At 50.3% G+C, this 104,463-nt stretch overlaps 1 protein-coding gene and 1 long non-coding RNA gene across 2 annotated transcripts; one reads left to right on the forward strand and one right to left on the reverse strand.

The window, feature by feature from the left end:
* Nucleotides 1–3,287: 3,287 nt before the first annotated feature.
* IKBKB (inhibitor of nuclear factor kappa B kinase subunit beta) lies at nt 3,288–56,000 on the reverse strand. The gene is made up of 22 exons (XM_070364390.1): nt 55,908–56,000; nt 55,295–55,417; nt 40,717–40,811; nt 38,842–38,959; nt 35,785–35,854; nt 24,090–24,178; nt 22,962–23,051; nt 20,139–20,263; nt 16,724–16,831; nt 15,428–15,557; nt 15,001–15,195; nt 14,333–14,447; nt 13,607–13,730; nt 12,912–13,063; nt 12,686–12,747; nt 11,600–11,709; nt 10,522–10,571; nt 10,336–10,435; nt 10,016–10,163; nt 8,276–8,403; nt 5,926–6,016; nt 3,288–4,611 (listed from the first exon to the last, which is right to left on the reverse strand). The coding sequence occupies exons 2-22, from the start codon at nt 55,397–55,399 to the stop codon at nt 4,546–4,548; spliced, it is 2,271 nt and encodes a 756-aa protein (XP_070220491.1). The 5' UTR covers nt 55,400–55,417; nt 55,908–56,000; the 3' UTR covers nt 3,288–4,545.
* A 23,417-nt stretch (nt 56,001–79,417) lies between these two features.
* Nucleotides 79,418–84,461, forward strand: LOC138985920 (uncharacterized). The gene is made up of 3 exons (XR_011462851.1): nt 79,418–79,686; nt 81,481–81,648; nt 82,836–84,461. It is a non-coding gene; the product is annotated as an uncharacterized lncRNA (long non-coding RNA).
* Nucleotides 84,462–104,463: the final 20,002 nt, after the last annotated feature.

The following is a 104,463-nucleotide window of genomic DNA, read 5'->3' on the forward strand; positions in this document are numbered from 1 at the left end:
TTTTCTGAAAAGCCTCCATACCGTTTTCCATAGTGGCTGTACCAATTTACATTCCCACCAACAGTGTACTGGAGTTCCCTCTGCTCCACACACTTGCCAACATTTATTTGTGTTCCTTTTGGTGACAGCCACTCTGACAGACGTGAGGCGATATCTCACTGTGGTTTCGGTTTGCATTTCCCTGATGATTAGCTGAGCATCTTTTCATGTGCCTGTGGGCTCTCTGCATTTCCTTTTTGGAAAAATTTCTCTTCAGGTCTTCTACCCATTTTTTGATCAGGTTGCTTATTTTTAAAAAATATATATTGAGGTATATGAGCTATTTGGATGTTGGATACTAATACATCTAAATATTAATTTGGTTTTGGATTAATTATAAATGCTAGTGTATTCTTAATTTTTGTTTTCATGTGCTCATCTAGTATAGAATTTTGAATGTTTATCTTGTATCCTGTCACTCTTTAGTTTTAGGAGAGCTTTTGTAGATTCTTTGGAATTCCTACCAGGCAAATAGATCGGGAAACAATGGCAACAACAGACATTCTTGGGCTCCAGAATCACTGCAGATGGTGACTGCAGCCATGAAATTAAAAGACGCTTGCTCCTTGGAAGAAAAGCTATGACAAACCTAAACAGAGTATTGAAAAGCAGAGATATTACTTTGCTGACAAAGGTCCGTCTAGTCAAAGCTATGGTTTTTCCAGTGGTCATGTATGAATGTGAGAGTTGGACTATAAAGAAAGCTGAGCACAGAAGAATTGATGCTTTTGAACTGTGGTATTGGAGAAGACTCTTGAGAGTCCCTTGGACTGCAAGGAGATCCAATCAGTCCATCCTAAAGGAGATCAGTCCTGGGTGTTCATTGGAAGGACTGATGCTAAAGCTTAAACTCCAATACTTTGGCCACCTGATGTGAAGAGTTGACTCATTGGAAAAGACCCTGATGCTGGGAAGGATTGGGGGCAGGAGGAGAAGGGGACGACAGAGGATAAGATGGTTGGATGGCATCACCAACTCAATGGACATGGGTTTGAGCAAGATCCAGGAGACACTGAAGGGCAGGGAAGCCTGGCATGCTGCAGTCCATGGGGTTGCAAAGAGTTGGATACAACTGAGCCACCGAAAAATAACATATGCCATCTGCAAATAAGGACAGTTTTATCTCATCATTTCCAATCCCTATGTCTTTTATTTCCTTCTCTTGCCTTATTGTGCTAACACCTCTAGTATTATGTTAAATAACAGAAGTGAGAGAGGATATCCCTGCTTTATTTGAACTGGAAGGGGAAAACAGTCTTTCACCATTAAGTAAAGCAGTAGTTTTTGGTTTTTTGTAGATGCTACTTATTCAGTTGACGTTTCCTTCTAGTTCTATTTTTCTGAGACTTTTATCTTGAATGGGTATTGAATACTGTCCTGAGATTTTCTGCATCAATTGATATGATCGTGTGATATTTCTTCTTTAGCCTCTGTGTGATTACACTGATGGATTTCCAAATATTGAACTAGCTTCATATCCATGAAAAAAACCCACACTTGGTCATGGGTTATAACACTGCTGATTTTTCATTATTATTCTGCTAAGGATTTTTGCATCTTTGTGTGTTTTCATTTTCTGTACTGTTTTTGTCTACTTTGGTACCATGTTAATGCCTTCATAAAGTGAATTGGGAGGTAGGTATACTTCCTCTGAATTCTATTTTCTGGAAGAGACAGTGCAGAATAAGTGTTAATTCTTTCATCGGTAGAACTTTCCAATGTAACCATTTGGGCCAGAGATCTTTTTCAGGGGTTTTTAAATTATAAATTCAATTTATTTCATAGCTATATTGCTATTCATATTATTTCAAATTTGACGAGTTGTGGTAGATTGCGTTTTTCAAGTAATTGGTTCATTTATTCTAAGTTATATTTATACGCATAGTTGTTCATAGTATTCCTGTACTATTCTTTTGGTATTTGCAACATCAGTAATTTCATTGTTTCATTCCTAATATTGATGATTTGTGTCTTCCATCTTTGAACGTATCAAAAATCAGCTCATTTATTGATCGTATTGTTTTCCTGTTTGTCAATGTCTTTGATTTCTGCTCTGATCTTTATTGCTTTGTTCATTCTGCTTGCTTTTATTTTGCTCTTCTCTTTTCTAAGTCATTCTTTATACCATGAATTTTGTGGAGGGGCTATATGGGTTCAATGGTGGCCCCCAGGAAGAAATGTCCACATCCCAATCCCCAGAATCTATAAATATTGCCTTATATTGCAAAACATTAAGATAAGGGTCTTGAAAAGAGACACTTATCCAGATCAGCCTTGAATTTGATCACAAGGCACATTTGATTTTCTAAAAGGCACATTTGATTTGAGAGACAGAAAAGTGGTGGCAATACGACCACAGAGGCAGAGAAGCGGCCACAAGTCAAGGATCTCCTGGATTCACCAGAAGCTGGAGGAAGCAAGTAACAGAATCACCCCTAGAGACTTTGGAGGACTTGATTTCAGACTTCCAGCCTCCAGACCTGTGAGAATAGATGTGTGTTAAGCCATGAAGTTTGTGGTGATTTGTTACAGCAGACCTAGGAACCTGACAGAGTTGGAGAGCAGCGTCTCTGCTGGCGTCATCGGCTGGTGTCTCCAGCACCCGCCAGGGACGCAGGAGCAAGAGGAATTGGGAACTCACCGAGTGTTACCACTCAGGGCCAAGGTCCCCGCTGCTCTGCATCCTTCTATCTTTCAGAATCTTCTTCGTTTATAAATAACGTCCAAGGGTCTCAGCTGCACTAGGAGGTGGGGAGGTGCATCTGCTCCACTTTCTGGAAGTCCAACCTCCAGGGTTTTCATTTTTTCAACCCATTAGCACTTTCTAGTTATATTACTCTTTTATCATTTTTTTAATTTAAAAATTTCTATTTATTTGGCTGCATTGGGTCTTAGTTGCTGCATGCCGGTCTAGTTGTGGTGTGTGGGCTTAGCTGCCCCCTGGCATTTGGGATCTTAGTTCCTCGACCAGGGATTGCACTCATGTCTCCTGCATTGGAAGGCGGATTCTTAACCACTGCACCACCAGGGAAGTCCCTGTTACTCTTTTGAAGCATGAACTTTGGTGATGTTTCTTTACTCAAAATTCTTCAGTGACTTCTAGCTGCCATTAAAATCGGCCCCTGACTCTTAGCTCAACACTCATTCCCTCCCTAATCTGACCCCACCCCAGCCTACCATTCAGGTCTAAATTCCCACTGTGTTCCTCACCAGTGTTTTCTAAATCATGCTTTATCACTCTCCAGTTCTTTGGGCCGTTCATCAATATTACATGCACACGAGAGAAAAATAAAAGGTGTCATTGTCAAGTGAGTTGGGGAAACAGCGGATTTAGGCGGAATTAACCCAGTTTATTATCAAGGGACTTTCCTTCCTTCAGTAAACCAGTGCATAATGTGAATTTCTAAGAGGCACTTAAAGCATGAACCGTTGTTCCCCAAACTTCCTGTACATGGAACCCACGGTACTGCCTCCACGGAAGGCACTCTGTGAAACTTCTCGTCTGGCTTTCTTCTCCAACCAAACTTGCCTGCCTGGGATCATCCAAGCTCACCGTGCTGTCCTTCTGTTACACAGAGAAGCTTTTGTGAGACGGCAGAGAGGCAGCACGGGCTCTAGCACCGTTCGATTTCATCAAACGTTCCATTGCAGTTGGGTTTTTGAGTTTGTTAAGTCCTAACCAGAGGTATTATAAAAATAGACAGTGGGGTCTGAGTCATGTTGCAAAATAGAGAATCTGTTTTTTAAATACATTCACTAAATAATACCGTGAGAGGATACGAGGGGCAGGACCTCTCCCGTGCCCCCATGGCCGCACACGGGGCAGGGCTGTGGGCACAGGGGGTCAGCAGGCTCGTGGGTGACAGACACTCTTTCCGTCTTTCCTTCTTCTCCAAGGCAGCTCGCTCCCAGGACTCTTTGGGACCCGGAGGAAGGGAGATGCTGTTCCCTCCTGGCTCCAGACAGTCAGGCTGGATGGAAGGACCGCAGCCTGGCTGCAGGTTGCAGGTGGAAGGACGAATGTTAGCAGCAGTGAGATCAGAGGAGAAAGGAGGATGGGGCAGGGTGGGGTCCGGGGTTTCGAGGTCTGCTCAAGAGAAGCTGGATCCAGAAACTCGAGCTGCACAGACAGACCTCCTTTGGAGAGCAGGAGGGGTCAGGAGGAGACAGCTGGCACAGAGCGCCACTCAGACTGCGTCCTGGGAGCCAGTTGGGTGCAGCCACTGAGCCTGGAGCACTCCTTTCCCCTCACGGGGGCAGCGGTGGCCCTGGTGACATCTCCTACATGCCGCCCCCCCGCATCCACGTCCTCTGGGCCTCTGCAGCGGAGGAAATCCAGCAAGTGGACGAGCTGCTGGCTATGCCCATGGAGGGCCACGCCTTCCGTCCACGGTGACCGTAACGGCTGCTGGAGGAGCGCGATCCCTGTCTGGGTGCCGAGGATGCCGGCGCGATGATGCTGGGGCCTCGGGCCAGGCGGCCCATCAGGGCCAGGGCCGCCCACCGTCACGAGGCCCGCTCCAGGCTCTGCTGTTCCTCCTCCTCCGACTGCAACCAGCTCCAGTCTAGAGACTGAAAGTCAACGGGCTCATTAACAACCCCGTGGCCACCCAGGTACCTGGTTTTCTTCTTTGGGAGGCAACCAGCGCAATTTAGAAGGAAGGCTAGAGCCTTTCACTGACAGTCAAGTTTCTGCAAGGGACCCCAGAGCCGGAGCTACGTCTTCAAGATCGTGCAGGAGCTTATCTTCAGATGGGCGTGGAGCCCCTCAGACTCTGGCCAGGCGATTTAAGTGTTATTCCTGCAGCTCACAGCACTGACCTATGCTCACTGCATGCCCAGGTGCCCAGGGCTCGTCTCAGCTCTCCACCTCCAGGCTAACCAGGTGGAACCGCCTGGCCAGACTTCCTTTCCCTCCGGCAGAAGCAAATAGGCAGTGCAAGGATCAAATCATACAGGGCCCAGAGGAGGAAGAGCAGCAAGAAGGAGACACAGAAAGCCCCAAACCGGAGAAGGACACTTGAAGAAATAAGAGGTGATTACCATTGGCAGTGACCTCTCCGATCCTTCCCCAAACCGAGAAGTTCCGGAAACACTATCATGGGACTGTATTGGCAGGAAATGGCCATTAAAAGACCCAAGTGAACGAATAAGCATCGTCTCAGCAACCCACTCCAGTACTCTTGCCTGGAAAATCCCATGGACGGAGGAGCCTGTAGGCTGCAGTCCATGGGGTTGCTAAGAGTCAGACACGACTGAACGACTTCACTTTCACTTTTCACTTTCACGCACTGGAGAAGGAAATGGCAACCCACTCCAGTGTTCTTGCCTGGAGAATCCCAGGGATGGGGGAGCCTGGTGGGCCACAGTCTATGGGGTCGCACAGAGTCGGACACGACTGAATCGACGCAGCAGCAGCAGCAGCAGCAGCGGCAAGTTCAGCTTTGCCTCGATGTCTCTGCACCTGGACTCATTTTTCTTTAGATCAGCTTCCCTAGAGCTAGGCTTGCTGAGTCCCTAAGCTCTGAGTCCCTGAGAGAGGGGGTGGTGACGGCTTTGTCCCTGGAGCCCAGCACCGCACCTCTGACGTGCATGCCCAGCAACTGCACAGAAGGGAAGAGCGGGAGAGAAGCCTTCCCACAGGGATGCTACCGGCTTCATAAGGACCATGTGCAGTGCGGATGAGAGGAGATAGAGCACGTAAGGTACCTGTGCTCGTTCAACAGTCGTCAGCCCTGTCATCATGATGAATAAGAAGGTTGTACCAGAAAATCGCAAGTGTACACTGAGATCAAGGCGGCAGGGCGTCACCTCTCTCTCAGCTTCTCCTCGTTTGCTGCAGAAAAGAAAAGGTGTGGAGCAGCGGGGGTCCCTGTGGGCCATTACCCTCAAACTCTGGTCCTGCTCCTTCATGGTGTCCTGCAGGGCGTTCTCCAGCTGGGTGCACAGGGTGTGAGCTTCAGCCACCAGGTCCTCACTGAAGAAAACAACTGGACTATTAGAATGCGGTCAGTGTGAACTTTTCAAAAGTAATATATTACTGTGTACAAATATGCTAAAGGGCTTCTGGAAAGACTTTAAAAATTGAACGAATATTCTGAGTGTCTTAAAATACACGACACTGCCTCGCGATTTCATCTGTTCTTCTTGAGTGCTGTTACGGAAGCTCGAACCCAGCCGTGAGCATCGCCATTCACAACATGAGAAAGCAGAGGTCTGGCCTAATAAGAAAGCTCAGAGCCAAGAGATTTCTTAGGCTCTCTCTAAACTGCCACCATCTGAAAATCTCTCCCAGATCACCCGTTTCACAGTTTTTGAAACTGACAAAGGCGTACAGACCACGAGACTTCCCCAGGCGTCCTCAGCTCTCTGAGACTGGGAGCGGCGTGTTCTAGGAACTGATTCATCTGCTGCGCTCTTGCCTTTCCTATGATGAGAAATGCACACGTCCCACCTTCTCTACAATAAGAAATGCACACGTCCCGAGAACAGGCCATGGCTGAGAAAGGCGAGACCAAAGCAAGCCATCTGTCCTGTTCTAACCTCGGCTCCAGGTGGGCAGACAGACGGCAGCCTGAGCCCCCAGGACACCTTTCCTAGAGCTTTGAGGATCTCGTGGAGGAACGGACAAACCCAACAGAAAGGGCCTGCAGTTCCTCCTCTCACCGCAAAGGGGGCGCTGGTGAGAGGAGCAGAGCCCAGACTCATCCGCCGGCGGCCACTGCCCAGGCCCCAGAGGCCCCGGACCTGGTTACCACCCTCAAGGAGCTAACTGGAAGTTGGGGAGAGAATTAAGAATCCGACACGGGGAATTCTCTGGTGGTCCAGTGGTTAGGACTCTGCACTTTCACTGCCGAGGGCCCAGGTTCAGTATCTGCTCAGGGAAATACATTCTGCAAGCCAAAAGGCCAAAAAGAGAAATAGAAAAAAAAAAAAAAACACCCCAAACAGTACAGGTTACAAACTCCCTAAGTACAGGAACAGGACTTCTTGAAAACAGCTTTACTGAGATATATTCACAAACCATAAAATTCACCTGTTTAAGGTGCACGACTACACCCTTCTGGTGCACTTACGGTGCTGTGCAACCACCGCAGAGGTCTAGTCCTTGACCGTTTTCATCACCCAAGGGGAAACCCTGTACCCGGTGTCAGTCATTCCTCTCCCTCAGCAATCAAGTCTCCTCTCTAGTCTGTAGATCTGCCCTTAGGAATCAATTTTCACTATCTCCAGTGCCTGGGGCCCAGCAAGGGAAGGCTCTGAAGAAATGGGTGTGAGGCTGAACCAGAAACAAAAAAACCGCACAGGTGTCTCAGGAGACGGCGATCTGTGCGTATGTGTCCGGGCCGCAGAGAGGGTGGGAGGCAGGGCCGGGGTGGAAGGAAGACACTCCGGGGAGGGCTTCAGCAGAGCCGAGGACCCGGGGCTCCAGGATGCAGGTGGGTCGGCCCGGCCTGGTTACCCAGGGCTGCCGATCCCGAACCGCATGTCCAGTGACAGCCCAGAACCCACTGATGCTGCTGGTCTGGACCAGGCTCCAAGACCCCCAGGCAGAGCCAGGAGCTTCCTGGGAGCAGGGGTGAGCCTGGAGAGAACGCTTGGAGGCTGGAAAAGGCTCAGCCTTGGCCCTGAGGCAGCTGGCCGCCATGGCTGGTCCCTGAATATCCGGACGAATAACTCAATCAAAACGGTCTCCCATGAAGACGGATTTGACCAGAGAGGGCCTGGGGGCAGCACTGGGCTGGAAGCAGAGAGGGAAAGCCTCACGGGAAGGGCTCTGAGGCTGCACTCCCAGCTCTGCAGCAGGGGAGTACGCAGCAGGCAGGGAGGGGTGAACGGGGGGAGGGGGGAGGAGGGGCCACAGGAGGGACCAGCAGTGCGTGGCTGGGGCGCGGTGACCAGCAAACACCCTCGGGGACCTGCTTCTGTGAGCAAATATCGAGGGACGGATGAGGGGACGGCACAGGACTGGCCAGCACTGGACGGAAGGTTCCCATCCAGTGAGAGCAACTCGGCCTCAGGTAAGGACGCCTGGCTGGGCAGGTCACAAGCAGCACTGTGAGCAACACACCACATCCACGCCCACAGCGCCCGGCACGGGGGATAGACACCAAGGGGCGCGCACAGCGCCACTGATGGGAGACGCTGGCCGCCACCAAGAGACCCACGCTTCTGTGCCCACAACCTCCTGATGCGCCCCGGACTTCGGTACTGGGCGCCGTGGATGAGGACTGACCTCTTCTCGGCGGCCTCGGGCAAGCTGTCGGGAGCCGTGCAGGGCTGTGACATCAGCTGGCAGGGGTGACTCAGGCGGGAGGCGTTCATACTGTCCGGGCTTCCGCTGACGGGACCCCGGACCTTGCTCTAGAGGGCAAAACCGGAAAGAGAATCAGTGGTCTGGGGGCAGAGGGATGACTGAAATTCTGCTTTCACGGCAGGGTGTTTTCTCGTGAAGACACCTGGCCACGAGACACATGCTCTTCCTGCAGAAATCAGGCAACACTGCCGTCTCATGGTTTGCATTTCGGCTTAGAAACTGCTTCTGCATCTGCAGGTGTAACTTTTTGATTGAGGGTTCTAAATACAGAGAGATCTGAGGGTTCTATTTCTTTTTTTTTTTTTTAATCAACCATTGGCCATTTAATTTTAAATTTTGGGGGTTCTAAATACAGAAAGATTTGAGAGTTCTATTTCTTTTTTTTTAAATCAACCATTGGCCATTTAATTCTGTGTTTTTTTGGCTCTGCAGGCTCTTGATTGCAGTCATAGGCTTCTCTAGTTGTGGCCTGAGGGCTGAGTTGCCCCGTGTCACGTGGGATCTTAAGTTTCCTGACCAGTGAACAAACCCTCGTCCCGTGTTGGAAGGTGGATTCTCTACCACTGGACCACCAGGGAAGGCCCTGAGGCTTCTCTTTCATTAGCTGGATTGCTTAACAAACCCTTACAAGGAAATGAGAAGGAAGGCGCATTTACTCTTCCCAAGGAGAAGAGAAACACACGGAGGTCCTAGGTGACTTCCCGTGACTTGCGCCACATGGGGAGCAAGAGGCCGAGGTGTTTCCTGGGCTGCGGCAGCCGGCGCACCTGGAGCAGCGGGCCTCCCCGGCCCGTGGCCGAGTGGCTCTGCCATCAACCTCCTCAGCCTTCCCGCCGCCTGCCAGCTCGATTCCAAGCTTTTCTCGGCTCTTCTCCAGTTTCTGTCCTGGGCTCTCTTCTGTGCTGCGGTTTCTCTCTGAGCAGCACTCAGTGGGATCACAGCTACACTGGGATGGTGGGCACACGCAGAGCGGGCCGAGCGCTGCACTGCACAGGCCTGGCTCAGGGCCCAGCAGGCACGCCCCTCGGGGGCTGCACGCAGGTCTCCAGGAACCCGGGGTGTGACCTCATTTGGAGAAAGCATCTTTGCAGATGTAGCTAAAGATCCTGTGATGAGAACACTCTGGATTATCTGGGTGGGACCTAAACCCAGGGACAAGTGTTTTTACACACTCGACACAGAAAAGGACTTCTTTGGTGGTACAGCGGATGATAGTCCACCTCCCTACGCAAGGGACACGGGTTCGATCCCTGGTCCAGGAAGATTCTACGTGTGGCAGAGTGGCTAAGCCCAAGCACCCTGGAGCCTGTGCTCTACAACCAGAGAAGCCGTCTCAGTGAGAAGCCTGCACATCGCCAACTCGAGAGCATCCCCCACTCACGGCAACTAGAGAAAGCTTGACTGCAGCAACAGAGACCCAGTGCCGCCAACAAGAAACCAATTTTAAAAAGAGAGAGAGACGTAGAGAAGAGGGCCACACTGAGTCAGAGGCAGAGACTGAAGTGATGCTGCCTCAAGCCAAGGAGTGCTGGAGCCAGTGGCGTCTGAGAAGCGGCGAGGAGGGATTCTCCCCTTGAGCCTCCCGAGGGGGCCCGGCCCAGCTGATGCGTGGACACCGACCCTGCCGTCTCCAGGACGGGCCTGCCCGGGCTCACTCACACACGCAATCTTCAGGAGGTTCCAGAGCTCCTTCTGCCGCTTCTCCTGCAGCCGCACCACCATCTTCTCGTCCTCGCTCATCAGGCTGACCACCTCCTCCACCTTGGGCAGCAGCTCCAGGGCCTTCTGCTTGCAGACCACGGTCTTACTGTGAAGACCAAGTGCGATGAGCTCCAGCGCGCCCGGTTTGGGGGGAGCAGGACGAGGCCCCGGCGGGGATGACTCCGCTCGGCCACTGCGGGTGGGAGCTCCTCTGGGGCCCAGGGAAGGGGACGGGGCCTCGCCTCGCTCCACCCTCTGAGGGGACAGCGGCCTGATACCTGAGCTGCGTATAAATCACTCGCACTTTCTTCTCAAAGCCTTGGATTGCCTGGAGGAGCAGCCGCACCATTTCCTGACTGTCACCATCAGTCCGCTGGTCTGCAAAGCGGGACGGAGACGCATGGTCTGTGGGGGGACCAGCCTGGTACCCGGGCAGCGGGGGACCCGGGCGGGGGCCCACTCACCTCTGGGCTTCTCCCTCAGCCTGCGGTAAAGCTCCCGCGCCTGCTCTTCCCTGAAACACACAAGGCAGAGGCTCCGTCAGCGCCCGAGCCCTGCCAGCAGCAGCACCGCCTTCTGGACGCTGGGCGGGCAGTGCCCGAGCCCTGCCAGCAGCATCACCGCCTTCTGGAAGCTGGGCGGGCAGTATGTCCCGGCCGGAGGCAAGCACGCTCCCTGGGGATGTCACTGGCAAAACCCATGACAGAGGAAGACCCGGCTCACTGTCGAAATGCCAACTCAAAGCTCACAGTCAAGACTTCCTGAGAGTCCTCAGGACAGAAGCCTCCTCTGTCCCTCAGCGTTCCCCACCAACCTGGCCCCTGCAATTCAGAGGTGCGGGTCCTGAGTTCAGAGAACATGGCCTCTGAAACTCAAGCCAGGAGCAGACATGCCCTCCCCAGGGCCCGAACACAGTGAGACAGGCTGACGTTTCCAGGGGTTGACTTTTGTTTGAAAACCAGAGTAAAATAAAACACTGAATAACTTGACAAAATATAGGCTACAGATAATCACATTTCAAAGACTGGAGCCTCCGGTCCCTAAGAGTCCTGGCAGAAGCATCAGAGGCCTGGCTGAGCCCCAGGGAGGCTCTCCTGGCGCCCCTGTCTGCTCCCGGAATGCAGGAGGGGCTGCTCTGCCCAGGAGGGTCCCTGTAGCCGAGGCCAAGTCCTGATCATGACTCAAATGAAGAGTCAAGGTCCCACCTTCTAAGACTTACCCGACTCCTTCCCTTCCTACTTCCTGCTTCTCAGGCCACACCCAGGTTGGGATATGCTGGGCAGCCAGGCATCTAACCTGATGCTTTGGAGTTCACGAACCATGGCTCGGGGCGTTATCTGAACTGGTCCCCACAACTGTGAGGTCAGACAGCTCTTCTGTATCAGATGAGGCTCAGAGGGACGGAGGTTTGCCCGGGCCCAGCTTCTAGACGTGCCGAGAGGCCCTCCCCAGGACCGGGCTGCACGGGAGGGCGTGCTCCAGGGGAACTGCGCTTGAACAGCCCACCCGCCCGCCCGCGCATAGACACACACACACACTCACAGATCATCCAGCGTCCCGCCCTGCTTCCGGCCCATGGGGCTGCGCTGCAGGTCCACGATGTCCGTCTGCAGGGCCATCATCCGCTCCACCAAGTGCTTCACCTCGTTCTCCTGGAGACAGTGCTGCGCTGAGACTGAGCCCCGACGGACTCGGCCAGGGACACCCGAGCCTCACCACGGACCTTCAGCTGCCCGGCTAGAAGGGACACGGCCTTGGGAGTCTGCGGCTGGGATCTGGGCCTGCCACCCGCCAGCTCTGTGGCCCTGGGGCAGGTCACCCTGGCCCCAAGCTGCAGTCTCCCCCACCGGAAACTGGGGTGAGATGCGACAGGGCCCAAGAGGACCCGGCCTGGCCCCGGTGTGGAGACGAGCTGGGGCACACTCCCCTCTCCTAATTCGTCCTTGATCTCAAGGGTTACGCCCACGAGGACAGAGATCGGGGGGAGCGGTGGGGTGGCGTGGTGGCTCACGTCCCTGCACCCGAACAAGGGGTCACCCACCTCGAACGAGGGGCATCGGCACCGATTTATAGAAACAGACACTTCGACACGGAGGGGAGGCTCCCTGCCCGAGTTCACTGGGCAGATAGATGGTGGAAAAGTCCAGGAAAAGGCCTTGGGGCCCAGGCTTCCCCCTGAGCAAGGTCCACCGGGGCACCCCGCCTCCCTGCCTGGCCTCACGATCAACACTTCAGCGGCATCTGATTCACAGCCCTCAGACTTGCCCCTTCAGACCCGTTCCTTCCTACAGGCTCAGTGTCCCGAGGAGGAAGTCAGGGCAACTTCTGACATGGTGGAGTGCTGCTCCTTTATGCAAAGGCCCTTCTCGCGGGAAGAGGTCTGCACTCCCCGGGACGTGTCACGTCGTAAGCCTGACTCAGATCTGTGTGGCTCCTGGACCAGACACACTGGGGACCTCTGCCTGGCACCCCCTACCTTCCAGCAAGTGCTAGCTGAGGGCAGAGAGTCTGGAGAGGAAAATGTGATTTTTGACACAGAAGCTGGACCGAGCACTCAGTGAGAAAGGGGAAAGATGGCAGGGAAGAGGGTGCCCTTGGCCAGGCTGGGGACCCCAGGGAGCCTCCTACCCGTCCGCAGAGCTCCACGGCCTGCTCCATCTCCCTCCAGGCTAGCAGCAGCTTGTCTGACGCTGGAGGAAAAACACGGAGGTGAAAACAAAAGTTAAAAATAAAATGAAAACACCCCAAAACCAAGAAAGTAAAAAGGAACTCCGTTATAAGAGGACCAAAAAAAAATACTTGAGAAAGAAGAGTTTAATGGTCTCTCCAGACTGATTGCTAAGGACACACTCACTGATCCCAAACTCCGTCTGCTCCCTGTACTTCTCCAGGTCAATCTGGATACTGGTCTTAAAGAAGTCCAGCTTGGCCTTGAGCTGCTGAGACATGGAGGCCATGGAGTTCTTCATCTTGGACAGACAGCTGTTGTTCCGCAGCAGATTCATCCTGCAGGGGCCCCCGAGAGACACACCGCGGGCATGTTTGGGATCCAGGTACCACTTCCTGGACAATAATAAAAGTGGCCTCCAACACCTTGGCAGGCCCCTGCTGTAATTAGTATAATCATAACAAGAGCAGCCACTTATATCCATCACGACAATTTCCTGGCCCGTGGCGATGGGTGAGGCTCTGCTTCGAAACTAGAATTAGGTGAAGTGCCACGCAAAGGAACCCAGAGCAGCCACAACCTGGGGAAGGAGTCAGCCTGGCCCGGCAGGGTGGCCTACCCGCAATGGAGCCAGGCCAGCCCTCCAGCCGGCTGCCCCCCGCCCTGTCCACACCCCTGGCCCGTGCACTGACCACATGTGCCTGTTGGGTATAACAGGCCCTCCTTCCGTCCCGCCCACCGACGGCTTCCCGCCCTTCCAGAGCAGCGTCTTCCCTCCTGCCCCTCCCGACGGTGGCTGACCCTGGGCCCCCGCCTCGGCCCCCGCCCCACGGCCAGGCACTGGGCACTCGGTACGCGGTGTCCTGCAGCTGGGCACCTACATGGCCGCGCGCTGGCCCTGCTGCAGGCGGCTGCAGTCTTCCTTCAGGGCCTGGATGCTGTGCCAGACTTGGCCCCACACCTTCCGCAGCTGGAAGAACGGGAGGTTCCTCTTGGGCTCTTGCACTGAACGGAAACACAGGCGACCGTCAGGGCGCAGTGCCTGCGGTGGACGACAGCATCCCACCCCTGGAGCCCGCTGGCTCTGTAACGGCTCAGCTATTACACAACCGCCTTGGGTGTTGAGCCTGCTTCCTGTTGCTCACATTTGCGCCCCGGGGTACACACACGTCCAAATTTACAGATACACAGGACACGTTGGAAGGAAGACTCAGAGGTCTGGTGGCAGTTTTCCCTGGGAAACTGGGGACATGGAGGGGCTTACTCTTCACCGTGTTATTCCATTGTACCTTTTGCTATCTTGTGCATATATCAATTACTAACGTACAAAGACAACTTCACAAATAAGATGGTTTTGCGATTCAAGGTCAACAGCCTGTGGGCCATCTTCTCTGTCCTTTGTTTAGATGAGGTTGAAATTAACTGAAGATGTCCTGTCCTGCCTCCGGCGGGGCTGCTCCTCACACGTGCGACTGAAGACAGCTGTCTGAGGACCGGGTGGACTCGCCTGCTTGGTGGGGACCCCTCGCTTGAGCCAGGGCTCTCCCCCTAGCTTTGACCCAAGAGCTATAAGTGATCATCTTTTTAAAAGAATAGGCCGTGCTTACAGATGCAGCTGACGCTTTCAGGCTGGGGCTGTGGGGAGACCTGGCTTTCATAGGTGACCCTGCTGTTGTCAAAGAGGAAAACGAGGTCCATGTCCAGCGTGCGGCCCTCGTTCAGCTGCAAAGGGACCAGAGGCAAAATAAGGTCTCGCGCCCCCCACCACACCGTCCCCCAAGAAACGGGAGACTACAGAGCATGCTCGGCCAGGACGCGCCAGGAGCCCACCAGGCCTCTCCCAGCGCCTCTGGCCTCTACTGCCCTTGGCTGCTCCCTTTACGCTTATTACCTGATGCACACCTCATCTACCGCAGTACCTCCTGCTCTATCCTCTGTCTTTACCGCATAACTCAGATGCCTGCCATCTCCTTTACTGTCCAGTGCCTCTTCCCCTGTGTTAAATCTGCAGCTCATTTTGTGCGGTGGTCAGCACGGCACCGCACATGACAGGGGGGTCAAAAACAGTTTCGGCTGACGTGGAAGAATGAAGCGTCGCTTTGGCAGTAAGGGCAAAAGGCACTCCCAGTGGTCTGGAAGGTACAGCTAAAGCGTGGGGCGATCCGTGTCTCCTACCAAGCCCGCGGGATCTCGAGTTCCCACCTCGGAACGGGCAGGCGCCTGCCCAGTGGTGTGGCAGACGGGCCACCTGCCACCTGCAGGAGGCCGGGCTCACCTTGCCGTCCGAGAGGCACTGGGCGGCAGGCTTGTCGGGGATCAGGGCCAGCCCTGCCTCCTGCAGCAGCTCCTGGTCCTCCTCGAGGATGCCTGTGTCCTGGCGGATGCGGGCCTTCAGGCTCTGCAGGCTCTCGTCCTCGGTCACGGGGTAGGTGTGCAGGGTGCCCGTGACCATGTTCAGGACATGAAGCAGCTGCAAAAACCCGGGGGGTCACGGGAGGGTCACAGGAGACACGGCTCAACGGGGACGCCTTCCTGCTGGCCCGGCTTCTCAGAGGCCCCGCTTGGGGTCCGCACGCCAGAATCTTTCCCTTCCTGTGGGTCCCCGGCGACGGCCTCACGACCCATCAGTCAGCAAGGGTCCCATCACACCCTCACAGGGGTCAGGGGGCCCATGGCCTGGGGCAGACTGGGCGCAGGCTCACCTTCAAGTTCAAGATGTCGTCCAGGGCCTTGAAGCAGCCGTTGGGCCCGTAGACAGGGTCGGTGCCCCTCTGGCGCGGGTGCCACATCAGCATCAGCTGCAGCCACTTCTCCAGCCGCTGGGCCAGGACGCTGAGGGGGCGGGGGTGTGTGTGTGCACCTGCGCACGTGTGCGAGGCCCAGCACCAGCTTCCCATCCCACGTGTGTGCGTGCACGTGCATGAGGCCCAGCACCAGCTTACCAGCGCACATGGGGACCGAAAAGCACACACGCTTCTCACGCCCCATGTGACCATCGCGAGACGGGGCCAAAGTGGTCCCTGAGGCTGAACCACCCTGAGGAAGGGTGAGCCTTCCCTTAACAAAATGAATCGCTCGGGGGCTCGACCTCTCCCCCCCACCCCCGCCATCGGATCTGCACAAACACCCTCCCGTCGGGGGCCTCTGGGCAGAGGGCCATGCGAGACCCTCCAGGCAGCTTTCCAGGTGCTGAGCAGCCCCCTCCCCCATCAGGAGCACTGCCCAACGATCTGGCCCCACACCGCCGGTTCGATCCACGTTGTCAGTCGCTCCCTGGAAAGCGTCTGAGGAGTTCACGCTGCACTGCTGGGCACCCCCAGCACCCCTCCCTGCCCCCCAACAGAAGCCCTCCAGAGGCCAACATCACTACCCGCTGCCTCTCCCTGGCCGCCCCCAAGTCTTTTCCCCTTGAAGAGCCTTCCTCTTCATCAACCTGCCCTGCCTATTGGTCCAGATCCTTCCAGGAAGTTCCAGCTCAGCTCCTCCACAGGGGACCCCCCTCCCCATCCTCCTCAGACTCATGGAAACTGAGCCGCGTGCCTCGACATGGGGCTGCTGGCTGCTGTCTCCTGAACCATCTCCCGTTTCTGGTAAGATGACCTGACGGCTCATATTCTGGTTCTGAGACCAGACTGCTATGCTGTTCAAATGCAAAGGTTTATTTATTGGCAGTAACACAGTGCCAGGCTGCAAAAGGACGGGCAAAGAGCATAAGGGGCAATTCCCTACCCTTCAGAGGCTTACAGCTGACCAGGAGGTAAGCCCTCTGCCAGACCAAACGCCTGCAAGGCAGAGCCACCACGGCTGAGGAGGGCGACAAGCGGTGCTGGGAACCCAGGAGGTGACTCCAGACGGGTGGGGTGGGGACGGCGTGCTAAGACCGAAATGGACGATGGCAGGACCTGGGGTCAGAGCTGCCGGGGACGTCGGCCCCAACCCCTGTCTTTAGAAAGAAAGGACAGGCCGCAGAGGAGGAGGAAGAGAGGCCGGGGGCGTACCTGTTGAGGTTGTTGGGGTGCGGCAGCGAGCTGGAGAACTTCACGGCCCCGTTCAGGTCCTCGCTCACCACGATGTCCATCTCGCTCTTCTGCCGGACTTTGGAGTGCCTGTGGACGTGGGGGGACTGTCACGCTGCGTGTAGCCTTCACGCTGCGTGTACTGTCACGCTGCGTGCAGTGACCCTGATGTAAGCGGGTGCCCAACAGCCCCTTATATGGGTGACCTTCCATTTGACAACCAGAGAGGATCCCCCTGGGGGGCTATTGAACCACTTGTGAGGCCCAGCAACCCGCTGGGATGCTTCTTTGGGAGGTTAAGGGCATCGGTACTGCCCGGTGAGAGTCAGGAACCTGCGGGCTTGTACCGCTGTCTCCTGACCGCACCCCGGCCCATCTGGCTTGTTCTTTTACTTTCCATCTAACACAGAGAATGAAGACAGGACATCTGCACCACGGTTCCTTCACGTGCCATCTGCACACACCACGCACTTCCCTCTAAATGCAATGGCTATGTCTGACTTCTAAAGGCAAGTGAAGCACTAACGTTTTCCAACTAGGAGACCCTTTAGATGTATCTCAAGTAGTGTTTAAGAAAAAAGATTTTAAACTGGCTTCACAAGTTCTCTGAGACGCTTCACAGAGAATCAAGAGCTGACAGTGAATGCAGCCTTCTCCACCCGAGACCTCTGTGGGGTAGGCAGTTTTCAGTCCCCCACCCCCAACCCTCACCAGGTCAGGAAACGACCTGCCCAAGGTCACACACTAGAGAAAGACAGAACCAGGGACTTGGAGCCAAGGACAGGTGCTCCTCCTACTCCGTCTGAATGTCCGCGTCCTTCCTTTCCAGAAAGACACGGAAGATTCAGTTGGAAAATGCTTTAGCCTGAAGTCTCATTGGCAGGGGGGGTAAACTGAGCCACGTGGAGAACACGGAGCCTGGAAGAGCCAGGGTGTGGCTTGAACCTGCCTGCTGGAATCAGGCTGTCATGACACACGGTGGGATGGTGTTCTGATAGAAACTCAAGTCTGTCCACGGGAAATCACACAGATAAATGAAAGGACGCCGAGTGAAACGCTCACTGCTTAGGCTGGTCCTAAAATGTATTTTCAAGACTGGTCCTTCAAAGCAGCTTTATGATAGAATAATAAAGCTCAAATTGCATTTGTTCTGAAATTACTATCTACCTGCCGTTTGAGATGAGACTGAAATTGTTAAAGTTGCCTAAGGCATTACAGGCAGACCAGACAGGCACATCTCACAAACTCGGGTTTCAGAGATGCGTGCTTGGAAGTGGTCACCTGGCCTCCCAGCAACGTGAGGGAGGCTGGCTCTGCAGACAGCCGGGCCATCAGGGATGGTTTCAAATGGCATTTCCTCTAGTTCTGATGGCTTCTGATTCACCTTGCTATAAATAATGGAAACGCTCAACATTTGAACAGAACTGCAGTCGTCCCTTGGTGAGTTAAAAACACAATGCATGTATAGACAGTTTAAAGTGACTGTCATGACGGTCGCATGATGCGGTGTGACTGTTAACGCAAGGAGCTAAGTCAGTGCCACGGAGCCCAGCTCAGGGCGCTGCTTGTGCTAACGTCAGTCCCCACGGGAGGGCGCCCTCCGCCACGTCAGCAGGCCCCTCGGGCATGGAGACCAAGCCTGGGTCATCCTTTCCTGTGTTTGGTGTGTAAACGGTGACGGAACTGGACTGCGTCACAGAAAGCTACTCTTCTTGAACCGATTTCAAAGGCTACGTCTTGGTCCTGCAAATAAACATTCTCATGATGTAAGTACCTGTGTCCTTTGAGAAAGTCTGTGTTTTTGGTACTCCCAGGAAGATACTGAGAAACGTGACATCAGCCAGTGCTGCCCCACAAAGGGGGCAGGGGGAGAGGACCTTTGCGTGTTCCTGGTGGAAATGTTATTTATACAAACTTTCTGTGGAGCACGTTGTTAGTACAAACCAAAAACCTTGAACACGTGCACAATCTGGTATGTTGATCCCATTTCTAGGAACTTAACCCAGGGAAATACCTGTGGATAGACCAGGATTTCCCTGAGCTATTTGAGTTAAGTGTGAAAGGCAGGTTCTGTGAGAGCACGTATGGTAACCTACTTTGTTTTTTGAACAAACACAGGCACACAGGAGAAGAGTCTGAGACGGAGGAATGTTAGTGGCGGCGGGAGGAAATTCTCAGTGTAAAAACCCTGGACAAGTACTCACAGGGCAGCGTGCCTGCGGTGTCATCAAGAGGCGAGAAGGGGTGAAACCCACAAATGAGCCAGCGGGCAGATACATGCCGCTCACTTGTGGATGTACAAAACAGCCCTGAGGTGGGCCCAAAGCCGACAGTGCCAGGCGTGCGTGGGGGGGCGGGGGGCGGGTGGGGGGGGCGGATACCAAGCAGGTGGCGTGGGATGACTTTTCCCTCTTCTGCTTTCTGAAGGATAAACCCCGAGAACTTAGCACTGCTCCAAACACTAAAACTGGAGATAAAAAATTCTGGCCAATGGTCCTATCGTTTCAGTGTGTGGTCCCTCGAGGAATCACTGTGAATGAACCCTAATGGGTTCAAGGGAACATGAACTTTTAAATGATGCATTTCAGTAATGATTAACTTTTATGTATATAATGAACCACATATTAGTATTACAATTAGAAGAAAAGTTTAAAAATACAGAGTAGTTTTTAAAACCTTGATCATATTCCTTATTAGAAAATATCTTTTCCGCAGTGTACCAGGTCCACTGTCTGATGCTTTTAAATCCAAATTTCATAGTTTCTGGTCTTTCGTTTAGATCTTTAATCCACTTTATTTTTGTGTACAGTGTTAGAAAGTGTTCTAGTTTCATTCTTTTACCAATACAGTATATTAATGCATATATATGGAATTTACGATGGTAACAATGATTCTATATGCAAAGCACCAAAAGAAACACAGATGTGAAGAACAGACCATTGGACTACGTGGGAGAAGGCAAGGGTGGGATGATATGAGAGAACAGCCCCGAAACGTGTATACTGCCGTATGTAAAAAGAAAATTTGTACTGAGGTGCAGTAATATTTGTGCACAATAAACTTTCATGTACATACGTCCCATTATTTGTCCTGTGAACGTGCCCTTTGCTTGTTTACCACCACACACACACACACACACACTCTGTAAACACACTGGCTTCCTGCCCTGCACAGAGCAGTCATTTACAGGATGGGATCTGGGCTGTCAAGGTTCAGAATCCAGGGCTCTTGGAGCTCAGGCTGTACTCACGCCGGGTCCCAACAGGACTTCCTTGGGGTCACAGGTCACAGGGGTCTCAGGCCCAGCCTGGGGCGCCCCACGAGACCGGGAAGGGGAGGCGGCGTCTGGCAAAGGCAGGGGACACCCTCCCGGGGGGCGGGCCCGGGGCTCACTCACCACTGCACCGGCTGCCAGTTGGGCAGGAAAGGCCGGAAGCCGGTGATGCACTCGAAGGCCAAGGTGCCGAAGCTCCAGTAGTCCACGGTCACCGTGTACTTCTGCTGCTCCAGCAGCTCGGGGGCCTGCGGAGACGGGGGGCACACACCTGAGCTGAGCCCGCGCTGAGGGGCCACCACGGGGGAGCGCCCGGCACCCTGCCCTGCCCTGCCCCACGCTTCCCGGAGGTGCCCGGCACCCTGGCCTGCCCCACGCTCCCCGGACCCCGCGCTGAGGGGCCACCACAGTGGAGGCGCCCGGCACCCTGGCCTGCCCCACGCTCCCCGGAGGCGCCCGGCACCCTGGCCTGCCCCACGCTCCCCGGACCCCGCGCTGAGGGGCCACCATGGGGGGGTGCCCAGCACCCTGGCCTGCCCCACGCTCCCTGGACCCCGCTCTGAGGGAGGAGGTGGCCACGAATTGGAGGGTAGAATCTAGACTCTCTGATCTCATCCCGTCCCGGGGCTGAAAGAAGGGCCTGCGGCAGGGGCAGGGGGGTTTTGGTGTGCTGTGTACCCTTCTCCCGGGCACCGTGCAGGGCCACAAAGGGAAGTGATCCAGGCCACAGAAACCCGGGCACAGCGTATGCAACGAATGCCAGCCAACCCCCTAACGTGGTCCACGATGGGACAGAATGTCACAGTCGAGCAGTGAAGGCCAGCTGCCCAAGCAGTCAGGCTAGGGTGACAGGAAGCTTCCCAGCACAGGCGGGGCTGGGCCGGCTCAGGGTGCCTGAGGGCAGACGTTCCGGAAAGGACCCTGCGGCGTGCAGGCAGGACTGAGCCCAGGCTGGGGGCAGGCAGGACACGAAGGACCACAAGCCGAGACGAAACTCGTGGGATGGTCAGGTCGGCCTCTGTGTCTGGTTCTGGACAGAAGTTTTGGCCCTGCGAATGGTCAGAGCTCAGGCCCCGCATTCACTGGCACTGAGCCGACAAGGGGTCCAGAGGACACAGGGCAGGACCCTCAGGACCCCGCTCCATGGGCACAGGTACTGAGTCACAGCCCCAGGTCCCCACCCTGAAACCTCTACCCACCAGAGCAGGGGATGAAAGGACAGCGTCCACTGCCCAGCGGGGGTTAATGGGAGTGTGGATGCACTCACAAGGACCTTCTCTTTTTTATGTAAGACCCAAGTAGGCTATTTAAGCTCACGGAGCCCAGGGGCTTTCAACTTTCTTTCATTTTTCTTTTATAAACCGCAGACTCCGTTATTCAGTCCACATTTCCTGGTCATCACTTACATGCAATCTACCACTAAGTCCTGCTGAACCTGTTCCGGCCTTTCTTGTTTTTTTTGTTATTTGTTTGTTTGCTGGTGTTTTGTTTTGTTTCTGCCGCACTGCGTGGCTTGTGGGATCTTAGTTCCCTGACCAGGGATCAAACTCTGGCTCTTGGCGGTGAAAGCGCGGAGTCCTAACCTCCCCAGGGAGGCCCCTCTCTCAGGCGCTTCTTGAGCCGTCCTCCACATCCTGACGCTGCCCACCGGCTCAGACCAGCCCGCCCCAACGGCCTCCATACCACTCGCCCGCTGCCTGCAGCTCACCCTCCACATTGTGCCAAGTGTGGTCTCTTCTGAAGGTAAACCTGACTCTTCTCACGCCCAAGACCCTTCACCGTCCCTCCAGAGGTTTCAGGATCAAGTCTGGAGTCTCTAACGCAGCCAGCGAGGCTCTGAATGACCTGTCCCCCGCCTCCCTCTCCAGCCTCAACCCGAGATGGCCTCCTCCTCCTCTGGTTCCGGCCGTGCCTTCTGGGCGCCTCCTGCTGCCCCACTGCCTGGAGCTCCCTCTTCGCACCCCCAGTCCCTGGATGTGCAGGCCCAGCACCGGGTCCCCCTAACGTGTCACAACATCCCGCGCTCTCCCTTCGCAGTCCTTATCACAAGTCCAACCGCTTCATCATCTGTGTACCGGGGCCTCGTCCACCTTCTTCCTAAACTCTAAAACGACGCTTGCAGCTTGTCTGCAGGACGTGAGGAAGAGCTTCCAGGAAAAACAGGTTTGGGAAGCACTGGGTTCCAAGAAAAGTGGCTTTCTTGGTATAAGAAAGAAATACATTTAAGTGCAAGTTTGATGTATGAAGCAGGGCACCCAGAGCCAGCGCCCTGTGACGACCTGGAAGGATGAGGTGGGGAGGCCGGCAGGTGGCGGGGAACTCAGGATGTGGGCGCACACATGTATGCCTGTGGCTGATTCATACTGATGTGCGACAAAAACCATCACACTATTGTAAAGCAATTATCCTCCAATTAAAATGAATAATTTTTTTAAAAAAGCCTTAAATATATGCATGTGCAATGTGGCTTCCCCCCACAAAAAAAATAAAACATAAAAAGGAAAAACTACAGGTGGTCAGTATTTCTTGGATGAATGGGGGACTCAAATAGAGCCACAACATTCAGACCAAATAAGAAGAAAGGGTGGGAGCTGGAAGCCAGCCCTCTGCTCATGGCCCCCGAGATGTGGCGTGGGAACGGAGAGCCCTTTGGAGCAGCGGGAGCCTGGTTTAAACTCTCTGGGCTAGAACACCGCAGCATGGGGGGTCACGGGACGCGCGCGGCCCAGGAGCAGAGCCCTTTAGACGCGAGAGGATGACTGCGCCCCGCCTGGGCCTCTGGGAGGACGAGGAGTCTGACCTCACACACCAGTGTTTCCTGTGCATCCAGGAGTCATCCAGAGAGCCGGCAAGCTCAGACGGCAGAAGGTGAGGGAGGAAGCAGAGCCCTGCGGCCACGGCCTCCAGAGAGAGGCTGATGCGCAGACCTGGGAACCCGCCTCTTACCAGGTACTGCAGGGTCCCCACGAAGGACGTGCAGAGGCTGCCCTGGTCCAGCTCCTTGGCATATCCCAGGTCAATAATTTTGTGTATTAACTGGAAGAAAAATCAAGGAGGGGGAGACATCTGAGGGCTCCGCGAGTCCGCTGTCCTTCAAGAATCCTGATCACCTCTGCTGGCGCAGAGGGTGTATCTCTGGATTCCCAGTCCTAAGACCCCAAGCGCCTAAGGACCGCCAAATAGGCAGGAGAATGCCCTAGACGCGGTAGGTTCAGGCAAAAGAAACAACGCAGAAACGCCAGGCGCGTGTCCCCCCTTGCCTGGCGAACACCTGCTGGAGGAAGGTCAGAATTCGGTGACCACGCACCCCGAATTCGGGACTGCGAACCCTGGACTTGCCGTGACGCGAAGGACCAGGTGGGCTTCCTTCTCAGTAAACACCTTAAATTCTCCAACCTCCGACAGACTGCCGGGAATGGGTGTGAACAGGGACAGAGGTGAGGGCCAGGACGGGCGTGGGTTACGCTGACAGAAGCCGCGGGGGAGAGATCAGACGGCCCACGGCTGAGCGGCTGCATTCCACTCGTCTGAGCCCTGCTCGCCACCCAGCTGAACAAACATGGCCCAGCCCTGCGGGGAGGTGATCCCACACCTGAGCGGGGGGGCCCCTGAGAGCTCTGGGGAAACTGCAGGCTGGACCGGGCCAGCTCCAAATACATCCTTTCGGCCACGTCCAGAACCCACCTACAGCTGGATTCTCTGTGAGCTTCAAAAGCTGAGGCTCCCAAACAAACGGAAAACAAAAAACATCTGTTTCCAAGAAGTGCGAGGCCCCAAGGCTGGAGGGGGTGGCAGGTGGAAGACAAACACTATTTTTCTTATCAGATTCCTGCATCTTGGGATGGTTAACAATGTGGTCTGTTCAAACTGGCGTCAACTTGCGAGCCAGAACTTGGTGCTGGATTTTGTTTCGATTCAAAGAGCACTCCCAGAGAATCAAAGCAAACGCATGAGCAAGGAAACCCAAACATAAGCAGGCACGCAAAGCGCATTCCTCGCCCCCGCTGCCTGCCCCCAGCTGCTCAGCCCACGCTCCCCCGCCCCTCCCCGAGGCTGGCCCGCAGGGTCACTCACTCTCTGCTCCCCTTGCTGCAGGACAATGTTTTCTGGCTTCAGATCCCGATGGATGATTCTGTTCTCATGAAGGTATCGAAGTGCAGAGGCTGAGAGGGTGGAAAGGGGAGTGAGTTCCCGTTAAGCCTGGACGATGCCTTTTACTCGGCATTGCCTTCCCAGTGAAAGATGGTTATTGCGTGTCCCGGACACACACCCCGACTCCGTGCAGGGGCTCACAGCGGGGGCGGTGGGGGACAGGCCCACAGACGCCCAGCCAGTGAAGGGAGGGAGACCTGGCTACGTGAGCAGAACTTGGGCCAGCACCAGAATCTGCCTGGTTCGGGTAAAGAACTCCGAGCCTTCCATCCACGAGGTCACCACCTCCCGTTTCGAGCAGCGGTTCTCAAACAGCACAGCCCAGTCCGGCAGCATCAGACTTGGTACACAGAAACGCCAAACCCTCGGGTCCCGCCCCAGGTGGAGTGAATCAGAAACTGGGGGGGGACCCGGCAGTCTGCTCTCTATCAAGCCCTCCAGGAGGTGCTGATTAACTTTGAGACGGGGACCTTCTCTGGTCTAGAGGCTCGAAAAGTAAATTCTGCAGGGTGGGCAAGGGAGACGGGCCCTCTGGGCAGACAGCACTTGGTCATCGGATGCAGAGGATGCAGGGCAGAGCTGCCTCCAGGGAGGAAGCTGGGTAGGGTGCCTAGAAGGGGAGAATGGGGGGCGCCTTCAATACATCTGCCGGTCCAGCATGCGTCTGCCATGTGCCCCGTCCTCTGCTGGGCTCTGAGGGCCGTGAAATAAGGGAGGACGTGGTTCCCAACTTTAAAGCGCTCAGACTCTAGCTGACAAGAAAGCAGCCCGCACCACCCGGCTCACTCGCTACCGCAGCCTCTGCTGTGAAGAACAAACGTGACCACGTGAGCCAGGACGGCCAAGGCTCAGACCATCAGGATGTGGCTTTTACCCCTAAGAGAGGTTTTAACAGAAGTCCTAACAACCTGGATGTACCACAGATGAAAGAAACAAGAAGTATTAGAAAGAGATAAAATGATCTTTATCTGGAAATGATCTGACTCTAAGCGTAGAAGACTCAATAGACTAAAAACTGGGGAAAATGTAGTAAGTTGTCTGCAAGCAAAACAAGTAGATACAAATCAACAGTTTTTGCCCTGTCATAGATCCAGTTGAAAGGAAAAAAAAAATCCCATTCACACTAACAGCAAAAATTCTAAAGTACCACAGGATAAATTTAGCAAAAAAAAAAAAAAAAGCGTCATGGGAGGAAAACTATATGGCATTAAAAAAAAGCTAAACAAATAACACAAAAAGGTTTTAAAAGTTTGTGGCAACTAGAGAAAAGAGTACTGAGGGTCCTTAAACAGCTAAAAATAAAGTTACCAGATGAATCGTATATTACTATCTTTAATAAAACTCTAATTCAAAAAGATACACGCACCACTGCATTCACTGAAGTGCTATTTACAACAGCCAAACACGGAAGCGACCTAAACATCCATCAACAGATGAATGATGAAGAAGATATGGTACACGCACGATGGAGTATCACTCAGCCGTGAAAAAGAACGCAACAATGCCTTGCAGCCACATGGATGGACCCTGAGATTATCACAGTAAGTGAAACAAACCAGACAGACAAAGATGAATATCACATGGTATCACTTACCTGTGGAATCTAAAAGAAAATGATACAAATGAACTTACACACCAACAGAAACAGACTCACAGAGGTGGAAAACAAACTTAACCGTCACCAAAGGGGAAGAAGCGGGAGGGATAAACTAGGAGTCTGAGATGAATAAACACCCACTACAGAACATAAAATAATCAACAAGGCCCTACTGTATAGCGCACAGAACTATATTCAATAGCTTATAATAAACTATAATGGAAAAGAATGAAAACTACATACACACACACATGTCTATAACCGAATCACTCTGCTGTACACTTGAAATATTGTAAATCAACTACACTTCACTTAAAAAGAAAGAAAGAAAAATTTATGGCAAAAGATACTATACAAAGAGCAAAAGACCAAAAAAGGGGGAAAAAAATATCTGTAACACATATGCCAAAAACAAGCATCTACAGACAAAAACTCCTACAAGCCAGTAAGAAAGCAACGCAGGTGTTAGGGAAGCGACACTACTATTTTCAGAATCATAATGTTATGTTACTTTTCCAAATTAAAAAAAAAACTTTTTTTTTTTTTTTTTTTTACTTTAAAGGAACATAAAAAAACCCAAAGAAGTGGGTTAGACAGGTGCTTCCCAGGATTTTAGATTCAGGCCAGAAGGATTAAGGATAAAGACTGAGGATGGGGTTCAAGAGAAAATGACCATGTTTTTATTTTCCGAGCTTAGGCACATTTAAAAATAATATTATCTACTATCAATAGAACTAAGCAATTAGTGATTTACTAAAGAAAAGACCATTCTAATAACAAAGAAAGAAAGCAAACCAGTAGAAAAACTGGCAAAGAACACATGAAAGGGGAGCTTATAGTAGAAATGAAACACGGACCGCAAGCAATTACGCGGTTGCGTACGAAGTCGCTCAGGCTCACTGGCCGTCCACAAAGCACGCATGAAGGGAACAACATGCCTTTTCACTTCTTCAAGCAGAAGGAATTTCAGATGAGATGTGAAAGGCACTCCCTACATCGCTGGAAGGAGTAATAACTGCTGTGCAATTGGGGGAAAGAAACATGGCAAAAGCTATTCCATTTTAAGACGTACGTATCGTCTGACCCTTTGCTTCTGCCTCTGGCAATCCAGCTTACAAAGCCAACAGCACCATCACCTACAAACACGGGTGCGGACTGTGCAGTGTCAAGTGAGATCATTAGAGACTAATGAAAAGTCACCCATCAGGGAAGGGCTAAAGGAATCACGGGAAATCCACAGTATAACTGGCAATTATTAAAAATTATCTACGCTTATATTACCTGACTCAGAGGGATGTCCATGTTGTAATGGCGTGAACCTCTTTTTTTTTTATTAGAGGCAAAAAAAGGTCAAAAGCAAAAGCGATAACCACACTAAGAAAAGTTTACTAAAGGGTCTGGGCCAGGGCGTAGCAGGGAAGGGGTGCACCCCAAGGGGGAGGAGACACCCTTCGCAGAGCCCAAGGGGCCAGACATGCTGTGTGAAGACTTCGTGCTGAGTGTTTTCTGAAAACACAGGGAAACCCCTGACAGTTAAACACCCAACTTCCACCTTCTCGGGGGCATTCCAGCCACACATTAGGTGAAATCGCAAAACCTCTCACTGAGTCTGCCCTTAAATCCAGCCTTTGACCGTAGAGTTTCAACATTTCACACTTGTTCCCTCTTCTTTGCTTTCACAACTGGGCACAGCAGATTGACTTAGGCCCAACAAACGTCCAGATGAAGCAACATGCCCACTGCTCTCAGAGGGTACACCCCATATGCCACCCACCTTGTCTGCTGGGGGACTTCCCTGGCCATCATGGCCACGGTTCAGATGCCTGTCCACTGCAGGGGGTGCGGGTCCATCCCTGGTCGGGGAACTGAGATCGCACGTACCATGGGGCGTGGCAAAAAAAAAAAAAGCCTGGTGCTTCTCACCAGCACTTTCATTTTGGTTTTATTGACTTTTACTAGGGTCAAAGCGCAGTGTGAAAACAGGCTCTGATAACCGTCTGGGCACGACCCTGCACACGGGGACACGGCCTCCCCTCACGTGAACTCACGCCAGCGGGGAGCACCTGCGGGGAGGACGGGGTGTGTCTGCTCAGCCCCCGAGGCCCCAGGGCCCGTGCGGCTGTGTGACATGAGCGTCAGGGGTTCTAACACAAAGGCGGGGCTCCGTTTGTCCAAGGCCAGGGTACGTGAAACGTTGAGGCTCACTGTAGTTTGAACAAGTAGGAACGCCCAGGCTAAGGCAAGGCCTGTGACGTAGACGTGAATGTCCCACTGAGAGTGACGTGGGGGAGGACGAGCGGGGAGGTGCCCTGAGAAGCCCCTGGGAGGCAGAGCGCTCACATTAGATGGAGGGCACAGCTCAGTGCCACGACGCTCGAGAGCCGTGCCCGGGTCTTTAGGAAGACGGAGGCCAAGCCGGTGATCCAGCCGGTGACCCTGTTAACAGCGGGCTCTGCTTATGCTGAAGCCACTGCTCGTAACACATCTGAGCTCTCATTTCAGGAAGTCCCTCGTTTTCAATACTTTTTGTCAACCTAGTCAAACCTGGAATTAGACAGTCCTATATATAGTGTGTGTGTGATATACACACACTGCATACGTATACACGCTATTACTGTACACACACGCACACTACATACGCATATTGACAGTCCTGTGTATGTTGTAACACGCGGTTTCTTACACTGAGTGAAATGGTCAAAACGCTGACGGGCAAGGGCTCGGTGGCAGCGCCCCTTCCAGGATCAGTCCCTGAGAGGCTCAGTTCGGTCTGACTATGCCTTATTTAACAGAACGGGACCACGGGGCGGGGGGGGGGGAGGCCCGTGTCATGAATCAGAATTTTCTCAAGGCGAGAGAACTTAATTTGACTTAAATTAGATGGAACATGAGAATTTGAGATGGAAAAAAGAAATACCTGTGTGTCTGAAACTTTCTTAAAAGTCAAAGCCCCTAACAACAGAGATACTGCAAGAGCATAAAACTGGAAAAGTGGCCCACAAGCATGAGAGCCTGCAGGCTGCACACTCCCACGGTCCCGTGACAGGAAAGAGGTGCCGAGTGGCACTCTGTGTGGACTTTACCCCATGCAGCGGCACCTCCTCAGACAGACGCTGCCCCGGGGGGTCTGCATCAAGCACCGCGGCCTCCTGGGGCCTTGGCAGGAGCGGCACCCAGGTCTTGGACTCCAGCTTCCCGCCGGCTCGTGAGGGAGACACGGACATACAACTGCAGACTGTGCCGCTCCGGAGTTCTCACTGATGAGCCAGAATCCCAAACCACGCTCCAGAGATGAGGGAACAGACAGGACCAGCTAGACTCCCATGCAGAGAAGCGGCTGTGTGAGGACTGTCCACGAAGCCTACTGACCACACCCTGAGCTGAAAGGGACCACTGAGCTCTCCTGAGGGTACACTTGCTCGGGATACACGCCACGGGGAGGAAATGCAAAGATCGATGGACCAGGGACGCTCCAGGTGGTCCAGCGGTTAAAGAATCCGCTTGCCAGTACAGGGGACACAGGGTCGATCCCTGGTCCAGGAAGATTCCACGTGCTGTGGAGCAACCGAGCCCGTGAGCCACAGCTACTAGAGGCCACACTCTGCAACAAGAGAAGCCCCCGCAGTGACAAGCCCACGCACCCCACTGCAGAGGAGCGCGACTCGCTGCAACTGGAGAAAAGCCCGCACACAGCAACAGACCCTGCGCAGCCAAAAACAAACAAATAAATAAATTAAACAGTTCATAAGACTTAAAGATCACAGACCAGCAAGCTGACACACGGGTTAGAAGAGACAGAAGAGACAGTCACCAGTCGGTGGTTTAAGTCACCATGACGGAGAAGGGCAAGAGGACATCTGTTCACTCAGTAAAAGTTGGCTGTGAGCCTACTAAGTGCCAGTCGCTCTGATGTCACTGGGCTTTCCAAGCAAGACGGGCTGGTAGGCCAAGTGCGGAGGTGTGGAGAAAGATCCAGTCCCTCTAATGGGTTCTTGGCTAAAGGAGAGCCTGTGACTCACGAGCGAGGTGGCAGGGCGGTGTTGCCAGTGCTGAGAGGGAAGCGCAGAGTCACCCTCTCTTCATCCTGCCATCCTGAACAAGTGTCTTCTGTGTGGCTGCAGCTGTCGAAAATGTGCCGCTGGATCGAACCATTTCTGTCACTTACTGCGCAAATAATCTGGTCTACACGGCATGGCTCATATCCTAAAGGAATCCTAAGGAAATCAGTCCTGAATATTCATTGGAAGGACTGATGCTGAAGCTGAAACTCCAATACTTTGGCCACCTGACACGAAGAACTGACTCCTTGGAAAAGACCCTGGCGCTGGGAAACATTGAAGGCGGGAGGAGAAGGGGACAACAGAGGATGAGATGGTCAGATGGCATCACCGACTCGATGGACATGAGTTTAAGTAAGCTTGGGGAGTTGGTGATGGACAGGGAGGCCTGGCGTGCTGCAGCCCGTGGGGTCACAGAGAGTCAGACACGACTGAGAGACTGAATGGAACTGAACTGAACTGAATCTGGTCTACAGGCCTCAAACCCAGGGTCAGTCCTTACTGTCGAGGACAGGCAGAGGTCATGCAACAAGAGTACTGGGTGGAGGAGGCCATGAGGGCAGCAGAATCCGAGAGGGAGGCCCGCTCTGCTCGCTGGGCCAGGGCGGTCCCCACGGAGGGGCAGGCCAGGGGAGGGGCCGGCGCAGCATTCTGAAAGCTGGGCATGGGCAGAGGCTCACGAGGGGACTGAAGGGCGGGTTTTGAAATGGGCCGCAGCGAATCAGGAGAGACGGGAGGCTATGAGCTTTGGCCTCGACCTAGCGGGGGACGGGGACGGACGTGTCCTCTCAGAAGCACAAGAGAGTGATCAGTCAGTGGGAATGGGCGCCCAGGACAGTGAGGTGCTAGAATGACTCTGAATGAGTGGAGGCAGTGGGCACAGGAAGGGAAAGCAGGGTGTACACACGAAGGAAAAGACTGGAGACTTCAAACAGGGGGCTGGGGCGCGGGGTGGGAAGAGGGGCAGATCCTGAGAAGAGACGAGATTCAAAGTTGGCACCCATGTCCGGGTGACTGGCAGAAGACGGGGCCAGGGATGAGACAGAGGACTTCAGGAAGGGATCGGGTTTAAGGAAGACGTCGAGGATTTCACCTTGGAAGTGACTCAGGGAGAAGCACCAAGGAGACGTGGATTCGGAGCTGAGGATGGAGGTCAGGGTTGAAAACAGACTTGGGAGAAGATGCAGTTGGATTGAGATGTCGTGAGAAAGACCCGGCACACGGATACTGGAAGCAGCGGGCGGTCACCAGGTGCAGAGAGGGACACACAGGTGGGGGAAAGAACAGACAGACAGACAGACAGCATCGAGACGAAGCTCCAAGAAGAGGATGCAGGAAGGGAGAAGCCAGGGGACCCCGGGGAGCCGTCAGGCTGGGGCAGCACAGCGAACGTCAGAGACATTCTGGGCGGCCTTTCTGAAAACCAAAACCAAACAGTGACGATGCAATACTCAGAGTTAGAAGGGACCCTGGGGCTCACCCAGTCCACGTGCTCATTTCAAGCTGAGGACACGCAGGCCCAGAAAGTCACCTTGGTTTTCTAGAGAGGAAAGGCCCCTGAACGAGGAGGCAGAGCTGGGGGAGTGGGGAAGGCCAGGTCTGAGAGCAGCTCTTTCATTCTGATTATGTTTGTTAAACCTGGTTACTTACGATTTTCCAGGTACTCTATATACAAATAATCTGAATTTCTGAGATGCGGTAGTCACCTTTCATGACAATCAGCAGTGCAGTCAGAACGTAGGTATTCAACAGAACAAGCAAGAAAAGCCACAATGAAAGGAAACAGAGCAGAAAGCCAGGGCTCTGAGTCCCGAAAGCCCTGCGCTCCCTCTGGAACCCTCCCTGTCCTGTGAGGTGGACAGACTGGACACCTGCTTGGAGACGCTTCGACGGGAACAGAGACAGTGACTCAGAGAGCAAAGCACAGACGGGACAGCGAGCAGGGGCCCTGGAGGCTCAAGGACAGGGCAGTGGGTCACCACCACTCCCCGGCCGCCCGGAGAACCAAGATCGGTGCAGAGCCAAGGTCCAGGAGGGCCCAGGGATCGCTTACTGTCCCATCCGGCTGGCCTGGGCGTGGGCAGTCCCCACCCGAGGCAGCAGAGACCCGGGCCTCTAGAGCAAGCAGGAGTTTGCTGTCAGCCGGCAGAAGGAAACATATGGCAATGTTTTCCAGAGGATAATGAGTCCACTGAGTTACAACTTCCTTGAGCTATTTTAAGGTCGCTTTATGTGGAAGACAGATCACTTCCAGCTGCCTCAGCACCTGTCTCCAGACCTCTCAGCAGCATAAGCGCAATGTTCTAACAGGCTCGCCTGTCCTGGCACAGGAAATGGGCTCACCCACAGGCTTCCTGGGCGTCTGCTCACTTGCTCATGTGCATTCTGCAAGATCTTCTCGGGCAACATGAAGCTCCCTGGGAAATGCCTGTGTCTATCATCCTGATGCTGCTCTGTGTGGGCATCTCTGGGAGACAAGTGGCACCGGAGAGGTTAAAGCTAAGTAGGGGTCACCGGCCAGTCAGAGCTATGGTGTTTCCAGTAGTCATGTACGGATGTGAGAGCTGGACTGTACAGGAGGCTGAGCACCAAAGAATTGATGCTTTTGAACTGTGGTGTTGGAGAAGACTCTTGAGAGTCCCTTGGACTGCAAGGAGATCCAACCAGTCCATCCTAAAGATCAATCCTGAGTGTTCACTGGAAGGACTGATGTTGAAGCTGAAACTCCAATCCTTTGGCCACCTGAAACAAAGAACTGACTCATTTGAAAAGACCCTGATGCTGGGAAAGACTGAAGGTCAAATGAGAAGGGGCTGGCAGAGGATGAGGTGGTTAGATAGTATCACCCACTCAGTGGACATGAATCTGAGCAAAATCTGGGAGATACTGAAGGACAGAAGAGACTGGCGTACTGCAGTCCATGGGGTCACAAAGAGTTGAACACGACTGAGAGACTGAACAAGAAGAACAAGGAGTCCTCCAGAGAGGGCCACGTACCCACCCCGGGGCAGGGGTGGGCTCTGGCCGTATCTGCGGTCAGCCTGGCAGGGACCAGAAGGGCAGCTCCACAGAGGGACGTGGGTCGGCCCTTGGGACTAACTGGAACAAAACAGGCTCAGGAAACGTTCCAGAATACAAAAGAGTTATGTGAGAGGAACTCCCAGAAACCCTTTGAACTTGGGCTCCGTGACGACATTGTGCAAGAGAAATAAACTTTATGAATCTCGTACACAAATCAGAAAAGGGACTGAAAGGACAATCTGAGCTTATCAGCAACCCCCCAGCCAGGTGGCCGGACGGCATCCAGGAGGCGGCAAGGGCGGTGGTCTGAGCAAGGTCAGCCACTTCCGGGGAGGGACATCCCGGAAGACGGCCACCCGCCTGGCTCACCGGACCTCAGCCCTGGGTCACAGCCCAACTGAGGACAGCGGAGGTTTTCCAAAAGGGGAGGCTGGGGGGCCGGGGGAAGGACAGGAGGGACCAGCACATGGCAACTGCCCTACCTCCTGACGGTTCTCACAAGGCAAGCTATGTGTCCGTCTCTCAGCAAATAAAGCTGCTACCCTTAAGAAGTAACAGGGGACTCCCTGATGGCCTAGTGCTTAAGAGTCTGCCGGCCAATCCAGGGGACCTAGGTTTGATCCCACGAGCCTCAGGGCAACGAAGCCTGTGAGCCACAGTTACTGAGCCTGAGTGCCGCAGCCGCTGAAGCCTGTCCACACGAGAGCCTGTGCTCCGCAACAAGTGAAGATGCTGCAGTGGAAAGCCCACGGACCGCAACGGGGAACAGTCCTGACTCGCCGCAGCTAGAGGAAGCCCGAGTGCGGCAATGGAGACCCGGCACAGCTCAACACAGATCCATTAAAGGAAATAAGCAATGTGCCGAAAGCCACGCTGCTAACAGGCGGCAAGAGCTGCTATCTGACCCCCGATGGCTCATTTAATCTTATGTGAACAGCTGTTCTTTTAAATAAAAAGTAGGTCCTTCTTCTAATTTCCTTTGGGATTTATTTCATTCACTGACAAGTATGTATAAAGCAGCTGCTACGCAAGGTACTACTGTTCCAGATGTGGGAGACACAGCGTTGACAAAGTCTTGGCCTTTGTGAGTTTAATTCTAGCAGACCAGCACTTCAAAGAAAGCCTCATTATTTCCAACTTGGGGCCACAGAGAGGAAGTCAGGGAACCAGCGACCTAACGACCTTTGATACTCATCCACAGACAGGAGAATGGAGCCACTTAAGCTTCCCCAGGGCTTACCTGTCCTCACTATTCTGACTTACGTGTAACTTACACACACACACACACCTCGAATACATAAGAGAAAGCTACCACAGGAGGCAGTGGTACCTGGACACATGTGGCCACACCAAAAACGAGACCCGCAGAGGCTCCGTAAATATCGTAAGGGTCACTGGAGGATGCTAAAGGTACATGAGGGAGTAGACAGTTTTGTGTGCCTGAGACAATCACTCAGAGACTATCGTAACAACAATTTCCTGAATGCACAAACAACCTACTAAGTGAAAACACATTTGAAGAAATAACATACAGAAAAGACTTGAAGCTCTAACCAGAAACAAAAGCTGTCCACAAAGAGCAAAAGATCATGCTCCAACCTTCTAACCTGCCTTCGACTCAAGAGAATGAACTGTGATGTGGCCACCGGCGCAGAAGACAGGTGAACGTCCAAGCACAGCACGGACGGGCCAGCGTGGGGCAGGGGTCCGGGGAGCAGGTGGGATACTGGCTGAAGGACTGGACTCTCTAGGGAATCAGAGAGGGCGCCTCCCTCTCTGAAGCAGCCTGGCTGGTGATGGACGCATACTCAGGTCACGTGAAACGGCTGCAGCGTCCTGACGCTGCACATCTGAAACCCACACGTGTCCAACGTCAACTACGCCTCAACAGAGCTGGAAAAGAAACCCCCGACTGGTGCCACGTCATCCTGTCCTCACTGTGAACCCCATCCACAGGACAGACGGAATTTTCCACGTCCCACTGCTCGGATCCTAACCGTAAGCACGTCATCACTCCATTCCCCCTCACTTCCTTCTCGCCCAGAGTGAAGAGGCGGCAGGGGCAAGGCCAAAGCCTGGGCACTGCAAGCCCCCCTACCCCACCAGGCCAAGCATCCGCAACGCGGCTTTCCAGACGGGGCGAGGTGGCAGTAACTGGTGAACCTGGGTGACGAGCCTGTGGGCTTCACTGCACTGCCCTTCCAACTTTCCTATATGCTTGGTATTTTCCTAAACAGAAAGTCTGAACATACCAAAAGAAAAAACACACAGCTTCCGAGAGGGCGCGGTGGGCGAGGGGTGAAAACAGTGTTGTTCCCCAAACTGGGGGCAAACGTTGAGTGACGAACCCTGGGTACCTCTCAACTCTCGATCTCGGACTGTCACCTTGCACCATCAACCTTGCAGATTTGCCCCCAAAAGAGCAGGTGCCAGGGCCGGGAGGTGGTATCTGAGCCCTGCATGCCGAGGTCAGGCTCCTGCTGCTCAGGCCAGCCAGGCCTTCTCAGAGGGCCGTCAACACCCTCCTCAGAGGACGCCAAGGGTTAAACGGGGTTTAAAGGAGCACCGTTTTTTCCTATGGCTTCGGCCAGCAAGAAAACTACCAACGAGGAAGTGGAAAAATTCACTGCCAAGGGATGAGATGCATTCAAAGGACAACCAACTCCATCACTGGCTGTTACGGGAAAGCTGGGAGTGGAGCTCTTTAATGGGAAAGGAAACTCGCTCTTCTGTGCACACGACTTAGTCCGGAAGGAAGGGAAATCTATCTGAGTTCAGCGCCCGCCTGACTAGGCCCTGTCGACCGACCCATCACCAGCCCCCGCCACCGTCTGTCCCTGCCAACCCACCTCCGCAGAGACCGCGGACCTGTCACCTCCCCTCCGCCCCCGCAAGGCCCCTCCCTGGCGGGCACGGCCAGACATCCGGGGTTGGGGTTTACCAATGTCGCTCAGCAAGGTGAGGATGGCTCCTTCCCGCAGGCCGCAGCAGTTCTCAAACTGGTTCAGGTACTGTTGAGAAGGGGGGAGAGGCGTCAGGAGAGCGGTCACCAGCCACCAATGCACTGTCCACCAGGGTCCTCCGCCAGCCGAGGCCGTCTGAGTGCTCCCCGGGTCCTGGGCGGGCAGGCCGCCAGGCGGCAGGACTGGCCGGGGCGGGGCCCGGGCAGGGATGGAGGAAAGAGACCTGCGAGCTCCTGGAGGTGCTCACGTGTGCGACCCTGAAGCCGTTCTCGGAGCCTCACCTGAGCCACGGTCCTGGGGAAATGGGCGCAGCCGGAGCTCAGCCACTGCTGATCCACTGCTCCCAAGAGCCCTGGGGACCCACTGAATCCCTCCTTCCGACCCTTTCCCCTTGCCCTGGGTGGGGATGACAGCAGGGGCCACGTGGCAAGCACTCACCACGGGCCGGCATCACGACGGAGCCAGGAGAGCAACAGGAAGCACGCGACGCTGGGTCCAGGGACGGCTGAGCGTGGACACAGTGCCACCTGGCTGTCCTGCCCCCCAAGCCCCCAAGCTGCCCCAAATCTGTGCACCTTCTTCCCTAGGGAGGAGTGAGGGGGTGTGGATGGAGGTACAAAGCTAGCTTGCACCCAGAGCCCACACGGCCCTTGAGCTCTTTGCGGATGGAGAGCTACGTGGATGTGCTCCCTGGAGCCTTCCTGCCCCATCTCACTGCATCCCACCCTGCCCTCCTCTGAGGCCAGCATCGGTGGCCTTCCCAGCTCACGGGTGAGATGCCGGACTGAAGGGGTCCAGGAGTCTGTCCACCCCTAAGGCCGCCGCAGGAAGGAGCTGCCCCAGGACGCGAGTCCACCTGAGGCTCAGGCCCTCCTGGCCCTGGTGGCCTATCGAGGGTCTCAGTCTGCTGCGAGAAGCCAGCCTCGACTTCAGAAAGCAATTTCCCGACAAGAGGGGCACCGATGCGAAGTAACCCCCACCCCCACGTGTGTCCATGAGTTGTTCCCATATCGGGCACACATGCCTCACTCCTCTGATCAGCTCTGGCTTTTAGATTCACTCACGCATTGGCCACTGAGAAGGCAATGGCACTCCACTCCAGTACTCTTGCCTGGAAAATCCCATGGATGGAGGAGCCTGGTAGGCTGCAGTCCATGGGGTTGCTAAGAGTCAGAAACGACTGAGCGACTTCACTTTCACTTTTCACTTTCATGCATTGGAGAAGTAAATGGCAACCCACTCCAGTGTTCTTGCCTGGAGAATCCCAGGGACGGGGGAGCCTGGTGGGCTGCCGTCTATGGGGTCGCAGAGTCGGACACGACTGAAATGACTTAGCAGCAGCAGCACGCATTGGCCAAACATGTCTCCCCGCCCAGGAGTGTGAATTTTGAACATTCAGGAGCGGGGAAAGACAGGCCACTCCACTTGGAACTAAGATGACGGACCCCGGGCGCCGGGGCAGCAGTGCCCCCCCTCCCTGATCTCCTCTGGTGACTACGTGGACGCAGGCCCTGTGGGGCGCCACCCTACCTCTGCCGCACCACCCGGCACCCCTGGCCGGGTCAATCACGCCCCAGTCTGTATCACTCTCTTCCCCAGCGGCCTGGCTCCCCGCTGCCCATGAGATGACGTTGGAGGTCCTCCGCTGACGTAAGCTGGTTGCCTCCCACCTACTGCCCACGCTGCCCGCCAAGGAGTATCCTCTTGGCTACAGGAACATGGCTTTATCTCCCTAAATAGCTGCAGTTAGTAATCCAGTGGCTGTCAAAGGTTAGGAAAATAAAAGAGGAAAATGGAAGTTCTGTTGAGTCCCTGTTTCGCCTCTGTTATCAGTCCCTGCTCGTGGGCCGTGCCAGCAACTGTGCTCATATCCTGCCCTGACAACCCCAGACGGGCCACCTCTCGGGCGGGAGACGGCCACTCGGGCACATGGGCCTCATGGAAAGTCCCTCTGGAGAGGGACAGTGGCAGGGGCCAGGAGAGCAGCGGGAAAGCAGGCGGTGCTGGCTCTGGGAATGGCCGAGGGGGCACGAGGCACCTGCTGGCTGTCCTGCCCGCCACCCTGCACCTTCTTCTGGGGGGAGGAGTCGGGGGATATGGACGGAGAGGCAAGCTCTCTGCAATATAAAGCCGCCTTCTGCCCAGAGCCTGCACGGTCTTCGTGCTCTGTCTTCACACTTCTGTCCTCACAGACGAAGCGGGGCCCACGGCTGGAACCCGCAGGTGAGCCCCAGGCTCTGCCGCTGCGGCTGTGGCGGCCCAGCCCCCCACCCAGCCCCTCTGGGCCAGGAGGTGCCCCCCTTCACTCGGGATCCCATCTGTTTCCCCTGCATCGCAGGGCTGCTCACCAGGCTATGAGTAAGAGCAGGTCGTGGTACCATTTCCGAGATGGGACACACAGGGCCCCCAGGACCCACCCCGCAGCCCGTGTTCTGATACAGAGACGTGAGGACATGGCGGGAAGGCAGGCAGGGAGCATAGCCCAGAAGCTGTGTCAGTGGCGGCTCTGGGTCCCCGGCCCGGCTGGCCGGAGCCGAGTCAGTCCCTTCCTGCCCCGCTCTGTGACCCTGGGCAGCCATGGCTGGGAGAAGCTGTGCTCACAGGGACGGTGGCCACGGGGCACCAAAGGGCCGACACAGCCGTGCTGGGGGAGGAAGGTCTGTCTGGGGCTGGTCCAGCCCTGCCCTGGACATGACCGGGTGGTGTTCCCTCATCACTCGAGGGACAGCCAGAGAGTGCACAGCAAGCCCCGCCCTGACCTCCGTGTCCCCCCCGAGTGCCCCCCGCCCCAGGCCCTACAGCCTCACCTTGCCCCTCTAGGGTGCCCCCGCTCAGGGCCACCCGCAGCCTCCCCTTGCCCCCGCGCAGGCAACCCCCCCCCCCCGCCCCGGGCCCCACCCCAGGCCCCACAGCCTCATCTTGCCCCCACGCAGGCACCCCCACCCCGGGCCCCGACTCAGGGCCACCCGCAGCCTCCCCTTGCCCCCGCGCAGGCACCCCCGCCCCGGGCCCCGCCCCAGGCCCTGCAGCCTCACCTTGCGCAGGTCCCCGCCCTGGCAGTACTCCATGGCCAGCAGGGGCAGGTCGTTGGGAGCCAGGCTCTGCATGCCTTCAGGGACGTCCCGGGCGGCCACCACATTGGGGTGGTTCAGCCTAGGGGGGAAGCGGAACGGGTGAGGGGGGCAGACACCAGGCTCACCCCTGCTCCCCAGAGCCTCGAGGTGCCGGGGCCTGGAGCGTGCAGGGGCGAGGGCACGGCAGCGCTCAGTCTGCACCATAAGCCCTGGTCACGCGAGGGCCCGGGGAGCTTGGTTCTCCTCAGAGGCCCCACGGCATGCCCCCCGCGCTTCCCAACTGTTCTAAAGCAGAGAAAGCAGAGGGACTGCGGACAGCACGCCACTCCGTGGGGACGGGGTGTGTGTGTGGGGTGTGTGTCTGTGTGTGGAGTGTTGGTGTGTTCATGGTGTGTGTGTGGATGGCATGTGTGTGTGGTGTGTGTAGTGGTGTGTGGGGGGTGTTGTCTATATGTGGAGTGTGGGTGGTTTGTGGCGTGTGTGTATGTCTGTATGGCATGTGTGTGTGGTGTGTCTGTGTTTGCTCGTGTGGTGTGTGTGTGCGTGTGCATGTGGGGTGTGTGTGGGATATCTGTGTGTGGTTTTTGTGTCTGTATGTGGAGTGTGGGTGGTGTGTTTGTGGCGTGTGTGTGTGTATAGCGTGTGTGTGGTGTGTCTGTGCTCGTGTGGGGTGTGTGCGTGTGGGGTGTGTGTGGGGTGTCTGTGTGTGGTTTGTGTGTCTGTATGTGGAGTGTGGGTGGTGTGTCTGTGCATGTGGCATGTGTGTTATGTGTGTGGGGTGTGGGGTGTGTGTCTGAGTGTGGAGTGTGGGCAGTGTGTTTGTGTGTGGTATATGTGTGCGGTGTATACAGTGTGTGTCATGTGTGTGGTGTGTATCTGTATGTGGAGTGTTGGTGTGTTCATGGTGTGTGTGTAGAGTGTTGGTGTGTTCATGGTGTGTGTGGTATGTGTATGTGGTGTGTGTGGGTGGTGTGTGTTTGTGGCATGTGTGCGTGTCTGTATGGCATCTGTGTGTGGTGTGTCTGTGTCTGCTCGTGTGGTGTGTGTGCGTGTGCGTGTGGGGTGCGTGTGGGGTGTCTGTATGTGCTTTGTGTCTGTGGAGTGTGGGTGGTGTGTTTGTGGCATGTGTGTGCGTCTGTATGGCGTGTGTGTGGTGTGTCTGTGTCTGCTCATGTGGTGTGTGTGTGTGTGCGTGTGGGGTGTCTGTATGTGGTTTGTGTCTGTGGAGTGTGGGTAGTGTGTTTGTGGCATGTCTGTGCATGTGGCATGTGTGTGTGTCATGTGTGTGAAGGTGTGTCTGCTTGTAGAGTGTGCGGTGTATGTGCACGTGCTCACATCTCACAAGAAGACACCCCCTTCCCCGGGGTCGGGAGGGAGCCCCTGCTGGGCTGTAACTCCTCCGCGCCTTCCCAGCTGGGAGGGCAGCCCCCCAGCTCCCCCACCCTGGCCCCCTGGAGGAACAGACTCTGCCAAAAGGTTCACAGCAGGGACACTCACCTACCAGCTCAGAAGTGGAAACACTGGGGAAAAAGGATCTTTCCTGACAGAAAACTCAGCGTAATGGCTGCTTTATATCATATAACAAAGGAAGCCCACTCAGAACCCTTGGCGGGGCCGGGGGGTGGGCTGTCACTGCCGCTGCTCCGGCGGCCACCGGCCTGGACAGTCTGGCTGGGGCCCTGACACCTCTATCAGGGTATCAGCGCTGGGCCTCACGCCTCTTTCCAGAGAGCTGGGCTGCGGCTCCAGATCCTGAGGCCCTCCTCCAGAGTCACTGTAGCATCCCCCGAGCCCTGAGGTCCCCCACCCCAGGGTTGCTGGCGCCCAGGCCCTCACCTCCTCATGATCTGGATCTCCAGGCACCAGCGCTCGCGGTTCCGGGGACTGAGCTCTTGCCGGCACTGCTTGATGGCAATCTGCTCGCCCGTCTCCTGCAGAGGACGCACAGGACGATTAGAGACAGCCAAGGGTCAAACCCACAGCTGTCGCCTCCGGGCCCAGAACACAGCCCGCGCTCAGCTCCAGGCCCCCAAGGCCGGCAGCGTGCCCCTTAACGGATGGCCCCAAGTCCCCTCCAGCCCACCTCCCAGCCCTGCCCCCTGGTCATCTCTATCCACCCCACATCTGCACCCAGGCCTTGCTCTGTCCCCACCTCCCCCTTGAGACCTCTTTGGAACACTTCTGCCCAAGAGAACCCTCATTCCTTGAACCCTGGTACCACCGGACTTGATCTTGGACCCAAGCAAAAGGCACTTCCCTGTGCTTCAGCCTAACAGTTAACGCCCTGGCTCCAGGTTTCATGTTTCTCTCACTGGGGGGGGTCTCTCTCTCCAGAGAGAAGGCAAGCACAGTATAGGAGATGGAACACAGGCTGATTCAAATCCCAACACAGCCATTTCCCAGCTCTGTGATGCTGGGTGGACCACGGGCTCTGGCTTGGTTTCTCTATCTGTAAAGTGGGAACACTGACACCCACCTGCCTTTCAGGGATGCTCAAGGCTGAGCCCCTGGCAGCGTCCAGCCCTTAGCAGGCATTGGGCAACACTCCTGATGGCAGACCCACGCAGGCGCCGCTGGCATTTAAAACTCTCTGAAGCTGGGCTCTAACCCACCTTTCCATCCTCCTCCTGCGACTCCACCTCGGGCCTCCAATGCCCAGTCAGGGTCAGACCACTGGCCCAGCCTGTGCCCTCTGGTCTCTGCTCCGGGACAAGGCCTGGGTGTCCCCCACGGCAGGGGCTCCTGCCCTCCTGTCTCAACAGGGCACTCCTTCCCAGCACTTACTCACCAAAGACTTATTTTCTGCAGGGTCACAGGGTTACTTTCTCTTTTCTCTGTTACACTATAGGCCTGTCCATCCTTAGGAGTTTAACCTCTAATGCGATATCTGACATAGTGCCCTCCATGGAAGCTTCATGAATGGGAATGAGGGAATTGCTACAATTCTTGTGAACGACAGACAGCCTGGGTCCCGAGGATTAACTCTTCCCTCCCCCCGGGTGTCCAGGCAGCACCGAGGTCAGCGCTCAGCCGCCCCTTCCCAGGCCCCCAGGCCCCTGCAGTGAGAGCCCCCTTAAAAGCCCACATGCCCTGGGACTAGCCCTGACCTGCAGGGCAGGCAGAGGAGAAATCCAGCAAGAAAAGGCTTCAGAATGGTACCAAAATTCCACTGGGGCCCAAACGAAAGATGGGTGTCCTAGAGGCCCCACTGGACCATTTTTTCTGTTTATGAAAATGTGTGTTACGAGGAATCCTAAGTCTTATAAGTGCAGAAATTCATTCGGTCCAAACTGGGACTCAACGGATGCATGTCGAGGTCGTGGCAAGGCCCCCAGGGACACATGCTTCCTCAGGGCAGCAGACACGCATCAAGTCACAGGTCCACCAATCCAGCCACGATCCCTGCAGATCAAGGGCCCACCCGGGAGGAAAAGGACAATGGGAATCAGGGCTCCCCAGGTGGCGCTAGTGATAAAGAACCCACCTGCCAATGCAGGAGACGGAAGAGACTTGGGTTCGATCCCTGGGTGGGGAAGATCCCCTGGAGGAGGAGATGGCAACCCACTCTGGCGTTCTTGCCTGGGAAATAACTCGGACAGAGGAGGCTGGCGGGCTGCTGCGCACAGGGTGGCAGAGAGTTGGACACAACTGAAGCGACTTAGCACACACGCACGCAGACAAGAAACAGACAGTGTCCCCTGGGACGCATTACTCGCTGGTCAGCAGACCTGTCCCTAAAATCGACATTCATGAATGAAAGCTTCAGGAATGAGGTGGAGGCATCCTTTGACTGTGACAGCTCCAAGGCCAGAAGCAGATACTTCCAGCAGCCCCACCCAGGGCACTCTCCCAAGTGGCTTCTATCAAGTCCCCACACGGCTGTCATTAAGCCTCGGTCACACAGTCACCTTATATGCTTTTTTTTTTTCTTTCAATAGCTCTGAGATATCATTCACACGCCATTCAACTCAGCCATGGAAGGCACACACACTGATGGTCCGGGGTACATTCAGAGTAACGTGGCCAAAGCCACAGTCCGTTTTAGGGCGCGCTCACCAGGGCCTCCCTGGTGCTCCAGGGGCAGGGACTCGGTGCTCGTGGTGTGGGGGTGCCAAGGTTTGAACCCCGGTCGGGGGGTCTAGACCCCACATGCCGCAACTAACAGCTTTACATGCTGCAATTAAAGGTCCCGCACACCACACCAAGACTGAAGATCTCAGTCCCGCAGCTAAGACAGAGCATCTTCATTTCAGTTCAGTCACTCAGTCGTGTCTGACTCTGCGACCCCAAGGACTGCAGCACGCCAGGCCTCCCTGTCCATCACCAACTCCTGGAATTACTCAAACTCATGTCCATTGAGTTGGTGATGCCATCCAACCATCTCATCTTCTGTCGTCCCCTTCTCCTCCAGCCTTCAATCTTTCCCAGCATCAGGGTCTTTTCCAATGAGTCAGTTCTTCGCATCAGGTGGCCAAAGTATTGGAGCTTCAGCTTTAGCATCAGTCCTTTCAGTGAACATTCAGGACTGATTTACTTTAGGATGGACTGGTTGGATCTCCTCGCAGTCCAAGGGACTAATTAGTTAATTATTTTAAAAGAGAACATACTCATCACCTCCCAAAGAAATCTCCACCCCCAGGCCTAGACAAGCACTCATCTACACACTGCCTCTACAGATTTAGCCGTCTGGATACTTCACATAAAGAGGATCGTACAAGATGCGCCGTTTTGTGATGGCCCCCGCCCAGCAGTATTTCGAAGGCTCACCTCTGGCGGCCCAGGCTGCTCCGAGCCACGCTGCCCGGCACCGCCCACGGCAGCAGCTGCTGACGGCCAGGCTCCGCCACTCTGTCCACTTACTGCGCGGTTAGAACCCCGACCTCTGGCCAGGATTCGGAGGTGCCCTTGAAGAAGAGCTGACCTCTTTCAAAAACTGGCAGTTCTGCTGCTCTTGAACCCACCAGGACAGCTGGACAAGCGACCTTGGATGGACGTCCAGCTAGCACTGCTCAAGAGTTAGGGTGTGTGTCCAGAAGCCACGATTTGTTTCATTGATGAACAACCAGACTGCGTTACATTGCACGAGACTTTCCACCCTCTGCGTGGTGAACTTCCCAAATCCCCTGCTCTCAAAGTGATTCGAATCTGCTTTCAAGTTTCACTTCCCGTTAGGGTTCAGACTCGTTTTTTTGCTCAGTTCTCTGGTAACTCCACCAACAGCCATTCCAATACGTGTCTAGAAGCTTGTTTGCAGGTGGGCAGGATCGCGCAGAAACCCAAGCTCCAGCAATGAGAGATGGATGGCCACACTGCAGAGGGAGGTCAGGCCGCCGGGAGTGTCCGCTGAGCACGTGATGTTGAGACGGACGGTTGTTTTAAGCAACCATTCAGTAGAAGATACTGCAACTCGTGGTTTGTTACTGCAGAACGTCTCCTCGAGTTTAAAAATCTGCACCTAATTTAATATACACGACAGTGCATTCGTTTTCTATCACTGCTACAAGAAACTGCCACCAGCTCGCTGGCTTAAAACAACACCAATTTACTTCCTGATGGTTCTGGCAGTTCAGAAGTCTGGCGAGGGTCTCACGGGACTGAAATCAAGCTGTTGGCAGGCCATGTCCTCTTCAGAGGCCCTAGAGAAGAATGCCCTTCATGTCCGCCCTAGAAACTAGGGTCTGCCTGCAACCTGTGGCCCACGGCCCCTTCCTCCAGCTCCAGGCCAGCAGTGACCAGCGCAGCCTCTGCGGGTGCACTGCTGACACCGACTCTCCAGTCTCCCTCGTCACTTTCCGTGACCCCTGTGGTTACACTGGGCCCACCCAGGTGGTCCAGGATGAGCTTCCCAACTAAGGTCAGCTGATGAGCAACGTTGATTCCCTCTGCAGCGCAACCTAACCTTCACAGGCTCAGGGGGTTAGGACGCAGACATTTGGGGAGGGGGTCACTATTCTCCTGAGCATAAACAGTACGCTTCCTTCATGAAGATGATGGACAGGGCTTCTCTGGTGGACCAGTGGTTAAGGATCTGCCTTGCAATGTAGGGGACACCAGGTTCGATCCCTGGTCCCACAAGATCCCACATGCTGTGGAGCAACTAAGCCAGTGCACCGCAACTACTGAGCCCGTGCTCTAGAGCCCACGAGGCGCAATTACTGAAGCCCACGTGCCCAGAGCCTGTGCTCTGCAACAAGAAAAGCTACTGCAACGAGAAGCCCAGGCACCGCAATGAAGAGCAGCCCGTACTTGCTGCAACGAGAAAAGGCCGAGCAGCAGCAAAGACACAGCACAGCCGAAATAAGTAAGAAAATAAATGAATCTTAAAAAAAAAAAAATGACAGATAAGTCAAACCCAAAGGGTAGATGTTACGTGCCTTAGGAAATGTTTTATAGAATCCATCTGCATATACACTGGGTGATTGCAGATAGCTGTAATGTCCTGCCCAACACAAACACCGGAACTCACAGACAGCCGTCACCTGGCCCATCCCAGAATCCACTAATAGACCCTGATACTGAAGACTGATGTTAAAGACTGATGAACAGTCAAACTCAACCTATAGAGTGAATTTTGTGACGCGAACACAGAACACACCATGGGGTTAAGTTGGCACAGGCCCCAACACTGAGTGGGCAGCTCAGCCTGGTCCTGCGGTGCCAGGGGAAACCCTGCCTTCCCAAGCCTGAGGGTCCCACACAGACACCTCTTACCCTGCGACCCTCTAGGAAGCACTCTAAAACATTCCCGTCTTTCCACGATTAATCTTTCACTTAAAACAGAAACCCAGGTAGAAGGACCTTCTGTAGCTAAACACATACTTTCTCTGGAAAGCAAAATTCAATTAATCATGAACAGACTGTGAAGATGGTTTTTAAACTCTGGGGGTGTCTGTCCCCAAGCTGCAATGACACACCAGGGCATGGACAACTGACTCTATTTGGCCTGGAACCTCCCAGTCTCGGCTCAGTTCTCTGGAATTCCAGACTTGGCCCAAACCATCTCAGTACCCAACTCCTAGGAAGTTGGGACAAAATTTAAAAGCGGTGTATCTGGAGAAAATGGAGAAAGGGGCCTAGGATGGTGTCTCCATTGAAGGCAGCTGATTACGAAGGTCCTTCAAGTCTCCGCCATCTTTTCGCCTTTTGTGAACAAAGGTGAGTGTACTCCAAAGTGGGGGCAGCTTGCGGGGACAGGCTCCCCCAGACTCCTGGGACCCCTGGATGGCACTACAGGAGAAGCGAGCTGAAGGCCAGCCTCTGAAGGAGCCGCTGGCCTCCCTGGTAGCCTTTTTCTAATGGCTGGAGGGCCACGAACAGGAAGCCAAGGGGTCTGTCTACACCCTCAGGTCATGAAGTCACCTCCTGTTACCAAAGCAACCACTCAACAGGCCTCTGTGGTCTAAGAGGGGGGCTGGAAACACCTTCCGTGTTCCTTCTCGGATCCTCCCTCCCAGATGAGTGTTTCTGGAAGGAGGGCCCAGAGTCAGAAGGCTGAGGTCAGCTGGCTGACCCCACCCACTCCCTTCGCCTCCAGACCCACCCACAGGAGCTCGGGAGGAAGCAGGTCAGATCACCGGTGATCCCTCACGCCTCACCTGGTGAATGTGTGACCTCGAGCTCATCACCTAAGCCTCTGGGTCTTTATCCACAAGGTGGGGGTGACCATACCCTTTCTGGTGCTGTCGGTCAAATGAGACGGAGTGTGGGGCCCTCGGGGGCTTGGAGCATGTTCCTACTTCCTCTCCCCAAGCCACCTGCCACCCCTGCCCCCTAACACTCCGTGCAACCCGCGCTCTGTGCCAAGGACCTTCAGGTGCGTCCAGCTCTGCGTGACCCCATGAACTGTGGCCTGCCAGGCTCCTCTGCCCACGGGATTCTCCAGGCAGGAATACCCCACCTCCCATCAAATCCTGCCTGATGATCCTCCTATCACGCCTGAGCATGCAGGAAGCGGTATGGATAAGGCACCCATCACACCTGGCGATGACACCCTCGCTGAACAGGAGCCATGATGATTTCTGCACGATCTGGTGCTCGTATTTACACCTATTTGATATATTCCTGAGTAGTCATTTCACTTCCTTGACTAGAGCGTGAGTATAGTAAGTCAGGATCATCAAAAAGATGGTCCCCTGATGGCTCAGTCCAGGGCTCAAAGCGTGTAAGATTTGAAGACACACAGACAGGTTACAGCGAGTGTAGTGTCGTCCAGTGAGGGGACAGGGAGAGCTGGCCCTACTTCTCGAGCGGTGACCAGTGTGTCCACAGGGATCAGGCAGCACTTTCCAGCCTTCTCCATCACAGCGCGGAGGATGTGACATTAGCAAGGCGCCCTGGGGCGTCTCACTCGTCCAAGACCCAGGATGCCAGTGCTTATATCTGCAAGGCGCTCTGGAGGCTTTCAGCCCAGACAGACTGACAGCAGAAGGGATCAGCATCTTCAGTTCAGTTCAGTCGCTCAGTCGGGTCCGACTCTTTGCAACCCCATGAATCGCAGCATGCCAGGCCTCCCTGTCCATCACCAATTCCTGGAGTTCACTCAGACTCATGTCCATTGAGTCAGTGACGCCATCCAGCCATCTCATCCTCTGTCGTCCCCTTCTCCTCCTGCCCCCAATCCCTCCCAGCATCAGAGTCTTTTCCAGTGAGTCAACTCTTCGAATGAGGTGGCCAAACTACTGGAGTTTCAGCTTCAGCATCATTCCTTCCAAAGAAATCCCAGGGCTGATCTCCTTCAGAATGGACTGGTTGGATCTCCTTGCAGTCCAAGGGACTCTCAAGAGTCTTCTCCAACACCACAGTTCAAAAGCATCAATTCTTCGGCACACAGCCTTCTTCACAGTCCAACTCTCACATCCATACATGACCACAGGAAAAACCATAGCCTTGACTAGACGGACCTTTGTTGGCAAAGTAATGTCTCTGCTTCTGAATATGCTATCTAGGTTGGACATAACTTTCCTTCCAAGGAGTAAGCATCTTTTAATTTCATGGCTGCAGTCACTATCTGCAGTGATTTTGGAGCCCAAAAAAATAAAGTCTGACACTGTTTCCACTGTTTCCCCATCTATTTCCCATGAAGTGATCGGACCGGAGCTATGATCTTCATTTTCTGAATGTTGAGCTTTAAGCCAACGTTTTCACTCTCCACTTTCACTTTCATCAAGAGGCTTTTTAGTTCTTCTTCACTTTCTGCCATAAGGGTGTGTCATCTGCATATCTGAGGTTATTGATATTTCTCCCAGTAATCTTGATTCCAGCTTGTGTTTCTTCCAGTCCAGCGTTTCTCAGGACGTACTCTGCATATAAGTTAAATAAACAGGGTGACAATATACAGCCTTGACGTACTCCTTTTCCTATTTGGAACCAGTCTGTTGTTCCATGTCCAGTTCTAACTGTTGCTTCCTGACCTGCATACAGTTTTCTTAAGAGGCAGGTCAGGTGGTCTGGTATTCCCATCTCTTTCAGAATTTTCCACAGTTTATTGTGATCCACACAGCCAAAGGCTTTGGCATAGTCAATAAAGCAGAAATAGATGTTTTTCTGGAACTCTCTTGCTTTTTCCATGATCCAGCGGATATTGGCAATTTGATCTCAGGTTCCTCTGCCTTTTCTAAAACCAGCTTGAACATCAGGAAGTTCACGGTTCACATATTGCTGAAGCCTGGCTTGGAGAATTTTGAGCATTACTTTACTAGCATGTGAGATGAGTACAATTGTGCGGTAGTTTGAGCATTCTTTGGCATTGCCTTTCTTTGGGATCAGAATGAAAACTGACCTTTTCCAGTCCTGTGGCCACTGCTGAGTTTTCCAAATTTGCTGGCATATTGAGTGCAGCACTTTCACAGCATCATCTTTCAGTATTTGAAAGAGCTCAACTGGAATTCCATCACCTCCACTAGCTTTGTTTGTAGTGATGCTTTCTAAGGCCCACTTGACTTCACATTCCAGGATGTCTGGCTCTAGGTCAGTGATCACACTATCGTGATTATCTAGGACATGAAGATCTTTTTTGTACAGTTCTTCTGTGTATTCTTGCCACCTCTTCTTGGTATCTTCTGCTTCTGTTAGGTCCATACCATTTCTGTCCTTTATCGAGCCCATCTTTGCATGAAATGTTCCTTTGGTATCTCTAATTTTCTTGAAGAGATCTCTAGTCTTTCCCATTCTGTTGTTTTCCTCTATTTCTTTGCACTGATCGCCGAGGAAGGCTTTCTTATCTCTTCTTGCTATTCTTTGGAACTCTGCATTCAGATGCTTATATCTTTCCTTTTCTCCTTTGCTTTTCCCTTCTCTTCTTTTCACAGCTATTTGTAAGGCCTCCCCAGACAGCCATTTTGCTTTTTTGCATTTCTTTTCCATGGGGATGGTCTTGATCCCTGTCTCCTGTACAATGTCACGAACCTCATTCCATAGTTCATCAGGCACTCTACCTATCAGATCTAGGCCCTTAAATCTATTCCTCACTTCCACTGTATAATCATAAAGGATTTGATTTAGGTCATACCCGAATGGTCTAGTGGTTTTCCCTACTTTCTTCAATTTAAGTCTGAATTTGGTAATAAGGAGTTCATGATCTGAGCCACAGTCAGCTCCTGGTCTTGTTTTTGTTGACTGTATAGAGCTTCTCCATCTTTGGCTGCAAAGAATATAATCAATCTGATTTCGGTGTTGACCATCTGGTGAGGTTAGCTTCTTCCAAATCCACGTGGGAGGCTGTGGCGCAAAGCCCCAAAGCTGCCCACACCATAGCTGGGACCCAAGCCCGGGTCTGTGTGATGCAAGCTCTCAGTCCTGGAAGGGGTTGCAGCTGAGGTCACTGAGGTCACCTCATCTTCTCCTTCTCCCTTTGTGTCTAACAAAACATCCTGTTGAAAATGCCAGCCCTTCTAGACAGTACTTGAGCTGAAGATTTAAGAGAGTATCCACACAGCAGGGACTGTCGAAGCCCACGCTTGGTAAGAAAAGCAAAAAACACTCAGGGAGGCGGGTGGGGTCATTTGTTCCACTGCCCTTCCTCCCTCGGAGATACTCATTTTTGGCGTCTCTGCTTAGCAAGGAAGACCTACATATTTTGTCTTCCAAAGTGCGGGTTTTCACTATAGTGCTTCAAAACAGTTTAGACTGATGGTGGACAAAACTGAGCTTTCCCGGGAGTGTCCCTGACCTTGGATCCCCACCTTGGAGAAGCCACAAGCCAGTGGACGAGGCGTGAGGCTGGGATTCAAAGAGGAACAGGTCCAGAAGATTCCGGCTCCTTTACCTACTAGCTCAGCCTCTCTGGGAAGGGGTTAACCTCCCTACAATTCAGTTTCCTTGGATACAAAATGGGAGTAAGAACAACAGTACTCCTGCTGGGGGCTGCCGTGCAGACTGGAGACAAAGCAGGTGAAATGTCTCACCCATGCGGGCGTGCAGTGCTTTTTCCACAAACGTGGGTCTGATCATTAGGCGTCTTTCATCCGAATGAGGGTGCCGATGCTTGGGCTCTCTCATGTGACTCCTCCTCTGAGGAAGCAGAAGTATTCTCTCTTATGGACAAGGCACGTGGAGTGTTAGGAAAACATGCATGGCTGTCACGTCCAGTAGAATCCGTGACTCTGCCCGACTGGAGTTACATAGCCACCCCTCTCTCCTGGGTGCCTTCCTCCAGAGGCTCGGAACGCAAGGGGGTCTCCCAGAGAACACACCGCTCATGTTCTGATCATGGACGCTGATGAAAGACCCTCCCCTGCGTACCCAGAGCAGCCCAGGGATTTCCCTGAAAGGGGGGAGTAGCCCGGCGGGACCTGGACCACTTCCTGGACTAAGCCAGGTCACGGCCAAGTGCTCACCACACACCAGCGAACGCTGGATGCCTCCCCCCAGCCCCTCACGTCCACCCCACCCCTACCTCCTGCCGCTTGTCACCGTGAAAACAGCTCTTAAATCTGCCCGCCTCCACAACCATCAGCCCCGTCCAGTCTCACGCCTGGAGTACTCCAGAAACCTCATAACTGGTCTCTCCAGTGGATGAGGCAGGGCCAGCAGGGTCCCAGTACCACACCCCAAGAGCTGATGGCTAATATCCAGGAATTTGGTGAGAAAGGTGGTCAAGCCGCCAGTGGTTTGAAATAAGCCAGGTGGGAGTTGTTACCCTGTAGAAATCAGGACATCTTTGGGGAGAGCTGACTGCCCCGCCCAGCACTGCCTGGGCCCCTTCCCATGGGTCCCCCCCACCCAAAGCAGGGCTCCCGGCAGCAGCGTCCACCTTCTGCACATTAGCTTCCCTTGCACCCAGCTCCCCTGTCAGCCCACTCGCTCATACCCACTGGCCAAGGCCCACCCTTGGCAGGGGCTCTGAACAGGCTGCCCCTCAGCCTGGACCCTCTTCCCACCCTCCCCACCTGGCCAGCGCCCACCAACCCTCAGGTTCCTTGTTCCTCCTGCCTGGCGATGCCCCCCGGGGCAGCCTTCCAGACCCCCAGTGTAAGGTCTCAGCGCCCTGGGGTCCCTCTCCTAGGCTGTGATGACCATAGTTGGGAGCTTACATTTATAATACTTGATTAGCGGTGCTTTCCTTTTTCCAAAAAGGCCTTCATCAAACAGTGGCTGACTCTTGGGCACCCAATACACACACAACATAGAGTTTCCGTGAGGGAACTGGAAGAGGCCCAAAGGCAGACAGGGTCCGGGCTGACGAGAGCCCTCCTCCGCAGACACACGGGCTGTGAGGGAGGCTGAGGAGCTCAGGGAGAACTGACCCCAGACTCCACCGGGTGGGCCTCGCTGACTGACCTGCTGGAGCCCAGAGGGCAGAGGCAGGGAGGGCAGGGGCCCCAGATGGCAGAAGGAGAGCTTGGCTTTCGGCTTTTTTGTTAAATAAGGTTTTTGAACAGGAGAAGAAACTTGAAATAGAAGACACAAACACACACATTCTCTCTCTCTCGGGCTCACAGCTAGAAAGCCAAAAACAGCCTCCATCTGACAACTGTATCCCAAGCCCAGAGAGCACATAGGGGCCCCCGGGGGTGGAGACAGCAGACAGTGGCCCATCCTGACAGAACTCTCTCTCAAGGAAGCTGAGATGTGGCTGCAGCGGGATGCGGGCTGGAGCCAAGACTCTGAAGGCCCCGGCCCAGGTCTGTGTGGGGCTGAGCAAGGAGCTGAGCTCCAGGAGTTGGTGATGGACAGGGAGGCCCGGTGTGCTGCAGTCCATGGGGTCACAAAGAGTCGGACACGACTGAGTGACTGAACTGAACTGGGGAAGGAGCTAGCTCTTCCGTCCTGATGCCAGGGCTCTGTTGCACCCGGCTTGCACCCCAGCCACGGGGTTTGCTGGAATCAAGAGTTTCCCGGGTGACTTTGAGTAACTACCACCTGCAGGACTGTCCTCTGGCCCCCACGTTCCTCCAGGGGTTGCTCCACTCACTGGGAGCTGCTCCACCCATTCGGAGCTCCACGTCTTCCAGCTGATAGGGGAGGCTGGGGGTCTGAGATGATCTCTGCTGTGACTGGCCGGAGGCCGGGATGACTCTCCCTGCTGGCTGCAGCCAGGCTCCTGGGAATCCACCATCTCTTCAAGTCCAGAAAGATGCTGGAGGCCCTTCATTAAAAAGTGGGTACCTTCCCTCAAGGGCTTCAGTGTGTCTGAATTTTGGGTCAAGAAGCTAGTATTAGCTATAGGGTAAGTGAGGGTTCCCCCGAGCAGAGATCTCCAAACTGGGTATAGGCAGGGGTTACTCAAAACAGGAATCCAAAAAAAACACACAGGAAATGAAGCTTTCCTGCTATTAACCGTGCAGCACCATGCTCAGAGGATCTGTCAGGTCGCGCGCCACTTCTAACACTCGGGATCCCGAGGACAATGGGGTTTCCACCATCAGGGGCGGACAGGAGCTGGTGGGGACAGGCCGGAGGCTCCGAGCGCCCCACTTACGTAGAATTACGGACAGTATCATCCAATTTTAATACGTTCAGTTCAGCCACTCAGTCGTGCCCAACTCTTTGCAACCCCATGGACTGCAGCATGCCAGGGTTCCCTGTCCATCACCAACTCCCAGAGTTTACTCAAAGTCATGTCCATTGAGTCGGTGATGCCATCCAACCATCTCATCCTCTGGTATCCCCTTGTCCTCCTGCCTTCAATCTTTCCCAGCATAAGGGTCTTTTCCAATGAGTCAGTTCTTCGCATCAGGTGGCCAAAGTATTGGAATTTCAGCTTCAGGATCGGTCCTTCCAATGAACATTCAGGACTGATCTCCTTTAGGATGGACTGGTTGGATCTCCTTGAAGTCCAAGGGACTCTGAAGAGTCTTCTCCAACACCCAGTCCAAAAACATCAGTTCTTTGGCACTCAGCTTTCTTTATGGTCCAACTCTCATATCCATACATGGCTACTGGAAAAACCATAGCTTTGACTAGACGGACCTTTGTTGGCAAAGTAATGTCTCTGCTTTTGAATATGCTATCTAGGTTGGTCATAACTTTTCTTCCAAGGAGCAAGCATCTTTTAATATCATGGCTGCAGTCACCATCTGCAGTGATTTTGAAGCCCCCCAAAATAAAGTCTGACACTGTTTCTGCTGTTTCTTCATCTATTTGCCATGAAGTGATGGGACAGGATGCCATGATCTTCATTTTCTGAATGCTGGGCTTTAGGGCAACTTTTTCACTCTCTTCTCTCACTTTCATCAACAGGCTTTTTAGTTCTTCTGCCATAAAGGTGGTGTCATTTGCATATCTGAGGTTATTGCTATTTCTCCCGGCAATCTTGATTCCAGCTTGTGATTCATCCAGCCCAGCGTTTCTCATGATGTACTCTGCATATAAGTTAAATAAACAGGGTGACAATATACAGCCTTGACGTACTCCCTTCCGGATTCGGAACTAGTCTGCTGTTCCATGTCCAGTTCTAACTGTTGCTTCCTGATCTGCACACAGATTTCTCAGGAGGCAGGTCAGGTGGTCTGGTATTCCCATCTCTTTCAGAATTTTCCAGTTTATTGTGATCCACACAGTCAAAGGCTTTGGCATAGTCAATAAAGCAGAAGTAGATGTTTTTCTGAAATTCTCTTGCTTTTTCCATGATCCAATGGAAGTTGGCAATTTGATCTCAGGTTCCTCTGCCTTTTCTAAATCCAGCTTGAACATCTGCAAGTTCATGGTTCACGTACTGTTGAAGCCTGACTTGGAGGATTTTGAGCATTATTTTGCTAGCGTGTGAGATGAGTGTAGTTCTGCAGTAGTTTGAATATTTTTTGGCATTGCCTTTCTTTGGGATTGGAATGAAAAGTGACTTTTCCCAGCCCTGTGGCCACTGCTGAGTTTTCCAAATTTGCTGGCATATTGAGTGCAGCACTTTCACAGCATCTTCTTTTAGCTCAACTGGAATTCCATCACCTCCACTAGCTTTGTTCGTAGTGATGCTTCCTAAGGCCCACTTGACTTTGCATTCCAGGATTTTAATAAAAGGACTCTCATAAAATGGATGAGTGGCTTAAAGAGATTCTTGTGGAGAATTTCAGTGCACGGACAAACAGGAATATGGAAGCCGTAATGCTTGTGGGGTGAAAAATTCATGTGTCAAAGACATTAAGAGAACAATGAGGATCTATGAGATGTAAAATCAGCCCAAAGAATTCAAAATTATAAAAATTACTTGAAACGCGCATGTTCACCCACCATCCTCAACGATAATTCTCATTTTCGTGTGCCTCTGTATAATTCTCGCTGTGAGATATTGCAAACAACACTGGGAAGACACCAGAACTGGTAAGTATTTAAAATGCTTTTTAAATTAACTTTTAAAACATTTAAAAATGTTTTATTATTTTCACACTTCAGATTTTTCTAAAGTGTGAAAACATGTTTGCATGTTTCATAACATCTAATACATTCAGTTCAGTTCAGTTCAGTCACGTCCGACTCTTCAAGACCCCCTGAACTGCAGCACGCCAGGCCTCCCTGTCCATTACCAGCTCCCGGCGTTCACCCAAACTCATGTCCATCAAGTCAGTGATGCCATCCAGCCATCTCATCCTCTGTCATCCCCTTCTCCTCCTGCCCCCAATCCCTCCCAGCATCCCAGTCTTTTCCAATGAGTCAACTACACAATATATTAGTAGGTGATAATATTAGGTTAGCAAAGATATGTAATTTTTAAAATATATATTTGAAGTTGAAACCTTAATTTTTTTTTTTTTTTTTACTATTTATTTAGGTGACATAGTCAGTAAAGCTTGGAGACCACTAGCCTAGAGTCAGCTTAGGGGACCTGAGGCTGCCTTCCCAGGCCCTTTCTCTCCCAAGAAGCCCACCCAGGGCAAGGTGAGCCCCATTCACAGGGTGGGTGGGGGGTGAGACTTAGTCTGCACCCTCTAACCCTGCCGGCCCCTCCCCCGCCCCCGGGTCCTCCCAGCAGCACAGAGCCTACCTGATTGTGCCATCGGATGACGTTCCCAAATCCCCCTGTCCCAAGACGCTCTTTCATTTCCCAGGCCCCACATGTCTGGGTTGGCAGGGAAGGTGACCAGCTCATACTGAAGTCCTGCTAACGCTGCAAGCAATGGGGGGGGGGGGGGACAAAAGGTGATGGTTAAGGAAAAGTGGGAAGATGGACAAGGTTAAGAGATGCCACAGCGCTTCGATGGGAAAGAAAAATCGGAACTGATTTTTCATCTCCGTACATAAAAGCAGGTGGCTGGGTCTGGTTTTCGTTTGGGGAGCAAAGTCCTGTCTTTCGCAGCCCCCCACCCACCCCACCCCGAAGCTGTATGGAAGCAGCAGGGGGTGGCGTGGGGGTCCCGCCCAGGACCTGCCAGGGGATCCCCGGGCTGCGCCCCCGGTTGGGCGCCTCCCGGCTCAGCCCCCCGTGGCCCCGACGAATCACCGCCGCGTCCCGGGCCCCCGCCCGGCACCACCCCGCCGGGGCCTCCCAGCCCTCCCCGCCCGGGAAGCCCCGGACTCGGGGCCGGTCACGCGCGTCTCTGGGAGCCTCGGAGACGGGGGGGCGGGTGACACCGGGGGCGCCCGCCCGAGGCACTCACCTGGCGGCGGGGCGCGGACGCCGCCCCGAAGACATGAACGCGCGGGGCCCTCAGAGCCGCCAGACAGGCGCCACTTCCTCAAACACTTCCTGCTCTGACGTCACGGGGCACGTGGGTCGCGGCCTTAAAGGGGCCGCCGGCCCAGACTTCCCCACCGCCCCCCCTCGCCCTGTGACCAACCCTGGGGAAAACGGCCCCGTGCGCTTTAGACGTGCGACTTCTACCTGAGCGCTTTCTGAGACGGGGAAGATGGGGATTTCCTCACCTGCCCCCCACCCCCGCCTCGGGGTCAACCTGACCAGGCTTCCTAGACTTTGAAGTAGGGGAATTTCCCGCTCCTCCCCCCCCACCCCGCTCCCCGCTCCCCCCCAGGATGGATTTAGGGACGGTTTACAAGAATTACCCTGGGCCTCTAACTTTTCCGGCTGTAATCCCTCACCTGGTCTGGAAACTCCTGGGCTCAGATCGAGAATGATAAATCACACCTGTAGTCCCTAGGCGTGACAACCTCCTCTTCCCCCTTAAAAAAAAATTAAGAAGAAGCGGAGAGAATCTAATACTGTAACTCGAAACTACAGGTTCAGCCCCAGTAACGGGCGGAAATTGTGAGACTAGCTCTCAGCCTGTTAATCCTTCATCTCCTACCTCCTTGGCATCATGATTTGAGTTTATTATTGAGTTTCTCAGTTCGGGGGCAACATATTAGCAGACAAAGATTGTGTGTGTGTGTGTGTATTATTACTCAAGCAGGGATAAAGTATCAAAGGCAATCTGAAGATAATAGCTCACTTTACAGAGTGATAGAGTGCTTAATAAGTCAGTTCAGTTCAGTCGTGTCCAACTCTGTGACCCCATGGACTGCAGGACGCTAGACTTCCCTGTTCATCACCAATTCCCGGAGCTTGCTCAAACTCACTTCCATCGAGTCAGTGATGCCATCCACCCATCTCATCCTCTGTCATCCCCTTCTCCTCCTGCCTTCAATCTTTCCCAGCATCTGGGTCTTTTCCAGTGAGTCAGTTCTGCACATCAGGTGGCCAAAGTATTGGAGCTTCAGCTTCAACCATCAGTCCTTCCAATGAATATTCAGGACTGATCTCCTTTAGGATGAACTGGTTGGATCTCCTTGCAGTCCAAGGGACTCTCAAGAGTCTTCTCCAACACCACAGTTCAAAAGCATCAATTCTTCAGTGCTCAGCTTTCTTTATGGTCCAACTCTCACATCCATACATGACTACTGGAAAAACCATAGTCTTGACTGCTGCTGCTGCTACTGCTAAGTCACTTCAGTCGTGTCTGACTCTGTGCAACCCCAGAGACGGTGGCCCACCAGGATCCCCTGTCCCTGGGATTCTCCAGGCAAGAACACTGGAGTGGGTTGCCATTTCCTTCTCCAATGCATGAAAGTGAAAAGTGAAAGTGAAGTCGCTCAGTCATGTCCATCTCCTAGCAACCCTATGGACTATAGCCTACCAGGCTCCTCCGTCCATGGGATTTGCCAGGCAAGAGGACTGGAGTGGGGTGCCATTGCCTTCTCCGATAGTCTTGACTAGACCAACCTTTGTAAGTGCCCAACACTAAATCTGTACTTAGGTTTCCTCATCCAGTCCTCAAGGCCACCCTACAAATTGAACAGTACTGTATTATTATTATCTCCGTTTTACAGATGAGAAGACTGAAGCCCAGAGAGAAAGTCTTCATCTCAAAGTCACAGGCTTTTAAGTGGATAATGATCTGATGTTCAAACCCCAGCAGCTGTTTTTGAGTGCAACGTTTTAATACGTAGCTAAAAGTAGCATACTAGTAAGTTCAGAAGGATTTTAAATCCAGGTACTGCTGTTGACTACCTCTGGGACTTTAGGTACTCAGGTACCTAAAGACTTTAGATACTTCAAGTTACTCGACCACTCTAAGCAGCCCGTTGCTCTTTAAAATGTAGGCAACATTGATGGATGCACTTGGAGAGCGTTATGCTTAGTGAAATACATCAGAGAAAGGCAAATAGAGTATATCACTTATATGAGGAATCTAAAAAAATACAACAAACTAGTGAATATAACAAAAAAACAGCAGAATCACAGATACAGAGAACAACTCGTGTTTAGCAGTAGGAAGGAGGAAGACGGGAGGGACATGATAGGGGTAGAATTAACAAACTACTATGTAGAGGATAAATAAGTTATGAGGATACACTGTATAGCATGGGGAATATATCTAATATTTTGTAATAACTATGAAAAAAGTGAAAGTCACTCAGTCATGTCCGACTCTCAGTGACCCCTTGGACTATACAGTCCATGGAATTCTCCAGGCCAGAATACTGGAGTGGGTAGCCTTTCCCTTCTCCAGGGGATCTTCCCAACCCAGGGATCGAATCTAGGTCTCCCGCATTGCCCGCAGATTCTTTACCAGCTGAGCCACAAGGGGAAGCTCAAGAATACCGGAGTGGGTAGCCTATCCTTTCTCCAGTGGATCTTCCTGACCCAGGAATCAAACCAGGGTCTCCTGCCGTACAGGTGGATTCTTCACCAACTGAGCTAGGGGATAAGCTGTAAAAGTCTTGAATCACTATGTTGTGTACCTGAAACTAATATTGTAAATCAACTATGGTGCTTGGTGCTAAGTTGCTTCTGTCATGTCTGACTCTTTGTGCCCCCATGGACTGTACCCCGCCAGGCTCCTCTGTCCGTGGGATTCTCCAGGCAAGAATACTGGAGTGGATTGCCATGCCCTCCTCCAGGGCATCTTTCAGAGCCAGGGATCAAACCTACGTTTCCCGTGGCTCCTGCATTGCAGGAAGATTCTTCACTGCTGAGCCACTGGGAAGCCCCCAGATCAACTGTACCTCGATTTTTAAAAATGTAGACAGCATAAGGTTGAATTGCATGAAATTATCATTTTTTAAAAATGAAACGAAACCAGTTGAAACGTCAGCAACAAAGATTAGCAGTTTTATGTGGTTCAGCCTGAAAGCAACAGAGGGCACAAGTCAGAGATGGGAGGGGCTGGGGAGCTTGTTATGAAGGACAGATGATGAGATGGTAAAAGCCGTGCCTGACAGAGGAACTCTGACCTGAACACAGCCTGAGTCTGAAGTTAATGCTTAGGAACAGACATCAACACAAGCAGAGGGGTCAGTGCGACCAGGGTTGACGAAGATGTGCCAGGATGCTCAGAGTTTCTTCATTTAAGCTATAGCCTCTACTAAACAACACACTTGACCTCAAAGCAGAAAGAGAAAGGAACATGAGTAAATAGTTGTAAAACACTTAGAATAGTGCCTGACATGTTTTCAGTGCAATATGTTTCTTTAATAAATCAATTTTAAAAATAAATTTATTTTCATAAGTAAAATTTGAACTCCTATGGTTGCTGGGCCCTATGTAGAGTCTGTTTTCTGTGCAACATCACAAAAGATTTCCTTTTAATCCTGTCCTCAGAAAATCACTGTCCCTGAGAAACTTAATGAGACATCCATTGATATGCTAAAAGTTCATTCTGTGCCACCGTAATTTAAGCATTTTCATTCACTCAGCTCAAAATAACTATTTTCAACTGAATATAAATCTCTCTGATAAGTCACATATTGCTGGGTTAAAAAAAATAATAATGACAGCCCAGGAAGGAGTCTCTGGGTTTTATCACATCCCAAGATGTTCATCTTGTTAAACTCCTTATTCCCTCCACATAAGATGTACTCACTGCCTACATCTTTTCTTTATCCTCTTCTAGAGATGAGTGCGGAGAAGGCAATGGCAACCCACTCCAGTCCTCTTGCCTGGCAAATTCCATGGAAGGAGGAGCCTGGTAGGCTGCAGTCCATGGGGTCTCTAGGAGTCGGACAAGACTGAGCGACTTCACTTTCACTTTTCACTTTCACGTATTGGAGAAGGAAATGGCAACCCACTCCAGTGTTCTTGCCTGGAGAATCCCAGGGACAGGGAAGCCTCATGGGCTGCTGTCTCTGGGGTCACACAGAGTCGGACATGATTGAAGCGACTTAGCAGCAGCAGCAGAGATGAGTGAGCTGATTGTTTACACAAAATTATGTTCAGATGCAGAGGAAAAATCTTTTTCTTCCTGTTTTGAGTCTGAATATACTATTTTGGATAATCCAGAAGCACTGAGCAGCCTGAGTGCCTGGCACAACCCTGGGTACCACTGTACCAGGGGCTCCATCTCCTGTCAGAGGTATCTGGAATCTTACTGGAGGCATGCGACTCCCTGAGAGTTACGGTGATGAGAGATGGGGACCAAGCCATACAGAGTCCAGTGCTAATTTGTTCTGCTGTAGAGGCCGTACAGCACTGCTGATAAGGATACCGTTTCCGAGGGGGTTATTTTAAAATAAAAATCTTCTTCAGAGGGTAAGTCAAAGAGAACTATCCTCTTGCTCCATCTTTGAGAACCAAGCAGAACTGACCTCCTTTGAGTAAGGAAAGGACTGTTTTCTGAGCAATCTGGAAGCTGACTCATACATAGTAAAAAAAAAAAAAAAAAAAAAGTCAGATTGAAAGATAGGAAGACGATAAAACAGACCCCTGGGGAGACGGAGGAATTCCCCAGGCCCCCAGCCCCGGAGTCAGCTCTGGTTCAGTGATTTCAACAATTCTTTCGTTATAGTTTGTTTTATCCCAGCCTTGCAGGGAGAGGACTCTGCAAGTCAGGACCCGTTCCTGCAACAAACAAAAATTCTCTTGTCACAAAGGTTGGAAAACGTGTTTAGTTGGAGGGCGTGAAAACATCTGCCTTTCTTCTAGGGAAGACGGTGAGAGGCGAGGGTGGGCTGACAGAGACTGACGGTGAGAATGAACTTGGGTCCATCCTTAGCACAGAGCCGGCTGCAGTGAGGAAGGGAAGAACGTGCAGTCAACTTTGCCTTCTGTGAATGAGACCCGGGCCAGCTGGCCATCGTGCCTCAAAGCTTGGGTGAAACAGACAGAGCTGGGATTAGGGGCCCTGAGTCACCCTTCTTGGAGGGACGATACTGGGGGAGGAAATCAGTTTGTAAGCTCCCTCCATTTTTACATGCATAGGTTTTTATTCCAGTAAATTGAAATGAAAGAGGAAGCAGAGGCCCATCCCTTGGCCGCGGTGGTGGGGAAACTGTGAATGTGGGTGTGTGTGTTCTTCCTGGTAGGATGTTTCTCTGTACACCTTAGTTCTGAGGTCTTAACCTGTACTCCATGGGGGCAGAGATGTGGTTCACTGCTGCATTCCCAGTGTCTGGAACATCATAGGTGCTCAATAAAAAATGTACTGAATGAATGGGGAATTGGCCAAGGCAGGCTGGTGATACTGCACTGTACCCTTCAACATTTGATTAGAAGTGGTCTCTGGAGTCGGAGATGTGATTGTAACCCTGTCTCTGTATTTTTTTGGTTTTGTGAAGAGGCAGTTTACTGGACCTCACTGAGCTTTACTTTTCTTATCTCTAAATTGCTGTTGTTGCTAAATTGCTCAGTCATGTCTGACTCTTTGCAACCCCTTGGACTGCAGCAGGCCAGGCTTCCCTGTCCTTCACTATCTCTCAGAGTTTGCTGAAACTCATGTGTTGGACAGTCTCCTACGGAGGCACGGGTCAGCAGTGGCCCCCTCTGGGGACAGGGGCTCTGGCTGCCGCAGACCTGGAAGGCGTGGCATGTGGCTTAAGTCCTCTAGGTTGACATTAGCCCCACTACAGAGCTGCCGGGTGGGCAATCCACAATTATATCAAAGAAGTTTTCGAGCTGTTGCGAAAGTTTGAGGCCCCACAACAGACGTCCTAACCTGACAATCTGGTAGAAGGACTGGGAATCCCCAGGGAATCTGACTTTGAAGGTCAGCAGGATTTTATTACAGAATTTCCCTAGGACTGGGAAAACACAGACTCTTGGAGGGCACAAACAAAACCTTGTGTGCACCAGCACCCAAGAGCAAGGAGCACTGACCCCCCAAAAGACTGAGCCTGACTCTCCTGTGAGTGTTTGGGAGTCTCTGGCGGAAGCCTGGGTCAACAGTGGCCTGCGACGGGGTCAGGGTCACAAACAGCAGCAGTCTGGGGAGGTGCAGCATGATGGTATAAGTCCTTTTGGAGGAGGTTGCCGTTATCCCATAGAAAGTGAAAGCGAAGTCACTCAGTCATGCCCAACTCTTTGTGACCCCATGGACTGTAGCCTACCTAGCCTACCAGGCTCCTCCATCCATGGAATTTTCCAGGCAAGCGTACTGGAGTGGGTTGCCATTTCCTTCTCCAGGGGGTCTTCCCAACCCAGGGATCCAACCTGGTTTCCCACATTGTAGGCAAACACTTTTACTACCATCTGAGCCACCAGGGAAATCATCCTATAGAACCTATAGCCCACTATAGAGACTGGAGCTCCTAGGACTGGGCCCCTCAGGCCAAAATACAGGGAGGGAGCACAGCCTAACCCATCAGCAGAAAATTGGATTAAAGATTTACCCAGCATGGCCCTGCCCACCAGAGCAAGACCCAGTTTCCCCCATAGCCAGTCCCCACATCAGGAAGCTTGCACAAGCCTCTTATCCTCATCCATCAGAGGGCAGACAGAATGAAAACCACAATCTCTAAAGTGGGGGCTAGTAGTCATTAAAAAGTCTACAAATAACAGATGCTGGAGAGGCTGTGGAAAAAAGGGAACCTTCTTATAGAGTTGGTGGAAATGTAAATTAATGCAACAGCTATGGAGGGCTTTCAAAAAACTAAAAATAGTTACCATATGATCCTGCAATCCTACTCCTGGGACTCTATCTGGAGAAAACCGTAATTTAAAAAGATACATGTACCCCTATGTTCATTGCAGCACTATTTACAGTAATCAGGACATGGAAGCAACCTAAATGTCCATTGACAGATGAACAGGTAAAGATGTGGTACATATATACAATGGAATACTACTGTGCCATAAAAAAGAATGAAATAATGCCATTTGCATCAACATGAATGGACCTAGAGATCATCATACTAAGCCAAATAAGTCGGATAAAGACAAATACCATATCAGTTCAGTTCAGTTCAGTTCAGTCTCTCAGTCGTGTCCAACTCTTTGTGACCCCCATGAACTGCAGCACACCAGGCCTCCCTGCCCATCACCAACTCCCGGAGTGCACTCAGACTCACGTCCATCGAGTCAGTGATGCCATCCAGCCATCTCATCCTCTGTCGTCCCCTTCTCCTCCTGCCCCCAATCCCTCCCAGCATCAGAGTCTTTTCCGATGAGTCAACTCTTTGCATGATGTGGCCAAAGTACTGGAGTTTCAGCTTCAGCATCATTCCCTCCAAAGAAATCCCAGGGCTGATCTCCTTCAGAATGGACTGGTTGGATCTCCTTGCAGTCCAAGGGACTCTCAAGAGTCTTCTCCAGCACCATAGTTCAAAAGCATCAATTCTTCAGTGCTCAGCTTTGTTCACAGTCCAACTCTCACATCCATACATGACCACTGGAAAAACCATAGCCTTGACTAGACGGACCTTTGTTGGCAAAGTAATGTCTCTGCTTTTCAATATGCTATCTAGGTTGGTCATAACTTTTCTTCCAAGGAGTAAGCGTCTTTTAATTTCATGGTTGCAGTCACCATCTGCAGTGATTTTGGAACCCAAAAAAATAAAGTCTGACACTGTTTCCACTGTTTCCCCATCTATTTCCCATGAAGTGATGGGACCAGATGCCATAATCTTTGTTTTCTGAATGTTGAGGTTTAAGCCAACTTTTTCACTCTCCACTTTCACCTTCATCAAGAGGCTTTTTAGTTCCTCTTCACTTTCTGCCATAAGGGTGGTGTCATCTGAATATCTGAGGTTATTGATATTTCTCCCGGAAATCTTGATTCCAGCTTGTGTTTCTTCCAGCCCAGCATTTCTCATGATGTACTCTGCATATAAGTTAAATAAGCAGGGTGACAATATACAGCCTTGACGTACTCCTTTGCCTATTTGGAACCAGTCTGTTATTCCATACGATTTCACTTAAATGTGGAATCTAAAATACGACATAAATGAATATATGTATGAAATGGAAACGCAGACACAGAGAACAGGCTGTTGGTTGTTAAGGGAGAAGGAGGTAGGGAGGTATGAAGTGGAAGTTTGGGATTAACAGATGCAAACTATTGTATAGAGACTGGACAAACAACAAGGTCCTATGTATAGCTCAAGGAACTACACTCCATGTCCTGTGATAAACCATAATGGCAAAGAACATGAAAAAGAATATATATATATGTATATAACTGAATCAGTTTGTTACATAGCAGAAATTAGCACAACTTTTAAAATCAACTATATTTCAATAAAATTAAACAAATAAATTAGGGGCTAATAAAACCTACTCCTTGTGGTTGTATGGTTTAAGTGAGATAATATATATAAAGTGCCTAATACAGAGCTTGGTTCTTATTAGGACCTCTTTGAACAGTGGCTATTAATACTGTTCTTTTTAAAATGCAATAATCCAGAATGCAACTGAGATCCTTCTCCTTGGTGATTCAGGTGGAGTGGGCTCCAGCCCACCCCCACTTACAGTGAAAAGCTCTGTTTCCCTTCAGCTGTCCTGTCTCTCCAGGAATTTGATGCCAGAGGCGGCGTGTGATGCTAGGTGAGACGGGTAGTATGTTCCGCAGGCTCCTCTGCTTCTGAGCTCCTGCTTTTGCTCAATTCTTAACTGTCCTTTCTAAGTCACTCTTCCTCTTTACCATTGTCAGCTGTTTTGTCTCCATATTCTCTCTTCTAGTCCCCAAGAGCTGTGATCTCTAATGTTTTTTTCTTAAAGAAAATTTTAGCTTTTTACTGACTCACGTTACGAGAGATATTTAATCAAAAAGATGCAAGCCCAGGTCATCATCGGACCCCTCGGATTCTTCTGTCTTTGCTTTCACTCTCTTCTCCTCCTCCAGGCAGCAGGGCTGGAGGCAAAGGGCCACGAGCCCCTGTGCTGTCCCTGAGGCTCCCAGTGCTGCTGACCAGGGCCTTTGCAAATCAGCCTGGCCAGAGGCTGCAGCATTTCCCCCGGCTGCTTGAAGGAAGGCGTTGCTCTTCTCTGTGACCGTCACCGCAGTGGCCCAGGATGGTGGGCCAGGGTTGGGCTGGTGGCCGCCAGGCCTGGTGCCGATGGCTGCATGCAGGGATGGTCCCCTCTCCCAACACTGCCAGCATCCTGCCTGCCTGCTCTGTGCCCCGCTGTCCACGCATCAACTGCTGCCCAAGGCGCAATAACAGCAAACAGGAAGGCTCCACAGTACCCGCTCGGTCATTATTTCCGCCTGAGGAGTTTCATCAGTTTCAATTAATCCTTTCGCCACCTGGGTTTGTGTATCCTGTGCTCCACCCAGGCCTTCTGCTCCAATGCATCCAAGTGATCATTCGCAGATGGACCTTACTTATAGACTCTGCCAAAGGTTCACAGAGATGGAGGACTTGCATCCCAGCCCCACAGGCAATGTGAAATAAATGTCAGACACCTTCTCTTCAGCAATCCCTTTCCCACCTGGCCCAGATCCCCCACTGACACCCCCACCCCAGTCCCCCACCCTGGTTCCCACCCCGCCCACTCTGGTCCCAGCCCCCACTTGCCCTGGCTGCCCAGTTCCAAGCCTCCTGCTCCTGGACAAAGAACCATATTCCTCCCACGTCTCAGGCAGAGCAGCCTGCTCTCCTCGGCCACAATCCCACCTCCCGCCGCCCCCCCTGCTCAGTTTGGTCCCCAACAGGGCCAGAGGCCCTGGGGCGGCCGGCATTGCTTCTGAACTTGGATTCAGATCCCAGAATCCTAGGCTGGGGCCTGGAGCAGGTCCTCTCTTCCGCTGTCCCTGCCCATCTGCTCTCCAGCCACTGCCCTCAGTTTACCAGCCCCTCTCCAGACCTGTCATCATCCCTTGGAGTCCTCTCCCCTTCAAGACCAAAAATCCAGGACTGCAATGATGTTGGCACTGTCTAATTTCCTTCTCAGACCCTAGAGAGCCACCACCCTCTAAGAAAAAGGGATCTATAATGATTTGATAGGAATTCTGCCTTCCCTTAGAAGACAGAAACACCGACAGACCATTTTGGGCCTTAAAGAATTAAAAAAAATTTTTTTTTTGGCTGTGCTGGGTCTTCTGGTGCTTTGAGGGCTTTCTTTAGTTGCAGAGACCAGGGACGAGTCTCTGGTGATTGTGTCCAGGCTTCTTCTTGCCGTAGCTTCTCTTGTCATGGAGTACAGGCTCTAGGCACTCAGACTTCAGTAGTCGCAGCAAACAGGCCTCAGGTTACACCTCCCTGCCTCTGCAGCACGGACTCAGTAGTCGTGCCTTGGCTTAGGTGCTCCTCGGCATGTGGAATCTTCCTGGACCAGGATGGAACCTGTGTCCCCTGCATTGGCGGGCAGATTCTCATCTACTGAGCCACCAGGGAAGTCCCCTAAATAAAAAAAAATTTCCCCCCATCCTTGCTGCTACTGCTGCTATCTACCAGTTTGGATCAGTTCATGCTGATCTGGTGGGTGGGTCTGTGTAGTGGGCAGAACCCAGAGGGATGGTTCTTAGGAGAAAAAAATTGTAGACCCTACTCATTTCATTCCCAGCGGCTGTCAGATCACTTGAACACTAGACAAACTCTCTCCTTCATTTTGAGCATTAAAAAAATTAGGCTTAGGGACTTCCCTGGTGGTCTGATGGTTTAAGCCTTCACCTTGCAATGCAGGGGGTGCAGACTGATCCCTGGTCCGGGGAGGTAAAATCCCACCTGCCTTGTGGTCAAAAAACATAAAACAGAAGCAATATTGTAACACATTCCATAATGACTTTAAAAATGATCCATATCAAAGAAAATCTGTAAAAAAAATTAGGTTTATAGAGGTATTGTTGACATACTATCAAATGTACCCATTTTCACTGAAGGCGTTGTTTTGCCACTGCGTGTAGCCTAGCGGCTCTCCTGTGAATCACCTGGTAGAACATCTCCATCACCCAGAGTCTGCCTCTCCTGGGCCCCCTTGCAGTCCAACCCGCCCCACCCCCAGCCCAGCCCCTGGCCAGCACTGATGCTGTCGTCACTGCAGTTACGCAGTTTGGCCCATGATCATGTAACTTCTAATCTACCATTTCTAGAGAACTGCTGAGGTGTGGCCAGGCTGCTGGATTGAGCTGGGATTCTTCTGCCGAAGAGTCAGAGGCTGGTGATGGCCAAGCAGACACACTGGGAAGGGGGCCCGGGGCAGCGGCTCTAGGCCTGGCTGAGCCATCCTAGAAAGGGAGGAGGGCTCAATGTTGAGCCCAGGAATGAGGAACAGAGAGAAGAGGGAAAGGCCACTCCAGGGGGAGAAGGGGGCCACATGGCCAGAGATGGGAACTTGAATTAAAGGCCTGCTCTGTGTCGCAATTCAACTGTCAGACTCCAACCCATCCTGAGCCCAGGGTGCTGTCAGCACGTCCCCTGGTGGGGGGGTGCTGTCTGCCCCACCTGCCTGCCTTTTCTCCAAAGGCTGATCTCCAAATAGGTAAAGCGAATCTTGGAATCCCCACCTGCTTCCTGTCTCTTCTGGGCTGGGGCCTCTCTGTCTCCGAAGACATCTCACCCAGCTTCCCCCTGGGCCTCTGGCGCCACTTCATACCCTTTTCCGTGAGGGGGACCACTTGCAGGGGCGCTTGCATTTTAAGTGGAGAAAGAAAAGGAAGTGAATTCACATCTTCTACCGGACGGAAGGAAAAATTCAAACAGGAAGAAACGAAGTAAACGAAAAGTAAAAAATTCTCTCTCCAGATCTTAATTCCTGGTCTTTGCCCCCAAAAGCCGTCATGTCACCATTTGCTGTGTGTCCTTTGTAGGGGGAGGGATACATTGTCTGAAACAGCAGCATACACACAAGGCTCTGGACCTTCCCTTTTTTGCTGCGTAAGTCTTGGAACTCTCTCCATGGCAGCATATGTATTAATTTGGATATAGTTTCAGATTTTCAGAAAACCTGCAAGAACTGTAGAAGGAGCCCTGTACACCCACGAGCCAGATTCACGATGGCCAGTGTTTCACCCCTTTGTTCTACCTATCTACCCCTCTACTTATTACTCTTCTGAGCCATTTTGGATGACGTCAGAGACCGTCTACCTCTTAGCCCAAGTTACCCCAGTGTGTATTTGTCAAGGGCAGGACCTTCTTTACCATAACCACAGTCCAGTTGTCACTATCAGGAGATTTAGCATTTAAACGTAGCTGTTATCCGATTGACAGTCCATGCCTAAATTCCTCAGCTCTTCCTGTTATGTTCTTTATGGCTTGTTCCTACCCCCCTCCACCCCACATCTAGGATTTAACCAGGGTCACACATTGCATTTCATTGTCCTATCTCCTTAGTCTCCTCCAATCTGAAAAATTCCTCAGCCTTGCTTTGTCTTCCTGGACCTAAAGGTTTTGAAAGAGTGCACACCAGCCATTTTGCAGAATGCACCTCAGCAGGGGCTCACCTGACGTGATGTCATAACTTGATGGTACATCAGGGTATCTTGGGGGTGGTGTGACGTCATTGTATCCCCCTTGTTCTCGGTGCCTTTAACTTTGATCCCTTGGTTTAGGTGGTTTCTGTCAGATTTCTCCACTTGTAAACTTACTATTTTCCCTTTGCAATTAAGGTGTAGTTTGTGTAAGAAATCCAACTCCTCAGATTTCCATCCATTTGCTTCCCATCCACTGAGGATGTTCTAACTCTGCCATTCCCATTCTTGTATTCTACTGCAAAGAACTTGATTTTTCAGCTGGCATTCTACTGTAAAGAAGAGCTTTCCTCTTTCCACCGTCTATCTGTGTGTCTGTTTTGTTTACATTAGTTTAAGCTTTTGCATTCTTATTTTATTCAATGGATTGTAATCCAGTGTTATTATTTTTATAAATTAAAACAATTTAAGCTATTTTTTAAAATTAATTTTGATGCTTAAATTATCTCAGCTGGCCAGAGAAAGCCACCTCAACTGGGCTCCTGTGTCCTTTTGGTTAGTTCCTATCATTCTCCGAGCCCTTCCTTAGATTCTGGAAACATTTTGGCACCAAAATGCTCCAGAGTTTTCTCACACTGTCTATGCCACCATCCTGGAATCAGCGTTTTCTCCAAGAAGGCCAGGTTGCTTTTAATGGAAAATGATATTTGGAAGCGAAGATTAGGGAGCTGGCAGCATATACATTTTCACCTAATTGATTTATCAACAGGACATGATTCTGTTGTATGTATGTAGCATGATTTCTAACCAGTCACCTCTTTATGAACATTTGTAGTGTTAATTTTAGTGATTACAAAAGTGTGCTGCTGTGAATATTCTCGGTTTACATTTGGGAATATACCTGTAGAGAAGATTTCTAGCGGTGAAATGCTCAATCAGGTTTATGGGTTCAAAAATGTGGTAGGGAATACGGAAAACAATACATATGTATGTATTACTGAATCACTTTGCTGTACAGTGGAATTAATACAACATTGCAAATCAACTATACTCCAAAAAAATACATTGTTAAAAAATGTGACAGGTGTTCTTAATTATTCTTTGAAAAAAATTACATCAGTAATGGAGTGTCTATTAATCTGAAACTTTCTAACTCTGAATACTATAAAAAATTTTAAATTTTGTCAATTTGATTATGATTTTAAGTGGATTTCTTGTGTTACAAGTGATATTGACAATCTTTCATTGGTTTATTAGCCACTTGCATTTCATATTGCCTGGTCAAATCCTTTTCCCATAAACACATTCTCTTTATTCTTATTGATATAGACCTTCCTTGTAAATAAAGACATTAACCTTTTGATAAATTTTTTCCCAATTTATTTTCTGACACTTCTGAGTATGATTTTTTTTTTAATTTCCAATAGCAAATTTATTGACTTTTTGAGGCTTCTAGGCTTTATATTCTGATTAGACAAACCCTCCCCACTACAAAATTACCTATAAACCTCATTCGAGTTTTCTCTTTGTACTTTTGTGGTTTCTTTTTAAAAATTATTTATTTACTCATTTTTGGCTGTGCTGGGTCTTCGTTGCTGTGTGCAAACTTTCTCTAGTTACAGAGAGCAGGGACTATTCTTCGTTGCGGTGCGAGGACTTCTCATTGCAGTGGCTTCTCTTGTTCCAAAGCACAAGAGGGGCTTAGTTGCCCCTCAACATGTGGAAACTTCTCAGACCAGGGTTCAAACCCATGTCCCCTCATTGGCAGGTGGACTCTTAACCACTGGACCACCAGGGAAGCCCTGTGGTCTTCTTTTTTAGGTTTAATAGTTTATTTAGAATTTTGTCACGTGGAAAGAATGAGGTAGCAATTTATCACTATTTTCCCACTGCCCCAGGAGGCTAGTTCCAGCCATTTATTAGAAAATCCATCTTTTTCCACATTGCATTGAAGATCACCTTTATCAGAAACTTCATCTCTTTTGTTTTGACTCTGTTTCTGAGCTCTATTTTGTCTCATTAGCTCTCTTTTATTCTCTGTGTATGCGGGAACTATTTTAATGATGGCAGCTTCATACTGTCTATCTGGAAGATGATAGATGATCTTATTTAAATCTCAAAATAACAGAGAGAAAAATATTTCTCCCGTCATTGCTAATGAGGAAATGGAATAGACAAGAGACCTCTTGCTCCAGGCTGGAGATAAGTTACTAGAACACCTGCACCCACTCCAAACTGTCTATTGCTCTCCTGAACTTTGTTTTTTAATGTGTGACCTTAAAGAAGGGCTTAGTAGGTTCTGAAGTCGTACAAAGGCTCATAAGAGCCAAAAAGTCATTGGCTTTTTCCTGGGACAGAGTTCTTGAAGTTCATCTTAGATACTCCCAATTAATAGAAATATTCCTTGCTCTGGGTGATAAGATGTTTCTGCAAGTTTGCAATTAGCCAATTTTTACAAAGTAAATCCTTTTTAAAATGAACCATAGTAGTTCTCTGTTGAAAGAAACTTCAGAGATCTAGCAAAGCAGAGTCCTCTTGCAACTGTAAAATTTTCTCCTTCATTGACCTTTTTGTAACTCTCATTTGGAGCAGATATTCAGACCTCTTAAAAAGAGGCACACCCATTCTCTTAGAAGCTAATTGCATATGACAAGGGTGCGCAAACCAGAGATGAAAGGAGTAATAAGTTTGGACTCCGGGGTAAAGATCAGCACTTCCTAGAGAACAGCCTTCTTCTTTACCAGCATTTGAAATTCACTGAATGGTTGCCTGGGAAAATGGCCAGCAAGGCAACGGTGGTATCAACAGTCTAAGAAACCAGTTCACCTTCCTTAGACAGGAAACTTGAAATTGCTGTGTAGGGACAGTCAAAGGGCAGCAAGCTGCTGAAGAAACTGTTTTCCACTGGCTTTCCTGTGGTTTTCTGCACCAAGATCAAGAAGGTTTCTATCTAGATGTTTCCTGATACACAGAGTTATGGTTTAGTGAGCATCACCCCAGGCCTGATCCGTGCTGAACAAAACAGAAGTATACAGTTCAGAAAGTGAAACTCACACAGGGCAACTCACAGAGACAAACTCTTCTGCAATGTTTTTCCACTGAATACTCTGTCTTGAAAACATGTCTGGGGACTTCCCAGTGGGTGAGAATCCACCTGCCAAGGCAGGGGACTTGGGTTCAATCCCTGGAGTGGGAAGATGCCACATGCTGCGGAGCAACTAAGCCTGTGAGCCACAACTGCTGAGCCTGAGCTGTGGAGCCCCAGGCTGCAGATACTGAGCCCGCCACACTGCCCTGCACCCTGTGGAGCCAGGGCTCCACAGCAAGAGAAGCCGCTACAATGAGAAGCTCGCACACCACAGCTAGAGAGAGAGCAGCCCCCACTCACTGCCACTAGAGAAAGCCCACGCAAAAGCAGCGAAGACCCAGTGCGGCCACAGGTCAATAGTTCAGTTCAGTTCAGTCACTCAGTCGTGTCCGACTCTTTGCGATCCCATGAACCGAAGCACGCCAGGCCTCCCTGTCCATCACCAACTCCTGGAGTTTACCCAAACTCATGTCCATTGAGTCTGTGATGCCATCAAACCATCTCATCCTCTGTCATCCCCTTCTCCTCCTGCCTTCAATCTTTCCCAACATTAGGGTCTTTTCAAATGAGTCAGCTCTTCGCATCAGGTGGCCAAAATATTGGAGTTTCAGCTTTAACATCAGTCCTTCCAATGAACATCCAGGACTGATCTCCTTTAGGATGGACTGGTTGGATCTCCTTGCAGTCCAAGGGACTCTCAAGAGTCTTCTCCAACACCACAGTTCAAAAGCATCAATTCTTTGGCACTCAACTTTCTTTATAGTCCAACTCTCACATCCATACATGACTACTGGAAAAACCATAGCCTTGACTAAATGGACCTCTGTTGACAAAGTAATATCTCTGCTTTTCAATATGCTATCTAGGTTGGTCATAACTTTCCTTCCAAGGAGTAAGCGTCTTTTAATTTCATGGCTGCAATCACCATCTGCAGTGATTTTGGAGCCCCAAAAATAGTCAGTCACTGTTTCCACTGTTTTCATATCTATTTGCCATGAAGTGATGGGACCAGATGCCAATAAATAAATAAAATGAAAGAAAAGGAAATAGGTCTGTGTCAGTTATTGCCAACTGGCTCTCCAAAGTGTTTGTGTTTTACAGGCTTCTCCAGATGATGGATCTGGTGTCTGGTGGGTTCAGGGCTACCTTTCTCCTCTGAGCCTGAGGGTCCCTCCCTCTCCTGTGATCACGATAAGATGTAATTAGGAGCTCCTAGAGGGCTTTAGTGGTAAAGCATGCCCTTGCAATGCAGGAGACGCAGGTTTGATCCCTGAGCCAGGAAGATCCCCTGGAGGAAGGCATGGCAACCCAGTCCAGTATTCTTGCCTGGAGAATCCCATGGACAGAAGAGCCTGGCTGGCTACAGTCCATGGGGTCACAAAGAGTCAGATGTAACTTAGCAACTAAACAACAATGGGCCCCTAGACACATGGGGTCAGTCTTCATTTACTTTGTTGTCACATGGGTGCCCCGTGGGGTCCAGACGAAGCCCTCACAGCTCTCTACCTGCCCATATCATTCTCAACCAGCCAAAGACTTCTCCACGCAGAGCCAGGCGGCTCCCTGGGTGCTGTGACAGATGGCTAGTGACCCGTGGCTGGGCCATTGTGAGCACAGTCCATCTGCGATACTGGTGGGGGCGGGGGGGTAACGTGTCCGGACCTGTTTGGTTGTCCTCCTTAAGTCAGAAAGAGTAGACCCATAGCATCGACCAATCGCAATGCTCCCACTTTTCTTGGGGGTACTGATTGGAAAGGGGGGTGACCCTAACTTGTACAGAAGCATTATCAGTGTGATTTCTAAACAAAGGGCCTAAAAGCCCCTTTAGGCTAGAGCTTTCCAAATGGTCCCCCTTATTCCAGATGTGCCGTCTGTCTGGGGAAGGACACACAGACCTTGGCACAGCCAACAGGCAAACCACAGCCTTGGTATCCCTCTGACTTCCCTTCAGAGGGAAAGTCCATTTGCATTTCCTGAGGGTTCCCCGTGTATCTCTGGACTAGTCAGTGGGGGAATCAGTCTCTGAATCCAGTACCTGAACCCAGGTCTCACTGATTCAAAAGCCTGTCTAGAGAAAGGACAGACTTTTCAACAAAAAGCGCTGGGAAAATTGGATATCCACATGAAAATGAAGGAACCCGGACCCTTAATTTATGCCGTATGCTACAAACATGAACTAAAAACGGGTCATAGAGCAAGAATAAACCCCAAGTAATCCAATTAAAATGGGCAGGGAACCTAAATAGACATTTTCCCAAAGGTGTATGGCACAGCCAACAGATACATGGAAGCATGCCCAGCATCACTAATCAGCAGGGAAATGTAAGTCAAAACCATGTGAGACATCACCTCACACCTGTTAGAACAGGCATGAGGGGGAGGGTAAGGATGTGGAGGGGAGGGCACCCTCGTGCACCCTGTTAGTGGAGGTGTTTTGGATTGGTCAAAAGTTCTTTTAGTTTTTAAATAAAAATAAAAGACACATTTTTCACTTTCGCCAAGAGCTTTATTGAACAATGTATCCACTGTTTTGTTCCACTGCTGCTGCTGCTGCTAAGTCGCTTCAGTCATGTCCGACTCTGTACGACCCCATAGACGGCAGCCCACCAGGGTCCCCCATCCCTGGGATTCTCCACTACCTTCTGCCATTTTTTAGGCAACTTCAGAATTCCATCTTCCCAAAACTTTTTACCTTCTTGAGCAAAGTACTGTTCCAGATGCCTTTTAAAGTCTCTCAGGGAACAGAAATTTTTTCCATTAAGAGAATTTTATAAGGACCCAAACAAATGGACATCTGAAGGCACAATGTCTGGTGAATAAGGCAGATGAAGCAGAACTTTCCAGCCAAGCTGTAACAGTTTTTACCTGGTCATTAAAACTCTTGGAAGAAAGCATAGAGGAAAAGGTTCACAACTTTGGATTTGGTTATGACATAAGCAAAACAAGCAGCAACAATAAAAAACAGGCAAATTTGACCTCAAAGAGTTAAAATTCTGTGCATCAAAAGACATAATCAATAGAATGCAAAGACAACTCATGGCATGGAAGAAAATATTTGTAACATCTATCTAATCCAGAATATATGGATAACTCTTACAACTCATCAACAAAACCCTTATGAGCAGAGGGTTTTGAAGAAATCCTTTGTCTCCAAAGAAGATACACAAGTGACGTAGAAGCACATGAAAATATGCTCAACATTATTAGGGAAATTCAAATCATACCCACAATGAGATACCACCTCACATCCATTAGGATACCAGCAAACAAAACCAGAAAACAACAGGTGGAGAGGATGTAAGAAAATGAGTCCGCTTGTACACTGTTGATGAGACTGTAAAATGATGGACCCGCTGTGAAAAACAGTACGGAGTTTCTCAAAAAATTAAAAGTAGAGCTCCCATATGATTCAGCAATCCCACTTCTGGGTACAAACCCAGAATCATTGAAAGCAGGGACTTGAAGAGGTCTCATTATTTACAATAGCTGGAAGTTGGAAGCACCCCCATTGTCCATTGATGGGTGAACAAAATGTGGTCTACACACGATGCAATACTATTCATTCCTTAAAAGGCTGGAGATTCTGACAGATGCCACAGCGTGGATGCACCTTGAGAACACTAAGCCAAGTGAAATATGCCAATCATGAAAAAGACAATGTATGATTCCACTTATATGACGTACCTAGATAGTCAAACTCATAGCCACTGAAAGTAGGCTAGCAGTTACCGGAGACTGGGGGAGGGAATGGGGAGTTATTGTTTAACATTGTTAGTAATGTTTAATGGGTATAGAGTTTCAGTTTCGCAAGATGGCAAGAGATTTGGAGATGTATGTTGGTGATGGTTGCGTAATAATGTGAATATTATACCTCTTAAAAATGGTTAAGATGGTAAATTTTATATAAATGTGTATTTACCGCAATTAAAAACATGTTTAAAAATTCATCAGATGAACTTTCTTACGAAACAGAAACAGACTCACAGACTTAGAAAGCAAACTTAGGGTTGCCAGGGGACAGAAATAGAGAGGAAGCTTGAGATGGATGTGTTCACACAGCTATAATTAAAATGGAGAACCAACAAGGACCTACTATATGGCATAGAGAACTCTGTTCAGTGTTACGGGGCAGCCTGGATGGGAGGGGAGTTTGGAGAAGAGATACACGTATATGTATGGCTGAGTCCTTTCACTCTTCCACCTAAAATTATCCCAACATTGTTAATTGGCTATAACCCAATGCAGAATAAAAAGGTTTTTATACAAAAAATTCACGCTAGTTCTCCTCCAGTGTAGGAAGGATCTACACTGTTGCTCAAAAGTGTGCCTCAGAGACCACCAGTTTCTTAAAAGTTCAAATTCCTAGGCCTCACACGCAACCTATGGAATCGGACTCTAGGAAAGGAGCCCAGGAACCCGCCTTGGATGAGCTCAGACGGTTCCTAAGCCCACCAGTTTGAGAACCACTTCCCTACAACCATGGGGCTTCCTTTATGGCTTGGTTGGTAAAGAACCCGCCTGCAACGCAAGAGACTCCGGTTTCATTCCTGGGTTGGGAAGATCCCCTGGAGAAGGGATAGGCTACCCACTCCAGTGTGCTTGGGCTTGCCTTATAGTTCAGCTGGTAAAGAATCCGCCTGCAATGTGGGAGACCTGGGTTCGATATCTGGGTCAGGAAGATCTCCTAGAGAAGGGAAAAGCTACCCACTCCAGTGTTCTGGCCTGGAGAATTCCATGGACTGTTGAGTCCATGGGGTCGCAAATAGACACGACTGAGTGACTTTCACTTTCTCTACAAACAAGCAGCCAGCTGGGGAAACAGCAATCCTCCAACACTTCGCCCTTGGCCAGGAAAAGCAAGGGCATGGTCTTTGAAAGCAGAATGACATGCAAAATCGGCTTGCTTTTGCCGCAGGAGTGTGGTCTGTGAGCAGCCAGTCCCGTCTTCGCTGCCTCCCTGAGCCTGGAGGCTCAGGACAGGGCCTCACAGCTGAGGCCTGACATAACTGATAAAGTCAAGAATGCTCTCTCCTTCACCAGGTTAGCACGAGGATGACCTGAGAAATATCAATGCATACAAACTCTGCTTTGAAGTCGTATAGAAATATAAATTATTATTACCTTGGAATTCTGAGATAAATCATTTTGGCAACAACACATTCTCAAGTCAGAGTCTCAAATGCAGTAAAAGACATTCCTCAATGTGGTAATAATAATAATAATAGAGCTCAGAGGGACTTCCCTGGCGGTCCAGTGACTGTCTCCAACTCCCAATGCAGGGGGCCTGGCTTCAATCCCTGTTCAGGGAATTAGACCCCCCATGCCACAACTTGGGGAAGGAAATGGCAACCTACTCCAGTATCCTTGTCTGGAAAAGTCCATGGACAGAGGACTGGCAGGCTACAGTCCACGGGGTTGCAAAGAGTCGGCCATGACTGAGCAGACCAGCACATGCCACAGCTCAGAGTTCATATAATGCAACTAAGAGTTCTCATGCTGCAATAAGTATGGGGTGCAGCCAAATAAATAATATAAATAAAATATATATTATTTATTTAAATTATTTTATTTATTTTAAAAAATATTTTTTTAAATGGAGCACAGGGACAGAATTGATGCGCAGTCCAGCCTGATACAACCTAGGAAAGAGTTCCATGGTGTTTCCTGCCTTCCAGTTCTTGGACCAATTACAGGAGCAGCCCAGTGTTGCTGGATAATCCACTGATAGATGACAACTTCACACATATAATTAGCTGTGAATGACTTCTCCAATCATTGCTATTTCAACACGGGAGTGAGGTAAAGAAGATTAAGAGAAGCAAAAGGAACTTGGCACACTTAAATCAGGCCTGCTTGCTCAAAACATCATCTGCAGAGCCGCGTGTGTTAGAGGCACAGCCTGTCCAGTCACGTGTCCAGCAGCCAGAGCACTGGGACGGGCAAGGACACAGACACCCTTGTGTTCTAAGCAGGAAACAGAATGGACTCTGTTTTTACTAGCTTCTTGCCCAAATCAGGGATCAAACTAGAAAAATGTGAAGGTTTAATTAAATAATCCATTCAAATAAAATGACCCCACAGATATGATACACATGGTGGCCTGGATTTCCACATTTTTGTTGGGAAACCCCCACGCAGGACAAATGCCCAAATAAAATGATACTTTTAATGAAACGTCTTCATGTATCACAGGTGGAACCAAATTATGATTACTGCAAGTAGTTATCCCCCCAAATAATAGGAAACCTGTTTTGGAGTTTATATAGACAAGAGGGTGTCCAGCCTTGAAAACATATCTGTATCCCCCTCGTGGAGTTACTGCTAATAAAGCTGGAAGCCTTTGGTGTCCTGCACCATCAGAGCTCAGCTAAGTTTCTATTTATAGTCGAAGTTCTCAAGTATAAGCAAAATTCGAGACCGCATGTAAGTCTAAAAGCTCAAATATTATGTGTCCAACTACAGACGCTCTTGAAATGATTAACCAAAAGATCAGGATTGTTTATTCTTATTTTAATGCTCTGAACAGCAGTCCACCATGGAGCTTGCCTGCTGGGGTTCTTGCCAGGACTGACTGCCTTCCTGAAACTCTCCGATTCTTCTAGTATTTTTGGTGCCGAGTGCCGCTGTCAGATGAGTCTTGTCGATAACAGCTTCTAACACTTGCAATATTGGTTCTATTCAAAATATTAGAAATGTTTATCCCAACCTCAGGGTTGATACTCTAAACTGCCCCTACTTTAATTTTAAAAATTAAAAATTTTGGCCATACCATGTATCACACAGGATCTCAGTTCCCTGACCAGGAACCCAGCCCACATTCACTGCAGTGCAAGTGTGGAGTCTTAACCACTAGATCACCAGGCTTAGTGCTAATCAATTAGTCGGGTCTGACTCTTTACAATCCCACGGACTGTAGCCCGCTAGGCTCCTCTGTCCATAGGATTCTCCAGACAAGAATACTGGAGTGGTTGCATGTCCCTACTCCGAGGGATCTTGCTGACCCAGCAATCAAACTTGCTGCATTGCAAGCTGATTCTTTACCATATGAGCCACCAGGAAAAGATCACCAGAGAAGTCCCCAAACTGCCCCTACTTTAAACAGATGCTCTTGGTTTGTCATATTAGCGGGCCTGTCCACTGAGATGTAAGTACACCACGGAGCGATCTGAGCTGGAATCCCACGACCTCCACTGCCTCCCGGGCTCCCTCTCTTCCCCTCCAGTATTAACAGCAGGGCTTTTACCAACATCACTTATAAGCACACGAGGTTAGATTTCCATATTAACTTTCTATTTCTTTTTTTCATTTGTTTCGAGTGTGTTTGTAATCATTCACTGAAGCATTTTTATGACAGGGGCTCTAAAATCATCATCACATAATTCTGACATCTCTGTCAACTCCATCTTGACACCTATAGATGGTCATTTTTTTACTCAATATATTGACTGTTTGAGACCTTCCTGGTTCTTGGCATAAGGAGTGATTTGGGGTATCATGTTAGGAGGTTCTGGATCTTTTTCAAATCTTGTGTTTTAATGAGCTGCCTCTGACCCCGCTCTGGAGGGGCAGGTGTGGGCAGCAGAAATGAATGAACAGCCTTTGGCACATACCAGCCAAACAGGCCGGCAAGTGTTTAACAACCCTGGTTATTCTTTGCCTGTTACTTCCAACAAACACGAAAAGTTTAAGTGTACCAACTTACACTTGTAAGCAGGACGTGTCCTTCACAAAGCTATTAGAATTACTCTCAGACCCATGAGAATTGTACTCTGTACCTGGCAGTCTTCTGTCCCTACGCTCTCTTGTAGGTTTCTGCATTTCTGAAAGAAGGTCACAGGCAATAACTTTAGGGTTAACGGACCCGGTTGCTACATTGCCTGAAACCAGTTCTGGCAGTTTTGAAACCTTGCAAAGACAAAAAAAATGCAAGACCTTTATTGAAATATAAAACCTCTCCCTATTCCCCAGAGACGGGGGCGGGGGGGGGGGGGAGGGGCCATAGTTCTTGAGGCGTTAGCCTACGGTGGATTCCCCTCTGCCAGGCAAAGGTGAAGCCATTGTTCTATTTCCTCCAGACTCTGTCTCTATAGTTTGGTTAGCACAGGTCTATTTCCTCCAGACTCTGTCTCTATAGTTTGGTTAGCACAGCTGGATGGGGGGCCAAGACAGCCAACAGCGTTGTCTCAGTACAGCCAGGAGGAAAGTGAAAGTGAAGTCACTCAGTCGTGTCCGATGCTCTGTGACCCCATGGACTGTAGCCTACTAGGCTCCTCCATCCATGGGATTTTCCAGGTAAGAATACTGGAGTGGGTTGCCATTTCCTTCTCTAGGGGATCTTCCCAACTCAGGGATCGAACCCAGGTCTCCCGCGTTGCAGGACGACACTTTACCGTCTGAGCCACCAGGGATGCAAGCTACAGCCAGGAGGGGAGGAGTCCAGTTTCCTCACTTTGCCAGCGTTGATCCCTAAGGGTGGGGTCATTACTGCTTGGGGGGTGGGTGGAGGTTCCAGCTCCCCATGTGCTCTCCATGACACACATCATGGGGGTGACCTTGTCAACGCTGGGCAATGGAGAAAGTTTTGGTTCTTCTCTCTGCTCCTCTGACAGCCCCCAGGAGGGAGGCAGGGGCCTCCGGTTCCAGCCAGGGGAGGGTGGAGGTCCAAGCACCGCCTCAGCCATGGCTGGTGTGAGTGACTGTGGGTCCACAGCTTTTCTGTGCTGTCTGGCTAGGGTAGAGTACTGTCTTTAAGCTGTCTGTCTCATTTAGGAGATAGGCTGCCTTTCCCCTGCTCCTTTGGTAGTAGGAGCAGGCTTTCCTTGAGGGTTTTGTTTTGTTTTATTCTTTTGGGTGGCACCTACTGGTGTTTCCAGGTGGCTCCCTCCTCCAGCTTCAAGTCTGGGAAATAGACGAGGCAAAAGAAAACCCAGAGAACTCACCGCCACTGCCTGGGACTTGAGGCCTCCCAGACCGTCTGCCTTCTCTCCACCTTCCAGATGCTTCTTAAGTGTGTTTTATGTGTAATGTCCAGGGTTTCCAGTTGTATTTAGCAGGAAGAATACAGAAAACCTGTTCATTCTACCTTCCCAGAGTGGCAGAACCTACCCGTTAAAAATTAAAATCCTGCCCTTTGGGGATATATTTTTAAGAAGACTTTTTAAAAAAATCACAAATGGCCTCTGAATCAGCAGCAATAACAGCAGCACTAATTCAAGCATATGAAGGTTTATAGGGGCAGAACCTCTTATAATCGCTCATGATTTAACAGCTATATTATTTAATTGGTAATTCAAATCACAAGGAAATTCATAGAGTGCTATTTATTTGTGTGAGGATCATAAACATTACTGTAAGCTAACTTAACAAGTCTAACTTTCCCCCATTTATTTATCTAATTGGGGGAAAACCTGTAACTAATGATTCTTTCTTTTAATCAAGCATTACTGTTTTATGGATCACTCCAGATTCAGTAATAGTGCTTTCTAAGTATGCAGTCATTATAATATAATGTAGCATATGTATTTATCATTTTAACTGCACTAAACTATCTTTTGTATATTAACATGCCCACATAAATTTATCTGTAATCTCTCTTTTACTCTTATAACTTAATCCTATAATTGTTCTTGGGTTCAAGTACTATAAATACAATTTAAATTAAACCTTGAATTGTGATTCTACATGGAGAATCTCTCATTTACTAAGAAAAATTTTAAGAATGTCTAATTTTTGTTACTTTATATAACAGTGTTTCATAAAAAGATTTTAGATGATTTTTTTGTTTGTTTCAGAAGCCAAAAACTTGGTAATCTTCCAAATTAAAAATTACTAATATATTAAAACTTTAGCAATAATAAACCTGATGGTCACTTTTCCTGTGTTATTCACACGTTTGCACAAGATATATCAATATTCAAATAGCTCTTCCATATGCCATTTTTTTTTTAATTTTTACTGGAGTGTAGTTGCTTTACAATGTTCTGTTAGTTTCTCTTATGTAGCAAAGTGAGTCAGCTCTACATACACGTGCATGCGTGCTAAGTCACTTCAGTCATGTCTGACTCTGTGCAACCTTATGGACTGTAGCCCTCCAGGCTCCTCTGTCCATGGGATTCTCCAGGCAAGAATACTGGAGGGGGTTGCCATGCCCTCCTCCAGGGGATCTTCCTGAAAACCCAGGAACTGAACCCGTGTCTCTTATGTCTCCTGCACTGGCAGTCGAATTCTTAACTACTGGAGCCACCTGGGAAACCCGTATGTATACATACATCCCCCCTTTTTTGGATTTCCTTCCTACTTAGGTCGCCTGGGCTATACTGTAGGTTCTCATCAGTTATCTACTTTCTACATTGCAGTGTGTATACATCAACCCCAGTCTCCCCATTCATCTCACCCCCCTTTACCCCCTTGGTATCCATATATTTGTTCTCCATGTCTGTGTCTCTATTTCTGCTTTGTAAATAAGATCACCTATACCAGTTTTTCCACTTATATTCCTTAATATGTGATATTTGCTTTTCTCTTTCTGACTTACTTCACTCTGCATGACAGACTCTAGGCCCGCCCATATTGTTGCAGATGGCATTCGTTCATTCTTTTCTAATGGCTGAATGGCAGTGCACTGCGTCTACGTAGCACGTCTTCTTTGCCCATCCCTTTGTTGATGGCCATTTAGGTTGTTTCTATGTCCTGGCTCTTGTAAATAGTGCTGCGACCAATACGTGCCTTTTTAACTGCTTTTCTTAGTTTCACACGTGCTCATGCAGGTCAGATGACTTTCCATTTCAAATCCACATTCACCAGCAATGCAAATATTTAGGCTCTTCATAAATGTTAAATTTGATTATATTTCAGTAATCTTTATTCCTCCTGCCTTTTAAGAACTTGTCCAATTCTGAAATTTTCAAATATTAATGCACTTTTTACTCAAAAATTAATCAATTACTCAAAACATCTATCCTGATTTATGATCACTGTAATTCTTATGCCTTACAGTGTTTTCAAGCTTTTTTAAAAAAATTTATTTGGCTGCATTGGGTCTTAATTATGGCACACAGGATTTTTTTTTTCTAGTTGTGGCCTGCAGGATCTTTAGTTTCAAGGTGGAACTCTTACCTGTGTCATGTAGGATCTGATTTCCTGCTCAGGGATTGAACCTGCACCCCCAGCACTGGGAGGGTGGAATCTTAGCCATTGGGCCACTGGGGACATGCTCTATTTTCAAAGTTTTTATTGCGTGAGAAAACACAGAAGTCATGTCATGTTATTAACTGCTTAATGATATAGTCAAACAATTATAGACACAGTATCCCTCCAAACAGTTCTCTGCAATTGTATTGAAAATTCAGCTTTCAATCAGGTTTTGAAAAACTTACATTTAACTCTACTTCATAAGCCTTTCATTACTTATTATAATCAACCCGACTTGGCCTCCTTTTTAGGCGTACTTAAAGGACCTGAGAAATCACCCCCATTTGGGTCTGGTCACGACAGCCTCCGACAGCAGAAGTTTTCCACCAGTAACAGCCCTACCTCATCCCAGGACAAGAGCGGGAACAGGATTTGTTTACACTAATCTGAGTCCAATGGCTCTTAGAGTAAACAAAACAAAACACTGTGTTTATCAGACCAGATGGTAATCTAAGTTCCGTGAAAACATTAGATTTAAAAATTGTTGCTTTTCAACCTTTGATCTGCTAAGAGTATTAATAATACCAATTGAGAGTACTTAAATTTGTTTAAAAGGAAGATAACCGACTCAAAGGACATGAGTTTGTGCAAACTCCAGGAAATAGTAAAGGACACGGAAGCCTGGTGTGCTGTAGTCCGTGGGGTCACAAAGAGTCGGACACAATTTAGCGACTGAACAACAACTGCTGCTGCTGCTGCTGCTAAGTCGCTTCAGTCGTGTCCGACTCTGTGCGACCCCATAGACCGCAGCCCAGCAGTCTCCCCCATCCCTGGGATTCTCCAGGCAAGAACACTGGGGTGGGTTGCCATTTCCTTCTCCAGTGCATGAAAGTGAAAAGTGAAAGTGAAGTCGTTCAGTCCCGTCCAACTCTTCTCGACTCCATGGACCGCAGCCCACCAGGCTCCTCCATCCATGGGATTTTCCAGGCAAGAGCACTGGAGTGGGGTGCCATTGCCTTCTCCGAACAACAACAACAGATGGCAAACATGTAAGGAAAGATGCTCTACATCCTATGTCATGAAGGAATTACGCATTTCAACCATGAGACGCCAGTGCACACCTGTTAGAACAGCCCAAACACAGAGCTCTGACAACATCAAATGCAGGTGAGCGTCTGGAGCATCAGGACGTATTTCCTTCATCGCTGGTGGGGATGGAAAACGGTGCGGCTACTTGAGAAGACAGTTTGGCAAATTCTTACAACACAAAACATTCTCTTACCGTTAGACTCAACAACCATTCTCCTTAGTATTTACTCAAAATGAGCTGAAAACTTATATCGACACAAAACCCTGCACACGGATGTTCATAGGAACTTTATTCAGAATTGCCAAAATTGGGAAGCAGAGATCTCCTTCCGTGGATGATGGATAATTCACCTGTGATACATTCAAGCCTGGAAATTTATCCAGCAATAAAAAGAAATGCACCATCAAGTCATAAAAAGACAAGCAGGAACCTAAAATGTGTGTATTCTTAAGCAGAAGAAGCCAATGTAAAAAAAAAAGCCACATACTATACAATTCCAACTACATAACATTTTGGAAAAGGAAAATCTATGGAGATGGTAAAAAGATTAGTGGTTGGCAGGGGTTAGGGGGAGGAATGAGTGAATAGGGGAACACAGAGGTTTTCAGGCCGTGAAATGACTGTGTACAATATTATACTGGTGGCTATAGTTTTCCAAATCCGTAGAAAGTGTTATACAATGCCAACAGAGCCCTAATGTAAACAACAGGCTTTGAGCGCTAATAATGGACCCATGTCGGTTCATCAGTTGTAACAAACGTGCTTGTTGATGGTGGAAAGTGGCTGGGGTACGTGGAAACTTCCCATATTCTGCTCAGTTTTGCTTTGAACTTAAAACTGCTCTAAAATAAAGTCTATTTGAAACATTTGAAAAATTGTTGCTTTTTCAACTTTCTGCTTATTAACAGTAGTAATACGCCAACTGGAATTAAGCCAATGTATTTAAAAATCCATTACAAGGAATACACGCTTTTTTATAAGGCAATTTGATTCATAATTCTATTCATCAAAGCTTTAAGGATGAACAGATATTGGTGAGGCAGGAAGCCTAGTCTCATCCTTTCTTCTTAATGTGTCATCTTTAACAACTTTAGTTTTTTCCAGTTTTTCTTTTTTAAAGACTCACTTTAGTTGAATGCTTTTTCTCATACTTTTTAAAATTATAAATTGTGAAACATTTCCACCTTCAGGAAAGTAGAGAAAACAATAGACAACCGCACATCCACCATTCATTCAGAAATGAATATTAACACTTCACTACTGCTCGGTTCATTAGCATAGTTAAAAGACAAGGTGCATTACATTTTCCATATCACATACTGTCTGTAACCTTATCCCATTTATATCATCTCTACATTCTTTCCTTGATCAGCCAACTCATGAGAAACCAGCAACCCTGTTGGTGAAGATCCTGTGAAGACCTGTTGTTCAAAGCAGTTTCTAAGCTGAGATATGGCTGGTCCCTCCTTCAAGGTCATGCAATCTAAAATTGCCCTTCATTCCTCTTAGATAAGGCATCATGATGTGAGCTCGTGACTAACTGGTCCATAGTCATGCATAACCATGATTTCTTCAGTTGGGTGTCTCTTATTTTGTTTTAATGTAACCCTAACATTTAATGTGGAGAAGGCAATGGCACCCCACTCCAGTCCTCTTGCCTGGAGAATCCCATGGACAGGGGAGCCTGGTGGGCTGCAGTCCATGGGGTTGCTAAGAGTTGGACACAACTGAGCGACTTCGCTTTCACTTTTCACTTTCATGCATTGGAGAAGGAAATGGCAACCCACTCCAGTGTTCTTGCCTGGAGAATCCCAGGGACAGGGGAGCCTGGTGGGCTGCTGTCTATGTGGTCGCACAGAGTCGAACACGACTGAAGCGACTTAGCAGCAGCAGCAGCAGCAACATTTAATGTAACATACACATAGAAAAGGTTATAAATTGTAAGGCTGCAGCTTGACATCACTCAGATCACATGGTATCTTGTTAAATGAGAGAGGTGCTACAATCCAGATATGATGAAAAAACCTAAATATAGTCTAAGAGTTTATAACGGGCGGTCTATGAATGCTATTTTCTTAATGTTTATAAGACACAAAATAAATATTTTATCAAAATATTTTATCAAAAATATGTGTATTAAGTATCCATACATGGGCACAAAGGTACATGAGGTAGGTAAGCATAACCTAGAAATAAATACGAAAGTGAAAGTGAAAGTCACTCAGTCATGTCCAACTCATTTGCAACCCCATGGACTATCCAGTCCATTGACTTCTCCAGGCCAGAATACTGGAGTGGGTAACCTTTCCCTTCTCCAGGGGAATCTTCCCAACCCAGGGGTAGAACCCAGGTCTCCCGCATTGCAGGTGGATTCTTTACCAGCTGAGCCACCAGGGAAGCCCAAGAATACTGGTATGGGTAGCCTATCCCTTCTCCAGCAGGTCTTCCCGACCCAAGAATCGAACCAGGGTCTCCTGCATTGCAGGCGAATTCTTTACCAACTGAGCTATGAGGGAAGCCACTGCAAAACTTCCTGAATTACTTAGTCCTGTTATTTTTAACATCTTGTTTGAACCTCTAAAGTAATAGTAATATATACAATAGCAATAGCTATTATCCTATATTTTTAAAAATTATCTATTTATTTATTAATTTTTTGGCCGTGCTGGGTCTTCGCAGTTGCTCCGGCTTTTCTCTCGCTGTGGAGCAAGGCTCTAGGGCACATGGGCTTCAGGAGTTGCAGCTCCGGGGTTCTAGAGCATGGACTCAGTAGTCATGGCGCACTGACCCAGTCGCTCCATGGAGAGATCTTCCCAGACCAGGGGTGGAAACCATGTCACCTGCATTGGCAGGCAGATTCTTCACCCCTGAGCCACCAAGGAAGCCCTAAAACCCTTTATTATAAGACTAAATTTTAGGTATAGATAACGTTAAAGTGATTAATGTAGCCTATAGAATTTTCACCTTGGTTCGACATGGATGTAAATTACCTGATCTTATGCTTCAACATGGACACAGCACATAACGCTTGCTGAGTGGATCTTGCTTACATTATATCTGGGCAACGAGAACACCCAGGTGGTTTCAGAGGCCCATAAATCCAAAGGTGGGGTCTGGCTTCCTTGTTGGGGGTCAGCAGAATTGCATGTGCCAGCAAACCGAGGGGCAGGGGCTCCAGTTCAGAAAACTGAAAGGCCGAAGTGCCAAGAACACTGTGAGGCAGCTCATCTCATCTTGTTTGACCACATCCCCGTGGAACCAAATGATCAATAGATAGTTTTAAGTTATCAAACAATAAAGGATGGTTTGACTAAGCTGTCCTTAGAATGGCATATTTCACCATAGCAATTGGGCTCATATAGTTGACCCAAACCAGCATTTCCCAGCATAAAGCACATCTAAGAATTGGAAAGTAAAATTCAAATTCAACTGAACTGTGGAGAGCTCCAGCTAAAATAAGAATGGAGATACTTTATTTTTTCCCTTTTTTCCAACTGAGGTGGGGTGGGTTTCCAACATACAGAAAAGTTGAAAGAATCAATATCAGTTCAGTTGCTCAGTCATGTCCAACTCCTTGCGACCCCATGGACTGCAGCACGCCAGATCTCCCTGTCCTTCACCATCTCCTGGAGCTTGCTCAAACTCATGTCCATTGAGTCAGTGATGCCATCCAACCATCTCATCCTCTGTTGTCCCCTTCTCCTGCCTTCAATCTTTCCCAGCATCAGGGTCTTTTCCAATGAGTCAGTTCTTCGCATCAGGTGGCCAAAATATTAGAGCTTCAGCTTCAGTAGCAATCTTTTCAACAAATATTCAGAAGAAATATTCACTGAAGAATTGAATCCTTGAAGAAGAAATACAAATTCAACTGAATTGTATAGAGCTCCAGCTGAAATAAAAATGAAGATACTTTATTTTTTCCCTTTTTCCCAGTTGGGATGGGGTAGGTTTCCAATATACAGAAAAGTTGAAAGAATGGTACAGTGAAAATCCTTATACCTTCCACCCAGATGAAACAACTGGTAACATTTTGTCGTATCCGTGTACTCTCTCTTTTTCTCTCAATCTCTCTGTCTCTCTGGGTAGAGAGGCTGATCAATAGATGTACAGCTATACCATTTATATTTATGCTTCGCTGTGTCATTTGAAACTAAGTTGCTTACACAACAGGAGGATGGGTCATCCCTGAATATTCCATCAAGAGTCTTCTAAGAACAAGGGTAATCTCCTACCTAACCACAGTTCTATTACAACACCTAAAAAAACTGGTAGTCTTTCCTTAAGAGCATCCATATTCAAATTTCCTGAATTGTGCTCAGAATGTTTTTATAGCTTTCATTGCCTTGGAATTGCTCATTAATGCTCTTCAGTCAGTCCAGAAGTATCCTCCACCCTTTTTTTCCCCCCTCAGTGACCTTGACTTTATAATGGCGGTATGACAGTCATCTTTGGAATGTCCCACAGTCTGGATTTGCCCAGATTTATCTAATTTGCCTGTTCCTGTCACTGAACTTTTCCTCCCTTCTCTGTATCCTTTTTCTGAACCAGAAATTAGGTTTGCAGCCTTGGGAGGTGAAGAGAAGACATTTTGGACCATCGTTCGTGGGGGGTGTTGGCTACTCTTTGCACCCCACTAGGAGGCACTCACTGTCAGTCCCGGCTAATTTTGATCACTGATCAAAGGGGTGACCACCAGACCACCCCACTGCAAAGGCACATTTTCTCTTTGCCATTCACAGTGAACCTGTGGTGCCATAAACATATGCTGTTCACTAACCATGACTGAGCGACTGAACTGAATGGAACAGTCTCTCACCTAATGGTTTGAGCATCTGTGGATGATCGTTGACTGAATGAATGATTATATGTGAGGTTGCAAATTGGTGATTTTTATTTTATTTTTAATATGTATTTATTTGACTGTGCCAGGTTTTAGCTGCAGTCAGGGATTGAACCCAGGCCCCCTGCGTTGGGAGCGTGAGGTTTTAGACACCAGACCACCAAGGAAGTCCTGCAAATCGCTGAATTTTAGAAAGTGATGTTTAGAGAAATATATAAGTCCAGATCCTGATAAGAATTAGGTACTTTACCATGCTTCATCCTTGTTATTCAATCGCTCAGTCATGTCTGACTCTTTGCGACCCTGTGGACTGCAGCACGCCAGGCTTCCCTGTCCTTCACTATCCCCTGGAGTTTGCTCAATCTCATGTCCATTGAGTCAGTGATGCCATCCAACCATTTATCCTCTGTTGCCCCCTTCTCCTCTTGCCCTCAATCTTTCCCAGTGTCAGAGTCTTCTCCAGTGAATCAGCCCTTGGTATCAAGTGGCTTGAGTATTGGAGCTTCATCCTAAACTAACACAAACAAGGTATTTTTTTTTTTGCCAGGGGATTGGTAGTAATGCCTTAAAAGTCATATAATACTTGGTGGTCGTATCTCTCTGAGAATCTGTTCTATAACTGATATTCTCCTACAAACCTCAGCTTCCTCACCCTTGAGATCAGCAAAGCCTTGACTGAGTAGAAGAGGAAGCACAAAGATAGACATAAAACTGTCAGGAAAAGGGACAGCATGTGGGTTAAGAACAAAGGAGCTACATTCTCTGGGTTAGAGAGTATGTCATTTGTGAATGTCTCCAAGGTTAAATAGTCCAAAAGAGGGTTTGTATGCTGTGCTAAGTCACTTCAGTCACGTCCAGCTGTTTGTGACCCCGTGGATTGTAGCCCACTAGGCTCCTCTGTCCATGGAATTTTCCAGCAAGAATATTGGAGCGGGTTGCGATTTCCTCCTCCAGGGGGGTCGTCCCAACCCAGGGATCAAACCCATGTCTCCTACATCTCTTGCATTGCAGGTGGATTCTTTACCACAGAGCCATCAGAGAAGCTCAAAAGAGGGTTTAAAAATTAATAAAACAATCTATGAAGCAATCATACCCAACCTCAATGAAAAATCCTTAATTCATAATAGGCTGTACTTTATTGGAACGCAGGGAGGAGATGGGCACGAACATGGTAAGCAGACTGAAAGGTGTGCTTGGATGAATCAACTGTAGCTCAACCTAAGCAGACTTGGGGTTGGCTTGGGGGGAACCTGATTACCCTGAGCTCACCCTAGTTCTTCCCCAAGTTTAATTAAACTATGTTTCACATTTCTTAAAGCATTCATGCTCACTTAAAGAAGGGAAACAACACTGGGGATTTTAAGCAAATGCTGTAAGAAAATGGCAAACCATTGAAGTCATCGTAAAAGTGAGACAAGATCAACACTTATATCTTCAGCATAAAAAATTAACCAGAACTAAACACACAGAATTTTATGGGTCCAAAAATCCCGTAACTAAATGACCAACTCTTAAACAATGAACAGAATGAAGTCAACTATGTTGCAATATCGTGAGAGGATCTATTAGAACAGGGGGAAAGGCCAACTTCACCTAGATAGTCAGCTATAGAACATGGAATTTAGGTTAAACTTTAAATATACTCATAACAGTCATAACCTCAAGATTATCTTAACAGAAAAAGAAGGCACAGGTCTTTTGAAATAGTTAATATTCTTTGTTAATAAATAAAAGCATCCAAAATTTGTAGTAGGCATATGAGAAGATATAAATTTAAGTGGCTTAATTCTGATAATCAACCAGCACTCCTGACCAACTATTGAACCAAACTATTTATTTTAGAAGAAATAATACTTGTATAAGTTAAAAATAAGAAAATCAGATTTCTTGGCATGTGCACATGTGTGTGCATGCTAAGTCACTTTAGTTGTGTCTGACTCTTTGTGAACCTATGGACTGTAACCCACCCGGTTCCTCTGTCCTTGGGATTCTCCAGGCAAGAATACTGGAGTGGCTTGCCATTTCCTTCTCCAGGGGATCTTTCCCAACCCAGGGATTGAACCCGTGTCTCTTGTGTCTCTTGCATTGGCAGGTTGGTTCTTTAACATAAGCACCAACTTTTCTTGGTGGTCGGAAGCCCTTTTCTTGGCATACCTCCATTTAAAGAATAAGAAGGACACAAGGCTGGAAAGGTGAGGTGGGGACTAAATGGGGGAGGCCTTTTCTAAGGGATCTGGACATTCTGCTGTGGGTAGCAGGGAGCCAGTGAATGTTGTGGAGCCAGGAGATCATACGGAGAAGGCATTGCTGGGTGCTGACAGGGAACAACTCTCTGAGAAATGCTAGCAGCTAATTTGGGGGCATTCAATAAGTGCCAGGTTGGGTGCAGGCCTGGGGGACATTCCCTCTCTCAGCCTCATAGCCGGTCTGCAGCGTGGACCCTGCCCCTGGTTTACAAATGAAGAAAAGGCTCAGAGAGCATGTATCTTGCCCAAAGCCACGCTGCTTGCAGATTGTGGAACTAAGATTCAAAACAAGTCTGTTGATTCTGAAGTTGGTATAGTTTCCTCTGCCCCAGTCAGTGGCCGTGGAGAAAGGCAGCGCCTGCCCAGACAACAACGCAGAGACCTGTCTCTGTGCATCGGGGATCGAGGGCCGGGCCTGGGGATGGGGACCCGGGGGCAGTGGGGTTTCTATCATCTTTCCAGGGACCATGCTGATCCCAGGGGATCCATAGCCCCTTGCTCCCTCCCTCACCACTTTATTTTATTTTTTAAATGAATGCATTTATTTATTTTTGGTTGCATTGTGTCTCTGTTGCTGTGCGCCAGCTTTTTTCTAGTTTCAACAAACAGGGGCTACTCCTTGTTGCTGTGTGTGGGCTTCTCATTTCGGTAACTTCTCTTGCTACCGCACAGGCTCTAGGGCGTGCAGGCTTCAGTAGCTGCAGCTCCCAGGCTCTAGAGCACAGGCCAAGCCGTTGTGGTGCATGGGCTTAGTTGCTCTGGGGTATGTGGAATCTTCCTGGACCAAGAATCGAACCCGTATCTCCTGCACTGCGCAGGTGGATTCTTTACCACGGAGCCACCAGGGACGCCCCTTCACCACTTTAATAACCACAGGACCTTGGAAAAGTCACCTTGCCCTCACTCTCACCCTCTAAAGGCTGGGCAAAGGAATGAAGAAATGGGACATGAGACAGATGTAAGATGGGAATTCAGAGCTAAGGTATTTGGCTCTGACTCTCAAGTGTGTCACTTTAAAATTTCTCTGCTCTCACTTCCTTCTTACCTATTGAACTTCTATCGCTGTCAGCCACTGTTACCACCAGAAGCAGGGATGGGGCAGGGCACGCAATTGACAGGACTGGGAAGCGGAAGAGCCCCGGGGGGTGGGGTGAGTGACCATTTTTCTGGACTCAGCGTCTAGCTGCATTCAGAATATATAAAAACTATCTCTTTAGAGGTGATTTAAGAATCGAAATGGGGGCCTTCCCTGGTGGCAAAGAATCTCCCTGAGAATGCAGGAGACAGAGGTTCAATTCCTGGTCTGGGAAGATCCCACATGCAGCTAAGCTGGGGCACCATGACCGCTGAGCCTGCACTCTAGAGCCTGGGAGCTGCAACTATGGAACCCAAGCGCCTAGAGCCCATGCTCCGCGACAAGATGATCCACCGCAATGAGAAGCCCACCCACTGCTGCTCACAACTAGAGATGAGCCCACGCAGCAAAGATAAAGATCCAGCACAGGCAAAAAAAAGAAAAACCAAGAATCAAGATGGGATTAGTGACCACTTCTGGGTACAGTTGCACAATCATATTCCTGGGGTTTCTCAAACTTCAATGTGCATATGAATCACCCAGGGATCTTGTTAGAATAAAGGTTCTGATTTAGCAGGTCCAGGGAGGGGCCCGGGGCTCCAATCCAAGTTCACATCATGAATAACCAGGAACCAGACCCGTGTCAAGGACGACCCTCTGTCAAGTGGCCTCTGCGGTCTTGGTGTGGAGATGATGTGAAGAATGGACTGAAAGCTATTTGGATAAATGATACACTTCGATGTCAATTATTACTTAATTCATCAAGGGTCCGCTGAGTACCCACCAAATGCCTGGCCAATATGGAAGACAGAATTCCTGCAAATGACTCTCGATATCAGAGCCTGGGCTCAAAGAACTGGAGCATCCAGCAGCTAAGCTACCGTGAAGACGGGACCCAGGGCAGAGCTGGGCAGGGAGGCGCTGAGCCGGAATCTCTGGAATTCCTCTCACTCTGTGACCTCTGTGACTCTGTGATGCCTGCTGCCTAGCATGGGCTCCAGGTGGGCCCCGGCCAGGGTAATGCCACAGAGCAGGAAACGGCAGCCACAGAGGCACGCCCTCCCCATGGGGCTCCCCTGGCTCCCCGCCAGCCATGTGGGAGACTCCAGTCTGACTAATGGGGTGATGGGTCAGTGCCCCTTCTCAAGATCTGCACCCCCGCCACACTGCATCACCCACGGTTTGACTTTCTTCCAACTCTGAGAGATCCTGGCATTCTCTCCCCGCTGACAGGGGAGGCCACAGTGCTGGGATGAGGGAGGGAGGGGAGTCTCAGGGCTGGGGTTTTCCAGGGGCAGCGGGGAGACAGCCAGGGTCTGGCGCCAAACACACTGGCCATTCAGCCAGGCGGTGACCTTTGGACAAGGGTTCCATCACAAAATGGGATTAATAGTGCCGACCTCGGACTTCCCTGGTGGCACAGTGAATAGGAGTCCACCTGCTCATGCAGGGCACATGGGTTTGATCCCTGCTCCGGAAAGATCCCGCCTGTCATGGAACAGTTAAGCCTGTGAGCCACAGTACTGGGGCAGTGCACCTAGAGTCCGAGAGCTGCAATCAGAGGAGCCACCGAAATGAGAAGCTCACGCACCACAAGGAGAGGAACCCCCACTTGCCCGTGCAAAGTGCAAGCTTGCCTATGCAAGTTTACCTGTGCAAAGCTACAAAGAGAAAACCCGTGCAACGCAACAAAGACCCAGTGCAACCAAAAAATAAACCAAATAATGATACCGACCTCACTGGGTTCTGGGAGAGTGAAACTGGGGTTGTGGATGTAAAGCGTCTGGAAGAGGGCTGACCACAGATGCCTCGAGCCCGTTCTTCCTCTTCCCCTTGGCCCTGAGGACAGAGCCCCTCAGGCTGCCCTCAGCTTCTCCAGCCTCCCACTCCCGTTCCCCCAAGTCTAACCACATTACTGGCTGGTAGCAGCCTGAACATCCTGTGGGGTGCTGACCACAGGGCCTTTGCTCGGCCGTGTGTCTCCCTTTCCAGCCAGGCTGCCCCCTCTGAATCTGGCCATGCCAGGAGGTCACCTGTAGCCCGGGCACCACCCTCGGGGGCAGGAGGGGCAAATGCCAGCCCATGGGCTGTATCCAGCTTGCCACCGGCTGGGTGCATACGGCTGTATCACAGCACGGCTGCACTCACGTGCTGGCACGTGGCTGCTTTGTGCTGCTGTGATGGGACTGTGCAATCAACATGGGGATGCTATGGCCCTGGATTGTGGGGCACATTGCATAGAAATCTACCAGGAACACCTCAGGTACATCCCCATCTCCTCTCTCTAAATTGCCAGCTCCCTGAGGGCAGGGTGAGGGTCACCCGGCCCTGCCCAGCATGTAGCAAAATTCCAGCTGACCTCAGAGAGGTGAATCAGGAGCACATAAACAGAAGAATCCATGTCTCTGACTTCCCCATCCCCAGGTGGAGTAGGGACCCATTGAGGGGCTCGAACATACAGGCACAGGATTTGTTTGATTGCCATGAGGCCCCCGGGACCCCAGTAAGCATATCCGAATGAAATGGTGACCCAAAGTAGCTTTTGTGGAGGACGAAAAGCTGCATCTCGGCCAGTGCTTCTGAGGATGCCCCCAAGGACACCCTGGGACTGCAAGACAGAGTCCCGGGACAGGTGGACCGCGGGGAAGCCAGGCAGACGCTGTGCACGCCTGCCTCCATCTGAGGGGAGTCCACAGTCAGATTCTGTAAAGAGGGAAGCCCGGAGACAGCATCAGCGCGTCGTGAACTGGTGGTGGTTTTAGGCGGGAAGCTTCCAGCGGCTGTCTGTTCCTCTTTCCCTGGAGGGTCAGAACTGAGCCTTCCTCCAGAGGAGCAGCACCTTCACGGGGTAGTTGTATTTGACTTGGTCTGAGTCATTTCTTTGGAGCAGCGAGGTGGATTTCGTGGTGTCCTGGAGAGAGCCCTGGGCGGTGCTGGTGCCACAGGGACCCAGTGCTGCCCCTGCTAGTCCAGGGACACAGAAGTGCAGCGCGTGGGCTAAGTCAAGGGAATCCGGGGCTGCTTCCAGCTCCGTAATTCTGCAACTCAGATTTGTTCCCCCTTTGGTTTGGGAATACAGGCGTCCCTTCTGGGGCATGGGACTGCAGTACCAGGGTCCCAGGGAGATGGAGACGGTGTGTGTTCCCCGAGGTGGCCTGCACCCTCTGCTTCTATCTTCCTGCACCCTCTCTGCTTCTTTTGCTCACAGGGCCCACTCCCCAGGCCACAGTGACGGGCCCACGACCCAGGCTGGGCCGATCCCCAGGCTGGTTCTGTGGTAACGGGCTGTGAGAACTGCCCTGTCCATGTCCCCTGGAGACAGGGAGCACCACCTTAGAGGCCCCATCACGCAGAGAGAAGGGGACAGATGGTGAGCAGAAACCAGGGCCTGCAACCCAGTAGGCCAGCTTACCAGCTCCCTTGTTAATAAATCCCCTCTGTCCTGAAGTCCAAGCAGGGGCCAGACCTCCCCAGCACACAGCCGAGTCCTGCCTTCTGTCAGGGCTTCAGGTAGCTCAAGGCCCCAAGGCCCCCTCCCCAATTCCCTTTCCGGAAGAGTCTTTGCTGGGCTAAGTTGCAGAGTAGCTGCACAAGGGACTCGAGTCAGGCTGGACTACATGCTGGCTTGTCGTTTACTAGTCATGTGACCTGGAGAAGGCGATGGCACCCACTCCAGTACTCTTGCCTGGAAATCCCATGGACGGAGGAGCCTGGTAGGCTGTGGTCCATGGGGTCGCAAAGAGTCAGACATGACTGAACGACTTCACTTTCCGTTTTCACCTTCATGCATTGGAGAAGGAAATGGCACCCCACTCCAGTATTCTTGCCTGGAGAATCCCAGGGACGGGGGAGCCTGGTGGGCTGCTGTCTATGAGGTCACACAGAGTTGGACACAACGGAAGCGACTTAGCAGCAGCAGCAGCAGCAGTCATGTGACATTCAGCTCTCGGAGCCTCTGTTTCCTCATCTGCAAAATGGGCGCGATCCCAGCCTCCCCCTCCCAGGGCACATGTCAAGGGCCTACCCGTGGAGCGTCGTGTAAGACGTGGCTGTTTATACTCTCCCTGGGAATTCAGACCGTCTCTGTTGCAACCCAGGAAGTTTAGACTCGATGAAAACGCACTGTCCCTTCGGCATGGCAGGGCGTGAGCGCATCCATCAACAGTTGTGTTTAGCTTTCTGTCCAGCCCCGGCTGGATACTCACCGGATAGGACCTGATGCATTTTTTGTTTATTGCTTTACTTTGAATCACTTCTAGGAATTCGGCACTTGGGTACCACTTCCTGTTTAGGACGTGCAGAGTGCTGAAGAGAACGGTGCGTGTTAGTCTCTCCAACCCTCCACCCCCTGGGCCATCCTCCCGCACCCTGCCCACACAGCTGGGTGGCCCCAGGATGGTCTGAGAAAGATCCAGGAGCTGCCAGGTGGGGACATACAGGCAGCCCTGCCCTGCCCCCACCTCCGTTCCCATCTGTATCCTTTATGAAGGACTGGATTTCATTCCCAATTAGCAGATGAGAAAAGCGGCCTGGAGACGAATGACCAGGAGCTTAGTTAGTCTGACCTCTGGACCGTGTCCATGCTAATACAGGCAGTCAGAGAGCCTGTGGGCGGATATATTCCAGATACGTGCCCTTCCGTCCCACCTGCCTCCTGTTGCCTCTCTCGGGGGGAAAGCCCCTGGCAGGACTACCACCCCCCACCAACCCCCGGCAACAGAAGCACAACTTCCTAACCCCCCATCCTGGGCTAGCAGAGCATCATTTGGGGGTGCCCATCCCCGCTGCCATCACCACCAAAGCCGGACTCCCGGTGCAGTGGGAGGTCAGTCCACAGGGCCAAGTGTAACGACTCTGGCAAGGGCACGCCTTTGGCATCTCTGGGGATGGAAAAAGAGTGACCGGTCCAAGCCCAGCAGGGTGGGGGCAGGTGGGGAGGGCACAGCCTGTGCAGCAGCTCCCAGCTTTTTGGTGCCCACGCCCTCCTCCCCCACCCTGGGGGTGGGGGATTCCCAGGAGCTGAGATGCCCAAGAGGAGGGATGGGATGTCACAGGATGCAGGGACGGGGTCTTCTCTTCCCATCCCCACGGGACCCGAACAGGAGGAAATAGGACACACAAGTTTCAGGAACTTTCTGGGGTGACAGAGGCCAGCTGGGAGGCTCCGCCTTGAGGACACGGAGAACGCCCGGAGGCACTGGCTCCAGGGGCCACGTGGCCCACCACAAAGGCGCCCCTCTGGCCAGCACGCCGTGACAGTTGGCTTCTGATGCCATGTGGCTTCTGCTGGGAGCAAGACAGACAAAAACATCAAACTTAATCCTTGCTGCAGTTGCTGCCTGCCAGCGGCTGCTGTGGGCTCTTGGCTTGCTGGCTGACAGGTGACTGGAGCCCTCTGCTCCGTGCTGTTGCGGCTGAGCCCAGCTTCTATTTCGGGGAACCTCAATGGGCTCCCTCCGGTACCGTGAGCAATTCTGTGGTCACAGGCGGGTCCTCTCTGGGCCTCTGTCTGCTGCTCCGGGAATTGTGTCCAACACCATCTGCGTCTTGCTCCTAAGCGGCCACCTTTGTGGACAGCAGTGAGCGTGTACCTAAAAGCTTTGTGAGAGAGCACGCACTGCGTGAAATTAGTTATTAACGTAATCACGTAGTGTCTGCAAGGCGGGCTCACCCCGGAAGCATTTGGCTTGAGCCCTGATTGAGCCCTCTTCCCCTCTATCTCTTCTCCAAGAACTCAGCATCCTTGGGTACCACAGCCTCGGACAGTGCCGTGGGGACCACACGGTCAGCACCACCCTGCAGGAGAAGCTTCACCCTTCAGACTCAGATCTCCTTTCATGCCCCAGCGAGGTTAAGGGCAGGGAAGGTGTCTTCCCTCCCAGCCTCATGCTGCCCCGAGCTGTCCCTGGTCCCCGCCTCCCTTGCTCTTCAAGGAGCAAGGGTTCTTGAATTGCCTCTGCCCTTCAGCACCACCCACCCGACCCCTGACCCCTTTGCCCTCTGCCAGCCTGGGACCAATGGCTTATTACCACAACGCCCATGAATATGCTAGAAATACTCTTTATTCTAAATCCAGGCTTGGACCTGATCCGTCAACACTTCCTCCAGAGGGATTTCCTGACTCCCTTGCTTGCAAATATTATTTCAGAGCAGTCGCCTCTCAGATCGTCAGCTTATAACCTCTTCTCTGCTGGGAACCCTGTGGGGAAAGTGTTGTTTAAAAGTTGGCATCAAAATGCTTTGTAACCTGATCATTTCCCTTCTATAAATTTTATATTTATTTTTATTTTTTTGTAAACATATAGTTGATGCACAGTGGTGTGTTAATTTCTGCTGTACAGTAAAGCAATTCAGTTATACATATATGTACACTTTTTCTATGTTCTTTTCCATGATGGTTTATCACAGGATACTGAATAGAGTTCCCTGGGCTGTACACTAGGACCCTTTTGTTTATCCATTTTCTACACAATAGTTTGCATCTACTAATCCCAAATTCCCAACCCATCCCTTCCCTACTTCCTTCCTCTTGGCAACCACCAGTCTGTTCTCTGTGTCTATGAGTCTTTATATTTCATCAGTTCAGTTCAGTTCAGTTCAGTTGCTCAGTTGTGTCCGACTCTTTGCGACCCCATGGACTGCAGCACACCAGGCCTCCCTGTCCATCACCAACTCCCAGAGTTTACTCAAACTCATGTCCATTGAGTTACTGATGTCATCCAACCTTCTCATCCTCTGTCATCCCCTTCTTCTCCTGCCTTCAATCTTTCCAAGCATCAGGGTCTTTTCCAATGAGTCAGTTCTTCACATCAGATGGCCAAAATATTGGAGTTTCAGCTTCAACATCAGTCCTTCCAATGAACACTCAGGACTGATCTTTAGGATGGACTGGTTGGATCTCCTTGCAGTCCAAGAGACTCTCAAGAGTCTTCTCCAACACCACAGTTCAAAAGCATCAATTCTTTGGTGCTCAGCTTTCTTTATAGTCCAACTCTCACATCCATACATGACAACTGGAAAAACCACAGCTTTGACTAGACAGACCTTTGTTGGCAAAGTAATGTCTCTGCTTTTTAATATGCTATCTAGATTCGTCATAACTTTCCTGCCAAGGAGTAAGCGTCTTTTAATTTCATGGCTGCAGTCACCATCTGCAGTGATTTTGGAGCCCCCAAAAATAAAGTCAGCCACTGTTTCCCCATCTATTTGCCATGAAGTGATGGGGCCGGATGCCATGATCTCAGTTTTCTGAATGTTGAGCTTTAAGCCAACTTTTTCACTCTCCTTTTTCACTTTCATCAAGAGGCTCTTTAGTTCCTCTTCACTTTCTGCCGTAAGGGTCGTGTCATCTGCATATGTGAGGTTATTGATATTTCTCCCAGTAATCTTGATTCCAGCTTGTGCTTCTTCCAGCCCAGCGTTTCTCGTGATGTACTCTGCATATAAGTTAAATAAACAGGGTGACAATATACAGCCTTGATGTACTCCCTTTCCTATTTGGAACCAGTCTATTGTTCCATGTCCAGTTCTAACTGTTGCTTCCTGATCTGCATACAGATTTCTCAAGAGGCAGATCAGGTGGTCTGGTATTCCCATCTCTTTCAGAATTTTCCACAGTTTATTGTGATCCACACAGCCAAAGGCTTTGGCATAGTCAATAAACCAGAAACAGATGTTTTTCTGGAACTCTCTTGCTTTTTCCATGATCAAACGGATGTTGGCAATTTGATCTCTGGTTCCCCTGCCTTTTCTAAAACCAGCTTGAGCATCTGGAGTTCACAGCTCATGTATTGTTGAAGGTTGACTTGGAGAATTTTGAGCATTACTTTACCAGCGTGTGAGATGAGTGCAATTTGCGGTAATTTGAGCATTCTTTGGCATTGCCTTCCTTAGGGACTGGGATCAAAACCGACCTTTTCCAGTCCTGTGGTCACTGCTGCATTTTCCAAATTTGCTGGCATATTGAGTGCAGCACTTTCACAGCATCATCTTTCAGGATTTGAAATAGCTCAACTGGAATTCCATCACCTCCACTAGCTTTGTTCGTAGTGATGCTTCCTAAGGCCCACTTGACTTCACATTCCAGGATGTCTGGCTCTAGGTGAGTGATCATCTCATTGTGATTATCTGGGTCGTGAAGATCTTTTTTGTACAGTTCTGTGTATTCTTACCACGCCTTCTTAACATCTTCTGCTCTGTTAGGTCTGGTTCTGTTCTATTTCATAGATCAGTTCGTCTGTGACATATTTCAGATTTCATATCTAAGTGATAACATACGTCCTTTGTCTTTCTCTGTCTGACTTCCTTCACTTAGTATGATAACCTCTAGGTCCATTCACATTGCAGCAAACGGCATTATTTCATTCTTTTTGTGTGCTAAGTTGCTTCAGTCATATCCGACTCTTTGAGACCCTGTAGACTGTAGCCCGCCAGAGTCCTCTGTCCATGGGATTCTCCAGCAAGAATACTGGAGTGGGCTGCTATGCCCTCCTCCAGGGGGTCTTCCCAACCTAGGGATTGAACCCTGAATCTCTTACGTCTCCTGCATTGGCAGGCGGAGTTTTTACCACTTAGCGCCACCTGTGAAAGTCACTCAGTTGTGAATGACTCTTTGTGACACCATGGACTATCCAGTCCATGAAATTCTCCAGGCCAGAATACTAGAGTGGGTAGCCTTTCCCTTTTCCAAGGGATCTTCCCCACCCAGGAATCGAACCCAGGTCTCCTGCATTGCAGGCAGATTCTTTACTGGCTGAGCCACAGGAAAAGCCCAAGAGTACTGGAGTGAGTAGCCTATCCTTTCTCCAGGGCATCTTCCTGACCCAGAAATAGAACTGGGGTCTCCTGCATTGCATGTGGATTCTTTACCAACTGAGCTATCAGGGAAGTGCTACCAGGGAAGCCCCAATTCAGTTGCTGATGGATGATTATAACCCAGTTACTGCTTCACTTTCCAAAGTAGTTTCTCTCTATCCTAAACATATCAAGTAGGACCTTGAGAATGGGTGGATCTGTGCCCTTGACCTGTGGCTGTCGTGATGTGGTGACAGGTAGATGGGTTCGTGCCCACAAAGGTCTTTCTTTCACATTGGACGGTGAGTCAGATTACTCAAGTCAACAAGTGGGTGTTCAGTGCTCTGTGTTCTGGCAGCTTCCCTCCATTTCTAATAAAAGCTGTGGCCTGGGCCATTCCTGAACCACACAGTGATATAGGACAAGTGACATTCGGCATGGGATTAAAGCCATCAATCTAGAGTCAAACAGGAAACCCTGTGCCCCTCAGATAAAGGGGAGCTGGAAAAAATCTGATGTCAGATTTGTTCGGATTGGTGCAAACCCCTCAGAGGGGAAAGAAATGCACAGTCAGTCAGGATGAGTTAAGAGCGCATCCCGTAGAAAACACATCACTTCCCTGGGGTGGAGGAGATGGGCGCTGTGGAGGCCACACCAGAGGAGATTCACTGGGCAAAAATGCTCCACTCAGGAAGAGGCCGTGGGCAGGGAGCCTGGGATGCTGCAGCTGGAGGGGGTCCAGCGGAAACTGGGTGATCCTGGCGCCCGGGACACGTACAGTTCCCCCTCAGTGACCTGGTGCCCAGAACAGCCTCACCCACCCAACGGTGTTGGGTGAAGTCATGGGAGGTGCGGTGGGCTTTGATGTTCTCTGAGCGACTGTCACAGCCAGGACTTGACCCCGAGGAGTCAGCTTTGGGCGGTTCTATAGCCGCTTAATTTGGTGATAACTGCTGTTTTTATTTTAAAACAAAAGGGAAATGACCAGAAAGACTGAAAGGAAACAACTCAAGTATATGCTTCTGATGAGGCCGCCACGTTGGGTGACTCTGGATACAGTACGACGTCATCCCTCACCCCCGGCCTCACCTCCCTCATCCCACCCCGGCATCACCTCGACAGTGACTCTGATGGCCGCTTCTGAGGCTCATGTACCTAAACTTAATGGACCACAGACACCCAATCCCAAGATGCTGATAGAATCCTTATAGATACTGATTGATAGGCATGCATGCTCAGTCACTCTATCATGCCCTATTCTTCGCTACCCCATGGACTATAGGCCATCAGCCTCCTCTGTCCAATTCTTGAGACAAGAATACTGGAGTGGGTTGCTATTTCCTTCTCCAGGGGATCTTCCTGATGCAGGGATGGAACCCGGGTCTCCTGGACTGGCAGGTGGATTCTTAACCACTGTGCCACCTGGGAAGCCGAATTAGGTAGGAGGGACATGTGTGTAAGTAGATTGTGGTGGGTTCATTTCACAGACCAGTTAATCTCTGCCCCCAAAACCTGGATTCTTGGTGTCATTTGAAAAAAATATTCAAATGTTAGAGATGATTGCACATCAACTGAAATCAGCTTATAAAACAAGCTTAGGTCTATCTCTTTAAATAAGATATAGTCTTGCCATATTTAAAACCGATTTAGAAAATAACATTAGAGGTAAAATTTATTGTTCACAATCTGTCAAATGTGCATATGTAAATATAATATTGTTATGCCATTCTGTATCAGAAATGGCCACCTTTTGAATTTTCAAGTAAATATTTCTAGAAATAATCAACATTTTAATAAAAGTTTTATTTACAGAAAAATTAAGCAGAAAATGGAGTTTACCAATATCTCTGTCTCTTCCTGTATTATTATCTTACATTTAGTGTGGCGATATGCGGTATTATTTTGAAATAATTTCCAACTTACAGAAAAGTTGTGAGAGTGGGTCACAGCACTCGAATACACCCTGGTGTATGATTTGTACACAAACAGCCATTTTTCAGGGCACTTCCTGGACGCTGGGCCTGTCCTGTTTGGCAAGTCACTGGAACAGCAGGCCAGCGGGAGACCGTGGTCTGGATGAAGGCATGGAGGGCACACGTCTAATGACGCCGTGTCAGATCCACTGTGATTTTTATCCCATCCCTGAAAAACCAGATGGCTACCCAAATTAAACCTTCTTAGAACGTACACAACATTTCTGCTTTCTGGTGCCATGCCATCTTGTCATAAGCCTCTTGTCCATTTCTCTCTGAGTTTCCAGACATCACGTCATTTCTTACTCAGCCGATTGGGGTCTCAGCGAAGTCCCTGTTCTCGAGCCCATCTTGGGTGATAAGGGGTCAGGGCTGGTGACTCACCATTTGTAGGGGAGGGGCCGCTGCAGAAACAGCATCAGCTGGACAGCCTTGTAGGAATTCTGTAGAAATGTTTCCTTCCTGTTCCCTGAGCCCACCTGGTCTTCGTGTTATCTGTGCCTGAGTTTTATTTCTCTTCCTTGAAAGCAAAAACCTTTGATACAATTTTCCCAGGATGTGATTTCACCAAGATTAATTTTAATTTCCCTTTTTTTTCCTGCAGTCATCTTGTGACTAAAAAATCAAGGCTCCCATTGTCATCAGAGCAGAGTCTCGACTCCCACCTCCTCACTGTTAGCCTTCCCCAGAGTTCAGGAAAGAGAAAGGCACTCTCATACTGAGTAGGAACACAAAGATCCATTCTTAGGACCAGGGTGTTTATGGGTATGAGTCACTGGATTGTGTTTCGGGGCACAAAGCTTGGGGCACCTGCTGGTGACCGGAAAACTCTCCCTTCTCAATCCCTGGTGCTAAGTCTGCCTCAGGACACCAGGCCAGCCCAAGTCCAGCAGACAGCTCCTCCTCACCAGAGACCACTTTGAAGTTTAACTGATCAAATATTATTTTAACTGGGGCCTGAAAACCTAAGGGATCATGTTTCTCTTTTTAAATTTTTATTTTATATTAGAGTATTTGGGCTTCCCCCAGGTGGTGCTAATGGTAAAGAACCCACCTGCCAATGCAGGAGACTAAGAGATATGGGTTCAACGCCTGGATGGGGAAGATTCCCTGGAGGAGGGCATGGCAACTCGCTCTAGTATTCTTGCCTGGGAAATCCCAAGGAACAGAGGAGCCTGGTGGGCTGCAGTCCATAGGATAACAAAGAGTAGGACATGACTAAAGTGACTTAGCAAGCGTGCATAGTTGATTTACAATGTTGAGTTAGTTTCAGGTATACAGCAAAGTGATTCAGTTATACACATACGTATATCTGTTCTTTTTCAGCCTACTTTCCCACATAGGTCATTATAGAATACTGAGTAGAGGTCCCTGTCTATACAGTAGGTCCTTGTTTTATCTATTTTACATATAGCGGTGTGTGTATGTCAATCCCATGCTCCTAATCTGTCCCCCGCCACGTTTCCCCCTTGGTAACCATAGGTTTGTTTTCAAAATCTGTGAGTCTATTTCTGTTTTATAAATAAGTTCATTTGTATTCTTTTTTTTTTTTTTTAGATTCCACATATAAGTGCTATCATATGGGTATTTTTCTTTCTCAGTCTGACTTATTTCACTTAATAAGACCGTCTCTCGGTCTACCCACATTGCTGCAAATGGCATTATTTCATTCTTTTTTATGGCCAATATCCCATTGTATATATGTACCAAGGGATCACATTTCTATGGATGGAATTGCAGGCACCCTGATGGGAGGGGGCTGGGCTGGGGTGCGGGGAGGATCTCTCTACCCTCCTGTTCAGTCACATCCTGCCCCTCACGCCCTCCGCGGTAGGGTCTCTGCCTAGGCTTTCAGAGCCCGTACTCAGATTGCGGTCTTTATGTGATTGTTCATCCTCTGCAGGAGCCCAGATTAAAGTCCT

This window comes from Bos mutus, chromosome 27 (assembly GCF_027580195.1).
Source record: "Bos mutus isolate GX-2022 chromosome 27, NWIPB_WYAK_1.1, whole genome shotgun sequence".
Taxonomy (NCBI): Eukaryota; Metazoa; Chordata; class Mammalia; order Artiodactyla; family Bovidae; genus Bos; species Bos mutus.

Coding starts and splice junctions, on each gene's coding strand:
- IKBKB (XM_070364390.1), bottom strand. CDS start 55,399: ATGAGCTGGTCACCTTCCCTGCCAACCCAGACATGTGGGGCCTGGGAA. Junction 20,264..22,961: donor TGGGGACCCTGCAGTACCTG/GTAAGAGGCGGG, acceptor CCGTCTCCGCAG/GCCCCCGAGCTGCTGGAGCA. Junction 13,064..13,606: donor CAGGGCCAGCGCGCGGCCAT/GTAGGTGCCCAG, acceptor GGGCCCCTGCAG/GATGAATCTGCTGCGGAACA.